General features: G+C 36.3%; 8 protein-coding genes, 2 long non-coding RNA genes and 1 other non-coding gene across 21 annotated transcripts; 5 read left to right on the top strand and 6 right to left on the bottom strand.

Annotated features, from left to right (window-relative positions):
- Positions 1-20942: 20942 nt before the first annotated feature.
- Positions 20943-23001, top strand: LOC110937199 (palmitoyl-monogalactosyldiacylglycerol delta-7 desaturase, chloroplastic). The gene is made up of 5 exons (XM_022179591.2): positions 20943-21311; positions 21652-21792; positions 21884-22024; positions 22106-22212; positions 22314-23001. Exons 1-5 carry the CDS (start codon positions 20967-20969, stop codon positions 22525-22527), a joined length of 948 nt encoding a protein of 315 aa, XP_022035283.1. The 5' UTR covers positions 20943-20966; the 3' UTR covers positions 22528-23001.
- A 6531-nt stretch (positions 23002-29532) lies between these two features.
- LOC110933854 (protein FAR1-RELATED SEQUENCE 5-like) lies at positions 29533-34246 on the bottom strand. The gene is made up of 8 exons (XM_022177056.1): positions 34132-34246; positions 32302-32415; positions 31656-32226; positions 31202-31460; positions 30994-31114; positions 30603-30825; positions 29779-29843; positions 29533-29684 (listed from the first exon to the last, which is right to left on the bottom strand). The coding sequence occupies exons 1-8, from the start codon at positions 34244-34246 to the stop codon at positions 29533-29535; spliced, it is 1620 nt and encodes a 539-aa protein (XP_022032748.1).
- A 6986-nt stretch (positions 34247-41232) lies between these two features.
- LOC110935029 lies at positions 41233-42383 on the top strand. Of its 4 annotated transcripts, none has more exons than XR_004890420.1 (4): positions 41233-41489; positions 41578-41638; positions 42077-42137; positions 42310-42377. It is a non-coding gene; the product is annotated as an uncharacterized LOC110935029 (long non-coding RNA). The 4 variants fall into 4 exon arrangements; XR_004890419.1 differs by having other exon boundaries at positions 41562-41638; XR_004890421.1 differs by lacking the exon at positions 42077-42137 and having other exon boundaries at positions 42310-42383.
- A 9571-nt stretch (positions 42384-51954) lies between these two features.
- On the top strand, positions 51955-54201 carry LOC110937198 (BES1/BZR1 homolog protein 4). Of its 5 annotated transcripts, none has more exons than XM_022179590.2 (3): positions 51958-52370; positions 53008-53720; positions 54030-54201. In XM_022179590.2, exons 1-3 carry the CDS (start codon positions 52155-52157, stop codon positions 54031-54033), a joined length of 933 nt encoding a protein of 310 aa, XP_022035282.1. In that variant the 5' UTR covers positions 51958-52154; the 3' UTR covers positions 54034-54201. The 5 variants fall into 5 exon arrangements, 3 of the variants coding, with proteins under 3 accessions (XP_022035279.1, XP_022035282.1, XP_022035281.1); XR_002590640.2 differs by having other exon boundaries at positions 51961-52370; positions 53008-53784; XR_002590639.2 differs by having other exon boundaries at positions 51961-52370; positions 53008-53800.
- A 433-nt stretch (positions 54202-54634) lies between these two features.
- On the bottom strand, positions 54635-54708 carry TRNAI-AAU. The gene has a single exon. It is a non-coding gene; the product is annotated as a tRNA-Ile (tRNA).
- Positions 54709-60749: 6041 nt separating this feature from the next.
- LOC110933853 (aquaporin NIP1-1) lies at positions 60750-62820 on the top strand. The gene is made up of 5 exons (XM_022177055.2): positions 60750-60914; positions 61014-61235; positions 62007-62204; positions 62295-62356; positions 62473-62820. The coding sequence occupies exons 1-5, from the start codon at positions 60789-60791 to the stop codon at positions 62663-62665; spliced, it is 801 nt and encodes a 266-aa protein (XP_022032747.1). The 5' UTR covers positions 60750-60788; the 3' UTR covers positions 62666-62820.
- Positions 62821-64758: 1938 nt separating this feature from the next.
- LOC110937197 (mitochondrial metalloendopeptidase OMA1) lies at positions 64759-69555 on the bottom strand. Its single transcript, XM_022179586.2, has 3 exons — positions 68819-69555; positions 65344-65492; positions 64759-65258 (listed from the first exon to the last, which is right to left on the bottom strand). The coding sequence occupies exons 1-3, from the start codon at positions 69497-69499 to the stop codon at positions 65030-65032; spliced, it is 1059 nt and encodes a 352-aa protein (XP_022035278.1). The 5' UTR covers positions 69500-69555; the 3' UTR covers positions 64759-65029.
- A 3754-nt stretch (positions 69556-73309) lies between these two features.
- LOC110937196 (seipin-2) lies at positions 73310-75297 on the bottom strand. Its single transcript, XM_022179585.2, has one exon. It carries the CDS (start codon positions 75195-75197, stop codon positions 73650-73652), a length of 1548 nt encoding a protein of 515 aa, XP_022035277.1. The 5' UTR covers positions 75198-75297; the 3' UTR covers positions 73310-73649.
- A 9066-nt stretch (positions 75298-84363) lies between these two features.
- On the top strand, positions 84364-92289 carry LOC110937193 (probable LRR receptor-like serine/threonine-protein kinase RFK1). Of its 4 annotated transcripts, none has more exons than XM_035988582.1 (23): positions 84368-84654; positions 85639-85805; positions 86143-86214; positions 86315-86383; positions 86474-86545; positions 86623-86694; positions 86785-86856; positions 86971-87042; positions 87138-87209; positions 87338-87409; positions 87484-87555; positions 87643-87711; positions 87808-87873; positions 87968-88030; positions 88968-89015; positions 89113-89156; positions 89293-89687; positions 89768-90107; positions 90183-90301; positions 90378-90588; positions 90826-91063; positions 91459-91609; positions 91774-92289. In XM_035988582.1, the coding sequence occupies exons 2-23, from the start codon at positions 85693-85695 to the stop codon at positions 92161-92163; spliced, it is 2892 nt and encodes a 963-aa protein (XP_035844475.1). In that variant the 5' UTR covers positions 84368-84654; positions 85639-85692; the 3' UTR covers positions 92164-92289. The 4 variants fall into 4 exon arrangements, with proteins under 4 accessions (XP_035844477.1, XP_035844476.1, XP_035844475.1 ...); XM_022179584.2 differs by having other exon boundaries at positions 85639-85813; XM_035988584.1 differs by lacking the exons at positions 91459-91609; positions 91774-92289 and having other exon boundaries at positions 84364-84654; positions 85639-85813; positions 90872-91041.
- Positions 92290-93325: 1036 nt separating this feature from the next.
- On the bottom strand, positions 93326-97344 carry LOC110937194. Its single transcript, XR_002590638.2, has 2 exons — positions 96987-97344; positions 93326-96592 (listed from the first exon to the last, which is right to left on the bottom strand). It is a non-coding gene; the product is annotated as an uncharacterized LOC110937194 (long non-coding RNA).
- Positions 97345-114246: 16902 nt separating this feature from the next.
- On the bottom strand, positions 114247-117265 carry LOC110935028 (beta-ureidopropionase-like). The gene is made up of 8 exons (XM_035989453.1): positions 117260-117265; positions 116864-117048; positions 116596-116806; positions 116253-116360; positions 116006-116162; positions 115669-115817; positions 114836-115060; positions 114247-114752 (listed from the first exon to the last, which is right to left on the bottom strand). The coding sequence occupies exons 1-8, from the start codon at positions 117263-117265 to the stop codon at positions 114387-114389; spliced, it is 1407 nt and encodes a 468-aa protein (XP_035845346.1). The 3' UTR covers positions 114247-114386.
- Between the last annotated feature and the right edge of the window lie 26914 nt (positions 117266-144179).

Below are 144179 nucleotides of genomic sequence, written 5' to 3'. Positions count from 1 at the left end.
TGAAACCTCCATGCAATAACCTTAGCCATTTTTTAAATTTTTTGGCGTTTTGGAGAATATGTGGCATTTTAGTCTTTTTGGCGTGTTTGAGCTTGGGTTCTGATGGTCTTCTTTTATATTGACTTTTTTTCCCGCGTATGTCAGGTAATTATGGCGTTTTGAAAAAGATAAATAAATTTAATATAATAAATGTTAGTAATTCTGTTTTCCGTCGTTTCATTTTACTGTTTTTTGCAGTTTACCGTGTTTTATTTTCAGACTCAACTGTTTTAATGGTGTAACACGTCAAATCTTTTGACGACTGTAATTATGGCGTTTTGTTTTCCAATGGCGGTAAGATAATTATTGGACTTCTTTTGTTTTATATTCTTTGCACATTGTTTCACGCTTTTTTTTATAATATTAGTTGTTCAAATTAATTTTATTATAGTTTGGTAGTTTCTTGGGGGCTTTTTTATGGCATTATGGCGTTTTACACGTATTTGCTAATTTTGTCATTTTATTATAATTTTCATTATAGCATTAATATTATTTTGTTGTTTATTAACTAACATTACAAAACAAACAATAGATAAAGAAAATTAAAAAAAACATAGTAGAAGCAATTTATGATTTTAAACCTTCAGTGTCATCAGTCTCTTTTTTCTTTTGAAACTACAAGAAATGTGACAAATAAATGGCGTTTTGGGTTTGGCGTTGTTTATTTTCTTTGTTCATGTGTTGAAGTGTCTTTGTGGATGTTAGAGACATAGAGCGACCCCCTGTGGGTGGATGCTATCTGCCTGTGGTCTTCGTTATCTTAATTGAGGCCAAAGTAGCATTTACACTGGTATAGGTCTCTTCTTATCATCCAAACCTTCTTCAGGAACAAAGATGACAGTATGACATATGGGTGTCATCAGTCCCTCTTTTTTCATTTTTGTCCATCTCATGCAGCAAAATCTTTCTACACTCACTATAACACTCGTCTGAAATTTCTATTATTTTAATCATAAAATACGGGCCTTTTTAAACACAATGCATATTTAGCGAAACTTAGTTAAAAGTTAAGATGCACATTGTTTAGCGAGTAAACATAAAGACCATCTAGTTCAAGTATTCACAACTAATAATGTTTAAAAAACAACATTGTCTAGACAAGATTAGATTAGTGCGGAAGCTTCAAAAATGGTGTTCCGCTCTTAATTTTACGCTTGATCGGCATCCGAAGCTAACGAGCATCACCTCAGGTCAAAATCACATAAATAATTAGTTTTGACAATATTAACCGAGCCTAGACAAGTCCCATTGACATAAATATAACGAAAATCGAAAAATTCTGGTTTTTAGTCTGTCGCGCCACGCGCCAGACTTAGTCCAACCCTTCGCGTGCCGCGGGAGGGCCCACGTGTCGTGCCAGTTCCTTATGCCCCCGTCGCGTGGCACGGCGGAGTGCATTTTCCAGCAGGTCCAGTTTCTGGACCTGCATTTTTGCCCAACTCCGAAAATTTGCAAAAATCTAACTTTAAACAATCATAACTTTTTACTCGGTTGTTCGTTTTAGTACATTCTTTTTCCTATGAGTCCATAATAAAATTATGGAACCAACCATGTAAATTTCACATCACGGAAACCGAGTTACGAACAAATGATTCATAAAATCCATGTTTCGATTATCCAACCCATTAGCAATAAGTGCAAAATACCATTTTTCAGTTCTAAGACTTTTTGGACATAATTACCCAAATCCTCGGGCTTATAAACCTTGGCGTATTCGCACCATTCCATGGCTTTACGCTCACATTAGAACTTAATGCTTGTTCCTCAAAACTCAAGCATTCCGCTTCAAGCGACACTTACAATTTATTTCTATTGTTTGACCCGATATCTCGGATTCGTAAACTTAAATTAACATAACCAATTCATTGGCGTAGTACTATCCAACACTTAACGCAATTTGAGACTTTCAAGTCTCTACGCATATGATTCTTTTAAAAGCATCATTTTGACCCGATTGGTTGTCGAGTGAAAACCATCACTTTGATGACAAGCCAAACCTTTTCCAAAACCATTTCCAACCGTTATTTTGACCCGTTTGATATGTCGAGTGAGCTTCGTCACTTCAAGGACACACCAAATGTGTACATTACACTACGACACCATTTATACACTAGAACCAAACATTTATGCATAAAGTAACGGAACTAAGTTCACGTACCTTTAGAGCACACCCTTCAAACGCGTATCCCCTCCGGCTTGTCTGCTTGACGAACCGGATTCTTTGCCTAAAGAGTTCAATTCATAATCGATTTAGAATTCTTTTCATACTCATTAATGCATAATTCTCTATAATATTCAAATCTGCGTTTTCATCCGATTTTTAACATTTTAAACTTCACTTAGGCATTTTAACAAACACCTAACGGGTTTGATTTTTACATAATCAAAACCAAGTTCATGACTTGTTATTTTTATCTAAATCAACTTTAATGAGGCAAATTTACACATGTTTTAACATCAAAATTTCAGAAATTACTTCATAAATTCAGATTACACTAGAACAAGAGTCATAATCCTAGTGTTTATCAAGTTTCTACAACCCATTAATCACCTACAATGGTGATTATCAACCCTACAAGCATCATGCAAGATTTTATCAAGAAATCATGTAGGGTTTATCCCAAGACATAATATCACTTCTGATTTCATCTATACAACACATAATCAAGCTAAATTTCAATTTTTCACAATTAACCTAGAATTTAAGATGAATAAAAACATCAAGATTTTGCATACCTTGTGATCCCTTCAACGAGGTGATCACTAATTCGTGCTTGAAATTCGATTTGGATCTGATTTGAACTCTCAATTTGATCAATTTGACAAGAACTAGGGTTTGGTGGGGAGCCTTATGTCGCCCCTGTGTTCCTGATCGACCAGACACACCTTTGTGTGTGGTGTGTTTTAACTTATTTTTATTAAATCAAGTTTCATGCTTTACAACATAAGCCCCTCAACTTTTGTTTTTAGTTATAATTCAGGCTTTTTATTCCCTTCATGTGTTACTACAAGACAACTAGCTAACTAGGTTATTTATTTCCTAGTTAGCTTATTCTCATTTATTTAGTACTTTTAAATTCTAATATAAAGTTTTATAAATTTTGGGGTGTTACAAGTCCACCCCCCTTAAAAGTGTTTCGTCCCCGAAACCAGAATACGTACCGAAAAGTGTAGGGTAGAGACGTCTCATCTCCTCTCGGACTCCCAGGTGGTATCCGAACCTTTCATGTGCTCCCACTTAACCTTTACTTGGTCAATTTCTTTGTTTCTTAAACTATTCACTTTACGATCTGAAATTGCAATCGGCTTTACTGCGTAATTGAGACTGTTATCCACCTCGATGTCGTCGTAGTGGATATAAGCAGTTTCGTCGGCTAAACATTTTCGGAGATGTGACACGTGGAACGTGCTATGTATCCCACTCAACTCCTCGGGCAGTTCCAAACGGTATGCTACCTTACCGACCCGTTCGATAATTCTGAATGGCCCAATAAACCTCGGGCTTAACTTTCCCCTTTTTCAAAATCGGATAATCCCTTTCCACGGCGATACCTTTAACATAACCTTGTCACCGACTTGAAACTCAATTGGTCTTTTTCTTTTGTCTGCATATGACTTTTGTCGATCCTGAGCCGCTTTCAAGTGAGTTCGGACCAAGTCAATTTTCTCATTCGTGATTCGGACAACATCCTTATGCGCAAGTTCTCGCGGACCAACCTCACCCCAACACACCGGGGTCCGGTATTTTCTACCATAAAGCATTTCGTACGGATCCATACCGATGCTTGCGTGGTAACTGTTATTATATGAAAATTCGACCAATGGTAGATAGATATCCCAACTACCCCCGAAGTCGATAATGCATGCTCGCAACATATCCTCCAACGTCTGTATTGTTCTTTCACTTTGTCCATCCGTTTGTGGATGGAACGCGGTGCTAATGAACATTTTAGTTCCCATTTGTTCTTGGAATTCGCGCCAAAAGTTTGTGTCACGGCTCCCGACCCTACCCTGGACGGAGCCGGGGGCCGCGGACCAGAGTTCAATGGTACCCGTGGTATTATTATGCGACAGCGGAAGTCTTTTATTACAGAATCTTTTCACCGGAAAATGCTCGTTTAATATATTATACAAAGTTTAAGGGATAAATCCCATAATTTACAATAAGTTGATTTCACACAGAAATCTTTATTTTTCAAAACACGTTTTATTGGTTTATTTACCCTGAGCCACTTCTTGAGCTTGATAGTGCTTTACTGCACTTTTTCTGGATCACACAGATCACCTGAAACATGTTTGAAAAAGGTTTTGTCAGCGGGGAAATACTGAGTGAATCATTCCTTTTTCTAAAACGACCCGTTAGTTATAAATTCACAGTATTAAGAGCGATTACAATGTTTCTATCAACCAATTATCAAGAATGGGTATTTGTCACTCGACCGGATCTGTGACTGTGGTCATACCACTATTGGGTCCCGTCGCCCCAATCGTGACGGCTCACTCACCTAGAGTGATACTCACTCACCTAGAGTGATAAAAATAGTAATGTGCACAATACCCCACATACCAGCTGTAATTTGGTGATTACATAGACTTAATCCCTGTAATTATAACTTTGAAAATAACTTGGAGTTTTGTAATACTTACTCACAAACTGTGAGAAAACAGTTTAAAAAGAAGAATGACTCACAAACTGTGAGAAAAGAGTTTATAAAAGAGGAATGACTCACATTGCAGATTAACGAGCAATTAGATAAGCCTACTGATTAGCCTTGATTACACCTAGTTTAACACAATGCACACACAGGCAGGTTAGTAACTAATACAGCATTTACGTCAATTCACGAGATTAAACCCTCACAACGATTAATCAGTGCAATACTCGATAATTCAATCGGATTCACAACGAATAACAGAGCATAGTCCGAATTCGAACAGCACTCTAATATTCAAGTCGAAATCACGACGAATAATCAAAGTACAAGCTCGATTGAGCAGCACCCAGACTATCGTTGGATAGTTATAATCGATCGGACGTTGAATCGTAATAGCGATCGAGTTATTACCCTGATTGCGGCAGCGTTTCGTAATCGTGTGTGTGTGTTGTGAACTGATTGGAGTATAACTGAACGTCCACAGAGGATTTGTGAAACGTTTTAACATCACAGTTTGCATGCCAAGTTCGGCTATTTATAGCTGGAATTTCGATTCCCTTACGGACCGTATGCCTTACCCCTTACGGTCCGTAAGGCTGACCGGTATGCTTACGGTCCGTATGGCTATCCTTTTACGGTCCGTAAAGCTTGCGACCTACTTCCTAGCCTAGCTGAGTTCGGTTATAGCTTAGGTGACTCAAAAATCCAACCAATCAGATCATAGCAACGGTTTAAGTTGGATAATTATCAATTAGGGTTTGCCCCCCTCGAGTTTTAGGGGCCCTGATCCTGATTCCGATTGTTCCGGAAATTTCAGGGTTTATGCCAAATTACTTGGGTGTCTTAATTAAGGTTTTCTTATTGGATAATTATTATCCTAATTACGGGTTTTATTGACAGTTGTTACATCCTCCCTACCTTAAGAAAAATCTCGTCCTCGAGATTTACTGGAATAGATGAGGATATTTTCGCTTCATTTCTGATTCCAGCTCCCAAGTGTATTCTGGCCCTCTCTTTGAATTCCACTTGACTTTGACTAACACCAGTCTTTTATGCTTGAGGAATTTGACTTTTCGGTCTTCAATTTCTAATGGTCTCTCTACGAATTTCAATTTTTCATTTACCTTTATTTCCTGAAGAGGGACTATCAGGGATTCATCTGATAAACATTTCTTGAGATTGGATAAATGAAATACATCATGTACTCCAGCCAATTCTTCTGGTAGTTGTAACCGATAAGCTACTGGTCCTATTCGTTGAATCACAGGGAATGGTCCAACGTATCTCGGACTTAGCTTTCATTTCTTACCGAATCGTACTATACCTTTCCAAGGAGAAACTTTTAAAAGTACTTTATCTCCGACTTGAAATTCTAGAGGTTTGCGACGATTATCTGCATAGCTCTTCTGACGATCTCGAGCTGTTTTCAGTCTTTCCTTGATCTGAGTTATTTTGTCAGTAGTTTCTTGTACTATTTCAGGACCTGATAATTGACTTTCTCCGATTTCTGCCCAGCATACTGGAGTTCTGCATTTGCGTCCATACAGTGCTTCGAATGGTGCAACTTCTATGCTTGAATGATAACTATTGTTATAGGAGAATTCTATTAATGGCAAATGGCTATCCCAATTACCACCAAAGTCAATTAAACATGCCCGGAGCATGTCTTCTAGAGTTTGTATTGTCCTTTCACTCTGTCCGTCTGTTTGTGGATGATAAGCAGTACTTAGATTTAGTCGAGTTCCCATTGCTTTCTGAAAACTTTTCCAGAAATGAGAAGTAAATCGACTATCTCTATCCGATACAATGGAGAGCGGGACTCCATGTAGGGATACTACTTCGTCCACGTACAGTTGTGCTAACCTTTCCATGCTAAAGGTTTGTTTTATTGGTAGGAAGTGAGCTGACTTGGTTAATCGGTCTACAATTACCCAAATTGCATCATTACCTCTTTTGGTTTTGGGTAGCTTAGTAACAAAATCCATTGTTATGAGGCCATTTCCATACAGGCATTTCTAACTGTTGAAGTAATCCTGATGGTTTCTGGTGTTCAGCTTTAACTTGTGAACAAGTTAAACACTTGGATACGTATTCGGCTATATCCTTTTTCATTCCTATCCACCAGAAATTATTTCTTAAATCTTGGTACATCTTATTGTTTCCTGGGTGCATGGTGTACCTAGATTTATGAGCTTCTTCTAGAATCTTATTTCGTAACTCTCTTTGTTTAGGTACCCAAGTTCGTTTCTTATGGAATCTCCAAATTCCATCATTTCCTTGTTCTAGTTCTTTCAGATAACCTTTCATTCCTTCCGCATCATCTTTGATTGCTGTTTTCTGAACTTCTTTGATTTGTGCCATTAAATCTACTTGTAGATTTAACCTCAGAGCACGAACTCGTTTCTGTTTCTCATGGTACTTGCGACTTAAGGCATCGGCAACTACATTTGCCTTTCCTTCGTGATATTGAATATCACAGTCGTAATCGCTCAGCATCTCCATCCATCTTCTTTGCCTCATGTTTAATTCTTTTTGCCCAAATATATATTTTAAACTTTTATGATCTGTGTAGACAGTAAACTTACTTCCATACAGATAATGTCTCCAGATTTTAAGGGCAAAAATTATGGCTCCTAATTCTAGATCATGAGTCGTATAATTCTCTTCGTGCTTTTTCAATTGTCTAGAAGCATATGCAATTACCTTCTTGCGTTGCATCAATACACATCCATAGCCTAATTTTGAAGCATCACAATATACTTCAAAGTCTTCTGTTCCTTCAGGTAAAGCTAAGATTGGTGCATTTGTCAATCTATGCTTTAAAATCTTAAAGGCTTCTTCTTGTCTAGGTCCCCATTCAAACTTAGCGGCTTTACAGGTTAACTTAGTTAAAGGTACGGCTATCTTAGAAAAATCTTTGATAAATCGTCTATAGTATCCAGCTAATCCTAGAAAACTTCTTATTTCCATTGCTGTTTGTGGAACTTTCCATTTAGTAATTGCTTCTATCTTAGCAGGATCTACATGTATACCTTCGTGATTTACCACATGTCCTAAGAATTGTACTTCTTGCAGCCAAAATTCACATTTCGAGAATTTGGCATAAAGCCTTTCTTTTCTTAACAAAGTTAAGAGAACGTGTAAGTGCTCACAATGTTCTTTTTGGCTTTTGGAATAAATAAGTATGTCGTCAATGAAAACGATCACAAATTTATCCAAGTATGGTTTACAGATTCGGTTCATCATGTCCATGAATGCTGCTGTGGCATTCGTTAATCCAAAGGGCATGACTGTAAACTCATAATGACCATACCTAGTTCTGAAGGCAGTTTTAGGTATGTCTTCTTCTTGTACTTTCAGCTGATGGTATCCGGATCTTAAATCTATTTTTGAGAAGTACCTAGCTCCTTGTAATTGATCGAAAAGATCATCAATCCTAGGTAATGGGTATCGATTCTTAATCGTAACTTTATTCAATTCCCTATAATCGATACACATTCTCATCGATCCATCTTTCTTTTTCACAAACAACACTGGCGCACCCCAAGGGGATGAACTAGGTTGTATGAATCCTTTGCTTAATAATTCATCTAATTGCTTTTTCAATTCTAGCATTTCGGTAGGTGCTAATCTATATGGTGCTTTAGCTATTGGTGCAGTACCTGGAATTAAATGAATTCTAAACTCTACTTCTCTATCAGGTGGTAACCCAGGTAATTCTTCTGGAAAAACGTCTGGGTATTCTGACACTACCGGGATGTCCTGAAGTTCCTTATCTTTAGTGTTAATGATTACCGAAATCATGTACACCATTTCCTGCTTTCTTGAATAACTAGCCAATTTCATTACGGAAATGAATTTCAGTGGCTTTCGGGGTTTATCTCCAGTAATTAAAATTGCTTCTCCGGAAGGTGTTTGAATTTCTACAGCATTTTTATCACATAGGATTCGAGCATGGTTGGCTATTAACCAATCCATTCCTAACACGACATCGAATCCGGCTAAATTCATTGGTAACAGATTTGCAGAAAACTTATGGCCTAATAATTCTATTTTTCCTTCTTGCCAGACTTTATTTATTTTTTTACAGAATTTCCTTCTGCGGTTTCGACTGTGAAGATTTGCCTAAGAGTGGTTAAAGGTAACTTAAGATCTTGACAAAATGAAGTATTAATAAAACTTTGGTTCGCACCAGAGTCAAATAATACTTTTGCAAATACGTCATGTACTAGGAACGTACCAGCTATCATATCTGGAATGAGTTCGGCCTCTTGAGTGGTTAGCTGGAATGCACGCGCATTTCTCTTGGTTGCTCCTTCAGCTGGTTTGGCTTGGTTGGCTACAGGTTTAGCTAATTTAGGACATTCAAATTGGAAATGTCCCCTTTCTCTGCAATTATAACAAATTCTTGTTTTCTTCCTGCAGTCTTCTTCCCGGTGACCTTTTGTCTTGCAAAAATTGCAAACCATGTTGCATTGTCCATAATGCTTCTTTTTGCAAATTTTGCAGAAAGGAGATGATGAAGATTGCCCCGTTCCTCTTTTCTTGGTATTACCCATACGAAATCATTGGGTAATCTTCTGAGCTATTTCCTTCTTCCGGTCTTCTTCTCTTGTGCGCACCAATTCATCCGTTAGGGTGTTAGCTAATTCTACCGCATCGTCAATGGTACGAGGTCTCGCAGCTTTAACGATGTTTCGGATTTCTCTAATTAACCCCCAGATGTAACGAGAGATAAGTATCGGTTCTGGCGAAGCCAGTGTTGGCACTACCCTTGCGTATTCAAAGAATGTCGAAGTATAGCCCCGGCAATCTACCCCTGTCATACGGTGACTTAGGAATTTGTTTGCCATTTGGTCTTTTTCATATTCGGGACAGAATTTTCTTTCTACAAGACTCTTAAATTCTTCCCAACTCATGGCATAGGCTATCCTTCTTCCTTTTGCCTGGAGGACCGTATTCCACCATTCTAGCGCTCCTTCTTTGAATAGATTGGATGCATACATCACCTGATCCTCTTCGGCACATTTGCTTATTGCAATTACTGCTTTGGTTTTCTCTAACCAACGCAGTGTTGCAGTTGCCCCTTCGTTACCTGCAAATTCAGCGGGTTTGCAAGCAAGAAACTCCTTGTAAGTGCAACCAGGTGTTGCAGCTTTTATTCTTTTTAGAAGTGGGACTTGTTGCGGATCATGATTGTTATGATAAACACATAAATTACTACAACATACAAACATAACCAAAATTGTCGATTTCTCGACTTTCATTTTGTTATTGTATATTGTATATGCCTCCGTACACACCATATCTTACAAAGTTTTATTGCCCATTTTACAAAGTCTTGCATTACTTATTTACATTATTATACAGTACGGCTTCCTATGGTTTAACTGACAGTTCTAGTAACGATGTTCCCTCTCATCGTACTTCCAAGTTAAATGCTCTCCCATTTCCCTGATCCTATTACCTGTACCTATCAGTTCTTCACCGAACTGACGAAGTTCAGCTAGGTTTTCATTACTCATGGGAGGATTCGGGATTGGTTCTGGATCGAATTGTGGAAGGAAACTATAAGGACTATTGACTATGTTTTGGAATTGCCAGTCGTTTGTCCACCATTCCTCCAGTTCACCTAGTGGTCGGGTGTGGATTAAAGGTTCGGGAATAGCCGGTGCTACGTTTAAAGGAAATTGGACTGTAGCCGGGTAAGGATACAAATTAGTACGGATTGGGCTGATGACTTCACAGTTTCCTAATAGACGGTCTATTTCGTCTTGGAACGTGATTTCTTCTGGTTGTTTAGAGCTTTCGCCAATTTCTATACCCTTTTGCTTAAGATCTATCCCTATTTCCTTTTCTGGTGGTTTCGAACTTTCTCCAGTTTCTATTTCTTTTCCCTTGCTCATGATCACCAGATTTTCTATTTTAGGGAGTCTCCTAGTGGCTGGTTTCCTACGACGTACTTTCCTCCACCCTACGTATCTTCTCTTCTTTTTAGGTTTGGCTTTTTCCAGCGGTGGAGCTTGGAATTCCACAGGTTCTTCTATGTCAGCAATGTAACCAGTAAAGTCGTAAGAGACTTCGATAGGTACTCGATATAAGTTGAGATTCTGAAATGCTTCCGATATCTCACTCATGCTGCATAGTATATATGCAAAATACAAAAATGCAATGTTAAAACTTTGGAACAAAGTTTAACAAACAAACACTGAAGTTTTATTGCATTTTAATTTATACAAAGGACAACAGAAATAAACACACTAGGATTTTATTTATTTACTAGATAGTGATTTTTCTTACTAGCCCCAACTTATCAGATATTTAGAGATTTTGCATTTTCTGCTACAGTAGCTAGCGTATAAAGATTTGCCCATTTCCCGTCTAGTTTATCTTCCCAAGGTGCACTACTACCCAATTCTTGGACTTCTGGGTTAAACCTAACTCTCTTGGTTCGGGGTTTCTTTTTCTCCTGACTCTTTTTAAGTATTGAATCCCTTTTCTCTGGGGAAAGAGGATTCTCGTAGTTTGACTTGCGGACAAAGATTCCTTCTTCTAAGTTTACTGGGTTTTTAGAAGAAGATGCAATATCTAGTTTGTGGTAGATAGCAGACAGCTTTTGCTTACCCATACTGTAACTAACAAATAATCAGTTAATAAAACATATAATCACAAAATAACAACTAGTAAATTTAAGTATTTTGTCAAATACTTAATTTAGTATTAGGCTTAATCAGCGGCTCGATCAGTGGCTCAATAGTTATTAATTCTTAGCTCTGATACCACCTTCTCTGTCACGGCTCCCGACCCTACCCTGGACGGAGCCGGGGGCCGCGGACCAGAGTTCAATGGTACCCGTGGGATTATTATGCGACAGCGGAAGTCTTTTATTACAGGATCTTTTCACCGGAAAATGCTCGTTTAATATATTATACAAAGTTTAAGGGATAAATCCCATAATTTACAATAAGTTGATTTCACACAGAAATCTTTATTTTTCAAAACACGTTTTATTGGTTTATTTACACTGAGCCACTTCTTGAGCTTGATAGTGCTTTACTGCACTTTTCCTGGATCACACAGATCACCTGAAACATGTTTGAAAAAGGTTTTGTCAGCGGGGAAATACTGAGTGAATCATTCCTTTTTCTAAAACGACCCGTTAGTTATAAATTCACAGTATTAAGAGCGATTACAATGTTTCTATCAACCAATTATCAAGAATGGGTATTTGTCACTCGACCGGATCTGTGACTGTGGTCATACCACTATTGGGTCCCGTCGCCCCAATCGTGACGGCTCACTCACCTAGAGTGATAAAAATAGTAATGTGCACAATACCCCACATACCAGCTGTAATTTGGTGATTACATAGACTTAATCCCTGTAATTATAACTTTGAAAATAACTTGGAGTTTTGTAATATTACTCACAAACTATGAGAAAACAGTTTAAAAAGAAGAATGACTCACAAACTGTGAGAAAAGAGTTTATAAAAGAGGAATGACTCACATTGCAGATTAACGAGCAATTAGATAAGCCTACTGATTAGCCTTGATTACACCTAGTTTAACACAATGCACACACAGGCAGGTTAGTAACTAATACAGCATTTACGTCAATTCACGAGATTAAACCCTCACAACGATTAATCAGTGCAATACTCGATAATTCAATCGGATTCACAACGAATAACAGAGCATAGTCCGAATTCGAACAGCACTCTAATATTCAAGTCGAAATCACGACGAATAATCAAAGTACAAGCTCGATTGAGCAGCACCCAGACTATCGTTGGATAGTTATAATCGATCGGACGTTGAATCGTAATAGCGATCGAGTTATTACCCTGATTGCGGCAGCGTTTCGTAATCGTGTGTGTGTGTTGTGAACTGATTGGAGTATAACTGAACGTCCACAGAGGATTTGTGAAACGTTTTAACATCACAGTTTGCATGCCAAGGTCGGCTATTTATAGCTGGAATTTCGATTCCCTTACGGACCGTATGCCTTACCCCTTACGGTCCGTAAGGCTGACCGGTATGCTTACGGTCCGTATGGCTATCCTTTTACGGTCCGTAAAGCTTGCGACCTAATTCCTAGCCTAGCTGAGTTCGGTTATAGCTTAGGTGACTCAAAAATCCAACCAATCAGATCATAGCAACGGTTTAAGTTGGATAATTATCAATTAGGGTTTGCCCCCCTCGAGTTTTAGGGGCCCTGATCCTGATTCCGATTGTTCCGGAAATTTCAGGGTTTATGCCAAATTACTTGGGTGTCTTAATTAAGGTTTTCTTATTGGATAATTATTATCCTAATTACGGGTTTTATTGACAGTTGTTACAGTTTGAAGTAAACCGAGTATCTCTATCGGACACAATAGACATCGGTACCTCGTGACGTGCCACTATTTCATTAGTATACACTTCTGACATCTTTTCGGATGTATAAGTCTCACGAATCGAATCGAAATGAAGTGAGCACTTTTTGTCAATCTATCTACAACTACCCATGTAGCATCAAAACCGCGGTTAGTTTTGGGCAGTTTGGTCAACAGGTCCATCGTGATTTGTTCCCATTTCCAGACTGGGATATCCAATGGTTGCAGTTTACCCTACGGCTTTTGGTGTTCGGCTTTGACTTGCAAGCATGTCATGCACTTCTCCACATATTTTACAACATCCCTTTTCATTCCGGGCCACCAAAAGTTTTGCTTTAAATAGTTATACATCTTGGTTGCCCCCGGATGAATCGAATAACGGGATTTATGGGCTTCGTCAAGTAGGAGCGCCTTGGCTCCACACGAATTTGGAACCCATATCCTCTCAAAACGCGTCTTTGACCCTTGGTTACCATCTGCCAGTTCCTTCAATTGGCCAACTATCCTTTCCTTCTTTACATTTTCCTCCTTCAATGCTTCGATTTGAGATTTCCGGATTTGTTCAAGTAAACCCGATGTTACAATTAGTTGCATTGATCGCACTCGAATGGGTGTATAATCTATCTTTCGGCTCAACGCATCCGCCACCACATTAGCCTTCCCCTGGTGGTAATGTATATCACAATCGAAATCTTTGACAGTTTCTAACCACCGCCTTTGCCTCATGTTTAATTCCTTCTGATCGAATAAATAATTCAAACTTTTATGGTCAGTAAAGATAGTGCATTTTACCCCATACAAGTAATGCCTCCATATCTTTAAGGTAAATACCACTGCTGCCAACTCGAGGTCGTGTGTAAGATAATTCTTTTCATGAGTCTTTAACTGTCTCGAGGCATAGGCTATAACCTTGCCCCGTTGCATCAAAACGCACCCAAGACCCAAATGCGACGCATCTGAGTAAACCACCATATCATCAACCCCATCCGGCAATGTCAATACCGGAGCGTGGGTCAATTTTTCTTTAAGCGTGTGGAACGCTTTTTCTTGTTCTTCGCCCCAAATAAACTTTTCGTCCTTATGGGTTAGTTTGGTCAGCGGTGTAGCAATCTTGAAGAAGTCTTGTGTGAATCTCCTATAATACCCTGCCAGCCCAAAAAAGCTTCTGATTTCCGAAGGATTCTTCGGTGGGTTCCATCTTGCCACTGCTTCTATTTTTTACGGGTCTACGAACACCCCGTTTGCACTAATGATGTACCCGAGAAACTACACCTCTCGTAACCAGAAGGCACATTTTGAGAATTTTGCATACAGCTTCTCTCTTCTGAGCGTCTCCAACACTTCTTGTAAATGACTTGCGTGCTCCGCTTCATTCTTTGAATATATCAAAATGTCGTCGATGAATACTATCACCGACTTGTCCAACATCGGCTTGTAAACCGGTTCATGAGGTCCATGAAAGCCGCGGGTGAATTAACTAATCCGAAAGACATCACGAGGAATTTGTAATGTCCGTACCATGTACGGAAGGCTGTCTTCGGTATGTCCTCCTCCTTGACTTTCAACTGATGATACCTCGCTCTAAGGTCGATCTTGGAGAACCAACTTGCACCTTGCAATTGGTCAAATAGGTCGTCAATTCTTGGGAGCGGATATCGATTCTTCACCTTCTTTTTCACAAATAGCTTCGGTGCGCCCCACGGGGACACACTCGGCAGAATAAACCCCTTGTCGAGTAGGTCTTGGATTTGGGACATCAATTCTTGTAACTCTTATGGCGCGAGCCGATACGGTGCCTTGGCCATAGGTTTCGCGCCCGGAATCAATTCGATTCCGAACTCTACCTCCCGTTCTGGCGGTATTCCCGGTATATCTTCTAGAAATACATCGGTGTATTCACGTACCACCGGTACGTCTTCAATCTTTGGCATTTCTTTATCTGGTTCATTTGCGTATATCATGAATGCTCTACACCCACGCCTCATGAGTTTGTGAGCTTTTAGCATTGAGCATATAACGGGATTACCCTCTTTTTCGCCATAGATGGTAACGTGTTTTCCACTTGGAGATGTTAACTTAATCTCCTTGCGGAAACACACGACCTTCGCGTGATGTCGGGATAGCCAATCCATCCCGACTACTACTTGAAATTCTCCCATCGACATTGGAATCAAGTCTATCGAGTATTCTACCGTCGATACTCATCTTACAATTTTGGCATACGTCACATACGATAAAACTTTTTTTATCACCTATTTCTACTTCTAAAGGCATAGGTAATTTCGTAAGTTCAAATGGAGGATGTCGAATAAATCCATGTGAAATAAAGGATTTATTCGCACCCGTGTCAAATAACACATGTGTGGGAATTGAATTTATGGCGAATATACCTGAGACCACATCGGGTTCCACCTTTGCCTCGGTTGCCGTAAATTGGAAGGATCTGGCCTTTGCTTTTGGAATCTCCGTATGTGAATCCTTGCCATCCTTTTTCCCGACTAGCTCCGGGCACTCTGATTTCTTGTGACCCGGTTGATAGCATTTGTAACACACCGATACATTCCCGGGGCATAATGCAGCCGTGTGCCCTGTCTTCCCACATATGGGACATGGCTTATCTTTAAACCGGCACTCACCTTTGTGCCCTTTCCCACATACCTTGCAGCTTGGCGACCGGCTTTTTCTCTCCTGTTTCTTTGATGACTCCGTCGTACGTGCCTTTTTCGTGGGGCTTGGATTAACAACCTGTGCCCTTCTTTCCCCTCTCTCTATTTTCTTCTTCAGCTCTATTTCTCTTTCACGAGCAGTATTAATGATCTCGATGAGAGTCTCGTACTTCGAGGGACTCATAAACTCCCGGTATTCTGCACTTAGCATATTATAGTAATAATACACTTTCTGCTCTTCGGATGTCACCAACTCATCACAAAACCTCAGTTTGTCGAGAAAGATCCTCGTGATCTTATCGATAGATTCACCCTTCTGCCTAAGCTGAATGAATTCTTCTTTAATCCGATTGATAACCGCCTTGGGACTGTGGTGTTTAAGGAATGGTACCTTAAACTCGTCCCAAGTCATTTCCCTAGCCGCTTCGCTCCCGATTTCCTTTTTCTTGTTATCCCACCAATCCTTTGCCTGACCTCTAAGCTAACCCGTACCATAAGCTATGAAGTCATTCGTGTCACCGTGGGTTCTCTCAAATACCCCCTCGATATCACTTAACCAACGCTGGCATATTATCGGGTCCACCTCTCCGTTGCAAAGTGGCGGTTTGCATGCCATAAACTCCTTGTATGAGCAGCCCTGCGTTCTCCCGACTTTTCTTTAGCTATATTCGTACTATCCTCCAACTTCTTGATTCTCTCATCAACTACCGATAGTACTGTGTTCTGAATCTTATCTATAAAACCAGATAAGTTGTTTTCGATTGCCTTTCCTACCTCTTCGGCAATTACTTCTTTCATTTGCTCGGTGACTATCGGCACCGCATCATCATTACCTTTATCCGTCATCTTTAAAACTAAAATGTTTACACCAAGCGTTAAACATTTCATCTATAACATATGGTTTACTTACTTCGGTTCAGTCAAGTTCATAACTTGTTTTAACCATTCTTATTTAATGCACTTTCCGGGTTTGAGTGTGTTAACACACTCTTCCCGTGCACGTCTATTCATGTTTCCTTTCTATATTTAATAAATCTACTTAAAACAACTAGCCCTTACCGGATGCTTGATCAAGCTTGAACCGAACACACTTTGTTAAGAACCTTGAGCTCTGATACCAACTTGTAACACTCGTCTGAAATTTCTATTATTTTAATCATAAAATACGGGCCTTTTTAAACAAAATGCATATTTAGCGAAACTTAGTTAAAAGTTAAGATGTACATTGTTTAGCGAGTAAACATAAGGACCTTCTAGTTCAAGTATTCATAACTAATAATGTTTACAAAACAACATTGTCTAGACAAGTTTAGATTAGTGCGGAAGCTTCAAAAATGGTGTTCGGTTCTTGATTATTACGCTTGATCAGCATCCGAAGCTAACGAGCATCACCTAAGGTCAAAACCACATAAATAATTAGTTTTAACAATATTAACCGAGCCTGGACAAGTCCCATTGACATAAATATAACGAAAATCGAAAAATTTTGGTTTTTAGTCTGTCGCGCCACACGCCAGACTTAGTCCAACCCTTTGCGTGCCGCGGGAGGGCCCACGTGTCACGCCAGTTCCTTATGCCCCCGTCGCTTGGGCACGGGGGAGTGCATTTTCCAGCAGGTCCAGTTTCTGGACCTGCATTTTTGCCCAGCTCCGAAAATTTGCAAAAATCTAACTTTAAACAATCATAACTTTTTACTCAGTTGTCCGTTTTAGTCCATTCTTTTTCCTATGAGTCCGTAATAAAATTACGGAACCAACCATGTAAATTTCACATCACGGAAACCGAGTTATGAACAAATGATTCATAAAATCCATGTTTCGATTATCCAACCCATTAGCAATAAGTGCAAAATACCATTTTTCAGTTCTTAGACTTTTTGGACATAATTACCCAAATCCCCGGGCTTATAAACCTTGGCGTATTCGCGCCATTCCATGGCTTTACGCTCACATTAGAACTTAATGCTTGTTCCTCAAAACTCAAGCATTCCGCTTCAAGCGACACTTACAATTTATTTCTATTGTTTGACCCGATATCTCGGATTCGTAAACTTAAATTAACATAACCAATTCATTGGCGTAGTACTATCCAACACTTAACGCAATGTGAGACTTTCAAGTCTCTACGCATATGATTCTTTTAAAAGCATCATTTTGACCCGATTGGTTGTCGAGTGAAAACCATCACTTTGATGACAATCCAAACCTTTTCCAAAACCATTTCCAACCGTTATTTTGACTCGTTTGATATGTCGAGTGAGCTTCGTCACTTCAAGGACACACCAAACGCGTACATTACACTACGACACCATTTATACACTAGAACCAAACATTTATGCATAATGTAACGGAACTAAGGTCACGTACCTTTAGAGCACACCCTTCAAACGCGTATCCCCTCCGGCTTGTCTGCTTGACGATCCGGATTCTTTGCCTAAAGAGTTTAATTCATAATCGATTTAGAACTCTTTTCATACTCATTAATGCATAATTCTCTATAATATTCAAATCTGCGTTTTCATCTGATTTTTAACATTTTCATCTTCACTTAGGCGTTTTAACAAACACCTAGCGGGTTTGATTTTTACATAATCAAAACCAAGTTCATGACTTGTTATTTTTATCTAAATCAACTTTAATTAGGCAAATTTACACATGTTTTAACATCAACATTTCAGAAATTACTTCCTAAATTCAGATTACACTAGAACAAGAATCATAATCCTAGTGTTTATCAAGTTTCTACAACCCATTAATCACCTACAATGGTGATTATCAACCCTACAAGCATCATGCAAGATTTTATCAAGAAATCATCTAGGGTTTATCCCTAGACATAATATCACTTCTGATTTAATCTATACAACACATAACCAAGCTAAATTTCAATTTTTCACAATTAATCTAGAATTTAAGATGAATCAAAACATCAAGATTTTGCATACCTTATGATCCCTTCAACAAGGTGATCACTAATTCGTGCTTGAAATTCGATTTGGATCTGATTTGAACTCTCAATTTGATCAATTTGACAAGAACTAGGGTTTGATATGGAGCCTTATGTCGCCCTTATGTTCCTAATTGACCAGACACACCTTTGTGTGTGTTAACTTATTTTTATTAAATCAAGTTTCAAGTTTTACAACATAAGCCCCTCAACTTTTGTTTAGTTATAATTTAGGCTTTTTAATCCCTTCATGTGTTACTACAAGACAACTAGCTAACTAGGTTATTTATTTCCTAGTTAGCTTATTCTCATTTATTTAGTACTTTTAAATTCTAATATAATGTTTTATAAATTTCGGGGTGTTATACTCACGTAACAAATCATTAAATGAAGGTTCATGCAGAACATTACTCAGAATTAAAGAAAAGATGTTTGCTTTCGTTGTATTTTTTGGCGTTTTACTTTTTAGTTGAAATTTTTTTAGCGACCACTGTATGTTTTTTTGGTGTGATAAACGGAAGGTGGTGAGGCGTTTCTACTTATAGAATTTTTTTGGCGCGTAGTTTAGGCGGGATGTTATTTTTATAACATAAAATGTAATTAACATTTATCCGGATGTAAACTTTGGCGTTATATATAATGGCTTTTCATATTTTATGGCATTTTTGTAGCCAGAGAACTTAAATAAAAACACAGAAAAAAGTACGAAGTGATAAAATTGATGTTTTGTATTTATTTAGCGTTTTATTTTTTAATAGCTTTTTATGTGAGGAATGGTTTTTTACTTTTTTACCCTTAATGACGCGCGTCCACGTAAAATTGGTGTTATTTACTAAAATGCCACCACACCAATCTAGTCCATAGATTGTTTTGATTGGACGATCAATAAGCGTTCTCACACTTTTTACCGTTTTCTGTAAATCCTGACCATATATATATATATATATATATACACACACACACACTAGTGGGTTGACATGCGTAATACGACAGTTGTCACAGAGGTTTTTTGGAAAGCATAATCTAACCTGTCATGCCTTAAACACAATTTTTTTTTGAACGGTGACTTTCTTTTTGAGTGACCCAATGTCACACCGCCTAATCGGCGGCCCTAGCCAAGTCTGCCCAGACTTACGTTGTCTTAACCGGGCCCGCGCTGGGTTGGCCAGACTTGGTTACGGCGTTCCCCCGGAAACCGTACTGCCTCCACACGAGTTGCCTCGCTGAAGTAACAGCCGGATGAAAACCGGGGTGCGGCTCAGGATCGAACCCCCCTCGGTGGGTTTGTCACCATCATTGCCCAATATCCACCCAAATCATGTATTAATTATGAGAAATTTATTAAAGAGGGCAAATTAGAAACTATTGCATTGAATACTTGTACCCAATGTTTTAAACGTTGTAACAAACAACTTAATTTTTTTGTGAAAATTACTATGTAATCTACCTAAAATGTTTTAAACTATATTCAGCAAAGTCATTTCAATTTCATGCAAATGATTCCAGCTGTGGTTGATGCATTGGAAATGATGGGGAAGAACTCAGGTTCGACCCTTGATTCCACCCGAGTTTTCTACTACAGTGCATTTATTCCAGAGGGTCGGCTCTTGTGGAGGGTGCAACTCCTGTCATGTGGCAGGAGGCTGGAAATTTTCTCGGGGACAGCGTAACGCCCCTCTCGACCAGGCGTGGGCCTGGTTAAGACAACATAGTCCTGGTAATGAGTGGTGTCGGGCCTGCGTCTTACGGGTGTGAATTAGCCGTTTGTTGTGAAGTTCACCTGTCAAAAAAAAATAATAATTCAATTTCATAACTGACACCTCATTTATTTCAATTTCATAACTGACACCTCATTTATGTTGCCTTTTATGTCTCAGACTGGAGGTATGGAGAGCCTTATCTCTAAGGGGATGGGTCGTCATGTAAGCGGGGCCTAAAGAGGATGGACCTAGGGGGTGGGGGATGAACCCCTTTTTCATATATGTATGTATGTATAGGTGTGTGTAGGAGAGAGGAGCGTCAACACCGGCTTGTGGAGGACGGAGAAGCAAGGGACGGGCATGGGGACGGCCCCATACCCTCCAGTCTCATTAAGTGTTATTTATTAGTAGTAACTTTTAATCTGTTCATGTCAGTTTGTGTATTGTGTTTTCATTTGGTCCATGACAAGTTAGTTGTCCTTGCTGAATGCAGTTTGAAATTTCAACTACCCTCAGCCAAACCTCATAAAAGGCTACCTCTTTATAAATACATACACTATAAGCATAAATCAGAATTAAAAAAATGAGAAACATGATCGAAGTTTCCCAAGGTGTAAAGGACTCTGAATATGGCAAAATAATGTTCTCCAATGTGATGGTTACGAGGAAGAGAAACCTTTTCATGGGTCGTACATGGAGGACTCTTGATATCAAAATGGCAGTAGGCATTCTAGCTGTTCATTTGTTGGCACTTTTCGCGCCGTTTACGTTTACATGGGGTGCATTCTGGGCGGGCTTTATCAGCTACGCGTTGCGTGGAATTTTTGGTATAACTATGTCGTATCACCGAAATCTAGCACACCATAGTCTCAAGCTACCCAAATGGCTTGAATATACCTTTGCTTATCTTGGAGTACTTGCTTTGCAGGTATGGTTTATTTTCTACTTTCATGCATGAAATATTTACTCGCAAGTCGCAACAATGAACTGAACATGACATTAGAGGTAGAAGGACACAGAGAATAGTGTCACTACATCTTAATTACCAAGCTTTTTATGATAAAAAATCCTTTCTCTTATAGTAACAAATGTATTCCCACTCTTTTTTTTTTTTGTCATTATTGGTGTTTACGACTGCACAAGCACATGCTCTTTTCATGTGCAGGTAAACACCTAGCGGGTAACATTTAACGTGGTGTGTCACCTACGCTAACTTTCTTATCGTGACTTGTTTAAATTAACTCTAATGAATTCATATATTTATATAGAGGGATCCCATATATTGGGTGAGCATGCATAGATATCATCATCAATATGTTGATTCAGAGAAAGATCCACACTCTCCAATCTTTGGATTTTGGTTTAGTCATATGGGTTGGCTCTTTGACAGTGGTTACATTCTTGAAAAGGTACTTTCTATGCTCATATTCCTAAAAGAAAAGAAAAAATGTCTCTAGTGCCCGCTTATCTTGTTTAAGTTGAAGATGTATGATTTTGCAGTATCAAGAACGTAAAAATGTGGAGGATTTAAAGAATCAAGCATTCTACAGATTCATCAAAAGAACCTATCTATTGCATCTGTTTGCATTTGCTGTCATTGCTTATATTTTTGGTGGATTTACCTACCTCGTGTGGGTCGTGGTAAATAAGAATTTATTTCATTACTTTTCAACTTTGTGAAACAAGTGGATGCAATTAATGTGCTCAAGATATTATCTACAGGGAGTTTCAACCACATGGGGATATCATGTGACTTTTCTTGTGAACTCAGCATGTCATATATGGGGAAATCAAGTTTGGAACACCGGTGATCTCTCCAAGAATAATTGGTAAATTTACATGAAAATACAATATTCATTTATATATGTTAGTATGTGTGACATTAGTTTTTGGAATTTACATGTTAATCAGTTATCCTAAATGTATACAGGTGGGTAGCATTGGTTACTTTTGGTGAAGGGTGGCATAATAATCATCATGCATTTGAGTATTCAGCTCGACATGGATTAGAATGGTGGCAAATTGACTTTTGTTGGTATATGATAAGGTTTCTTGAAGCAGTAGGGTTAGCCACCAATGTTAAGTTACCAACCGATAATCACAAACTTAAGAAGTCATTGGCATCTCTTAACAAGTTCAAGTGATCAGTGATTGTGTGTGTCTATATATATACACACATATATTTGTAAGGGTTCGTCTACAAAGGACATTTTTCATTCAAAGTGTGAGAAATCTATGTGGGCTTTGTGTTTTAAACTTTAGGCATGATGGTATAGATTCTTTTGACATAATATTATATAGAAAAACACCAAACGATGCGAAGAAAGTAATCAATGTGTTTCATATTTGATGCTTAGAATACATTTGATTGTATTCTATATTGTTGTGTTTGGTGGTTTTCAATATAACATTATCCAAAGGCATCTAAAACATAATGTCTAAAATACAAAACACAATACCTACATAGACTTCTCACACTTTGTAGGAAAAATACCATTTGTAGACTAACTCTACCGTGTGTGTATAGATATATATAATATTTGTTAAGATTAAGTGTATGGTGTGTTATTTGTCTGTACCACTTGTTGGTTTTATTTAAAAACTTTGTTAAATTGTTATTTGGGTATTATTATTATTATTAGTAGCGGAATTCCACGCGCGTTGTAACGTGAATTCGGACGGTATCGGTTTGTTATCATATTGGTACGGTACCGACACCCAGTATAGCAACCAAAAGATATAATCTAAAAAAATAAAGTCATGATATGCACAAAAGAATATCGACACGTGTTTTACATCGATTAAATATATAAGCAACACAATATATAAAAACCTTATGGGCTAAATTCATTGACTAGAATAATGACATAATAAAATGTAAGTGTTGGTAGAATTTACTTCTGAGAAAAAAACTGGTCTGGATTTCAAACATCCTGTAAAAACCCTTGGTTTTGACTGATGTCGTCCAAGAGTTGTTGGTAACATGCCTGCATAGTAAACAACCATTTACTCATTGTCGCAACAGCTATATAACAATAAGCTTATATATTTAAATGGAGATATATATAGATAAAAGCCTCGTCTGTAATATCGTCCGTTAACATAGAATGGAGAGGAAGGTACGGTACCATCCGTTAAAACGGTTTGAAACAACGGCGACGTGTGCAACACATTGATGTCGTTGTTTGAACCTAGAACACCGAAATATGAATGCCAAATCCATAAATCATTCGACGCCACCGCTTCTAGTATGATGCTTGGTCTTTTGATGTCACCCCTAACATACGCCCCTCGCAACTCTCTTGGACAATTTTTCCACTCGATATGTGTACAATCGATGCTACCGACTACCAAGCATCCCTGGAAAATGCCATCTAGCCTCATGTGCGGCGTAAATACGTGAGATGTCGTGGCTCGTCGGTTTACGTAAAAACTCCTTACCATACAACTTAATGACCGCGTTGCAAAAAAATTATAGACATTCACGGGAAGTTCTGGACGCCATAGCTAGGTATTCATCATATTGATCGGGAGGGTTAACTGTCGCTAGTTGGCGAATGGCGGACATGCATTTTTGTATCGGTGTGAAACTTGGTTTGCCCCTCGCATCGTAACCTTCTTGAAACCATTCCTCGCTTGCTTCGATGTCTCCAACAATCTTTAAAAATAATTCTTTGGGTAAATGAGACCGATCTCTAAACGTTCGGCATTGTAGAGCGGATTCTCCACAAAATAATCGTTCATTAACACTTCGTTGGCACGTATACGATCACGGTCTACCATCTTCTTCTTTGGGCGGGACGAACTAGTATCAAGTTCGTTATACACCGACACAAAATATTTTAGTGTCTCATTGTCGGAAGACGACTCGGTATCGCTATCGCTATCGCTAGACATCGGAAACGTCGAATCCGTAGGGAACTCCATTTGAGAAAGTTGTAGATTGTGTGAAATGTGTTTATGTTTTGGTGTGGGTGAAATGGTTAAAAATGGAGATATATATAGATAAAAGGTTTAAAGGGTTTTTTTATTAAACTTTATCATTGAATAATGGTCGAAAATGGAGCAACGGTCAAATTCGTTCAATATTCAACGCGTGATATTATCAACGCGTTACAATTTCAACGCGTTAAACAAAGTGGTGGCGGCGGTGTGCAAAAAAAAAATAACGAGTGACGGGGTGCCCATCACGGACCACCCCCACTCCCCTTATAAGCTCAAACAATATCAATTTGTTATACAGTTCCCAACTAAATAACGATAAGCGCAAAGAATATCGCCTTGTTGTATAGTTGCCTCAAAAGTAACAAGAGTACAAAAGATAAAATTTAATCTGAACTAGAATTACCACCCGTCGTAATGCGGTGGAGGATTTATTAGTTATATATGATATTAGATGAAATGCAAATGTTTCTTACATGACCGCGAGCCTGTGTGTAAAACATAGAAAAGAATAACAAAGTCGATCTCTGACCCGCGCGTTGTGACAAACCTATCAAACGGGAAAAAACAGACGCGTTGCGATGAGCCTGTTAAATGGGAAAAGTGGATGAAAAAAACGTTGAACCCCGCACGCACATTGCGGCGTGTTAACTCGGGAAATTCAGAACGAAACGTTAAACGGAAAATCTATGAAAGAGAAAAAGCATATGGGATCAAAATTGAAAGTAAAATAGTATTGGGGTTAAGTTGCAAAAGATGAAAAACTTTGAGTTAAAAGCAAAATAATCAAAGGGGTTAAATTGCAAAAGAAGAAAACTTTTGAATTATAAGTGAAAAATCAAATTAATCAAAGGGGATAAATATTAAAGATTGAAACTTTACACTTAAATTGTTAAAGATTGAAACTTTAGTATTAGAAATGAAAATTTCAATTTTTTAAAAAAAAAAACTCCCAAAGCCAAGAATACAACAACCTTAAGCATAAACATGTTGCTAAACATGAGCCAGTAAACGGGAAAAGTAGATGAAAAAAAACGTTGAACCCACACGCACATTGCGGCATGTTAACTCGGGAAATTTAGAACGAAACGTTAAACGGAAAATCTATGAAAGATGAAAAGTATAAGGGATCAAAATCGAAAGTAAAATAATGTTTGGGTTAACTTGCAAAAGATGAAAAGCTTTGGGTTAAAAGCAAAATAATCAAAGGGGTTAAATTGCAAAAGAAGAAAACTTTTGAATTATAAGTGAAAAATCAAATTAATCAAAGGGGTTAAATTATTAAAGATTGAAACTTTAGACTTAAATTGTCAAAGAATGAAACTTTAGTATTAGAAATGAAAATTCCAATTTTTTTTTTTTTTTTTTTTGAAAAACTCCTAAAGCCAAGAATACAACAACCTTAAGCATAAACATGTTAATTTATAGTTTTATAATTATAATATCTGCCAGCTAAAAAGCTTATTGAATCGAGACATTAAATTTTCTAGTTGTGCAGTGTCATTAAGGGTGGTCGGTATGGCTTGTTTGAGTGGGATCGGTGAATGGTTTCACCGATCGGTGAACCACCCCTACTGTTTAAATGGTGAGTGGGGAGTAGGAGAGAGGGAGAAAAATCGATAACTATTCACCAGAGGTGGAGGAGTGATGGAGAAGAGAGAGAGAGGAGAGAAGAACCAATCATTTTTTTAATTGAGTGGGTGTTTGAATCATACCTAGTGTTTGAGTAGAAAATGGAGAGTGAATGGGGGGAGTTGACATGACTTTATATCATTTGGTAGAGCAAACTCAAACACCCTAACTCACCCCAACCGTACCGTCCACCCTAACACACCACATAGTTTATTAAGGGTGGAGGAGTGGTCACCATTTGGGAAGTGATAACCTTATTTTCTAACCAATAATGTCATGTCATGTCAAGTTCCCACTTCACTCCTCATTTTACACTTAATCACTAGCAATTGTCAAACACATGGAGAGTGGTAAACAATAAAAAAAAAAGATAAATTTGTGATTGATTGGAAGGGGTTAGGACCCGTTATTAATCCCCTCTCCCTCCCACCTCTCTCCTCTTCCCCACTCGGTGAATACTCGCCGTTTTTGTCCCTCACCATTCACCAAAGGGGTGGCATCCCCTTGCCGCTCGGTAAATCCCACTCCCCGATCAAGTCCCCGCAACCACCCCCTCCACCCTAATTCGATTAATAGATTAATAGTGAATAATCCCGCATTATAGGATAAACCCGAAGGGGTGAGGTTGCTAATACCTAGACGACTGATTGAGACAGGTTTTTATAAGATTTGCCACGACTAAGAAATCTCAAGGTGTAATTTCAACCTATTAATATGAACATGGGTCAACTGGACTTGTAATATTAACAAACATTAATAAACTTGTCCCAAAACGGTTTACTAATGGTTAATCTGTCAGGCTTAAACTTGAACTGTTAAATGTTAATCGTATGTTTGGGCTTGGGCTGATGCTAGTGATTGATATATTACAACCTACTACACCTCTGCCTTTGTACTTCATGTCTTAGTATGTAGAGCATGCATAATTTCATGATACCCACCATGTCGGATTGATTTATTGAATACATTAATGAGAATGTATCCAATAATTTCAATCATTCTAAAAATGTTGAATTTTAAATAATATGCAAACAATAGAAAGTTATTTAACCAAAATAAAAGAAGAGGAAAGAAGGAGCTTAATGCAAAGGTGATAGAAGTTGAGGGCGTGTAATGGAAATTCAAATATGACGGGAGGAGTAGTGGCCTGGTTATAGCTATTTAAATTGTTTGACACTCGAGACTCGTTCGATTCTGCTCGATCGAAAAATGTTTGAAATTTACTCGTTCGATTCTACTCGATTGAAAAAGGCACTCGGTTCGGACGGGTTCGGTTTGAAACGAACCGAGCATGAGCAAAGGTCCGCTCAGTTCGGTTCGACTCGGTTTGCTCAAATTATTTTTTAATATATATATATATATATATATATATAGAGAGAGAGAGAGAGGGGGGGAGGGAGATAGAGAGAGAGAGAGAGAGAAGCCGGTTAACGTACAATACCTCTTATCCTACATTAAGTACGCGATGCCCACAGCCGTACGATCTTCAATCCATCAAACGTGGGCTAAACTAATTTATATCATGAAATTAATCATATTAATATATTCAAATCTTACCGAAAAGGTTAAAATCGTCATTACGATATCGTAATCTCTGTAACTGACAGAAGATAGTTCAAAATCAAAACCTAAATCAAATTCAACAACCTGAGATTCTTCTTCCCAACCTCCCTTCGTTCTTCTTGCTGCGATTTGATTATAATATAATATGAACCGCTGATTTGGGGGTTCTAGTTGAAGAACAATAACATCGACCGACTAACAATCAAAGAAGATGATCCAGGTTAATTACTGTACTATGTGAATTCAGTGTTTTCAAAGAAGGGTTTTTAGACCATGCGAAATGCATTTGAACATGCGAAAAACATTTGAAAAATATTAAGTTATATCTTGGTTATGGTTTTTATAAACATGCGAAAATAGGTTATGTCGGGATTATTATAATATGCGAATTCTAATGCTTGATTGCATATAGGTTTGGTATATTAAAACATGCGAAAAATATGAAAGCATGGTTTAAAACATGCGGAAATAAAGTTGATATTGTGTGTGGTTTATTGTAACATGCGAAAAAGCTGTGAAAAAAAATAGCCAGGTTTTTTATAAAGTGCGAAGTCTGTTTCGAGCCACATGCGATTTTATATACATTGATGCTGATGATTTCATATAGCTATATCCACGTTGATTAAAGTGCATAATAAGAAATTATGAATTGAAAGTATAATAACTATAAAAAACCAATATATGAATAAAAAATGAATTTAATATCGATGTGACTGTAATGTGACTTGTAATGATCACTTTTAACATAAATACTCTAAATTTACCACCCTATCTACATAATAAATTTACTATTTTAATGTATAATACTCAGCCATAACAACCTTCCAGATTAAGACACCAATACAAACACACACAAAGAAAAATACGAGATAACAAAAAAAAATGCCTTCTGATGATTCTGAACAATTGACGAACATTGCAATAAAGGAAGTATTGTCAACTCGCACGTTGATAGAAATTAGCACTGATGTCAACTCTTCTCACTTGATTCTTGATGTGCAGAGGAAGATTCTTGCAGAAATCAAGAAAAATCAAGACATGTGGGAAAGACTCCTTGAAGAACCACCATCGAGCTTCAGAGACGTCGCATTGGAGCACATCAAGGAACAGTCTCGAGCTGATGACTTGGTCTTCTCTTTTCTGAATGATACTCTGTCTACAGTGAAAGAGAAGATGGAGTTCAGCTCCACAGAACGTGACAAGGTCTTTGCTTCGAGGAATTGGGTTTCTCTTGATCATTTTATAGTCTTTTGCTATGTTAAACAAGACTTTTATGTTTATTATGTTGTATTCTGCTTATTTTGTGTACATATTTTAAACATTTGATGGTTTATTACTTTTATATATATATATATATATATATATATATATATCGCATGTTGGTAACACATTCAAGACAACATAAATCACATGTCATAGCATGCAAACACAAAAAAATCGCATGTTGCATTACTTATAAACTCATGTATATCGAATCGCATGTTTAGATATTAAAATCGCATGTTAGTATACTAAAACCCCATGTATATTAAATCGCATGTTTATCGTGTAAAATCTCATGTACAATTAAAAAATGGCATGATTCTTTAATCATCATCATCTGAAACCTCTTCCCAAACATCTTCTTCACTACCATCATCACTCCCTTCACTATAATCTTCGAAATCATCTTCCTCTTCATTAACTTCATCTTCAACTTCATGGACTTCATGGCTGGGATCTTTTTCAATCTGGACTCCCTTCATCTTCTTTTGTTTTTTACCTTTCAATACACCGCAAGTCCGAATATCATGACCTTTTTTATTGGATACACTACATGTCCTTGTCCTCTTCCCTTTACGGCTGATCATTTGTTCCTTCTTTAATTTAATCCTTTTATGCGAGCAACGGCCTTTGTTTCTTATACCAGTTGGGACACGGATAGTAGGCGGTGTATCATTTGCTGGTTATTGATAACCAGTTAACTTTGAAAACTGGTCAAACTTTGGTTCAAGTGGCTTGGTTATGCGACTCTAGTCCACTTTTTCTTTAATCTCCTTCATTTGATCCCTGACTAGAATGAGTTGATCAAGATCAGTAATCAAATTGCTAACCAGATACTCCCCTGTATACATGATTTCATGAGCAATCTGTTTAGCCTTGTATTGCTCATCCTTTGCATCGCCTTTACATCAAACGTGGAGTTTAATTCATCTGGAACCACATCTTTTGTCCATCTCTTCATAACATATTTGTTTGGTATTTCTTTAACTCCAAACATCTTGAAAAGAAAACAGATGTGTTTACATAGCAACCCGTACTGTTCAAATTTCTTGAAACACACCTACAAAAACAATAAAAAAAATCAAAATTTAAAATCGCATGTGTAGGTGAACAAAATCGCATGTGTAAAAAAATGAGTTAATTGAAAAATAATTTAAATTCGCATGGGTTCGTCAAAATCGCATGTTGTAAAATATATTTTGTATTAAATTCGCATGGATTTCTAAAAATCTCATGTTGTAAAATATATTTAGGGGTGTAAACAAGCCCAGAGGCTCGAGAGCTACTCGTGATCGGCTCGGTTAAAAGCTCGAACGAGTCGAGCCTTAACGAGCCCGAGCCCGAGCTCGAGCCTGAAATAGAGCTCGTTTTGTTATCAAGCCCGAGCTCGAGCCTGAAATACAAAGCTTGTTTAGGCTCGCGAGCCTAAACGAGCCCATACAAAATTTTAATTTTTTAATATATAATATATTAATAATGATGATAACATTGATGAGCCGAGCTAGAGCCGAGTTTTGGCTCGTTTTAGCGATGTTGAAGTGAGCTCGAGCCGAGCTTTTAGCTCGTTTAAGGTTGTTCTCAAAATAGTTCGAGCCGAGCTCGAGCTTTGGGTTTTACTCGCGAGCCGAGCTCGAGCTCAAAGAAGTAGGCTCGAACCGAGCCGAGCTCGAGCTCGAGCTTCATAAAAACCTAACGAGCCGAGCTCGAGCCTGGTCGAGCTCGGGCTCGGCCCGGTTCGTTTACACCCCTAAATATATTATGTATTACCTCTAAAAACCCTTCTCCATGAGCTTAAAAGTCTTTCAACGATATCTCTAACTGGTCACCCTCGATTTTGGTGTCCATCGGCAGACATTCACTAATAGTTCTGTATATCTCTGTCTGTTGATCAAAGAATATAGACCTGGTGTATATCTTAGCAGCATCCGCTTCCAGAGTAGTTTTTCTCCAATCAACAAGCTCAGTATATCTTGAAATATGATCATTCTTTCTATGATTGAACCTTTGGACATCCATTGAACCGTCAAAATGATTCATAAACTCTACAAGAGTCAGTTGTGAATTAGCTACTTGGCAAAAAAAATGGTTTTCACTCTCTGATCTTAAAGTTGTTCTCATAAGTCAAGACATTGGCTCATGCCAGTAAAAAGCCGGAATCCACATGGATCTCATCATAAACATTTCATCAATCCATTAATTTTGGGTAAGACCGAAGTCAATCATTACCAATTTCCACTGTCTCTCAAATACTCCTGGCTCAATGGAATCACTCCATATAATATCGCACATCTTCCTTTTAAACTCCTCATTATTGCACAACTCGTGTCCAACCTACACCAATAAATGGGTTTCTTATCAGCATGTAACGGATATATAGTGTAAAAAAATGCTAATGACACACAGTATAGCATAGTCTACCTTATCTGCCATTTTTTTCATTATATGCCACATGCACAATCTGTGTCTGCTGGTAGTAAAAACACCCTCGATAGCCTGTTTCATCGCAGGTTCTTGGTCTGTCACTACAACCTTCGGCTGACGTCCAAATGAATTTACAAGGGAATTGAGAAGCCATTTATAAGACTCAGTGCTCTCCGATACCAGCAACCCAGCTCCAAGGGTTACATTTCGACAGTGGTTGTCAATCCCAGTGAAGCGAATAAACACCATCTTATACCTAAAATTCAATATAATTAAAAATTATTGCAAAAACATCAAATTGATTTGGTTCATGTTTTAGTAACATGCGAAATTGACAGTATAATATGTGATATATTCAACAACTAAGTTAATGTTTATTAACATGCGATATTCCCAGTTTGCGAAATCATATAACATGCGAAAATACTAAAAACGTTAATGTAACACTTACTTGTTTGTTTTGAAAGTAGCATCAAATGATATCACATCCCCGAACTCCATAAAGTTACGCTTGCATAACCAAACGACCCAGAACAAACTAGTTAGACGTTTGTCCTCATCAACAGAATATTCAAAAGAAAAATCAACTAAATATTCTTTTTTATCAGTCAGCCTATTGATCACCATGTCAGCGTCATATTCTCCTATATAGCTATTACTTCGAGTTCTAAAGTTTTTGCAATCATCGACCGTGGTGCCAACTTTCTCAAAACCACCATATCGCTTTCTCATTATATGAAAAGCTTTGACAGGGCCAAGGTTTAGAGTACCTAGTTCCCATATCATTTCCTCTTGGACTTCTGACAATTTCTTGTAGGTTGGCAGCATATGAATATCTTGTGGACATACAAACTTATGATTATGACCATCAACAAATTTCTTGACTGTAAATGAACTCTCATCCACCGAACAAATCATAAGTTGAGCTTTGTACCCAGTTCTGATGGTTCCTCTATTCCTTGTTTTGTATGGCTTTCTTGACTTCGAATGAGCATCGTCAATAAACAATGGCTTATGTCCCTCTTTAGAGCAAACAAAATACTTAATTTTGATTATACCACCACTATGGACTTCACCACCTTTGCGGGAAGAAAAACCAGCTAACTTAGCATATGTTTGGTAAAACACGTATGCTTGTTCGACAGAACTAAATTGCATTCCAACCACAGGTGTAGATGATGCTTCAACCTCCGGAATATAAAGCCCTTCATCTACAGAATTAAATAAAAAGAGACAACAACATAATAAAAACTACATGCGATTTATCAGACTCATAACATGCGATTTATTGAAACTCCAAACTTTCATGTTATGAACGTGCGAATTCTTGGACTCATAACATGCGAAATTGACATTTTGATTAGATGTTTTATACATGCGATTTATGATATCATAACATGCGAAACAAGCATTTAGGTCTAACTTCACATGCGAATTGTTAGACTCTTAACATGCGAACTTAAACACTTTGATTCAATATCAATTATTCTCTAATAACATTGAAAAACTTCCAATAAATTATAATCACACAATAACAACTGACATTGCACAATTTAAACATCTGAATTAACAAACGTACTATTGGAACACTCATTTACACCACTTGTATTTGCATTTGTATTTGCAGAATTAGGATTTGTGACTTCATCAATCGTAAGTATAACAACCCTAGAAAACGCCCTAAAATGCTCCGTAGACAAGAAACCGAACCCGTATAACTTTAATTTTTATTAAAAGCAAATAAAATCATTATCTTCACTCGCTTGCGGGCCGCGACAGGGATACCCTGGTGTGTTGTGTGGCGCGACAGGCCCTTTCTTGCCGGACACCCCTTGTGCCACGTATCCCGTAATGTGTTGAGTCTAGGGTCATGATCAGGCAACCCTAGACGTAGCTAGGGTGCCCTCATGGGGCGCGAGAGAACCCCCTTGGGCCGCTCGCGGGGCGCGAGAGACCCCCAAAGAACCTATAAATTGAGCCTCAGTTCAGCATTTCAATTCGTTCAATCTCTTTTCCCTCTCTCTCTCTCTATTATAGCTCGAAAATAGCAGTTATAATACCCCTCTAAAACACGAAGCTCTGCCCTGTTGTAAGTATTTTAACCCCCGATCACTAGTTCGTTACCCTACCCAATTGATCTAGGACCCAGCAACGCATGTCAAGGCTCTGCCTGACTAGGTCCGTTGGGGTTCTGTCTGGTGTTGTATGGCTAATGTGATTTGGGTTATTTTACTAACACGCGTGCATTGTATGTTTTTATTAGAAACTCAAGAAAATAATTAATAGATATCTCCAAGAAACCCGTAGAAAAACATAAGTTTACAATATGAGTCCATTCTCTTTTCTCAAAGTTTGTGAGCCATATTTAAAATGCTTTACAAAATCTCAAATGTTTCCAGTTATACTTACAGTGATTAAGTCTTTGTATTCTACAAAATAATGTCGGTATTATGGGGTTTTGTACACACTACTTGATAATCTTCACAATTGGACACGGGTAGCCAATGTGTGATATGACCATAGTCACAGATCCGTCGAGTGACAAGTACTTGGAGATTTTGGTTAGATATAAACATTGTAATCGCTCTTAATACTATGAAGTTATTACAATGTGTTTTTATAAAATGGAATGTACTCGCCAGTATTTCTTGCTGCTAAAATATTTTTAAAACGCGTTCAGGTAACTTGATGTGAAAGTTATTAGAAGCCAGCTGTGGAGCACTAAAGGCTTAAAGAAAGTAGCTATAAAGTTACCTAAATAAAAAGTTTATGTTTTCAACAAACCCTATAAAGATATTATGAACGAAATATGGGTTTTTATCCCATTTGTTTATTATATAAATTTGGTGTTTTGAAACTCTGAAATTATTTCCTAACTACGATCCTGATGCTTTAAATTCCGCTGCCAAATTAATAAACATCGATACCACTGGCTCGTGTTCGCAGCTCCCGCTCCCGGGGTGGGGTCGGGGGTTTTCCGACTGATCGAGCATCTTCAAACTCAACGTCTGTTTTCCGTCCGGTACTGTTCTGTAAATCCATTGAAAACAACAATCAATTCGAACCCTAACGCACAAAAAAGAAAACTGCAGTGTATTGTTTTGAGAATTATGAAAATTTGAAACTGATGCGAATCATAATTACCTGGATAGTGGTGTAACGAACTTCTCGCGATCTGATTATTGAATGAATAGACTAATTTGCTCTCAGCTGATTGAATGAATTGTCTGATCTACCCTTACGAAAGGAAAATGAATCAGGGACACGCGTATGGTTGTGGTTATAACGTACATAATGTAGGATTAGGGTATTTGTATTCTACACTTCCTCTCTCTCTCTCTCTCTCTATATATATATATATAGGCTTTGGATCGGTCGAGAACCAAGCCGAGTTGCGATAACCGTAGGAACCACTCTAAAAACCAATAGTTTTTTGACACCTAATCAATCCAACCTTTTAAACTTAAGGGGCATTTTGGACATTTTACATAACATTCTCTTTCCTCTATCAACATGTCATTTTCTGTTTTAAAAGCACTGACTGATCTCTCTCTCTCTCTCTCTCTTCAAATTCATTTTAAAATCAAATTCACAGATCTTCTCCCTTTGTTCGCTCAAAAACCCATGCCCTCTTCTACCCTACCCTACCACCACCACCACCACCACCACCAAATCTTTTCTGTCGACCACCGCCGTCCCCACCACCACCCCTCAAATCTCCACTCTTCGTGCAACTCCACACCCTGTAAAACCCTATTTGGTCGACAAATTTGGCGGCGGATGGGACTCAACACGACGGTGGCCACGCATGGGTGATATGCGTCTTCAAAGGTAACCAAACAATCTCTCTCTGTGTCTCCCCATCCATCCACGTATATATACATATCACCTGTCTCATCTGTTTCCTGCAGTTTCTTTCTTGAAAACCGACAGACGGAGATGAGTGGCAGCACCACAGTGGCTGCTGGCAGCGGTTACCGCCTGCCTTTCACGCCGGTTCAGTGGCAGGAACTCGAACATCAAACTCCCATTTACAAGTACTTAGTTGCAGGTGTTCCTGTTCCTTATGATCTTGTTGTTCCTATTAGAAGGAGTCTCGAAGCTTTATCCGCTAGCTTTTTTAATAATCCTAACTGTAAGTGTTTATAAAGATTCAATCTTTTTTTTGCAGTTTTTGTTTTAAGATCTGTTTGAAATGTTTAATGGTGATTGTTTTTTCATGTTGGTGTTTTTGTTTTTGTTTTTGAAAGAGTTGTTTATGTGGAATATTATTATTATTGTTTTTGATAAATTGATTGTTTGATGAAGTTGTTGTTTAGTAAATTTATTGCATCACTCATTTCATTTTCATATTTTCGTATCAAACATGTGTTTGTCATATTTATTGGTGAATGCATAGGGTTTTTGTTAATTGAATTGATTTTAATGTGGAACACCTAACATACTTTAAAGAGGTATGATTTTCGACACGATAAGAACCTAATATGGAATTCGTGGGTTTGGGTTTAGTATAAACAGGTTCGGATTAGTTTCAGATCGTGTTTAGGTCGACCTAGTGAGTTTGCAAGTGGGCCCTTTATTTTATTTTTATTGTAATTTTTGGTAAAAAATATTTATATATCATAAGAGGGTAGGGATAGTGTACATTAATCCAGAAGTGTGAGAAGTGTATTATAACACTATATAACACCATATAAACATCGTATAACACTATGTAACACCATATAACACTATGTAACACTATATAACATTATATAACAAATATAACACTATACATCTATCATAGACATGCTATCAAACAAAATACAGTGTTATATTTGTTATATAATGTTATATAGTGTTACATAGTGTTATATGGTGTTATATGGTGTTACATAGTGTTATACGGTGTTTATATGGTGTTATATAGTGTTATATATAGTGTTATAATACACTTCTCACACTTCTGGATTAATATACAGGATCCTCTACCTATCATAAGATCCATTTGAAATGTCTGATGCTGATTGTTTTACCATATTGCTCTTCCTGTTTTTGAGGAAAATAATCTTTATTGTTTCAATAAATTGATTGTTTGATGAAGTTACTGTTTGATAAATTTATTGTTGGTTTTATTGGGGTATGAAGTTGGTGAATACATAGGATTCTTGTTTGTTTAATTGGTTTTAATGTAGAATACCTAACATACTGTTGGAGGTGTGAATTTCCGATATGATGGGAACCTAACATAAAATTTGTGGGTTTGGATCGGTTTCGGGTCAGCCTACCTGGTTTATGGGTGACCTGTTTTACCAGCTTCTTTTAAAGTGTATATTGTGTCATAACTTAATTTTATTGGGTATTTTATGCCAAAGTCTTACAATCTAAGCGTGTGTGTTTTTTGTCTTAGGATGATGCTCATATTTTTTGTAGAGAATCCTTGGTAAGATGTAATATATATTCGATCAGCTATGTCTAAGGCTTCTTTCTTGCATTTTTTAATTTTAATTTAATTTTTACAGATAAAAGAGGAAGTGAAGAGTGTGTTAGAGTTCATCAACTACGCCTATGATGTATTTGCTTTCACCTTTGAACTAAAGCTACCAACTTGCTGAAGCTGTAAAGGTCACAATGGGACCCAAGGTAAAAACTTTTGGTTGTCATTTTCTTTTGGTGTTAGCGTATAGTTTTTTACGTGTAGCGTAAAGGTTTAAACTTATTTTTAGGGGGTTTGTTTAAATGCTTGTAAAGGTCACAATGGGCCGAAGTTTGGACATTTTCATTCAAAATGAAAATGGGAACGAGATTGTAGACAAGGATAACCAATTTGGTCCGTGTTCCCAACTAAAGGAAGAGATGCAACATCCCTTGAGGGTCATTATTACCAACTGCGGCCCTAATACAGAACTCCTGGTTGCTAATCATGTTGAGGTATCTGGAAAGGGAAGGCCTCGCGTTTTTTATGACGTCACACTCGCGTTAAAGAAACTTAAGATATGTGTCTTTTCGGTGAGTAGTCTTAACTTTGAATTGAACCCTTGACAATAACATGCAAACCAGACCCAGACTCCGATTCAGGTTACATTTTTTTATATTTAATTATTTAAACGAAATTTCTTTTTGAACATTTTTATCGTTGATGGCTTGATGAAACGATGTTCGCCCTTTGAAAACTTTTTTGCGATTTTTGCAGTTAGAGATAGGAAGATACTCGACATCAAATCGCCAAGGGGAGGTGTACAGATTCCTTTTGGATGAAAGTTGAGGATCCCCGTTAACAAGCAATCGAGCTAAACTTGACATCGTCGACGAAGTTAGTCGAACACTAATGGGCTGGTGAGCAAAGATTTCATACATCAATCGTCCATACGCGTCATTGAACACAACGAGCAGCTGTCGAGACCAAAAGTACTTGTATCTGTGATTGCAATTCTGGTATAAATATTGTATGTTCTGTACCTTGTATCTATGAGTGCAATTCTGGTATATATATTTATGTTTTTGTGACAACAGTGTATAATCTGATTAGACGTTTCAACTAGGGTTGTAAATGAAGCGAACGTTTCGCGAACTTCCATAACCTGTTCGGCAGGAAAAAAAGTTTAAAACCGGGGCGTAAAAAAAGTTTAAAATCGGGGCGTAAAAAAAGTTTAAAACCAGCACGTAAAAAAAGTTTTAAACCCGGCGCGGTAAAAAAAAGTTTAAAACCACGCGTAAAAAAACTTTTATACCGGCGCGTAGGGCCGAAAACGAACAGAACGTTCAACGAACAGTTCGTGAACCGTTCAGCGGGAAGTTCGTTTATGTTCGTTCGATTAGCTTAATGAACGAACACGAACAAAAAATTTCCTTCGGTTAGCTTAGCGAACGAACACGAACATAGGTTTCGTTCGTTCGACTGCGTTCGTGAACGTTATGTTCGTTTACGTTAGTTCATGTTCGTTCGTTCGTGTTCGTTTGATTATATTAAGAATAATAAATAATAAATCTTTTATCTAAACATATTGAAAACTTGAAACCCTGTCTTTTTCTAAGTTAGCTAAAATTTGGACACTCGAAGACATTTTTTGGATAATTATGTCTAGGTTAGTTAACCTTGATTTATCATTTGGTGGTGTAGTAGACTTCTTGTGTTTTGATTTATCATTTGATGGTTGTATTTAACTACTTATATCCAATGTTTAAGGATAGCAATGTTTTTTTTATTTTTTATTTTCAAGTTAAATGTTCGTTTACATTCGTTGTTATTTGCTTGCGTTCATTTGTGTTCGAGACCAGTGTTCACGAACTATTCGTGAACAGATAAATTTCCTTAACGAACGAACATGAACATAAACTTATGTTCGATATGCGTTCGTGAACAGTTCGCGAACATGTTAATTTCCTTAACGAACATACATGAACATTGCCTTGTTCGTGCTCATTCGGTTCGTTTACAGCCCTACCGGCGCGTAAAAAAACTTTAAAACCGCGCGTAAAAAAGGTTGAAAACCGTCGCGAAAAAAAGTTAAAACCAGTGCGTAAAAAAAGTTGAAAATTGGCGCGTAAAAAAAGTTTAAAACCGTGCGTAAACAAAGTTGAAAACCGGCGCGTAAAAAAAGTTTAAAACCACGCGTAAAAAACAATTTATACCTGAGCGTAAAAAAACATTAAAACCGCGCATAAAAAAAGTTTTACACCGGCGCGTAAAAAAAGTTTAAAACCGGGCATAAAAAAGTTTAAAACCGGCGCAGAAAAAAAGTTTTAAAACCGCGCGTAAAAAAAGTTTTAAACTGGCGCGAAAAAAAAAGTTTAAAACGGTTTTACACGGAAAAACTTTACGCAACCTGTAAAACCTATACACGAAAAAACTTTATGCTACCCGTAAAAAAAGTTTAAAACGTTGCGTAAAAAAAGTTTAAAACCCCCGGGCCGTTAAAAAATTTTTAAAACCGGGTCCTAAAAAAAGTTTAAAAGTCGGGTCGCAAAAAAAGTCTAAAACTGGGGCGTAAAAAAAGTTTAAAACCGGCGCACCAAAAAAATTTAAAAACTCGGGCGTGAAAATTTCAAACCCGGAGCGTAAAAAATGTTTAAAACTGGGGCGTCAAAAAATTTCAAATTCGGGGCGTAAAAAAAGTTTAAAACCGGGGCGTAAAAAAAGTTTAAACCCCGGGTGAAAAACAGTTTAAGACCTGGTCGTTAAAAAAGTTTTAATCCGGCGCATAAAAAGAGTTTTAAGCCGGGGCGCAAAAAAGTAAAAAAAAAACCTGTAAAAAACTTTTTTAAAACTTTACTTAAAAATTTTTACACTACCCGTAAAAACTATATGTTAAAATTTTTTTACACCCAACCGCATGCGTAAATTTCTTTTTTTGACATTCTACATCGATACGTAAAAAAAGAATATTTTTACGTATGAAGTTACAACCCTGATGTAAAAGAGGTTTAAATTTTTTTTAATAAGGGTGTAACAAAAGTTCAAATTTTACATCCGGGGTGTAAAAAGAGTTTATAAACCGGGTTGTAAAAAAATTTATAACCATGGCGTAAAAAAGTTCAATTTTTTTTAATACGGGCGTAAAAAAATTATTTTTTTAACACGGCCATCAAAATAGTTTAAATTTGATACCATTCGTAAAAAAAAAACGTTTTTCAAACATTACTTAAAAACTTTTTTAAAACTTTACTTTAAAAACTTTACGCTACCCGTAAAACTATACACGAAAAAACTGTGTATGAAGAGTTAAAAAACTTGTAAAAAACTTTTTTAAAACTTTACTTAAAAACTTTACGCTACCCGTAAAACCTATACACGAAAAAACTGTGTATGAAAAGTTAAAAAATATAAGATTTGAACAGACACGTAAAAGTTGCAAAGTATCGTTCTACAGACATGTAAAATTTATGAAATCTCGTTTTCAAAAGTTCCGTAAATATGTATTGATGCTCGAATCTTGTGATTTTTGAATGTAATTTTTTATATGCCTTACAACCAAGGTTGGAGAACTCGCTAGTCGCTAGTCGGCCGGTGAAGTGGGGACTAGCGACTACTCGGGATTACTCGGGATTAATCAGGATTAATCGGATCGGGTTTTTTATATGTAATTTTCAGTTTTATGTATAAATATATGCATTTTTATAGGTAAATATTTTAAGTAGCTAGGTTTTAAATCTTACTCAACTCATTTATTTAAGTATACATGAATAATTGTTGGAATTCAAATGATTTGGTTGGAAACTGACCGGAATTTAGAGGTTTTGGCCGGAATATACAGGTTTTTTGCTGGAATCGTCGACTTTTGGCTGGCCTAGTCGGACCTAGTCGTGCCTAGTCGGACCTAGTCGGTTAATGGACCGATTTAAGAAAAATTACTCAGTAACTGGACGACTAGCGATTAATCGCCGACTAATCGTCGCCTAGTCGCGATTTTTACAACAATGCTTACAACAATGTAAATTATTTTACATTAGTGTAAACTTTTTTACATTAATGTAAAAAATTTTACACCGGAAACAAAATGTAAAAATATTTACATTAGATGTAAAAAATATTTTTGTTAAAGTTGACGTAAGAGTATTTACATTCAATGTAAAAAATATCTTTTACATTCGATGTAAAAATATTTCTGTAAAAGGTGATGTAAAAATATTTACATTCGATGTAAAAAATATTTTTTACATCGAATGTAAATAATATTTTGTATTTTTTTTTTGCGTACGGTGACAGAAACGCTTGTTTTTTTAAATAGATGAAGTTAACGCAGTGGCCTAAAATGGCAACGATGAAACGGTTTTGAAATCACATACGAAAAATGAAACATTTGTACTAAACTAGCAAAATGGCTCAAACCACATGAACTAAAATGGCATTTAACTCTATATCTATACTATCTATAATATACATATCCAAAGGACTTCTTAATGTCATTGAAATTTCTTTAAAACACTTTTAAAGCATAATGTACAACCCTCTAAAACACAATACAATTTACAATCTCAATTATACCCTTCACTCAAAAAAAACACACGGTGCACAAATCAATTTTAGGGTTTCTCATTCTCTCGTAGCATTTTATCCGCCCCATAGAGCTGCTTTCTCTCCAGGCGATTCAAAAGGAGATCTAGGGTTTCTCTTGGCGAAGCAAGATCTGGCTTTCTCAATGACACCAGATCAATGAATCTCTTTCTATACGACACCAAATTGACTGAGTTTGAAGGTGGTGAAGGGTTCGAATTCGATTTTAGGGTTTTTAAGATGCACATCGCCAGATCTAGGGTTACGAAATCTTTTTTTCACCTCCTTTCTCTTCACCTCATACCATCACAGGTGCGTATATGTTCTTTATAACTGATTATGCTTTTGTATTTCATATTGTTTGGTCTTAATCTGTGCACTTAGTGTGACAATGAATTAGGGTTTTCACTTTGGGGGAAACTTTGCAACATTTTGAGATTCGGCTGATTTTCTCTCATCAAGTTCGGTTTTTGTGATTTCAAGTTTCCAGTTGTGATGTTATCTAATTATTCACGGTGTTTTAGGAGTGATTTGATTTAATATGTTATGTATTTTTGCATACGGATTGTAAATGTTATATATATTAGACTTTAATTTATGATAAACAGTAATATGTAATTGTTGTGTTTGCATTAAAGTTTAGTGAACTCTACTTGAGTTGTAGCTGTGATTATATACTTATTCAATATTCATTTTTTTGTGATTCAATTAGTTTTTCAGTTAATTAAAGTGATAGATGGATTTGAAGTTTTAGGTTTTATGATGATTTGATGCTAGCTGTTTCTGATTTGAATGTAGTAGATTAGATTGTGCTTGTACACAGATTGTAGTATGATATTTGTTGTTTGTCTTATTTTATATGTCGAATCTTCGTATTTATAAAACCCCTTGTTCTATAGCACCCGGAAGAAGTATACTGCAATCCTTGAGTCAATGGTTCTTGCCTGACGTTATAGGAAGGTGTGTACAAATACCAAAAACTGGGTTGATTGTTTTTGTGTACAGATTAGACCAAAACTGGGTTGAGTTTCAAATTAACTTATACCTAGAAATGGTGTTTTGTGTTGATTTAAAGTATGATAACTGATAATATTCTTTTCCTATAATTCGGATGCTAATTTATGTATTGTAGGTGGATACCACTCTATCAAATGGTACATGTGCTCGAGCAGCTATTTCTAGCGGCCTTTTAAAAGGTAAGACCTAAGTTGTCTGAAGTTGTCACATTCTCTACTTCAGATCATGTTGTGGTTTCATTAGATAAGGTGATTAACGCGCCTATACAGTTGCTTTTTTTCTCCAGGTATCTACAATATTCATGAGTTATGTAACTTTATTTTATTTGCGATGGGTTAAATGGCTAACTTTTTTTAATTAGTTTTCGAGTTTTCAGAATAACTAGTGGTTTTCATTTGAACCTTCTCCTATATATATATATATATATATATATATATATATATATATATATATATATACACACACATACATACATAGGGGATGGATCATGAGAAAACTAGTTTAAATGAGAAAACCAAAAAACTAACTAAAAAAACCTAAAAAAAACCAAAAAAAATACCAAATTTTTTTTTTTTTTTTACAATTTTTTAATAAAAAATCGCTACTTTATATGTATGGAAAAAAATTTTCAAAAAAAAAAAAAAAAAAAAAAAATTTGTTGTACTGCACATGTGCACTAATACGGAAAGACTAAACCACTTAACCCACCACCCACCGACACCCCCCAAAAACCTAAACCCCCCCCCCCCCACGCCCACCCCCCAAAACCTAAATTCACCCTCCCACCAAAAGCCTAACCCCCCCACCCCCACCCCCACCCCCCACCCCCAAAAACCTAAAACTAAACCCTAAACATAAACCCGAAAAAAACCTAAACCCCCCCACCCCCCCCCCCAAAAAAAAAAAAACCTAAACCCCCCTCCCCCACCCCCAAAAAACCTAAACCCCCCCACCCCCCACCCCCAAAAACCTAAACCCCCCCACCCCCCAAAAACCTAAAACTAAACACTAAACATAAACCCGAAAAAAAAACCTAAACCCCCCCCCACCCCCAAAAAAAACCTAAACCCCCCTCCCCCCACACCCAAAAACCTAATCCTAATCCTAAACCTCCAAAAAAACTAACCCTAAAAGCTAAACTAGACTCAAAAAGCTAATTTTAAGCATGTAATGCAATTGTAGTACATGTTACATTGCACATGTGCACTACTATAATAATAGTGGAGAAAACAAGACGACACCATAAATCTTTTTTTATGTCATAAAAAATATGCTCGAATATACTTGAATGAAAGATAAGAAAATTTGTGATCTTATGGTGCCATTTTTGTTTTAAAATGATAACGTATGGAGAAATGGGAAATGTTTGAAAATTTATATATTTTTTGTTCCAATTTTACCCCTCCTTCATTAAAAGTCCCCCCTCCTTCATTAAAAGTCTCCCTCCCTCTCCCTTTTAGTGGATTTTAGTTAGTTTTCTAGTTTTCTCATTTATATCTAGTTTTCTCATGATCCTCTCCCTACATACATATTAATAAAAGAGTAAATTACAAGTTTTGTCCTTTATGTTTGTCCCAAATTTGAGGCGATGTCCTTTACCTTTAAAATTGACGAGTTTTGTCCTGAATGTTTCAAAATCATGCACGTTATGTCCTTTATGGCAAACCCAATTATAATTTTCAGTTAAATTATGTCATGTGCACTACACATGAGGGTAGAACGGTCATTTCACCTCCCAATTGTCTTTCATCCCTCCCCCTTTTAATACCCTGATAACACCCCAATCGTTTCACCTTAACCAAATCCCTAAACCCTAACGCACCTCCCCAACCAAAACCCTCTCTTAATTAAAGCCCTAATCAACATTCCAGTATGGATCAATCGATCTCCCAAGAAACCCAAACCCAAAAATCACAATCAAAGTAAAAATCATTCCAACAATTTTCCTCTTCAATATCAAAACTCTCCGGGTCTTCAAGAGACATCCCCTGCAATGAAGATTTTCATTTCTACTTCAACTTTCTAGAATTCAACAACCCAATTTCAGGAAATCGCTAAAAGATCCTAATCCATTCTTGAAACAATTGGGTCATCAGCAAAGCAGTTATGGGACAGTAAATAAATTAACTTTCTTGATGACGATGATGATGAAGCTTATGATTGGTTAGTTAGTTTTAACGACGAGTTGTTTGAAAGGTTTGATGCTTATGTTGATGAGTTTAAGAGGGTTAGAAGTAAAGAAGAGGCATCTGGTGTTAGGGCTATGAGATCAGTTGATGATGATGGGTTTCAGTTGGTTAAAGGCAGGAAAAGAAAGGGCGGAGAGGCCTTTTTGCAAGCTGAAGATGTCGGTACAACTGTATCTGTATATGGCGGAGAGGATACTCGCCAGAGAGGATATCGACGGAGAGATACTCGCCGGAGATATGCGAGAAGAACGACGTCAGAGAGTGTGGCGTTTGAGTTAGGGTTTCGATGACTGCAATTGGGGTTAGGGTGATAACAGTGGTGGAGGGTGGTAGCAGGTGGAAGCGGTGGTGGTAGGGTGAAGGCAGTAGTGGCAGGGTGAAGGCGGTAGTGGCAGGGTGAAGGCGGTGATGGCTGGTGGTAGGGTGGGCGGTCATCTTGAGGCTGGAGAGAAGAGAAAGAAAAAGGGAATTTAGAGAGAGAGATGTGCGTGCAGAGTTTTTTAATTTGTAAAAGTCCCTAAGGACGTGAAATGACAAGAATACTATCATGTGCAAGGCACGTGACAATATTTAACAAAAAAAATCTAAGTAAGTTAGGAATAAAGGACATAACGTGCATGATTTTGAAACATTAAAGACAAAACTCGTCAATTTTAAAGGTAAATGACTGCGCCTGAAATTTGGGATAAACATAAAGGACAAAACTTGTAATTTACTCTTAATAAAATAACTAGAGGCGCATATTAACAATGTTTGGTCCAAGATCCAGTTAGAGCCCATTTAATTATAGAACTGAAAACTGATACCAATAGTCCATTGTCTAATAATCCAGAGTAATTGAGTCAAAATGTCAAAATACCGAAATGTGAAGCGTCGATAGATACTCAAGTGTCAACCCGCCATTCAATTTAGAAGTACATAATCCTAATTAAAACCCCAAATCAACCATCATTATTCAAATTCTTCGTCACCAAGACGCCAACTTCCTAAGGTTTTGCTTCAATTGGTTAATTCGATTTCAAACTTCTCATAGATCAAAGGTCTGCTTCAATCGATCGATGATTCATCTTTCCGCTCAGATAATCTCGATAGAACTAGTTGAGTGTTTTTTCTATTCCTTGTTATTTCATAAATTTATACTTGTGTTCTAATTGGACGAAACCTTAGGGACGAAACTGCACTTTACTATAAAAACTAAAAACCCTCTTTGTAGGATCGTTGAATCAATCTAAACGAGACGTTCAGAAGAGTTCTTGACCAAATCAGATGCGGAATTCATTGATTTGATCTTCATTCAGCTTGATATGCACTTAGAAGTAGATTAACTGTCACTTGTATTGATATAACAACGTTTTACAAGCTGGAGACACTTCGGCAGAGCTTCGCTACTGGAATCAGAAAGTAACAAATGAAAGACCCAAGACTCCTATATATAGGCAACCCAGGTCGTGTGAAACAGTCCCATACGAGCTGGCACCAGTTCGCACGAACTGGTCAGTTCCGACCTGTTTCTTGTTTTTCTTGAACAACATGTCTTGGTCTATCTAATCTATTACATGACTCGATACAAGACGAAGTCGCCAGACATATGCACCAACAAACTCCCCCTTGGATGTCGACGAGTCTTCAGTACAAGTCTTCAGTATGACGAGTCTTCAGTCTTGATCAGTCTTCATGCTCTCTCCAAAGTATCTTTCTCTATAAGCATCCTCATCAATCTCTATCTTCTTCTCTCTGAATCTCAACCTGACTCTATTCTCTCTCTTGATCAGATCTCTTGATTCTTTAAGCTCTTCAGCGTCAGCAGCTAAACTCCCCCTTGGATGTTGATCCAAAATCTGTATCTGGCTCTTATGTCTTCAGAATCCCCCTTTCGAGAAGCTGGGATTGCAGTCTGGAATAGCTCTCATTCTAGGATCATAACCTGGCTCAAACTCTGCTCAGGTTTTCATGGGGATCTGCACAAATCTCTACCCAAAACATAAGATTTTTTATTTATAACAATTTTAATCTATACTTAACCACTTGAATTGAAACACATAAATTTTGGTTTCAAGTTAATGAACCATTTAATCATTTCAAAATCATTGCTCTTTTCAAACAAACTCTCCCAAACCTGTTGTTCATCATGTTTAGCACTCGGAATTTTGAAAATCAGCTTTTCATCATCAGTTGTCGAAAATAAGATGAAATAAAATCTTTTTGAATTTTCAAACTTTTATGCTAAAACACACTTAAAATCTTTTTGGGTTTTTTCCTTTAATGAAAAGCAGTAAAGAAATATTTACAGACAATATTTTTGTGAGTTTGTGTAAGAGGATCATATCAGTTTATGAGACAAATCACTAACACCGTTGAGCTTTAAACACTTTAAGTTCTAAACGATTCACTTAGATTGTCAGTATACTGATCCACTTAAATTTTCACACAAAGTTCAACTATTTCGAGATACGAGTTTAGTGTTTTAAGAACTTAAACTTATTCGCGTGTCCCACCTCAGAATATACTCCCGTATCAAGATTCCTATATTTAGTCTTACAGGTGAATGTACACTAATGATATCTGAAGACGGGTAATGCGAGACCATGAGAGCTCAGGTTAGAACTTCCGTTCAGACAAAGAGATGATGGCTCGTCTTTTAGGTGTGTCCCGTTTGGGGATCTTTTCTTCAACAGCACATGATTAGCATTTTTCAATGTTTCATCATTTTTTATGCTGAGGGTGAGCTTTAAGATTAAAGCAGTGCAGAGTATTATATGAGGACTAGGCTATTGCTTCCACAAAATCAGAAGTCCTGGTATAATACCCCAGATATCATCACGCACAAAGACCTAGTATGTCAGAAATAGGCAATCTCTCAAACAAGATTTCGGGGGTTACCCATATATTCGAGAGATGTTCCCCACGAGATAAGTAAGTATTCGTATTTAGGTTTATATCTCGAAATCAATCTACTGAATGAGCAAAAACTTACTGCCATATCATCAGTGAGACAGTTTATCACATATTTAACTTTCCAAATCTTTAGCATGCTATGATAGTCCACAGATGTACTATCATTTCCTCTTTTTACAACAAAACTCATTTATGATTTTTCAATGTTTTTGGCTTTTTAGATTTTATCATGTTTTTGGATTTTTCAAATTTTCAAAATTTCTAAATTTTTTACTCCCCCTAAAATAAAAACTATGTTGCAATTTTTTATTTTCAAGGAAAATTTGAAAATGAAATCAATAAACTTTACAAAGTAAAATGACAAGCTGATGTGAAATACTTCAATTCGCCATCCACTTGGCTTAAACAATCAGAACTCCCCCTGACAACAAACTATTTTCCCATTATGATTTCAAAACACTTAAGTTTGTTTTAATCAAAATGGTTTTTCCGGAAAATTAGTTTTGTTTGTCATTTCACAAACATGGGGATTAACTCATCATTTTGTTCTTTCAACCACTTTGTATAAAAGTTAATCAAGTTCAACTTAATGACCTTGATTAACCACTTGTGAATGAAACCCCTTTTTTCTTTTACCACTTTTACAAACTATCACTTGACATTTTTCAAAACATTTTTCAAGAATGATGCCGATTCATGCTCCACGATTACCAACTTGGGAGCTCCGGTAAGTCAGGTTTTTCAGTTAAAGAGATTCACTCAAGCCTGACGGTCCTTGGGTGATTCCGAGTCATCATCTGATTCTGAAGCATCAACACTCGGTTTCTTTCCTTTCTTTTTCTTTTCATAAAATTCCTTTACCCCTTTGACCTTCTCGTCAACCATTTTTCCAAAAATATTTTGAACTGTAGGGTTAAAGGCTTTTTCAACATCAAATTCTTTCTTTTCAGAAAAGAATTGATTTGAAATCTCAACTTTGCCAATTTTTAGTTTTAAATTTTCAGTCCGCAATGGTGGAAAATTTGCATCATCCATTGATGGAACAGGATTTTCTCTTTTTAGCTCATCTTGTGGCTCCTTTCACTTTGACGAATCAGATTCATCGCCAGAGAGTGGCTCCTCTACTTCTGAAGAAACAAATTCATCGCCAGAAAGTGGAACCCGATCCATACTGGATTTAGGTTTAACAAATTCATCAACATTTGACATGAACGACCTTTCACAATTTCTTTTATATTCAAACACTTCTATAAAAATTTTATCTGAAAATTTAACTTTCTTTGATTTTTTACTGTTTGAGTAACCAATTTTTTCTTCTTTATTCTCTCTGTTGTCCTCAGATTTGTATCTGTTGAATTCGTTTTACTTGACTGATCATTTTTCGTTGAGTAAAGCGATTCATCAGAATTTTTATCTGAATCAACTGTTGTATCCGAGGACAAAATCTTTTCAAGATACTCTCTCGCTTTCTTTCTTTTGTTTCTCAGTCTATCTTTCTGCCCTTGTCATAATTTCACTTTCTGTTCTTTGGGCTTTTCTTCAATTTTGACTGTTTTCTTCACCATTCTATGAGATTCAGCCCTCGATCTTCTCTTTGATCTCATTGGGCAATCTCTGACAATATGACCTCTGAGTTGACATTCATAGCATCTTCTTGTCTCAAATCTCTGACTCTGGCAGTTAACAGCAATGTGTCCTTCAAAACCACATTTGTAACACACCCTGTTATCATACCATTCTCCACTTTCAAACCAAACACTTAGATTGTAACATTGATTTGCCTTGTGGTAATCATGACTTCTCCTTTTTCCATCATCATAATGATTTGACTTTTGAGCACCGTGGTCAAACCTGCACCACTTATTATCAACTTTTTATGAGTTTTGATTTTCAAGTTTTTGTGAATTTTTGTTTTTATAGTGATTTGATGATTGAACTGATGATCTTTTCTTTTGAACCTTTTTTTTAATTTTTAAAATTTTGGTTTTATTTTTGTTCCACATTCTTCTTAAAATGTTTTTGCGTTAAGCATTCACCTTTTTCAGTAGATTGTAAAACAGTTTCTTGAAAATTTTCTTTTAATTTCAAAAATATTTTCTTTTTATCATTTTCATCATCAGATTCATCATCACAATCTTCAATTATGACTTCATCATAATTTGTGACATTGTCACTTATTGGAATTTTCTCTTTATTTTCATTGATTGGTTTTGGACATATATGATCTAGTATTAATGACGAAGTCACAAAACCTTTCAATTTCTTTTCTAAATCGTCAATTTTATTTTTAGCACTCTCAACTTCATTTTCAAGTGGAGTAATTTTCTCAAGATGAAAATTTATTGCCTTTTGATTTTCAATATTATTTTTATCCAAAACAGATTTTTCATTTTTAAAAATTTTTATTTTATTTTGAAATTCTTTTTCATTTTCTTTTAAAATTTTGTTTTCTAATTGTAGCCATTTGTCTGATCTAGATTTATCACAATTTGAGCACTTCTCAGGCATCTTTTTAGCATCAGCTTCCTTCTCAACCTTGAAAGCTGGAATTTCTTTAACCTGCTTCTTTACCACTCGAACATTTTCCTCATATTTGACTTTTTCTTCAACAGTTGCTGCTTTATGATTGTTCTTTTTCGCAGCTTGTCTTTCTTTGATCTCTTCCATCTTACCTTCAAAATACAAATTATATCTATCAGGTGAAAATTCTCTTTTATAAAATTCAAGTTTTTGAATTTCTTCACTATCATCATCGCTCTCTTCATCTGATGATTCATCAAAGATTGGAGCTTTTTTGAAGCCTTTTCTGTTGAAACGGGTTCTTCTTCTATCTTTTTAGGACAGAATTGCTGAGATTCGTAATAATAATGCGCTATTTCCTCTTCAAAATCCATGTTTTGATGTCGAATGTTCACAAAGACAGAATTTTCAAACGATCTGGTCAAACCACACGACCTGATTGCAAACGATCTGAGTTTCACACGATCTGACTGAGTTTCACACAATCTGATGCACCTCGTACGACTTGATGCAAAATTTCAAACGACCTGAACTATTCTCACAAGAACTAGAACACTTCGCACGACCTGGTTCTAATTTCACACGATCTGAGAAGCTTTTAACCTCTTCGCACGACCTGGACAACAAACTCAAACGACCTGGATCAAAAATTCAATCCGTGCGAACTGAAATGATTCAAACCATATGAACTGGGTTCACTCCATGCGATCTGAGACAGATTCAAACAAACTGAACTTCACTTCGTGCGAGCTGGAAACAATTTCACACGAGCTGGAGAACGATCTGATCTGTTTTTCACACGTTTGGTCAATTTTATCAAGTTTTAGGGTGAATTAGGTCCTGATTTGTTCAAGGGTTGATTAAAATAATGTTTTACGTGTTATATCAAGAAATCAGGTCATTTTATCCGTGAAATCTCAGTAAATTTGAAGAAAAGGTGTAGAAGATGAGTAGAAATGAGATGATTTTGAAGCAATCAAGCTGAAATGGTAAGAACTCTTCCTCCTGAGCTCTGATACCACTTGTAGGATCATTGAATTGATCTAAACGAGACGTTCAGAAGAGTTCTTGACCAAATCAGAGGCGGAATTCATTGATTTGATCTTCATTCAGCTTGATATGCACTTAAAAGTAGATTATTTGTCACTTGTATTGATATAACAACGTTTTACAGGCTGGAGACACTTCGGCAGAGCTTCGCTACCGGAATCACAAAGTTACAAATGAAAGACCCAAGACTCCTATATACAGGCAACCCAGGTCGTGTGAAACAGTCCCATACGAGCTGGCACCAGGTCGCACGACCTGCCCACTTCGCATGAAATGTCCACTTCGCATGGACTGGCCAGTTCGCACGAACTGGTCAGTTCGCACGAACTGGTCAGTTCCGACCTGTTTCCCGTTTTTCTCGAACAACATGTCTTGGTCTATCTAATCTATTACATGACTCGATACAAGACGAAGTCGACAGACATATGCACCAACACTATTGTCATTTTTCTATTTGTTATGCGACACTCGATACTCGCTCGACGTTCGTTCGAAAAAAACTCGGATCGAAAGGCACTCGTTCGACTTTGGCTCGGTTGAAAAAACGTCTGGTTCAATTCGGTTTGGTTTGTAAACGAACCGAGCACGAGTAAAGATCCGATCGGTTCGGTTCGGTTCGGCTCGTGAATAGCCCTAGTTGTGGTTTTGCATTAGAAGTGATCGATATGTTTACTCACATAGAAGTGGTGAGGAGTGTATTCTTCGGGCCATGGCATTGTGAAGGTGTGAGTGTATGGATCCAATCCACATATGACACATGATTGTGATAACCTCCTAAAAGATTCCACAAGAGCGGACCTCGTATGATATATCTCCATTTTTGGCTTGCGTATATCGCTTAGGCTTGATTCTCGTTTCTTGAGAAAGGAAACATCACTAGAAAACTCCTTCAAAAAAAAGTTTATATAATAAACCGTTCAAAAAAAATTATATAATAATAAAGTTTGTACAATTTATTTTGAGATTTGGTATCTATCACGGGTTTCCTAGAAAACTCCTTCCCCTTCACATGCATCCACCCCACGCTTCTAAACAACTACACACGTGCGCCACCCGTAGATTCAGTTTCAAACCCTCAGTGGCATTCCCGTAATTCATTACATCTCCAAGGTCAATTAACTTCAATCTAAAATCCATTAACCCCACTCCTCTCTCTCTCTCTCTCTGCCAATCACAACACAAACTTGAACTTCTGTTATTAATTCTTCCGTCCGCCGGAAAACTTCTCCGATTCCGATCAACAACCATATCTCTTGCAGAACCTTCCTTCCTTCTGTTGAAAAGGATTTTCGTGTTGTTTTAATATATGACGTCAGGAACAAGGTTACCAAGCTGGAAGGAGAGAGAGAACAACAAGCGCAGAGAGCGTCGCCGGCGTGCAATCGCCGCTAAGATATTCACCGGTCTTCGAGTTTACGGTAACTATAAGCTTCCGAAACACTGCGACAACAACGAGGTCTTAAAAGCCCTTTGTAACGAAGCTGGTTGGATCGTTGAAGAAGACGGCACCACTTATCGCAAGGTAATTTCAATTTATCTTCTAATAATTTGTAGTTTAATTGAGGAATTGTAGTGTTTTGTTTAGATCTCATTTTTGGCATATCAGTTTTAAAGTTTTCAGTCAATTTGATTATCTAATTATCGATCTAGTACTTGATGTGTATATAGCAGATTAAAGTGATGATGAAATTTGACTAGTTTTAGGTCCCAAGGTTGTTTCTAGATCCGTAGATTTGTTGTTAAAGCGAATAGCGTAGCGTATAGGTCATAAATAGCGAGATTTCAGTTATTTATTTTTCCTTTTTTTATAAATATAAATAGCGATTAAATATAGTTATAAAACAGCTGGATTTTATGTTTTTGTTAAATATAGTGTAAAATTGTGATATAATATACATATAATTTTTTTTCTAGTGTATCGCTATTTATAAAATAACGCAGCCCGCTATTTATCATTATTCGCTATGTAACATGTAGGTCAGCTATCGTTATTTGTCGCCATTCGCCATTAACAACTATGATACGAATACAAATCATATGAATTTTCTTAAAAAATCACTATATTAGATGTGATTAAACCTTACTTTGAACTAAACAGTTTTGGATTATGAGTACCTTTAGCTAATAAATAACAACTTCTTGTGTTTGAACTTGTGTAGGGTTGTAAACCTGTTACACATGTGGAGGCTATGGGCGGATCGGTATCAACGAGTCCCTGCACATCATATCAACCAAGTCCAAATGCTTCATACAGTTTAAGCCCTAGCCCATCATCATCTCTCTATGCTTCTAACAGTAACCCTGATCCCAATTCTCTTATACCATGGCTGAAAAACCTTACATCCGTTCCTTCTAGTTCTCCTGCGTCGAATTTCCAGCGTCATCTTTACAGTTCAATAAGCGCTCCAGTCACCCCTCCGTTGAGTTCACCTACGTGCCAGACACCTAGAATGAACGACACGGACCCAGTGTGGGCCCAACAGCACTACCCTTTCTTACCTTCTTCAACTCCGCAAAGTCCTGGCCGCCAAACACCCACCGATTCAGGGTGGCCGTCTGGAGTCCAAACGCCCCAAGAAGGGCCTTCGTCGCCCACTTTTAGTCTTGTTGCGTCTAACCCGTTTGGGTTCAAGGAGGCACTATCGGGTACGGGTTCACGGATGTGGACCCCAGGGCAAAGTGGGACTTGCTCACCGGCTATCACTGCTGGGTTTGACCAAACGGCTGATGTTCCTATGTCGGATGCTATTTCGTCAGAGTTTGCTTTTGGTAGTAACGTGAAAGGCCTAGTGAAAGCGTGGGAAGGCGAGAGGATACATGAAGAATGCGTTTCTGATGATCTTGAGCTCACTCTTGGGAACTCTAGCACTAGGTGACTAGTATATCTCGTCTGTTAGAGGTGGCAAAATGGACAGGTCGGGGTGCTGGTAACACAGGAACGTATAGATTCATGTACCTAAACACTTTTTGTCTAAATATGTTGTAAATAAATTGCATGTAAAATACTAAAATATGATTATAAAAATTGTATTGAAATGATATAGGGGTTTTATGTATTTAAAAACATTTTTCCCCAATGGACATGATTTTTTTCTTATTTAGATAAAACAAGACACACGAGTTTGACTGATGTCTTAGCATCTGTGAAATTAAATTGATGTTTTGTTTTGTTTAATTGCAGATGAAGAAGGACGGTGCGACATATGATACTTGAGCTGATTTTCTTTCTTAAAAACTTTTTTATTTTTCTTTTCCAAAGGAAGAAATTCATAGGTGATAACTCATGTATGGTGGCTTCTGTATTTTCAATTGTATTTTTCTAATTTATTTATAACTTTTATTCCCAGAAAGTATATCATTGACACACCAATACATAACTTTATTTCTTATATTCAGCATCTGAAATAAGTCATCTGAAAAAGCCTCGAATCCTCGAGCCAATAAGTCATTTTAAAAAAAAGGATCAAAACCTGACTTTTGGAAATGACTAATTGCCTTATTCGTTTTTTTCTAAAGGCTAATAAGTCATTTTCAAACTCAATCCCAAACACCCCCTTAGTATATTTTCTTGTCCTTTGTTTCCTTTAATGGAGAAACCAAAACAACGAGGTAGCTTGAATAACACAGAAATGAACCAAGTAACGTTATCGTGAATCTTAAACAAAAGACATCGTAAAAGAAACAGTTTGAATCAGATCTTAAGATTTTGTAGACTAGTTATTTATTGTTCCGCTATAAGTCTCCAAAATAATCCTATTTGATTGTAAAAAGTAAACAAAATAAAATTGGCCCATGCAGGTCTCGAACCTGCGACCTTCGCGTTATTAGCACGACGCTCTAACCAACTGAGCTAATAGGCCTTTTTGTTTATTTTAGAATCTAGTTGTTATTTTTGCATCCAATTAGTCTTAAGTACATTTTGTTCAACATTAATGACCGACTTTAGATTAAGAAAGTCAAAGTCACAGGTCTAAACCCGCGGTCGGTCGGTTCTGGTAAACTTAATTCATGTGAGTTTAGAAGGTGGTGAAGTGGAAGAATATTAAACAAGTCAAACCATAAATACATAGACCAACAAACTGATAAAAATTTAACTTAGAATGTGTTCTTACCTATGCATATGAATATTTAACTTTTAGGCTATCTGATTTGGTTTAATTAAAAACGTAAATTAAAAAAAAAAAACGTCTTTTATGTTTAAACTAAATTATAAAGTATGTCTTTTATCTTTAAAAATTATAAAAAAATACTCTATGTTTACAAACTCTTGCACGTTATATCATCTAGCCTTAACTCAGTTGATTTTCGCGATTAAATTGATCAAGTGGACCCCGTATAAGGTTATTTTGGTCATTTTACTCTAAATACTAAAATAAATAAAACAAAATAGAAACCACCCACCCACCCACATACTATATGTTTACATGCCCTTGCACGTTGTGTCCTTTGACCCTAACTCAGTTAATTTTTGTAATTTTTAGAGGTAAAAATATACTTTGCAATTTAGTGTAAACATAAAGGACGGTATTTTTTTTTTTTTGGGTAAATTACTCTAATTAAAAAGTACTTAATGCTCTGTCACACAGACAATGAGTTCTAACCAACCTACACTTTAACTATCACGTTGAGGTTAAACTAAAATTTAAAAAAAAAGTGATTGGTTGAAGTGAATGACCCCGTACCCTTCCCCCTCTTAACGCTCGTGAAGGGCTTAACGAATGCAGCACTGCCACCCGGGTTTAACACCCCCGGAGCAGTGTTTAATGCCCTTCAATTCCTAGCCAATGTGGGAAGGGGCGCCAATTCATAACGAGTAGCCTTAAAACCGAGTTTAGGTTTACAGGTCCGGATAATAAAGCCAGTCATATAAGAGTTCAAAAGAGTCTGACTATTACCATTTTTCAAACTTAGTTGATCCTTAAATGTGTTTGTTTTATGTTTTTGTGTTTATGATTAAAAGAAGTGTAAATAAAACAAAAATGCATTTGATGGAGGCATGGAGCTAAAAAGATTCAAACCTAGTTTTTAGTTCTTGTAAAATATAAATTGGATTTGACATTTAATCTCTTACAAAAGAGACACAAGTTGACTATTTGATTTCATTTATATGATGTTTGGATCGACTTGATATAAAACAGACAAATTTTTGCATTATATTTTAGGTTTTCTTCTTATCATCTTATAAAAATAATAATAATATTTTGATTTTCTTACAACCTCTATATACAATATAAAAATCATAAGCTAAATCCAAAAAGATAATATAAATGCTACATAACAATGACAGTAACAGGTTCTCACGATTTTTAAAAAATATAATATATAACTTTTTTTGACACTTATGATTTTTTTTTTTTTTTTTTTTTTTTTTTTTTGCTTGCTATGGTCTAAATCTTATTATATTTTCAAACTGCATAAATTAGTAGAAAATAGTATTTGAAAGTTCTGTCTGATTACAAAAAAAAGTAGTCAGTTTCTAGTATTTTTCAAACCTATATTAATTATTTTATTACAATGTAATATTTATATGTTACAGGATTAGCAACTAATTCTTAAAAGAAATAATGGATTTTAATAATCCTAACTATTAGCTGTTGGCTAGCAACGGTTCGAACTTAAAAAATAACTAGTGGTGGTCCCACCTTTTCACACATTGTAAACCAATGGACCTTTACTAAACCGAAAAAGATAAGGGGACAAAAAGAAATTAAGTTTTTGTTAGTAAATATCCATTTGTTTACAATATGTGAAAATATAGGACCACCACTAGTTATTTTTAGACGAAAGGCTAATAGTTAGGATTATTAAAATCCATTATTCCTTTTCAAAATGACTATTGTTTTGTCGGGATTCAAGGATATAATAATGTACCTTTTAGACAACGTACATTAATTGTAGTTTATTTGCATTTAGTTCTTAAGGGTATAAGGAGTGGTTAAACACTTTAAAGTGGCAAACCAAAAAACCGACCAATGAGAGCGCGCCATGTCAATTAGGCAAAAGTGTTTAAACTTTGGTGAAAAATGTTGGCAATGGTTTAAACATTTGGTGGAGTGGTAAACTTTTTAAATAAAAAAAAGGAAAAAAGATGTGATTGGTTGAGATTGAAATGGACCCCACCCCACACCCCCCCTCTCTCTTTCCTTTCTCCTTTGCCGCAGCGGTGAAGCATCACCGAAATGGTGAAACTTTGATTGCCAATGTTTATTGGCATTGGTTTGCCACATCAAACAAAATCGGGGAAGTGGGTTTGCCGACCCCCACTCCCCCCCACTCCGTATCCCCTAAGGAATAGAAACTTATATTACTTGTAAATTTTTTTTTGATAAAATTTATCAACAAATACCACATTTTTGATGATGTATTTTGGTTAGTATTAAAACAAAAATTTTGAATTAACTAAAATCTCTATTTTGTTTTTCTTTAGTGACATCATTGTGTTTAAACATTTTTTTTAAATGTGCATATTACATCCTATCTACTTACACTTTTAGTGAGGGTATACGGGGCGCATTCGGGGAGGCCCTCGGTGAACGATTTCCCCGATCGGGAACACCGCCGCCGTCCCCGCGGTATCCCGAATCGGGGCTGGAAATGGGTGGGGGTTTACCGCTTGGAAATGCACGATGTTCGAGATTTGACCGTTTACAAACGGTCGAAATTTAAAAAAAAAAAAAAATCAATTTTTTTTTTAAAACAATATATATACTAACCGACGATTATGTTAGAAGCCGTAGCGTCTCAAGATTTGTGGATTTGGCATGCTTTTTGTGGGCCAGCGGGTTCACAAAACGATATCAACGTGCTGCAACAATCTCCGTTATTTCTTGCTCAACGAAATGGAACGGCGCCAAATTGTCCATTTCAAGTGAACAACCATTTATACAAACGCGGGTATTATCTTACTGATGGGATCTACCCTACCTGGTCCGTGTTTGTGAAGTCTTTTCCATATCCACACGACCCGAACGAAAAAAAATTCAAGAGGCAACACGAGGCCGCAAGAAAAGATGTGGAACGGGCGTTTGGTGTGTTAAAGTCGAAGTGGGGAATACTAAATCGTCCAATGCGTTCGAAAACGGTGAAAAAAATAAGGTCCATCGTGTATACGTGCCTTATTTTACACAACATGATTATAAAAGACGACGGAAGGGCGATAGCACCGGTTCATATTCAAGATCCTCCAGTCGAACCCGTCTTCGATGAGACAGCCTATACGGAGCTCATTGACGAAGACACGCATTGGAGGCTAAAACACGATCTCGTTGAGCATCTCGGAAGTTTAGATTTGCCTCACCTTGAAGTTGATTCGGACGAGGAGTAGTTTGTTTTTATATTTTTTAGGTTGAATGTATTTTTTTTTTCTACTTCGAATGTTTTTTTTTAATTTAATTAAATGTCTTTTATTTAATTTTTATTTTTTACTAATCTTTTTTTAATTTATAAAACATGCATTCTTTTAGAAAAAAAAAAAAAAAAAAAGAAAACAACTCACCTAATAGGTGAGTGCCGCCATCAAAACAAGGTATTAGGGGAGTGTATTAGGGGAGTTGACGTGGCTTGATCTGATTGGCCATGTGTAAGATGGGGGACTCACCTATTAGGTGAGCACCCCTTACACCCTGATGGATTTAGAATTTTTCTTAGATTAAGTCGTATCAGAACGAGTTAAAACGTACGGCTTGAAATGGATTGGGTCAAAAATACATTAATTCGTAGCAAGCAATAATCACAAAATATGGAGATTAACTATAGAAAACAAAATATGGAGATTAATTCGTTGTAACTGAAACAACCCGTTTTCACTCATGGTCATTGTACGTCGTTTTATCAAGAGTAAAACCAGAGATAGAGTCATTTCTTTCAATTCAGTGTAATTTAATATTTACGTTAGTAATTGACAGAGACGGACTTAGAAGCTTACTAGGGGTAGCACCGGCTACCCCTCAACCTCGTCTCCGTAGTGTAAAAATACCCCTTAACTCTATTTTCGTAATGTAAAAATATCTCTCAACTCTGTTTCTGTTATATAAAGGATACCCCTGATCCTAAAAAAATACGATACCCTTAACTTTTTGGGCTAGTTCCGCCACTGGTAATTGAGTATTTTTTTCATTAAAAAAAATTATATCAACAACGTTAAATAATATATTTTATTATGAGGTTACATGTTCAACACATGAAAACTTAAATTAGTTATTGGTTTAATTGCTAACGAAGGCATAGGGCTGTAAACGAACCGAACGTTCAGCGAACAGTTCGTGAACCGTTCGGCGGGAAGTTCGTTTATGTTCGTTCGTTTAATAAACGAACGAACATGAACAAAAAATTTTTGTTCGATTAGTTAAATGAACGAACATGAACAGAGGTCTCGTTCTTTCGATTGTGTTCGTGAACATTCGGTAAGGTGTTCGTGAACATTCGTTGATTTGCGTTCGTTTATGTCCGTATATGTTTGTGTTTTAATTGAAGATCTTTGTACTTTCTTATATTTTATTTGTACTTTTTATATTATTAAACTTTTATTTATTTGATTTCCCTAACAGTTAAACTAGGAAACCCACTTTCACCTTGTTTATGCATCATTTCCCATTCATTTCTCATTATTTACATCCACGAATACACTTGACCTCCGTCCCACAATAAGGGATTTAAGTTCGAGTGCTACTCTCTGGGCCATCTATCTTTATCCTTCGTCGCGTTCGCCAAAGTTATTTGTGTTCGTTTGTGTTCATGAACCGTTCGCGAACATGCTCATTTCCTTAATGAACGAACACGAACATAAAATCTCGTTTGGTAAGTGTTCATGAACCGTTCGTGAACACATTTATTTCCTTAACGAACGAACACAAACAAGGTCTTGTTCGTGTTCGTTCGGTTCGTTTACAGCCCTACAAAGGCGGCCTTTTAAGCGTTTTTAAAAGTTACGGTGGGCACAGTGTTTTTATCTTAACTAAAATAACACTAAAACTTTACATTTACGGGCTACACTACAACTTTGATTTTTTTTGAACGGCAAATTTTGATCACTGACGGACCACTGGAGTATCATCGTGCCACCAGCGGAATCACCCGATCATATCCATCTCCACTAGACATAATGCTTATACACCAATTCAGAAGGAAACCCGATAAATATGGGAAAACCCCCTTGTGGGAAGCTTGGACCCTCCCCGTCCATGCTTTCACTAGCTCTTGACTATATGTTCACCCTAATCTATCATGTTATATCATATTCTTTTATTTTCTATATATTTTTGTTTTGTTAAAGAACTTTCTAATATAATGCATCTTTATAAAGATCCTTTTAACAAGTGAAAGAATAAATTCTATTGAATTTATAACATGATAAATATGAAAAACTAATAAAAAGTAGAATTTATATAAATAAAGTAGTAAACTAATAAAGAGAATACATTTATGATAAAAAAAATGTAGCATTAATATGATTGAAATCTATGTATTTGATGGAACAAATTTTAGTTATCGAAATCATCTTTGTGAACGACATAGCCTAAGAATTAGATACAATAAAAAATAATATTCCACCATATACTTTTCGGCAATGTCCGTATTCATTTCAAACAAATAACTTTGTTCCCCTGGATTACATGTGGATGCCAAAAATTAAACCGATTCTAGTTACATTCTAAAAAGTTAGTTTATTATTATATTATATTATATTATATTATAATTATATTATAATAGTATAAATTTGTAACTGATTTTAACTATTTATTAAATTTTGACAAACAATGAATAAATGTATAATATTGATTACTCGACCCTTATATTAACCTCTTATAGAAAACTAGTTATGTTATCCAACTTATTCTGCTCTTCTATAAATACAATGTGTTTTTTCTCCAAAAAATCACCTCCATTTTTACTCTTACACGACCTCTTTCTAAAACACACACACAACGGTGGTTTGAGGTGAATGGCTACGCCAGAGGTCAGCATGGAGCACCACCATGGAGTCACCTTGAGCATAGCAAAAGATGACACTAAAGATAGTACCACACCTTCTTCCTCCCCTTTCACTCGTCTAATATTTTCCCAAAAGGTTTATTCTTTTTACTCTATAATATTCCCGTCTTTAATCTTTGTATTTTGTTACGAATCTAACGTATATTATTGAAAAAATGTTTGAATTTTTGGGCAGTTGATAGCGGAGTTGATTGCTACGTACTTCTTAGTATTTGCTGGTTGTGGTGCAATCACAGTGGATATTGACAAGAAAAATCTGGGTCAGCCGGGAGTCGCCATTGTATGGGGGTCCGCGGTGATGGTTATGATTTACGCTGTTGGCCATGTCTCTGGTGCACATATTAACCCTGCGGTCACCATTGCCTTCGCTTCTTGCAAAAGGTTCCCTTGGAAAGAGGTGATTTATTTCAAAGAGTTCAAAAGAAATGGAAAACTAAATCGGTGAATATTGTTTATAGTATTTAGTAACTGAAAACCTTGATCTCTTTATATCAAGAGATTATAGTGAAAATTAAAAGCGTAAATTACTAGAATAGACATGTTGGCCATAAAAATAAAAGGAATAGACATACATATTCAGGCCTTTTAAGAAATAGACAAAAAAAAAAAGTTGAACACATGACACCAATCAGGATTTGTCAGCTAAAATTTAGTCGATAATTTTTTTTGAAAGTACAATGAGGTAAAAAAAAAAAAAGACACGTGCAAAGCACAGGCTAAATTCAGCCAGCAGATGCAAAAAACCGGAGGATACTTTATTGTGAGTTTTTGTGCAAGCTAAGCTCTAGTCATCTTAGTAGGCGAATCCTATTTAGCATCTTCATTTTTTCCGCTTGTATATTTTTTAACAATTGAATATGCGTGTCTATTCTATTAATTTTCCAATAATAATGACGATCAAACTTAATGATAAATCATCATCATCATCATACTCAGTAAATCCCACCAATAGCAAAGCTAATTAAGATAGAGTCTGAGGAGGGTAAGATGTAGACAGTCTTACCTCTACCCCGTAGGAATAGAGATGCTGCTTCCAGTGAGACCCGAGGTCAATGTAATGATAAATGATAATATATATAATAATAACTACCAATAGATGATAAATTTGGCTCACATAAGACATTCATTTGGGTTCAAAATCATGATATTGATTGATCATGTTGTATAGGTACCCGGATACGTGATTACTCAAATCCTTGCATCAATCCTAGCGAGTGGAACCCTACGATTGATATTAAGCGGGGAACATGATCACTTTGTTGGAAACGCACCACCACGTTCCGACCTTCAATCCTTGGTAGTCGAAATCATTATCACATTCTATCTCATGTTCGTCATCACTGCCGTTGCCACAGATGATCGAGCTGTTAGTATTATATGCATGAAACTGTACAAAATTTTAATATTATATGCATTGAACTGTACAAAATTTTAACCATGCACTTACTTAGCGCAGACTGGACAACTAGCCGGGGTTGCCATTGGATCAACCGTTGTACTTAATGTCATGTTCGCAGGGTACGTACTATCTGAATGTATTGTGTTATATGTGTGTGCATACAAAGGGGATCATGTGAGAACTATAAGTTAAATACGTTTTGATGCATGGTTTAAAACATGTATTTTGATGGCAGGCCGATATCAGGGGCGTCCATGAACCCGGCAAGGAGCATAGGGCCAGCACTCATGTGGAACAGGTACAACGGGTTATGGATCTACATTTTTGGACCGATGATTGGGGCCGTAGGTGGGGCATGGGCGTACAACACCCTAAGGTTCACTGATAAGCCTTTGAATGAGAAAACTAAGGGTGCATCTCAACAATGATTCATGGAGTAAATTTCTCAAATATATGTGTTGATTTGCATGAGACAATATTACAAGTAAACCCAATAAAACTTGCAAGCGATGTAATACATAGTGACTATAGTTAATTACACTGTTATCTATAAAAAGAATCTTCGATTGGATTGTTATCCTAATATACCATTCCTCCCTTGTTAGGCCATGTGTACTCATAAGGGGTAGGGATGGTCATCACTCATCACTCACTCACAACTTCCAATCAAGTTCCGCTATGTCATCAATCATTACTAGTGATGGATTTTAGTGGAAATGCCCATCACTCACCACACCTAACAATTTCCCTCAACTTCCTTACTTTCTTCACGCGTGATATATTCAACACGTTGTAAAATTGACGCATTATAGTTGTGAGTGGCGGTGGTGTTTTGTTAAACATCATGCGTTATTTATCATCATCACGGGCTAAAACATCACCGCCCCGGGTGGCCTAAAGCCCCTTTGTGGGCGTTATGTGACAAGTGGCACGCCACGTCATAGAGGGGCTTTATGGAGCGATATATCACTAGAGCGTGTAGTCATAAAGCCCCTACCCATCATTACTCAATTATTAATTTTTATTTTTATTAATTATTTAAAAAAACATATATTTCTCATGTTTCTGTCTGGTCTCTATATGAAACCGAATTTCCGGAAATGTTTCCGGCCAACCTGCAACCCAACCAATTAACCAAAGCTACAAAACAAAAACACATTCGGTCATCACTGCGTGCAGCGATCTTGCAAGCATGATTCGAAGCTACTGTAAAGGACTTTTCCTAAAATTCTTCCCAATTTTGTTCACACCGAAATAATCATTTCCCCTATTCCTTGAATAATCAGAATTATCCATTCTTGACCTAAAAATCCAATCTTTCCCCAAACTCAAAACCCTAACCCTAACCGTAACAAACTCAAGTCAATCCAATTCAATAAGAATTCACACCCCATAGCGCCGCAAAGGGAAGTTAGGGTTTTATTAAGTAGTTTTGGGGTAGTTGCAAAGGGAATTTGAAATTCCTTTCTTCCTTCACGCCGCGATGTAGATAACGGGAACAAGAATTCACACCCCATAGCGCCGCTTGTAGCGGTTTTCCGCGGCGCTATGGGGCGCCATGGCCAGTTTCCCCGTGATGTGACGCCCCACTACACACAGACTTAACTTATAGATTTATTCTAGTTGATTATAACCAAGTGATATGTGAAACAAAGTGGGATTTGCGATACCTTGGTGGCTAGGTATATGAGCAATATAGCTTGAAAAACATTATAGGCCTTTTCTAATAAAACCTCATTTCAAAATTTAGTTAAAAGAAGCAACTGCACAAAACCTTTGCAAAAAGGCAACAAATAAAAACCTATAAATAAGTTATTTATAAATATAAGGGGCTGTTTGGTAGCCTCATGGCCATTCAGATGCTACATCTTAATGGTTTAAAACCTCTGAATGAATAAGAGGTAGCCTCAAGTCTGAATGGTTAAGAGGTAACCTCTGAATGATAAATCATCACATGTCACATTTTTCTACCTTCTCATTGGTAAAATTCTTAATGGTTCCATTAAGAGGTAGCATCTTAATGATCATTCAGAGGCTACCAAACAGCCCCTAAGAGTAAATTACGTTTTTGGCCCCTGCGGTTATATCACTTTTACTATATTAGCCCAAAATAAGAATTTTTAACATATATGCCCCTATGGTCTCTATAACTAACCATTTTGGCCCCTAAGTCTAACCATTTTAGCCCCATGGTCTCTATAACTAACTATTTTGGCCCCCATGATCTCTAGACTTAGGAGCCAAAATGGTTAGTTATAGAAACCATGGGGGCAGATATGTTAAAAAATTTTATTTTGGGCTAATAAAGTAAAAGTGATATAACCACAGGGGCCAAAAACGTAATTTACTCTAAATATAACTAGGTAGTTCGCGGGGGATCGCGATCGGAAAATTTAATGGTTTAATGGTTTGGAGCAACACACCAGCAAGTTCAGAAATATAATCTTGTCTATATGAAAATATTGGTTCTACATCCACTAATTAAAAACAGACACACACTACTGATAAGAACATTGTAAAGTGTTTCAGAAGCATCTAAAACTGCTACTAATTAAAAATTTTATTGTACATAAAAATTTGGTAACCTGCTATGATGGCGAATAAGGTCATAAATGACTTGGTATCTGCCTGAACTAGAACAAGGCATGATAGTATGTATGCCTCACATTTTCACTGAAAATAGGGAATTTTCTAGTATGGCCATTAGGTTAGGATTAAACTAATTAATATTCTTAACATATGCTAAGCCAGAAATCATAAACTGATTCAATATATATTAAACGAAAAAAACATCAAGTATCAACTTCTCTTCCTGCTATGGACCCTTCAGTTGTTGCGGAGATTGCTTCACTAGCCTCAGATAGCATTATCCTTCTAGCCTTTCCCCATGGATGGACAGAAAGGTAATCATGAAAAGCTGATACTTGACCCATCTTTTCAAATACCTTTGGTGCGACCCGCGGATTGTATTCTGCACAAGCCATTAACAGCAGCCCTACCTTATCAGCTTCAATCTCCATCCTGCATATACCCGTATACACATGTATAATCAACCACCAACAATATACGCAGTTTTCACACACCTCATGAACTTATCATAACAAACCTTGGCGAGAAAGGAAGGTCTAGCATAAAGAAAACCGCTCTTGGGTCCAGATCTGGCCTATCAACCATGTAAAAAATTTGCCGCACGAATGCATGCCAGGAGTTCTTTGTAAGCCTTTTAGGTACATGCCTTGCCACGACATGCGCAACCTACATATTCATGTTTAGCCTACACCTTTACATGTATAACCAACCTCTAAAAGCATTAACGGCCGGGTGACATGTTACTTTTTTAAGTCATTTATAATATACATGTCAAAAACATTTTGCCATTTCTTAATGCGTGAGGTTCGGATATAAAGTCCAATTTTTTAAAAAAGTGTACAAAGTCATAGAACACTGTAATTTCAGCTATAAAATGAAATCATAATCTCTTCACATCCTATAAGTATTAGGGTTAATTATGTAATTAGTTAATAGTTAGTTTTATTAGAATTAGATTAGTAATAGAAGTGCGGGGACTAGATGCGACAAAACAAAAGATAGTAACCTACATGTTTGGAACGACACATCCAAAGGGACGTACCCCTTCAAGTTTGGCGGCATCGGGAAACAAGAAACAGGGACACGACTTTTCAAGAAGAGACACACCTCTTCATCTTCGATTACAGCCACAAGATCAAAAGACATACCTCTTCGTGAAGAGACACGTCTATTGGATTCACACCTCTTCAGTTAGTATAAATAGGGTTAGATTTCTATTGTAAAAACAATCATTCACTTGTACATATTCACAGTTTGTATTCAGAAATAACGGTTAGTTTATTCGTTCATTGTGTTTTTCATTGTTCGTTATCAAGATTCTGGGCAACAGTGGTATCAGAGCCTAGGGCTCAAATTCGTTTCGGAAAACAATCATCAGGCGGGTGGTTGAATTCCCCTAACAATTCTGATCACGCAGGAGGCGTCGATTAGGTTGTTTTTTGTTAAGTTTTAACACCAATCGCATCAAGCGGGTACGATTGTTGTTTATTCGTTAATCGTTCATCAGGAGGGTGTTCGATTTTTATCTGATCATCACTGAGGGTGTTCAGATTCTGAGTTTTTTTGTTAATTCAAATCACGGCAAGAGGCTACGATTCGGGTTAAGAAGACGGAAGCAAATCTGAGAAGTTTGTATTCCGGTTTGAAGAAGCAATCGCAAATCTGAGAAGTTTGGGTTGTTTGAAATCTGCAAAAGACACAAAATCTGAGAAGTTTTGTGATATCAATGCATCAAGAGGGTGTTCGGTTGAGAAGGTTAGTCGCAAATCAAGCGGGTTTGGGGCTGATTTTTTGGTTTGTGTTTAGAGAATCGCGAATCAAGAAGGAAGAAAAAAAAAACGCAGCCAAGAGGGTTGTTAAGAAAAGACAGAAAACCGTGCGGTGAATCACGATAAGAGAAGTCGGTCGGTTCGCAAATTCCAGGTTCTACGTTCTATTTTTTTCTGGAATTTATATAAGGTTTAGAAATTGATTTGATTCCACGTTAGAAAGTTAGTGTGAATTTTGGAATCATAGACTTCGGTTTTAGGAGAAAACCAAAGTTTAGAAAGTGAAAATTGTTGGAAAGAAATTATGGCGGATTCAGGAGGAGCCTCTCCGTCAAACGCGGTAGTAATTAAAGAGGGTAGTTCGTTCTCCCAGTTTCAGTGTCCTATCTTAAAGTCTACAAACTATACGGTATGGGCAATCCGTATAAAAACCATTTTGAGGGCAAACGGTTTATGGGAAATGATAGAACCAAAAGAAAATACGCAAGCGGATGAAAAGAAGGATATGATGGCGACCACTTATTTATATCAAGCACTACCGGAAGATATGATAATACAAGTTGCAAGTTGCAAGAGTGCAAAAGAAATTTGGGATGCATTAAAGACTAGACACGTCGGTGCAGATCGAGTGCAAAAGGCACATCTTCAAACGCTCAAAACAGAGTTTGAGATGTTAAAGATGAAGGAGGAAGACACTATCGATTCGTTCACTGCAAGACTAAATAGTATTGTCACGAGGGCAAGTGGTCTTGGATCAACTTTTGATCAACCGACTTTAGTACGAAAACTTCTAAGTTCTGTACCAAGAAGGTTCGTTCAAATTGTTGCAACCATTGAACAATTCGCCGATCTAGAAACAACGACGCTAGACGAGACAATTGGAAGATTGAAAGCCTATGAAGAAAGGACCGGTTTGGTGGATGAAAACCCGGTATATAATCAAGAGAAACTTATGTATACGCGACGCGACAAGAACTATGGTCGTGGAAGACGTTTTGGGAACAATGGACAAGGAAGGTTCAGTTCATCACAAGGCAAGTGGCGTGATGGAAAGTTCAAACAACAAGAAGAAGAAGATGATGAAGATTCATCACATGATGCTTATAAGAGTAGAAGCAACCAAAAGAAGTTTGGGAAGGATTTAAGCAAGATAAAATGCTACAATTGCCAAAAGTTTGGTCATTATGCCTCAGATTGTCCTGAATCAAATCAAAGAGGAGAAGAAACAAATCTGGTACAGGAAGACGAGGAACCAACTCTCCTAATGGCAATCAAAGAAGACTGCAATGATCTACTTCAACAAACACATGATGGCAAGCAATACATGGAGAAAGATCAAGGTGCAACTTAAGGATGTTCAAGATTAGGAGGGTGAATGAAATCATAATCTCTTCACATCCTATAAGTATTAGGGTTAATTATGTAATTAGTTAATAGTTAGTTTTATTAGAATTAGATTAGTAATAGAAGTGCGGGGACTAGATGCGACAAAACAAAAGATAGTAACCTACATGTTTGGAACGACACATCCAAAGGGACGTACCCCTTCAAGTTTGGCGGCATCAGGAAACAAGAAACAGGGACACGACTTTTCAAGAAGAGACACACCTCTTCATCTTCGATTACATCCACAAGATCAAAAGACATACCTCTTCGTGAAGAGACACGTCTATTGGATTCGCACCTCTTCAGTTAGTATAAATAGGGTTAGATTTCTATTGTAAAAACAATCATTCACTTGTACATATTCACAGTTTGTATTCAGAAATAAAGGTTAGTTTATTCATTCATTGTGTTTTTCATTGTTCGTTATCAAGATTCTGGGCAACATAAAACACACCTAAAACCCATAGTGAAAACTACTAAAACACCATATTAAAATCATGATAGTCCATAAAAAACTTTAAACACACAATCGTAGAACCATGAATATAAAACACAACATGCTAATCAACATAAATCACAATAAATAATGTTTGTCATTCGATAATGAGAGCCTAATCATCCAAAATACAAAACACAATCCACATACATGATGTTTTAGTAATCTTCATTTTGTTATTTGTGGGTTTCAGATATGTTTTATTGTTGACATTTTGATCTTTTATGAATTTTTTACACTTTTTAGAAAATTTGGACTTTATAGCCAACAACTGCTAGCATCTTAATTATTAACACTTTCGTGTTGACACTAATAATAATCTAATCTTTAAATAAATATACCTCATGACAAATAACGGAAGCAATTTCATCATCTGTTGTAAACTGCTCTAACAAACCTCTAAACACAACAATCTTGCCACCAGGCAAACAACACGCAAATGCAGCATCATCCTCTACCACCAAAACATCCCATTTAAATCTTTCAAGATACGAAACATACAACTTCAGCCCCTTACGTTCCTTAATATTTGAAGCATATTTCAACACTGTTAATACTTTAATTACTTTATTCAAAATGTTAACAACCCGAACACGGTCCGGATGCATGACCGGTAAAACTTTCCCTTCAAATTCAGCCTGAATCATCTGAAACTGACACTCTCCAATCACTCTCTCCGCATTAGCCGATACTATGAACCATATCGTCTTAGCATTCCCAATTACCCAAATTCCAGCTAATCCTACCAATACAAATAGTCTTGAAATGTTTGGTAGCTTAGACTTTCTAACCGGTCTTGAATCAACATGGTAACATCTATACCCAAAGCATCCAACACGCGAACTCCTTAATTGCGACGTAACTTTGGTAACGCTTACTGGTTGAAAATGTGAAGTAAATGTAAACTTACTTGATTGGTTGATGGGGTAATTGGTGATGGCAACTACTGGTTTGGGGAAGGTGACTTTGGAACGACAATTTATCATATCAAACCCTAGTTTAAATCTTCTATACCATGCCATTTTATGGAGAAAACTAATTTTGGTAGTTGTTTTTTGTTTTGTTTATCAGGATGGATTTGTGAAGGTATATAGATGGATGGTTGGATGATGGAGTGAGAAAGAGACGGCAACGATTGCATGTTATAACTGTCCTATTCTCTATAGCATGCCATTTTTGAGTAAGGATATATGCAAGATGTGAAAAGTGAAAACAGTAACATTGGCGCTTTCCTTGAAAATGGGGGGATCCGATGTTTGTATAATAAAATATATTATTTCAAAATTCGAACGTTAGAATATTTCTTTTCAAAAACAAATACGGAAGTTAGAATATTTCTTTTCATAAAAAACAAACATTATAATAAGCATGAACCGATGATATCTCATATCTATTTTTTTTTTTTTTAAAAAGCAACGGTAAAGATGATTTTATATCAGAGTTAGACTCGGACGGTTTCTGGGGTAGCATTTTACCTATTCAATAATGAAGTTTTGTAGACCATACAGTGTGGGAGGAGCACGAACACGAACAGGCGCATGAAGCTTCATTTGGCAGCCACATCAGAGATTAAAAATAAAACTACTAGCACCAACCAATAACAACCATCCACCTCACCATGCCAACCCCTCCACGTCGAGGAACAATGCCCCCCCCCCCCCCCCCCCATAACGCTAGCCACCACACCAAGGAAGCGGCAGTGTAGTGGCGTGGTTGAGGCCTCCACGCCTCTTCCATGCTACCACACCATATGGTCACAACATGAATGGTTCCTATGATTTGTACATACTACAAGAGACGTGCTCGTGCTTTTGGAATTAAGACAAGATATATTTTCATGTACGAACTTTTTATATACTTAAATTCCGAATCCGAATCTCTCACCAAATCCGAAAACTCACACACCTTCGTTTCCCCTTGTAGGGTAACTTCGGTGTTCCAACTCTCAACGCTCGTCAAACTCACAGATTAATCGAAAAGCTAGCAAAACCGTGAGTATACATGACCCCTTTTACTTTTCGTCACTTTGGGTGCAATACATATTTGTTATCAAACTTCACACAATCATATACTTTATACTTAATCACAAAACAAACAATTCGATATACATGCTTAATACGTTATGCTAAGACTTCATACATGCTAGAAACTTATTTTCAATATACTTTGTCATTAACTTCGATCAAGCCCCCCTTAACATGTATAGCGCTATAGGATTAACGCACCGCCCGTATTCTTGAGGTCATGTTAAGTAAAAAACAGTCTTATCGTTGCTATGATAAGATTACGCTAGTGGGAAACTTTGGGTTGACAAGTAGGAGTTGCATGCTAGTATTGTCTTGATATGTTCTAGATTACGTTTTTGCCATGTAGATTCATTTAACCCTTTATTACTTATATTAGTAAACAAACTTGTATGATCGCCAATGCTTTATGTGTTGACATGTACTTTAATATGTATTGCATGAAATTGATGATGATGATGATGATGAACGAAATCTAGTAGGGAGACTAGAAACGCACCTTTAAATTTTAGTACTTGTTGTAATTTGATTTTTTGTTATATGTTGTGATTTGCTTTCGAATAATGTACTTTGAATTTAGTGATGAAATGAAATATTGATTTTAAATATTTGTCGCAAAATAGTGTTATGAAGTCTCTTGCAATCTCGTTTTCATCTCACTATGATGTTTCCGCCATCGGTTGAGGTATGACACTATTGGGGTCATTTTTCAGATTTTCTCAGTTCTGAACTACGTGCATGTCAGAGAGTAGGTATGTCATACCAATAGGAAGCTTATTGCCCTATACGATTCCTATTGGTGTCGCATTTAATGCGTTTAAACCATTTGGGAAGCGTATTGGGCTATACGTTTCGTATTGAGAGATGTACAAAAATTTTGGGGGATGTCTAGATACCATCACCCTTTTTTATTAGTTCTTTATATACGATTAGTAGTGTACCTGCGCTTCGCGGTGGGGCCATAGGAGGCGCTAGTGATTATATATTTGTTACATGAGTATTGATAGGTTATTATAGACCATGCACACTTAAATATAAATGACGGTAAAAATAAGCAATCAACACAGTTAAATAAACATGTCTAGAGTTAAAGTTAGTTTTAACTATAAATAAGGTAAATAAAAAATAATTAAATTTGTTACCTGCTATAGTGAAGAGTTAATATAAAGCATGCAAGCTTTAATCTAAACGACAACTACGATTAAGTAAATATGTCTAGATTTAAAAGTTAGCTTTAATTACAATAAGTTAAATAAATAATGAGTAAAATGAGAAAGAATTATACTTATAAAAAAGATAAAACAACAAATATTTGTTAAAAGAAAAAAGTTGACTTTATTAAACTTCAAGAGCCATATGATAACTCTATTAAAATTCGGGGGTTAAAACATAAATCGTTTAGAGAAAAAATAATTATTAGCTAGTAAACCTCTGTATGATATATCTATTAAAGTACATGGATATAAACATAAATCTTTTGTAAAAAAAAAAAATTAGAGTTATGCGGTTGTATAATAAGAAAAAATAAAATTAACAATGGTGATAGTGTAATTTAGGTTCGGATTTCATCTACTTTTCTCCTTTATCTCATTTTTTTCAAAAAGACACAACCAACTAACTTTTCAAAAACTCCTTTTCAAAGCACAAAAACTCTTTTTCAAACCATTACCCAAACATCATTTTCTAAAAAAACAAGTTATAAGGAGGTGACACAAGTTGTGCTCTCACCTTTTGATAAGTTTGCATAACACTATTAACATGACTTGTCTTACTAACAAACCATGAACAAGGATTAATCTTGTGATTTTAAAGTCCTACGATATTTGTATAGTTTTAACAAGTTATGAACTAGTGATTTTTGGTGTCTAAATTTATGCCTTAAATAGCATACTCAAGTATTGTGTTGTTATTTCCATCTCCAATAAGCAAAGAACACATACTACACGAGTCCATATCGATATGCATTGAATTTTATCAGCTATTTGTACATCTGTCAATGATACGCGTCTAAAAAGTTGATACACAGTAGCATGGGTGGTGATTCGTGTACGACATAATTTTTAGCTATGATTGATTGAAGGTAGCTAGATACGAGAGTGAAACTAGATACGCAATCATGAATTCGCGTATCTCATGTCTATAGGCATAACTAATCTTAGACAAGTTTTAGAGGTATAACAGATTTGTGACCAAATCCATGCAGTAGACATATATGACCAATAGACCAATGACCAAAAATACAACCATTAGATACGATATATATGGCAATAAAGATTTGTATATAACACAAAACAACTGTTTTTAAACGACACAAACAAGAACCGAATTGGTTTCTTAGATTCTATATGGTAATTCGCACTACTTTCTTAGATGAAAAGCAACAGATTATGTACTACGACTTCACTTTTTTTCAAATTAAACTAAACCATAAAAATACTACCAAATTCAATAAATCAACCATTCCAACTACGGCTGTTCTTCGTTGTTGATATGTTTCCAAACAATAAATAAAAATAACATGCTTACATACATAATGGTCCCCGGGACATCCTGCTGGTTAAGTAGTGTGCTCTATAATCTACAGCCAAAAGGTGAGAGCTTTGGTTCCGTAATGTTTTGAACAAGCCAGGTAGAAGATGTGTCCAGACGCGACCGTGTAGATAGGTTTACTCAAATATCATAAATCCATTCATTTGATCGGTTTTGGTTCTAATATGGGTTTTATCATTCAACTAATAATGCACTCATGATCAATTCATCGCCAAAATAAAAGAAAATAAATAGTCAGTCACATATAAGTCGTTCAAATGTTAAATTAAAGTACTTGTTTTCCTGTTTCAAACTTTATTATTATCGTTGGTTTTGTGTCTTCATACATTATTGGAAACGATACAAGCTGATGCATATGAATATATGATACATGGATGATCATATGTGACTATCCAAGTGCAGCTAAAAGCTAAAATTTTCAAATCTTGATTATCCCATATATACATAACAAACACAAATGAATCTTAAAATACAAAAACCACATGAAGTACACTTTTTTTCATTTTTAATCATCAAGATTATACGTGGTAGAGCAAGAGTTTGATTGCATACCATGAACAAAAGATGATCGATCGTATCGGAATCTCCAAGTGCACAGCTAGCTTGAAGCGTTCGGCTTGTTGTGAGGTACACCGTCATTTGAAGAACCTAAATCACGACCCAAAGATTGTTCCCATGGAAATATGATGGACCGACAACATAGAAGTGTGAACAACAACTCCATTATATACATCGTAACGCTAATCCACATGTATATCAACCACTTTGAATACCACAACATCCTCTTTACAAAAGGAAGTCGAGACTCTATCTTCAAAGATGCAGAGTATACTTCAGGAACACCACCCCTCCTTGCAAATTCTGCACGTTGTTCAATGACGACCCTCGAACAGGAAGTATGGACGTCTTTTTCAATATATCCTCTGAACTTCATATCCAACGTTTGTGTTTCTGACGAATATCCAGCCAGAAGAGAAGCCAGCTTCAAGAAAGTTGACACAAGCCGAATCGGCTGACTTTTAAACCGCAACATACACGGCTGCCTCGTACTCGCAAGAACGTTACCATCACTCGACAAAAAATCCACCCTCACCTGAAAAATCCCAAGATTTATATTGTAATCAGATTCCGGCAGAGTTAAAGAAACAGTCGCCTGCACTTCATGATCAAACGGTATAACCCGTGATTCAACAGAACTCCCAATCACGCTCTTTTCGTTGTGCACTATAACAGACGACTCCGGACAAGAACTTATCGCCACAAAAGCCGTAGGCGTATCTTTCGTATAATCAAAAGTCAACTTCTCCGTTACCTGTACCGGTTCCTCCACTATCCATCTCATCATCATGCCACCAAACAGAAAGGCCGGAACTAACAAACTAACCAAAATAAACCCACAGTAAACAAACCACAACAACCCCCACCCGATCCGAACACATAACTTAACCGTAGACTCATGCTTCTTAAACAACAAGTGATTAACCAACTTAACACCAGTGTAACAAATCCCCATGATCTCAGAACTATTCCCCATCATGTAACTTTTAGCAAGTTTTATAACCCCAAAAGGATCTGTCAGTACCAAGTACAACGAATGCATTAACCATATCGGAAACGTAACAGAATTCGATAAAAACTTTGTTTGAAAACTAATAACTTTGATAACCAATTCAGCCAGGATATAAACAACATCAGGTACAGCATTCGGGGAATCCACATTATTGTCTCCGGTTATCGCAGAACTCGCATCCGTTTCGTTGTTTAACCGGTTATTATCGCTTCCCGAACTCGAACAAACAACACTTGAATTCAAAATTTCATTTAGTTTCTTATTATCCTTCAACTTCTTCACTGGAGAACTACAGGTGCTATCAGGATTGAAATCTATTAATCCGTCTGGATTATTTTTAAAGAATTGAGACTCTTTACAGGTTTTAAAAGATGCAAGTCGGCGATGACGTAAGCCGGCGGAGGAAGGAGATGAGGGAGATTCCGGCGATTGTTCTGATATGAAAGTAACGGTAGATTCTTCGGAGGTTGAAACGGATTGATCGGGTTCTTCGAAGGAATTAGTGGCATCTTCAAAGGGGAAATTGACGTCGGATCCTTCGATTACGTTGGTTTGGATGATTGATTGTTGTTCCATTAGGGAGAAATTGTGCAGAAAGTTAGGGTTAGGGCTTGGATTGTGATGAATTGGGGAAGAAGGAAAGGGGATCGCACGATTTGTTTTTTTATATTTTATAAAAGAATTGCCGTTAAAAATATATTTTATGAAAGTAAAAAGTTATTTTTGTGTGTGCTGGGTTTGGGTTGTTCACTTTTGAAAGTTTTGTCTAAAATGTTTTTTTTCTTTCATCTGAGTCATCATGATTTTAATATGTTTCTCATTTTTATCCAACTAGTCATTAGTCATTAGGATCTGGGCACTGCGACGGGACTGTTTGTAACACCCAAAACGGGTTGGAAGTCAAACCAAATTAATATTTATGAACAGGTAAAATACCGTTAATGGTAAAATTAACTCGGTAAATATTAGGATTTAAATAAATAAATCTAATATTAAATAAAAGGAGAATAAAAGCTTTGAGGAAATGAAGTTCATAAGAGGCCCGGATTAACAGGACTTAAAACAAAAATGGGTTATAACTTCCCTGAACCCACTAAGTAACTAGGAATATCAACCTACTTAAATAAGTGTTGATAAAATAATAAAGAAAACTTGAATTAGTAACCCTTTTATAAACCTTGAAACTTTGAGGGACTAAAAGGGGCAAGTGTGAAAGATGTTTTAACTAAAAATAAATCAAAACCAAAACACACACATAGGTGTGTGTTCTGGGCGACATATGCACAGGAGAAAAGGGTTCTTCCCTTCAAACCCTAAAACTCACTAATTTGCTCTAAATTAAAGAGAAATCAAGCCAAGAATTGGGGATTTAACTAAATTCGTGATCACCTAAGCTAAGAGATCAAAAGGTATGTCAAATTTTGTAATTTGGTGATATCTTGAAATTTTGATAAACACTCATAGTTGAAATTTATGCTTGAATGTTGAATGTATGAGTGTTGTTATGTTGAAATCATGTTTAGGAGTAAACCCTAGTTAAAACTTTGAGGATACAGTGATGAAAACTATGAAATTTATAATCACCCATATATGTGCTAAGTGAGTTTTTAGAACAAAGTGATGAACACAAGAATTTATATGCTAAATTATGAAAAACTGATGTTATGATGCAAGATTTGATATTGTTCATGAGTGCTAGACATAAGGGGTTTGATTTAATGATTGAAACTTGGTTAAAAAGATTAGCCATGAACTAGATAGAAAAAGTATAGAAATCATGCCTGCAAGGTGTTTGTTAAAATGTCTAAACGAATGTTGATATGTTGAAATTATGAAAGAAACACGTAATTGGCTAATTTGACTAATTACGTGTGATATGAAATAGTACGAGTTCTAAACATGATGTTAATTTAAACCTGATTGTGGATATCATATGATCAAAGGTAGTTGACTTTTGAAAGTCAAACTAACTAATCTTGAAGTCGAATAGTAGTTTTGATATAAAATCCGTAAGACAGAATAGTCGTAAGTATGGATGACTAATCTAACCGTCTTACGAATTATGATGATAGTTTGACGCTTGACAAGCTAGGTGGAGGCTTGGGAAAGAAGCGGGTCAACGGATACAGCCTCATAACCAACACCTATCATGATTTGCCAAATTGGGTTAGCAAAGGAATCAAAGTTCATCTTCAAGTTGAAAGAGAAATTTTTAACCAAAATAATCGACCATTTTTAATGCCTCCACACATGAATAAATAAATACAAAAGAGTTAATTGCCAAAATCATCCCTGAGGTTTGGCCAGGTTTGTCATTTTCGTCTAAAATTACACTTTTATACTAAATTGCCCCCAACGTTTGTAAGTTTTTGCAATTTTCATCCAAACCACTAACTTAGTTTATTTTTTCTGTTTAGTTGGGGATATTTGGATGAAACTGGCAAATATAAAACCATAGGGACGATTTTGGCAATTTACTCAAACTCTTTTAAATTTCTTTTATTTAATTAATTTTGTTACATATATAATAAAAAAGAATATACATGCAATTTTTATATGAAAAAAATAATAGCTTTGTCACATAATTTTTATAAATTTTAATCCAACCACAAACTAAGTTAATTTTTCTTTAAGGCGAATGATGTTTGTAAACTAAGATAGAAGTTAATTTCTAATTTTTATATAGATCAGTTTAATAAAAATAAAATCTACTTAAACCTCTAAATTTTATAAAACTAAAATGTTGGTGACCTTATTGAAAAAGGTCAAATAAAAAAATCTTATCATATGTACCAAGTTTGTAATTTATCTTCTACTCTTTTAAATTCGCTTCTAAGGAAAAACAGAAGCCAGTGCCCCCCCCCCCCATCAAACAACGTATCGTTATCAAACCTTAAAATTACCTACAAAATTGTAATTATAATGCTATGAACCAAAAGTTTCTTTACTCAAGCCACTCAGAATAAGTATTAGTTAGTTAGCCTCATAGGGTGGGGATCAAATAGGAAGTTTATTTTGGCTAGGAAGGATAGGAAGCAATAGGATTATGACATGTAGCAAATTTTAAAATAAAGAGAAAGGGTATTTTAGTCAATCACATCCTTTCTTCTTCCTTCTTCTCCCCAGTTACTTCAAAACCCACCATTTTCAAAACCCACAACCTCCAACATTTTCTTCACTTACTATCTCAGTAATCACTACATTATAGTGCGATTTTCGTCATCAATCAATGATTCAAACACCCGATCAACGTGTTCTTCAGCTTTTTTTTAAAGAAAACCCTGTTTAATTTCATTCAAAATCTCGTTTTTTCCTGTGATTTTGAAGATAATCACTCGATCCGTTCGATTCAGTCGCTGATAAGTGTTTATATCATTCAAATTTCGTCAATTGTTGAAGAAATCGGATCCATGTAAGAAATTCTTTAATTTCATTTTCACGATATGGGTTTTTAATTCAGTCATTGCGTTTTACGATTTTGGCGGGGGTCCGGGGGCGGCAGCCCCTGGCGGGGTCCAAGGGGCAGAGCCCCTGGCTGGGGTTGAGACAATTCACAGACAACTATTGTCCTGGTTCAATGCATTTTAGAGAGAACACTTTCTTTGGTGTTTTTATGCCATTGTGTTTTAAAACTAAGACATTTTTATGCGTTTTCTGGTCATTGCGTTTTAGAAAAACACATTTTTGAAGTGTTTTTAGTCATTGCGTTTTAGGTAAAACACATTTTTAGGTGTTTTCAGTCCATTGCGTTTTACAGAGAACATTTTCTTTTGTTTTTTAGGCCATTGCGTTTTAGAAATTAGACATTTTTAAGTGTTTTCTGGCCATTGCGTTTTATAAATAAGACATTTCTTTGTGTTTTTGGTGCATTGCGTTTTAGGTAAAACACATTTTTATGTGTTTTCAGTTCATTGCGTTTTAGAAAACAGACATTTTAAGTGTTTTCTGGCCATTGCGTTTTAGAAATAAGACATGTGTTTGTGTTTTTGGTGGATTGCGTTTTAGGTAAAACACATTTTTATGTGTTTTCAGTCCATTGCGTTTTAGAAACTACACTTTCTTTTGAGTTTTTAGGCTATTGCGTTTTAGAAATAACACATTTCTTTGTGTTTTCTGGCCATTGCGTTTTACAAATAAGACATTTCTTTGTGTTTTTGGTGCATTGCGTTTTAGAAAAATGTCATTTTTTAGGTTTTTTATTCCATTGTGTTTTACGCAAGTGGGTTTTTTCCATTCCGTTTAACGCAACTGGATTTAAAAAAAAGTTTCGAAAATATAGCAATAGTACACTCGTTTTAAAAATAAAAAAACGCTCGTTTTTTTGGTGCAACTTTTATAAAAAAAAAATAATGTCGTATGAAAGAGTTATTAACGTTTAAAAAATGGGGGGAAATTGGAGGAGAGAGAAACTATTGCCGTGGATTGACTAGAATGCCCCTAAACAAACTCACGCGCCTCTTTTCTTCCCTTCAATTTCCATCATTTAATCTTAGCCTTTGATTAACTAAATGGATGGTCAAGATCACTTCCTATCCTTCTTAGCCAAATAAACTTTCTATTGTATCTCCACCCTAGCCTCATAATCTTAATTAAATAAATATTTTATTTCTAGCAACATATTTCCTAGGTGCTAAACACATTTAAGAAATATGTAACGTTTTACAATTTTTTTTCTATCTCTACAACTGATAAATACTAAAAGTTGTAATCGATTGTTATGTGTTGCACACCAATGACGTTTTCTCTTTACCTGATTCATATAAAGAAGCTGTAAATTAATTTATGTCTTAATTTATAAAATTTAAAACATCCTTCACCTTGACAGAAAAAATAAACTGAGTTAGTGATTTGGATGAAAATTTATAAAAATTATGTGACAAAACTATTAAGTTTTTTTTTTCTAAAAACTCCATGTATATTCTTTTTTATTATATACTAGTATTAAGCCCCTGTGCTGCAGCGGTTGTCATAAAAATGTGTTAAGTAGTAGCAATACTATACCATTGTCAGGGACCACCAACACCGGAAAAACTCGTAAAAATAAAATAAATAAAAACTGGGAAAAATAACGCAGAGCGAAAAGTAGACATAAAATCTTTGAATCACGCACGCTCGTTGCTGAGAAATTAAACCGAAACGTAAAACATAGAAAAAAATAACTAAGTCCATCCAGGATCCGCATGTTGGACGAACTTGTCAAACGCAGAAAATAGATGTGATCCGACGGGTCAGTCAAACGGGAAAAAAATATACGAAAATATGTTGAACCCCACACGCACGTTGCGGTGCGTTAACTCACAAAATTTAGAACGAAACGAAAAACTTGAGAAAGATGAAAAGTATGGTGGACCAAAATTGAAAATAAAAAAGAGTTGGAATCAAATTGCAAAAGATAAAAAACTTTGGGTTAAAAGTAAAAAAAAAACAAAAGGTCTAGATTGCAAAATTGAAGTTATTTATTAATTTTAGATAAAGATAAGGATAAAAATAAGTAATATCTTTATATTGGTTATTAATTAATATTAATACTAAAAGAAATTTATTAAACAAATATAAATAAAAATTTATGAGGTTGAAGGAGAGAATACCATATGTCATTATTTAGAGTCTTTTTTTTTTTATAAGTTAGATGGAACAAAAATAATTAAATAAAAGAAATTAAAAAGGGTTTGAGTAAATTGCCAAAATCGTCCCTGTGGTTTTATATTTTCCAGTTTCATCCAAATATCCTCAACTTAACAGAAAAAATAAACTAAGTTAGTGGTTTGGATGAAAATGGCAAAAAGTTACAAACGTTGGGGGCAATTTGGTACAAAAGTGTCATTTTGGACGAAAATGGCAAACGTGCCCAAACCTCAGGGACGATTTTGGCAATTTACTCAATACAAAATAAAAGAAATTGCAAAAAGGAGAAAATGGGAAATTGCAAAATAACAAAATTGAAATTGCATAAAATGGAAGGCTGAACGTTACCCGCTAATAAGACCCATATTACCTACTTTAACAATAATAATACATATAGACATAAGGATAAACGTTGACAGATGATGACAACATTATTCGTGTAGTAGGTGGTGTGTACTGTGGTTGAAGTTGCATTGTTGTCGTCCTCCATATGCGAGATTTCTATATGGAGATCTCGTTTCATATAGAAACACCATGGTAATCCACATAACGATACTTCACTTGCTTCGTCAAACACATACGATCCTTTATTAACTGACGGTCACGAAGGTTTGAAAATTTTATGGCACGAATCAGTCACTTCCTTGGAGAAAAGGATGAAATTTTTGACATTTTTTATGGTTCATTACCTGTTCTCAATCATGAAAATTTATGGTTCAAGTTTGGTAACAAATTAATTGTTCCGGATTTTGTGACTATTATTATATATTATTCCATTTGGAAGAAGAATGGAAACAGGTTTGGGAAGAATTTTTAAGCTGGAAAAGAATGTTTCATTTGAACGCATATAATCATTAGCACTTGTGTCTATGATCCATGTTGAATAGAATTAGAAATAGAAGAACATGCCATTGTACCTGCAAAATTAGCATATTTCAGATCATTTGTCTGACCATTGGCATTATTAGGCCACCCGGGGTGGTTGTCTTTTTGTCCGTGATGAATTTATATAACACGTGATTTTGTACAAAACACCACCGCCACTCCAATGGATCACGAGTCAAACATAAAACGCGTTATATTTTTAACGCGTGATTGTTTTGATTGTTTGAGGGAAATTGTTGGTTGTGGGGAAATTGTTGGGTGTAGTGGTTAGTTATGGACATTTCCACTAAAAAAGGGTTGCGAGTGATGGAATAATGCTTGATGACATGGGGAACATGATTGGAAGTTGTGAGTGAGTGATGAGTGATGACCACCCTTACCCCCTTAGAAGACTGAGATGAACCAATATTGAGTTGAGTGTTTTGAAGAAACTGAATCAATCATTGATCTGCTGTGAGACTTGTAGCAGAACTCATAGCATGAACAGACGAGTTATTGAATTGATCAACACCATCATTTACACAAGCATTAGCAGCATGTCTTGGTTTAGTAAATTTAAAATCCTTTGGAAAACCAATCAGCGTATAACATTTATTAATAATGTGACCAGGTTTCTTACAATGAGTGCAGATATGTTTCTTGAAATTCTCTTATGGTTTAGCTTGAACATTCATTGATGTAACATCAGGAAAAGATTGCACAGTAGGGTGCATCTCTCTTTGTTTCTCATCGTGTGTCAAAAGAGAATAAGCTTTGCTTATAGCAGAAGAAGAAATCGAGCAGAAATTGAACGAAAGAATCAAGATTGAAGAACGAAGATGATGAAGAAAGATGAATCAGGAGCAGGATCGCTCTAATACCATGTAATTTTAAATGGAATGAATTGAGGGAAAGGTGAAAACTTTATTGAAGATGAACTATTATATAGGGTTCTACAAAAGGTCCTAATTGTAAGAAGTGTAAGAAGACTTTATAGAGTGACAAGTGTAGGTAAAAATATTCGTCCTATAAATGTACAATTGAGATATCCCTAGATACAGGGGCGGACTTACATGTAGCCCAAGGTGGGCGGGCGCACCCCCGGGAAAAAAATTTTAGTGCTATTTTCCGTTGAAAATCCCGTCTGCACCCCTTGGATTTTTTCGTCCGCACCCCTTGAATTTTTTCATCCGCACCCCTTGGAATTTTTCGTCCACACACCTTAGGTAAAAAATGTTTTCGATTTATATTAAGTTTTTTTAGTAAACTCTAATTAAAAAAATACCTAAATTATATAAACTTATACTACCCAACTTAACCCAAGTACCCGATACCTTAACCCACTACTTCATTTAACATAATTAGCCCACTAATTACTAGCCCATTAACCATTCTAAACCTAAGTTCAAACTATAATAATTAAAATAAGCTCAATAGTCCCTTAGAATTCCTCCCGCCCTCCTTCTCTTGGGTCGTCTCCTACCAGCGATCATCGAACACAACAGCAACAGCAACAGCACGTCATCAGCAGCTGCGAACCACCGTCGTCCGACACCAAAGGGTAACAAAATTCTTAAATAGGTTTGAAATTTCGTGTGTTTTGACGTTGTTTATGGTTGTTTAGATGATTTTTAGGGTGATTATGTTGTTTAAATGATTTTTAGGGTGATTACACACGATTTCTAGGGTTGAAAATTAAAATTGAAACATTATGTTATGGAGCGATGAACTTATGCATCAATTTGTTTGTGATAGGAACCATGAGTAAGGATGTTATGACGCAATTTCTTTTGTTTTACATGACCCGACCCGAACCGACCCGATACAAACCAATTTTTTTACTTATATACCTAGGGGCCTAAAATTTTTAAAAATATTTCGCACCCCTATGGAAAAATTTCTGAGTCCGCCACTGTCTAGATATTTCTTCTAGTCCCGTCACTTCTACCCATACACTCTTAAACATCCAGGATAAGAAAGAGGTAAATAAATTTAATCAAGTAACGTATGGGTTTGCATGGCATTCTAGATTTGGGACCCAAAAGGTTGACAAATTGATGATGATGATGATGGCCCGTACCTATTGCCTATTTTACTACATATTATAAGACCAAATGGACTAATCATGGTCAAATATGTACACGATACGACCTTTCAAGTTTGAAATAAGATATCTTTCGACCCTACAAATTATTCTTAGTAAGACGACAAATAGGTTTGAAAATTCGATTAGCTAAACAGTTAAAAATTGATCATATATAGAAACACTTATTTATGTTTGAGAAACTATGGAAGCTAAATTTAACTATGATTTAAAGTTTGCGATATAAAACAGCAACTTACAGAGGAGGACCAAATATTTCTTTTACCGACCATGTAATTCTTTGAATATGCGGTGAGTTAGTGCCAATTAACTTTCGGGGTACACAAATAACATATCAAAACAAGTATCGTATACTAGATAACACATAATATTTTTATCGTCGTTTGAGCGTGCATAAGATTCTCGAACATCCAAAGTTGGAGTAAAAAAGCCAAATAATATATGCGAGGATAGTTATAGCTTTATGGAAGAATACGTGAGCTACAAAACAAAAGAAAAAAAGACTTCAACTTTCTTTCATAAAAAAACGTTTAGGTATTTGACAAATAATATAATTTATAAAAAACATCCACATCTATACACATATTATATATTGTTTCTCTTTATGAAATTTCTTAAAAATATTGAAGTTTGACTTTATTCAACTATTAAGAAACTTAAAGATAAAAAAAAAGTAAAATGTCATTTTAGTCCCTATGGTTTGGATCATTTTGTCAGTTTAGTCTAAAGGTTTTATTTTTCACCCATCGGTGCAAAAAGGTTTCACCGTTGTCATTTTAGTCCACTGGGTTAACTTCATCCATTTTTTCTGTTAACAAGAAGACCAGTTCGGTTATTTTATATGGCTGAATTGCCCTTCTAGTTAACAAAATTACATATAAAATGACCGAAGTTGTCTTCTCGTTAACATAAAAAATGGATGAAGTTAACCCAGTGCACTAAATTGGCAACGATAAAACCTTTTTAGACCTACAGATGAAAAATGAAACATTTGGACTGAACTCGTCAAATAGCTCAAACCATAAGGACGAAAATGGCATTTAACTCTAAAAAAATCCACACTTTCAATTTTATCTAGTTCCCTTGAGTCAAAGAAACAGCCTCAAGAATACATACATGATCTATCGCCAGAAGTAGTTTTCATTCATGTACGGCTTTTGCAAAGGAAATACAAAAAAGAATTGTGATGCATGACTCCTAGAATTAGACCAGCAGAGTCTACTATACACGCATATTTGACTTTATTATTCGATTCAATCTTTGAAAGGCAGATTTGTATCTAATATATTCACAACCCATATCAACCTTTTCTTCTCCCCACCCAACTTTTGATCTCTGTTACAATGGCTGCAAGAAAAGCTGTATTCATACTGCTTCTAACTCTATGTTTTGTAATCTTAATAATAAGCTCCACTGAATCCGTTGTGCCACAACAAGAAGGTAACACATTTATTTTCATTTTTTTTTTGTTTCAAGAAAGTGGATTTGTGGATTCTTGATTAAGTTTTTCTTCAAAATATATTATTGTGCAAAACGAGCTCGAGCTCGGCTCGATTCAAGCTTTGTTTTCAAAGCTCGAGCTCGGCTCGTTGGTATTTTCTCAAGCTCGAGCTTAGCTCGTTTATTATCTATTAATTATTATATTAAATAAAAAATATAAATAATAGACTTGTTCAGGCTCGTGAGCTCGATAAGTGAAGCTCGGGCCCGAGTTCGTTTACTAAATAAGCTTATTTTTAGGTTCGGGGTCGGCTTGTAAACAAGTTTAAATAAGATTGGCTCGACTCGGCTCGTTTACACTAAAGCTCGATAAGGCTTGACGAGCCTGATGAGCTTCACATGCCAGGCTCGAGCTCGGGCTCAATAAACAAACGAGCTTTTATTTTAGGCTCAAGCTCAGCTCAGGCTCGATAAGGCTCGGCTTGTTTCGAGCTTTTTCTTGAGCTGATCCGATCTCGAGTAGCTCGTGAGCCGTTCGGCTCGTTTGCACCCCTAATTATTGTTTTTTAAAGAATCTTGGTCTGAAAGTTTGAAATTTTGTCTTGATTGCAGCTTGGATTGGAAATATAACCATGGATTTTTGATATGGTTTTAACGCAAAAAGTTATATATTTTAATTTCTTTTTATAAGTTTAGCATGAATAGTAATCTTTTTAATAAAACTTTAACAACTTATACAAATTTTGGAGTTCAAAGTAACATGGGTTGTCTGTAAAAGTGTAACCATATATCTTTTCATGATTAGAACTTGAAAGTTTATAAATAATTTGTTTATGATTGATTAAACCAAATGATTGAAATCCTACTTGAGTGGGTTGACTTCTAAGGTCAACTTATATCCTTAATGTGTGTTAGCTTTCTAATTTGTACAACAATCTAGTTCAAAAAGATTTAATTTTTTTTTCTTCTGTTAACTTGATTTAGTGGAATCTCTTGAAAACATTCTTGCTGCGATGAACGCAACAAGTTGGAGATTTGATGGTGACGATTGCGATCTCGACACCATTTCTGAAGTGCCAAAGCTATCTCAAGAAGCTAATGCTAGCATCGGATGTGATTGCAACATTGGCAACGATACGGATTGTCATGTCGTAAGGATGTATAAAGTTCTGTCTTTTAATTCTTTTTATCGAGTATTAGCATTATCGTTTGGCAATGCTACAAAATTAAAGTTTTGTAGAAAAAAGAGTTGACTTTGGAAGTCAAACTTTGCATTTTTATATGCAATTCATAGAGGTTTTCTTAACACTATCATGCCCGAGACCGGCTTTTCCCTATGTGTATTCTGAATTTTATAGAAACTGTTTAAAACTAGTGGCAACTTGAGGTTAAATTTACCATATGAACATATCTTTGACTTTAAAAGTCAATGCTCTTAGATAAGTCACTCAAGTTTCAGGAATTTATACAATTTATTTGTCAATGCAGCACGTTCAAGTTTTATAGTCTTGATGGGGTACTGTCACCCGAACTAGCAAAGCTTCCTTACCTCCGATCGTTGTAAGTTCTTTTTTAATTAAATAATTAATAACTTATATGCCAAACCTTTTTAAATGATCAAGATTTAATGAAATTGAAGTATATCTTGTTCTATTTGCAGAGATCTTGCTTATAACTACTTAAGTGGCACAATACCACCTGAATGGGGTCTAACGCGATTACAAGACATGTGAAATCTCTTTTTTACCCTTTTGCTTCATCATTTTCTTATGTATAGCAACTTAAGTTTTGAACTTTTTATATATTCTTTCTTGTGCAGCTCTGTTCTTGGCAATCGTTTAACGGGCGAAATCCCACCGGAACTAGGCAATATCACCACCCTCACAAAACTGTAAGTCTTTCTTTTTATTTATTTATTTTTGTTAATTTTTGAACTTCTTTTTTTTTTTTTTTTTTTTTTTATATCAGAGACCTTGAAGCAAACCAGCTTTCAGGAACTGTTCCATCTGACTTGGGGAGATTAATCAATTTGAACTCTTTGTAAGGCTGATTAAATTTTCAATTACAAAATTTTCATCTAGTTGTATTGTTTATCGATAAATTTTCATCATATTGTTTTGATTTTTGCAGGATCTTGTCTTCAAACCGGTTGACCGGGAGGCTGCCAACAACCCTTGGTCAGCTTGGCAATCTAACAAATTTGTAAAATATTTACTTTAATCCTTTAGTCTAAGTTTTCCTCTTCCACCATCTTTTAAGTCTAAAGGTGACAATTTTTTTTTTTTTTTTTTTTTTTTTTGTGTGTGTATTATACAGTAGGATAAACGATAACAACTTCATTGGGCCGATACCTGATTTTATACAAAACTGGAGACTACTTAATAGATTGTAAGATCATGTTCTATTATTTTTAATATCATTTGTAGTATTTTAATTACACATTCAAGAATGCTATAATTTTTAATGTTTGGATGTTTTTCTAGAGAAATTGTGGCGAGTGGACTCACGGGGCCTATTCCTTCAAGCATATCTCTTCTCGAGAATCTAGGTGATTTGTAAGTAAATTAAAGCTTCCGATCTTAACTAAATCTGTTATTAAAATTAAGTTTGTATTCTGCGCGAAACAGTTCTTCTTTCTTCTCTAAAAAAATGATTATAGTTTATGATGGCACATGTTTTGCAGGAGAATTAGCGACATAACCGGACCGGCGCAAGGATTTCCTCAGCTTAACAATGCTAGTGGATTAATAAGATTGTATGTAGATAATTCTTTCATTGACTTTTGTCTTGACACGTATGAACACTGATAATTTATATTCATAAATATAGGATCTTGAGAAACTGCAATATTTCTGGAGAGATACCCGATTATATATGGCGAGTGAGACAGCTTGAATTGTTGTAAGTATACACAAAGTTGACCATTGTTTTACTATTTTTTCATGATTTATATGTTTAATGAGATCATTTCCGATGTGACTATCGCAGGGATGTGAGTTTTAATAGGTTAGTAGGAAGAATATCTAATAACATCCTGGGGAGGAGTTTGCGATTAGTGTAAGTTTTAGTAATCTTTCGAGTTTCCTTGTGCTTCATGTACTATTATGAAGCTATGTGTTACTAAATAAGCATTCTTAATATGGTTTTAAATAGGTTTTTAACCGGTAACATGCTAAGTGGAGACATACCGGATACCCTTTTAGTAAATGGAGCTAGTATGTAAGTTTGTTTTGTCAATAAACCGAGTTTAAATTTCATGTTGCATGCTTAATTTTTTAGAAACTAGCATTTTTATTTGACTATCTTCTTGCAGTGACCTTTCCTACAACAACTTAACATGGCAAGCGCCTGATCAAGCCGCATGCCAACAAAACACGTAAGCCATTTTATTAAAACATCTAAAAAATCTTGGGGAATTAGCCTGTAATAATTCCAACTAGACCTCATTGGCTATTGCCAGTCCCACGTTTAAATATTCCCCATGCCAGTCCCACCTTTCACTTATTTTTCCTCCACCGGTCTTCAGTTAAAAAAACTTAACGGAGTTAAGTTTTTTTTTCCCTGAATTACAAACTGACGTTTTAGGGCTTTTCATCAGAACGAGTATACGAGTCGAATGATGTAAAACTTACCTTGAAATTGTGCTCCAAGCGATGAAAACGGTGCTTCAATTCGGGTGTTTAAACTTCCAATTCACAAAAATCAAGTCGTTTGGAGCATCATTTCGAGGTAAGTTTTACATCAATAGACTCGTATCCTCGTTCTGATCAAAAACCCTAATACGTCAGTTTGTAATTCGGAAAAAAAATTTAACTCCGTTAAGTTTTTTAACTGAGGACCGGTGGAGGAAAAATAGGTGAAAAGTGGAACTGACATGGGGAATATTCAAAGGTGGGACAGACAATGGCCAATGAAGGTAGTTGGGATTATTACAGGCCAATTCCCCCAAAATCTTTAAGGGGGTGGCATAGTGGTAAGCGCTTGATTTCCTTTGGCAGAGGTCTCAGGTTAGAATCCAGCTTCCCGCTTATAACCCCTTAAAGGCCACCTACCTAACGCAAGTTGCGTTTTACATGGTCCCATATGTTAGTAGGGTGTTGGTGGGGTACCTTGAGTTTTCTTGTAACATGTTCTCATGGTTATAAATATATACATATAAGGATAACAAGTTGATGGGTTTTGTATACAAAACTTGATTTGTAGTTTGTGAGATATAGTAAATAAAATGTTTTGAATTAAACTCAATATGCTATTTGAGACTTTCTTGGATGTTTTTTGTTGTATCACAACTTGTTTTTTCGTCTCTATATCAGGAACTTTTATGTTAACCTGTTTAGAAGCTCTTCGACTGGAAACCCGATGTAAGTTTCCGTTGCTTTTACCAGCATTTATGTGTTTTTTATCCTCGTTTTCACCCACATTTATTGTTTGTTGTTCTTATGATGATATTGTTAACAGACAGGACGTGCTTCCGTGCACGGAGAATGTCATGTGTCCTAGATGTGAGTATTTTCCACCTCTAAATCTACACTAACTTCAGTCTAAACATGTCAAACAAATTAAATATAATTAACTAAAAAGGTAACGCGTCAAAAGATTAAAGTTTTTTACGGTGTTAATCTGTTGACTTCATGACAGATGCATGTTCGTTACATGTAAACTGTGGCGGGGATGATTTAACTGTTAGAGAAAATAATGGGCGGTCTGTTCTTTATGAAGGAGATGCGAACGTCGATGGTGGTGCCGCCAGGTGGTATGTAGTAGCAGCCAGGAACTGGGGACTTAGTAGCACCGGTGATTTCATGGATGACAATATTTACCAAAACACGCGATATATAGAATCTTTACAGGGGAATACCATCTTACCTCCGCTTTATACAACCGCTCGCCTTTCACCACTTACACTCACTTACTTCAGCTATTGTTTAGAAAACGGTGATTACGCTGTTAATCTGCATTTTGCAGAGTTACAGTTTACTAATGACAGCACGTATAGAAGTCTTGGCAGGCGGATATTTGATATCTATATTCAGGTAATAACTGTATGATACTGGTCAATCCGACGGCTAGTATTTTGTGATCAGAAGTGCTAAACGAGTTGTATGTGATTTAGGGGCGAATGGTTAGAAAGGATTTTAATATTGAAGAAGAGGCTGGTGGGTTTGGAAGGCCTGCCGTTGTTCCGTTTAATGCTAGTGTGACCGATAATATCTTGGAGATCCGGTTTTATTGGGCTGGTAAAGGGACGACCCGTTTTCCTAAAAGAGGAGTTTACGGGCCTCTTGTATCGGCTATTGATGTTGATCCGTATTTTAAAACTTGTTCGAACGGTGGAAAAAACACGAGTAAAGGTGTTTATATAGGTGTCGGGCTTGGTGTTCCGTTTCTTGTTTTGTTGATTTTGGCCCTTTTGTGGTGGAAATGTTTAAAAGGGAGAAAAAAGACCGATAAAGGTGAACGCTATACTTGTTTATTTGACTTTCTTGATCCATTTTCTATTTTTTGCTAATGCATTATGCTTATCTCAGATTTTGAAGGATTGGAGCTGAAAACACTTTCGTTTTCGTTAAAACAACTAAAGACCGCTACAAACAACTTCAATGCTTCAAACAAAGTAGGGGAAGGAGGTTTTGGGCCTGTTTACAAGGTTATAATCTAGCACAAAACTTTTTTTTTTAATTTTTATTTCAGTTTCAGGTCTGTAATGTGTGTGTTGGTTTCAGGGTACTGTGACTGATGGCACGGTGGTTGCGGTGAAGCAGCTTTCGACACATTCAAAGCAGGGAAACCGTGAGTTCTTGAACGAGATTGGTGTGATTTCGTGCTTACAACACCCGAATCTTGTTAAACTCCATGGATGTTGCATTGAAGGAGATCAATTGTTGCTTGTTTATGAGTACTTGGAAAATAATAGCCTTGCAAATGCTTTGTTTGGTGAGTGTGCATTGGTTTTTTTTGCAGTTTGACTTTTAAGGTCAACAGAAGTGCTTTTCAATTCATAATTGACCTGGTTTTTTTTGTAAAATTACTAAACTCATTTTTCGCATAATTGTAAAACTTATAAAATTACATGGTTTAGTACCTATTTCTTTTGAATAATTAAGTAAATGTTGAAATGGATTAGAAATTCAAATTACATTGTTTGACTTTATAAGTCATCCTTTTGCATAGATTCAAGTAAAAGTGGATTAATGCTGGATTGGCCAACGAGGTTTAGGATATGCATCGGGATTGCTCGAGGTTTAGCTTTTCTTCACGAAGAATCAAGGATCAAAATCGTACACCGGGACATCAAAGCCACAAATGTGCTACTTGATAAAGATCTGAACCCTAAAATTTCAGATTTTGGATTGGCAAGGCTAAATGAGGACGAGAAGACTCACGTTAGCACACGAGTTGCTGGAACAATGTAAGTTTTTCTTCTCTACATTGTTATGGTACATTTAGCCATTTAGGTAAGGGCCGTATGATAACTGTTTAGTAGTAGAAGGGGTCTTTGTAAATAACAAAGTAACTTATACACAATCATTAACTAACTACCTAACTAACTAACTAACTAACTAACTAACTAATTGTTAGTTAGTTCGTTAGTTACCGATGGGGTGGGTGGCCTTTAAATACCTGGGTTTGGGAGGTGGAGGTCTTGGGTTCAAGTCCCACAGACGATAGGAACTAAAAGAAATTTGCCGTTCTACACAAAAAAAGTTAGTTCGTTAGTTACAAAAGACCCCTTTCTACTACTAAACAATTACCATTTCTTGAATCTGTTTTCTGTGATAACAGTTTTCATTGATGAATTTGCAGCGGATACATGGCACCCGAGTATGCCTTGTGGGGTTACTTGAGCGACAAGGCAGATGTTTACAGCTATGGAGTGGTGCTGTTGGAAATCGTTAGCGGCAAAAGCAACACAAGTTATATCCCAACTAACGACTGCATTTGCCTTCTAGATTGGGTACGATTAGAGTTTTCAGTTTAATTTTTTGAAGGATCAACCCCCCCCCCCCCCCCCAAAAAAAAAAAAAAAAAAAAAATTGTGGGACTTGAACCGGCACCACTTTGGTGGGGATACTAAAACAGACTTTTAAATATTAATTTTTTTTTAAATCGATCATGCAGGCTTGTCGATTGGAAACAAGTAAACAATACAAAGAGCTTTTTGACGAGAGATTGGAGTCGACAATCAACAACGAAGAAGCCGAAACTGTCGTGAAAGTAGCGCTTCTGTGCACAAACGGTTCTCCATCGATGAGGCCAACGATGTCGGAGGTTGTAAACATGCTCGATGGGAAAACTTGTGTACCCGAAATAGTTCCTCAACCAAGTGGTTACTCTGAAGATCTGAGATTCAAAGCCATGAGAGACTTTCGACGTGAGATGAAAGGTCAAGGAAGTTACAACGGCGGTCAAACTCAAATCTCCCACACGATTCGAACTGATACTAACTATAGTTTGACATCATCTTCGGATGTGTTTGAGATCCAGTCAGTTGATACTAGATCGTACTGAAATTCAGGTTCGATCTTTCGTTTTTGTTTGAACATATGTAAGTATAAAAACAGTGTTACAAAACATAGTTCCATACATGATTAAAACGTTATAATATATAACAATAAACATAATCTTAATTTGTTAGCTCAATATCTTTAAATGGAACGTCTTTTTAAATCTTCTCTAGCAACTTCACTCTTCTCCCAAATAGTCTTTACAACTTGTATAACACGGAAAGATACTGGTACGAAATAGACACTCGTTATAGCAACCGAAAGAGATAAAAATGAATATAAGTGTGAATACAACTTTGTTTTCAATGGAATATACACTGGAACGTTGAGACAACCATAAAATTGAATACTGGTACCGATGTTGTTCAAACATGCGGTTCGTTACGATAATTAACAAAAAAATAAACATTATATTTGACCCGTTCAATTTTGAATGAAACTCTTATCAAAACGTAGGAAAAGGCAAGGACGTCGCACCGGTTTATACAAACTTTGTAACCCATTATATCATATTGTTAATATGAGGAAAATATACATGATCACATGTAACAAAAACTAAACGGTGAGGTAGTTTTGAAGAAATATACGTTTGTGTTTCGACTACTTGTACATTACTATTTGATCGATGTCGTAAGGTCGGTCAAAAATATAATTAAAAAGTGTCCTGTTCACCTTTTACTAGTAAAGGGCAAGTAGGGTGTCGAATCCACGGGGAATCAGTGGAAAGTGTAAAAGTTCGTTGCTTTAATTATCATCTAATTCTAAACTAATTGCTTTTTGCAGTTTTGAGAATGATTGCGAAAACAAATGTAAATTAGAGTTGTAAACAATTGTGAGAAAGTGGACCAATCTCCGGGTTTTCAGGTTATGTAAAAGATCAGGTTACTTAGTTACGACCAGTTGGAAATCACATAGACATGATTTGTAAACTTGTTTTAATAAATAATTAACGGACAATATATTTGATTGCAATGATCCACGATCGAAACCGAAAGATTGATGCAAATGAATAGTAGTCCAATTAATTACCAATTTTAGATTTCATAAACATAATCAAGTTCAATGATTAAAGGTTTAAAACAATGACATCCTAGAATTTAATCCCGGTTGTTGATGAACAAACCAAATAATTGATGAACTCAAATGATTACGATAATCAAATATTGTTTAATCGAAACAAAAACAATAAGAATAACTAACCGAAAGATTAATCAATTCTCAATCCAAAAAGTCTTAACATATGCAACCCAATGTTTAAACACATAAACCCTATTCCCGGAGACGGTCACGGGACGACTAGCCGCTCATGATGTTTGTACAATCTTCAAAAGCTTTGTAGAAAGTTGAAAACATGATCGAACCGGTACTTGCGAGAACTTGATGATCTTGAGTGATGAGTTCAGAACCCCCAATGATGCATGAAAAACTGCCTCCCAAAAATTCGTGATATCCCCCCAATGATGGTGCTGCCAATAATCGATGTAGAGGAGATGTTTTAGGGCTGCCTATGATCGATCCAAGAAGCCCACAAAGTAGTTTATAGTGGGAGCCCAAAAATTGTTTTCATTGACTCCCTCCCAAAATAAAAATAATATGAATTTTTGTCTCCTGCATGTTAACATGTGTTGAGATAATGATTAAATCTCAAACAAAGCCTCCCAAAAGCCACGTGACTATCTACTAAAATGATGTGATGATGTATTAAATGTGTTCACATTTAAGTTACACTTTGCATCCTTACTCCTTGTTTGTCTTGTCAACCGTAGTAAATCACAACTCCAACATGCTTTTTCTTCACTCCTTTTATATTGTCACTAAAATCAACTTTCAAGTAATGACAATAAGGCCCTTCCACTTTAATGTTTTATATTTCTTGCACATCTAAGCCGCATCTTTGATTTGAAACATGTCCCGAACATTGCCAATTACCTCACTCATCCATCTCGCACGTTCCTCTTTCTCTTTAAACCCCATAACTTCACCCATTTCACGTGCTTAACCTGCAACATATAAACTCTTACAATAAAACAATTCTAAACATATAATCATACAAAATCAAACAAAACATGTAAGATAAGCCCTTAAACACTCATGTCTCACACTCTCCATCACATCCCCACACTTGCCTTTGATTGTCCTCAAGCAAACCGTTATGGAACTACTCACCATAGTAACAACACCTCTAAACCCCTATACCAATGCAACAGTTTAAGTCCCAAGTCATACCCGTTCCATAGACTGACACAATCGAGATTGACAGTCCGACAAGCAATTGATGCAATTTCCAAAACACAAGGCTTGTTTATTCAAAACTAACATGCTTATGATACTACACATGCTACACGCCCCTCACAATGAACTCTCCTCTCGGTTTAAAACTGAACTAGCGTGTAATGTGCTAGTATGTATAACACTCAAAACCAAACATGCAATCCTGTAATCATATGCTTGTATAACAATCATACCTCCACTGCATCGTATAACACGGCACATATCAAAAGGACTTTCGGTTTTGGGCTTAGGCTAAGGGTAGGAAATTTTTGGCTTATATTTATATATATTTTTTTTTCGTGGCGAACAAACAAACGACCAACCCATGACAACTTTATTTGCAAAACACATAACATTTTTGGGTTGGTTTCTACCCAAGACATGAACAATATTCACAACACTTTCTTTTTTTTTCTTCTTTTTCCTTTTTCTATATTTTTTTTTCTTTTCTTTTTTCTGTTTTTTTTTTTTCAAAACTCGTCGTTCACGGTCGGTATCAAACAATTTATTTTAGGTGGACAAACGAAAGGTAAATAGGCTCAACAGGGCTACTAAGGGTGATGGTTAGGTATACATAAAACAAACACAACGGGTGTAAGGTATATCCTAATGCCTTTATCATTTACGTGCACATGTTAAACCACAGTCTCAGCATGCATCAAATCATACAAGTTCTAACAGAGAATAACATGCGGCCTGCTCTCAACAAATGAAATCATAATGTAAGTCATTCTATCATTCTACAGGCTCAAAATTCTCACCAAAGAAGGGTTAAAGGTTACCGACATGTAGCATATGCAATCTAAAGCATGTTACCCCTAAATAGACATCTCTTTTCAATTCGTTTTTCCTAAAAACACCTGTCGGACCCTATGCAGTTAATGCGGAAAAATATCGGTTATCGGTCAAGGACCGATATATGAGATATCGTTTATCGCGGTGAGATATCGGTAATTTCTAATATCATGCATAAATATATATATTTATATTTATATTCATATCTAGAGCCTATATATATACTAGAAGTCTAATATCATGCATAAATATATATATTTATATATATACAAGAGGTGGTAGAAAGTCTAGGTGTGAGAATGAAAGTCTCAAAAGGTGCTAAATACTTTGTCCCACATTGGTGTGGGAACAAAGTGAGTGGGTGTTTATAAGGTAAAGCATTTACTACTCCGTTATAGCTTTATGACATGTTTTACCACAAGTCCTACCCGCGCGCGCAGGGGGGGGGGTGCAAAAAATGGGTTTCTGAGCTGGAAATTTGGTTGAACTTGTGCGTGCCCGCGCATCCTGCGGACACGAATGCAGCTCCGAAACCCGGGGTACCGCGTGAGGCAGTATTTAACTTCGTTTTTTTGCTGAAAACCAGCTTCTACATTTTTTTGCTGAAATCCAGAAAAAATGGCCAAGCCGAGATATCGCCGAGACAACCGATACGGTTTTGCAAGATATCGGCCGATATTTCGGCGTTGACCACCGATATTATCGTTGACCGATATATGACCGATATCGGAAACCGATATTTTGGTGACGGGCCGATAACCGAGATATCGCCGAGATATCACCGAGATATCGCCGAGATTAACTGCATAGGTCGGACCTACTCTCATGAAACTTAAAGGAACGACCATGACAAGGGACTACATTAGTTTACTACCGGCAAGGAACCCATTAGTGATTGAAACGTTCGGTTTTCATATCCGTTTAATTCACTTAAGGCGATGAAATTCTCTAAAATTTTAAAAAAAATTCCAATTTTTCGCTTTTCATCGTTTTCAATCATTTTTCAACCTCTTTCAAACCTTTGTCCCAAGCCTTTTCCCTTCCCGGGTTCCATATCCCCACACTTGGGCGACATTGTCCCCAATGTATCATGCTTCTAAAAACAGAACCCGGGAAAACCAACTAACCAACATCATGAGCGACCATTTCTAAAACAACTTGACACAAACACATTCCCTCAACATAAAAAGTTAAACACCACCAAAACACAAAAACACACCAAAACAAGAAAAACTAAAATTGTTCAACTAGAGTACGGAATGAGCACGTGGACCTGATCGATGGTTGTTTTCCGCTTCTTTGTCGCAGCCGGTTTAGATGGCGGATCAACATCTTTCTCTTTCCCTGGGCGTCTCAGCCGCGTCATTCTACATCACAAACCACACACAAACAGTTCGAATCAGATTCATTATATGAAACATAAACAAGTGTGCAATAACCCTTCCCCACACTTGTTTCATGCTAAAACTACTGCCCTTTGGAATCCCAAAACAAAGAATCGCTCAATATTTATTGTAATAGCCTTGTTTTTACTTCTCATCATGTTTTATGCTCATTAAACAACATCTACTAACCATAACATGCCCCCCAAACACCTATACTTGCAGCAACCTTCAATTTTTATCACAAATTCAAAGACACACCACAACCACATGCTTCATAATCTCAGTTTTGCATATAAAATTTTCAAATGTTCTTCATATCTCACCCACATCACCACTTACCTTCAACATACTAGCACAAGAATGAATAAAAACACACCTTTTATGTTTAACTATGCTAGAATAAGCTTCAGATTCAACAAACTTCACTCCAAAATGGAAAACCCCAAATTTCGAAATTAGGGTTCTTCACACGATGCTCTGATTACTCGCGACGAATGGTAATCGGACACAACAGATACTAGAATCGGTTTCTCGTCGAAAAATCAATCAAGATAGACCTTTGAATGGATGGAGTTGATCGAGAATCGAGAGAGTTATGGTATGATTAGGAGTTGAAGAACTTGAAAAAAAGAGATGAGTTGTTGTGGTCGTACGAGGAGTTGTCTGACCTAATGTGATGTTCGTGTGTTGTACACGGGCCGGATTATTATGGACGGGTCGGTTTGTTTTGGGTTTTAAAGGGTGGGTCACGTGAATACCATGGGTGATGGGTATTAGATAATGCAAGTGTCAAGTGGGAATTGGTTATGTGGTCGGTCACATGCTCTGTCAACGCAGCCATGCGTCAAATATTAGCGCAATACAGGAGGCAATATCAGTCAACGTAAGGCGGCGGCTGTATTAGCGCAAGCTGGCGCAGGTTTTAATTATTGAACTTTTTAACTGTTTTTTTTTTTTTTTTTTTTTTTTTTTTAACTCTGGAAAACTTGTCAAAATTTGACGAAAAGTCGCGCTCAAAGCTATTTTTTTCTTAACTTACCATCATTCCGCATCTTTTTTTAAACATCGAAGTTTTTTTTTTTTTTTTTTTTTTTTTTTTTTTTTATAATAACTAAATCAATGGTTTTAAAAGGTTTGTAAATGATTTTCTTTGATTCTCTTACCGAATAAACTTTCACCATTCGGTTTACTCACCGCTCCACCCCCCATAGAAAGAACATGTCGTCCGCGACACATAATTGAATCTGAAAACGTACCTGGGCGGTTCCAACTTCCCCACACTTAAGTAATTGTATCCGCGGAGAACATTACCAAGTTAGAATCTGCAGAAATCACGTACAAACCCACACCAACCAAGCAAACAAATGTACACTAATCTACATCCTCGGGCTGCCTCCCGAGAGCGCTAAGTTTAAGAGTCTTCAGCCAGACTTCATACCTGAACATGGTTATTCTGAATCATGGACCAAAGTGCTTAACATGAAACACTCCGACTGTTTATCCGGTCCGTTGATATCATTAGCTTCCAAATACGGTTTCAACCTATGCCCGTTCACAACTTGCCTCAAATGGTCATCAAAGTCTTCAATTTCTATGTCTCCATAGTTTCCGATCCGCGTGATCAAATACGGACCCATCCACTTGCTTTTCAGCTTACCTGGAAACAGTTTCAGTCTAGAATTGAATAACCATACCTTTGGTCCTACCTCAAACTTCTGTAGCCTTAACTTTGCATCGTGCACCTTCTTCGTCTTATCCTTATACGCCATTGCACTCTCATATGCTTCATCCCTCAATTCTTCAAGCTCTCCCAACGACAACTTCCTCGCTTGACCTGCACTCTCATAATCCATGTTAACTTCTTTTACCGCCCATAACGCACGATGAGCAAGCTCAACAGGTAAATGACATCCTTTTCCATAGACCAACCGATATGGTGTGGTTCCAATAGGCGTTTTATATGCCGTACGATACGCCCATAAGGCATCATCCAACTTAGTGGACCAATCCTTGCGGTCGGGTCGCACGGTTTTTTGTAAAATCTCTTTTATTTGCCTGTTGGACACCTCAACCTGCCCACTCGTTTGTGGGTGATACGGTGTAGCGATTCGGTGGTCTATGCCAAAACGTTTAAGCAATTTTCCAAAATGAAAGTTTTTGAAATGTGATCCCCCATCACTTATGATCACACGAGGGATTCCAAATCGCGAAAATATGTTTGTTTGGACAAATTTGCAAACAACTTTATGGTCGTTCGTCTTGGTGGCAATCGCTTCTATCCATTTCGAAACGTAATCCACGGCCACCAAGATATAGTAATTTCCTAGCGAATTAGGGAATGGGCCCATGAAGTCGATTCCCCAAACATCAAAGATATCAACCACAAGGATCGGCTGCATGGGCATCTCATTCCGTTTTGAGATACTCCCTAATTGTTGACATCTAACACAATTCTTTGCAAATTCAGCTGCATCCTTGAAAATTGTAGGCCAATATAGCCCACACGCCAGCACTTTATGCCCGGTTTTCTGTCCGCTGAAATGTCCACCACACGCCGATGCGTGCAACAACTCCAACACACACTTTATCTCCTCATCCGGAATGCAACGTCGGATTATCTGATCAGCTCCAACTTTAAAAAGATCAGGCTCGTCCCAAATGTACGTTTTTGCTTGAGCTATGAACTGTTTCTTCTTCTTTTTGGACCAAAACTCCGGAATATCACCTGTAACAGCAAAGTTAGCAAAGTTAGCAAACCACGGTTTTGTAGCAACAGATAATATATGTTCATTGGGAAACGTTTCATTAATTTCAACATCCGGTGCATCTATTTCATGCACCACCCGTGATAAATGGTCTGCTACAACGTTTTCACTCCCCTTCTTGTCTCGAATTTCAAGGTCAAATTCCTGCAACAACAAAATCCATCGGATTAACCTTGGTTTAGCGTCCTTCTTCTCCATGAGGTACCTGACAGCACTATGATCAGAATAGATAACAACTTTGCTACCCCACAAATAAGACCTAAACTTATCCAACGCATAAACAACCGCAAGCAATTCTTTCTCAGTAGTGGTGTAATTCAATTGAGCATCGGAAAGAGTTTTGCTTGCATAATAAATAGCCACGGGTTTCTTGGCAACCCGTTGTCCCAACACTGCCCCCACCGCATAGTCGCTTGCATCACACATGATTTCAAAAGGGAGCGACCAATCCGGCGATTGTAAAATGGGGGCCTCAATCAACTGTTGTTTTAAATTGTTAAAAGCTTTTAAGCACTTTTCATCAAAAACAAATGGCATATCTTTTAACAAAAGGTTGCATAGCGGTTTTGTGATAACAGAAAATCCTTTGATGAACCGTCTATAAAACCCGGCGTGTCCTAGAAAGGAACGGACGCCCTTAACATTAGTAGGAGGCGGTAAAGTAGAAATAACCTGAATTTTCGCGTGATCTACCTCAATTCCCCTACTTGAAATCACGTGTCCCAACACGATCCCCTCTTGAACCATAAAATGGCTCTTTTCCCAGCTTAACACCAAGTTAGACTCGACACATCTTTTTAACACTTTTGTTAATTGGTCTAAACACAAATCGAAAGACGTACCGAAAATGGAGAAATCATCCATAAAGATCTCTAGAGAATCCCCGACCATATCTGAAAAGATACTCATCATGCACCTTTGGAAGGTGGCCGGGGCGTTACATAATCCAAATGGCATTCGCCTAAATGCAAAGGTGCCATAAGGACACGTAAACGTGGTTTTCTGTTGATCCTCTGGATGGATCGCAACCTGATTATAACCTGAGTAACCGTCTAAGAAACAATAAAATTTCTGACCTGCGAGTTTCTCTACGATTTGATCTATGAAAGGCAAGGGGAAATGGTCCTTTAACGTTGCAGCATTCAACTTCCGGTAATCAATGCAAATCCGCCACCCGGTTACCGGCCGAGTGGCAATTTGTTCGCCATCTTCACCTTTCACAACTTGTATACCAGCCTTCTTTGGTACCGTTTGAGTTGGGCTGACCCATGTGCTATCAGAGATAGGATAGATTATACCTGCATCCAGCCACTTTAGTACCTCTTTCTTCACCACTTCCCGCATATTCGGGTTCAGACGTCTCTGTGCATCCCTTGCCGGTTTTGCACCTTCTTCGGTGATTATCCGGTGCATCACTATAGATGGACTAATCCCCTTTAAATCTGCAATCGTCCATCCAATCGCTGCCCTATACTCCACTAGCACCCTCATCAAAGCCTTTTCTTGAGCTTTTGTTAAATTTGATGCAATGATCACCGGAAGGGTGTCATTGTCTCCCACGAAGGCATACTTGAGGTGTTTCGGCAGCTCCTTCAGCTCTACTTGTGGAGGTGATTCCAATGATGGCTTTAAATGTGTATCGATGTGCTCGGGCAGACTTTCCACTTGATGAGTCCAAGTGGGTCTCCCGTCTTTAATTGCCATCACCTCCAATTCCTTTTCAGCTTCATTCAAGCATTCCGATAATTCAGCCTGTTCCCTGTCACAAATAACACACGTCTCTGTTGTGTTTTCCCCATTTTCATGAGGATGACACTCGTCAATGATGTCTGCCATAAAGCATTCATCACTAACCAGAGAATCAGATGCACGGGAAAACACATTTAATTGAACTTTCCTATTACCAAAGGTCATGTCAACTGTTCCATTTCTGCAATCAATTAAAGCGTTAGCAGTTGCTAAAAATGGTCTACCCAGTATGACATTAGGTTGTTTAGTTTTATCAATTGAGACATAGTCTAAAACCAAGAAGTCAACTGGGTAGTAAAAGTCCTCTACTTTGACAATGACATCACACACGATTCCCCGGGGTAATTTCAAAGTCAAGTCGGCCAACACTACTGTGGTGTCGGCTCTCTGTAACGGTCCGAAATCGTATTGATCATAAAGACTCCCCGGGAGAATACTCACACTCGCTCCCAAATCCAGCAGTGCCCGGCTCATTTTAAAGTCACCCACTTGAATGGGTATTAACGGAGCACCTGGATCTCGGAGTTTAGGAGGAATGGCACCCGACAAAACGACACTAACATTTTCGGTTAAATCGATTTTCTTTGGAAATTTGTTTTGCCGCTTTTGGGTGCACATGTCCTTCAAATACCTAGCGTAAGCCGGAACCTGTTTTATCGCATCTAACAACGGGATATTGATTTTTACTTGCTTAAAAACTTCCCACATCTCTTCCTGTTGTGGGCCTCTTTTAGTATTTTTAGTTCCCGGTTCTACCAAAGCTTGAGGAAACGGGTTGGTTTTAACTCCCGCACCCTTTTCTGTAGCCTTGGTTGACGCGTTTTCTAATACCCTATCATTAGTTTCTTGAGAAGTCGTTTTATTAGCTTTCGTAGGGCTTACAGGTTCAGGCTCATGTTCCTCTTCCTCATTTTCATCCCAATCCTCCACCACACCATCAACAAATTGTGGTGGAGCGCCAACCTTATTATCATACACTTTACCAGAACGAAGTACACTTACCTGATTTACACGTGCATTCTTGGTAGCTGAACTACTGCTTTGATGTTGCGGGTTGACCGTGGTGGTACTTGGCAATTTTCCGGGGTCTCTTCTTAACTGGGCTATATCCTCTGCTAATTGCCCCAATTGCTTCTGCATTGCTGTAGAAGTCTTGTCTCTCACCTCATTTTCTTTCTGAATATCTTTCATGAACGACATGATTGCATCCAACTTCGAATCACTCGAGTCGCCTCCACCACCTGAAGAATTACTTTGCTGGCTACCTTGATTCCTCCAACTCCCTTGATAATTGCCTTGATAATTGCTTTGATTTTGTTGTTGGTTGTTGGCTTGAGGCCCTTGATTATATTGGCCCCGATTCTGGTAACCTCCTTGTTGGTAATTTCCTTGCCGATTCTGATACTGTTGACCTCCTTGGTTAGGTACCTGAAAATTGGGGTTCAACTGATTAGCAGAATTACCATAACTAAAATTTGGGTGGTTTCGCAAACCTGGATGATATGTATTCGATTTCATATCATATTGCTTTCGTTCACCATACAATTGATTCACTTCATCAGTCTGACCACCCAACACAGCACACTCTCCAACTTGATGGCCTAACTCTCCACACTCAGTACATACCGAAAACGCATTGGCGGTTTTAACTTCACCTCCCTTTCCGAGATCCATTTGAGCTACCTGTCGCTCAAGCAATAAATTTTGGTGCCTCAACTTCTCGACTCGTTCCTCAGCTTCATAATCGACTGACTTTGCTGAACTTGATCTTGCCCTCCTGCTTGATTGTGTCTGTCTCTTTGAAGTGGCACTTTGTCTCTCCAAATATGCCCAATCTGCAGCTTCTGTATTTGTGAGAAACGTACCATTGCTGATGGCTATAAGATCTCTTACATCATCAGGAAGTAGCCCATCATAAAACACCTTAATTAATTCCCATGTCTGAATTTCATGATGTGGGCATTTCCTAAGCAACTCCTTAAACCTTGTGAACGCTTCATGGAACGGTTCCCCTGAATGTTGCTGGAATGCTCTGATTGCATCTCGAGCTTCACTAGTTCTATTCATGGTGTAGTATTCCTCCAAAAACACCAGTTGCATCTCTTGCCAAGTGTATATACTACCTGGAGGTAATGTGGCGAACCAGTGGCGTGCTTTGTCTTTCAGGGTGAACTGAAACAGCATCAGTTTCACATCATCTTTTGTAAACCCCGAAACCCCAATCGTTTGACAAATCGAATCAAAACTTGCAATGTGCAAGTATGGTTCTTCGGTCCTTTTTCCATAAAACTCCGGCAAATGGCCTAAGTATTGAGGCCTCACCTCGAAAGGTCTGTTATTATTTCCAACCGGTGTGACTATAGCCGACGAGTTAGGTACTACAACTGGTCGACAGTGACCTTCAACGCCTTGAATTGGTGCCCCTTGAACGACTTGTGGGACACCATCCACAAACTGTATCTGATCGCCCCTAAACCGATTATTAGCTCTTCCCGCATTAAACTGCGGGACTCCATTATGAACTTGATTTTGTGGAATCGGTTGCGGGATGCGATGTCTTTGATTTCCCTGTTGTTGTTCTGGATAGCCTTGATTCACATTGTACCCCTCATCGTATCTATAACCAGCATATCTCCCATCGTACTGATTCTGATAATCATCATCTTCCCAACCGGATTCCCAAGTATGCACACTGCCTTCTCTGTGTTGGAAACCCTCATCATACCCGTGTTGATGCTGTGGTTGGTTGAGACGAATAATTTCCCCATGTCGGAGATTCAGATTTCCCGGTTGGTTTTGTGGGCCTGGGTTGAATTGTGGAAATGGTTGTGGTGGTGGTTGATTCTGGTTTTGGTTATTGGGCTGGTTTTGGTTTTGAGGGATTGGTGGATCTGGAATGGGTGGAATTGGATCGTTTTGGGCTTGGTTTTGTGGTTCTTGATTAGCCATCTCGTTAGCTGCTTGTTCAAGATCTTGAGCAACTGTTGACGACTGAGCTTTAGCTTTCACTGCTGAACGAAGAAGAACAAGATTCTGTCGAGCAGTCTTTTCTATTTCTGGATCAAACAAAAGCGGTGATGATTTCTTTGAGAACCTGGTATGCATGCAACTCGAGAATCACCTGCACACAGACAAACAAGAAACCGAGCGTAATACTGAACGAGACAAATAAAAGACAAACAAAAAGAAATATTTTTGAATTTTTTTTTTTGAATTTTTAAGAAAAACAACTAACTAAACTAAGCGCACCGATTCCCCGGCAACGGCGCCATTTTGATCGATGTCGTAAGGTCGGTCAAAAATATAATTAAAAAGTGTCCTGTTCACCTTTTACTAGTAAAGGGCAAGTAGGGTGTCGAATCCACGGGGAATCAGTGGAAAGTGTAAAAGTTCGTTGCTTTAATTATCATCTAATTCTAAACTAATTGCTTTTTGCAGTTTTGAGAATGATTGCGAAAACAAATGTAAATTAGAGTTGTAAACAATTGTGAGAAAGTGGACCAATCTCCGGGTTTTCAGGTTATGTAAAAGATCAGGTTACTTAGTTACGACCAGTTGGAAATCACATAGACATGATTTGTAAACTTGTTTTAATAAATAATTAACGGACAATATATTTGATTGCAATGATCCACGATCGAAACCGAAAGATTGATGCAAATGAATAGTAGTCCAATTAATTACCAATTTTAGATTTCATAAACATAATCAAGTTCAATGATTAAAGGTTTAAAACAATGACATCCTAGAATTTAATCCCGGTTGTTGATGAACAAACCAAATAATTGATGAACTCAAATGATTACGATAATCAAATATTGTTTAATCGAAACAAAAACAATAAGAATAACTAACCGAAAGATTAATCAATTCTCAATCCAAAAAGTCTTAACATATGCAACCCAATGTTTAAACACATAAACCCTATTCCCGGAGACGGTCACGGGACGACTAGCCGCTCATGATGTTTGTACAATCTTCAAAAGCTTTGTAGAAAGTTGAAAACATGATCGAACCGGTACTTGCGAGAACTTGATGATCTTGAGTGATGAGTTCAGAACCCCCAATGATGCATGAAAAACTGCCTCCCAAAAATTCGTGATATCCCCCCAATGATGGTGCTGCCAATAATCGATGTAGAGGAGATGTTTTAGGGCTGCCTATGATCGATCCAAGAAGCCCACAAAGTAGTTTATAGTGGGAGCCCAAAAATTGTTTTCATTGACTACCTCCCAAAATAAAAATAATATGAATTTTTGTCTCCTGCATGTTAACATGTGTTGAGATAATGATTAAATCTCAAACAAAGCCTCCCAAAAGCCACGTGACTATCTACTAAAATGATGTGATGATGTATTAAATGTGTTCACATTTAAGTTACACTTTGCATCCTTACTCCTTGTTTGTCTTGTCAACCGTAGTAAATCACAACTCCAACATGCTTTTTCTTCATTCCTTTTATATTGTCACTAAAATCAACTTTCAAGTAATGACAATAAGGCCCTTCCACTTTAATGTTTTATATTTCTTGCACATCTAAGCCGCATCTTTGATTTGAAACATGTCCCGAACATTGCCAATTACCTCACTCATCCATCTCGCACGTTCCTCTTTCTCTTTAAACCCCATAACTTCACCCATTTCACGTGCTTAACCTGCAACATATAAACTCTTACAATAAAACAATTCTAAACATATAATCATACAAAATCAAACAAAACATGTAAGATAAGCCCTTAAACACTCATGTCTCACACTCTCCATCACTATTCACAAGTCGATTTTGAGTAGACATTTTCATATTATAAACTAGCAACATTTTCTTGCTTTAGGTTGTTGTAATATATGCACGGGGAGTTTTTCAAATTATTTTGATTTTTCACTTTTAACCCAAAGGTTTTTTTATCTTTTGCATTATAACCTTTCTAAATTTTTTACTATTAACTCAAATCTTTTCATCTTTTACAATTTAACTCCAATACTTTTTTATTTTTAACTTTGTTCCCTCGTACTTTCATTTTTAACTTTTCGTTTTACGTCTCATTCTAAATTTGCGAGTCAATATGCCGCATGCGTGTGGAGTTCAACGTTTTTTCGTCTATTATTTGACGTTGGACAGGTCCAATGTAACACCTCCCCACATCTCATAACGACCCCTTGTTAAAATAAATCAAGAGGATACACACTCTAAGTGATCATCATCTCCTTGTAATTATAAAGAGTAGTCAAGAAACCAATATTGAAACTTAAGCAATGTATCTACTACAATCTTTAAGCCTTCAAACATTCAATTTTTTCATTTGCATTAAGTATTAACTTTATTCGAAGAAACTTGAGGTTTGGTTTAGCCTCACTTGAATAAGAGCATAGTGAGTGGTCCTCTCTACTTGAAGGAGTATGGGTGTTCGATTCTGTCAACACGAACACAGTATTTGTGTTTGGTTCCTCTTACTTGAACAAGGTTTTGGTGCTTGGTTTTTTCCATCCAAGAGAGATGCATACCTTGAAGATAAACTGCTAGCCAATGTTTGAAGAGTGCATTACAATGGATCTCCTAACATATATCCGTCTCAACTATTTTACATACTGCGTCATTTTACTTATTTTCAACCACTTAGACTACTCGTAATAGTTAACGCCCTCTACGGGGTATTTCCCGTCACATCAGCATCATAACGTCTTTTCAAAAAATGTATAATGATTAACACCGCTGATGCCCTTTCAATTATTGCTTTCCAACTTTGTTGTCCTCATTTGGCATTATACTAGAGTTGCCCCTCCCTCTTCATGCCCTTATAACGCCCCATGGGGCGGTGCTCGGGACGTTATCAAGCCCCCTCACGCCCCTAATTAGTCAATGTTTTAAGAAATATATTAAAATGAAATAATTAAAAAAAGCAACCTAACTATTCATAAATTTTTGGGTTGACTCATGATAGAATGCATTAGTAATGAATTGGTGGATCTGTCGTGTTTGTTTTCCGGTGAAGCTGATGAGACAGTGGAACACCTGTTCTGCTTGTGTTTCGTCGCTTCTGTTCTTTGGGCACACATTAGTAATTGGTGCAGGATTCCGAATTTTTTTGTTTTTTCGTTTAAAGACCTGCTCGAGCTACACGAACATCCTTTTTTAAGGGGTCAGCAAAAAGATGCATTGAAAGGAATTGTTAGAGTAGGGTGTTGGAGCATTTGGAGGGCTAGGAATGCGTCACGTTCAACAAAAATCCTTTGTAGATTGAGAACATTATTAGTGAGACAAAATCAGCAGGGTTTTTATGGTTTAAATGTAGATCTAAGAATGATTGTTGTGAATTTGTAAATATGTAAAGTGTTTCGTTGTTTGGCTACCTCGATTTAAGGTTTGCTGATTATTCTAATGAAGTTTACTTTATATATATATAGTATGATAGAATACGTCACTTAATCCAATTACTATATTGTTTGGAAGGGGTAACGGAATGGACGAGTGAATGGAATGGAAGAGATAAGGTAGCGTTTGGTATACAGGGAATGAGATGTGTAATGGAATGGACCATTGAGAGGAAATGAAGAAAAGAGTGTTTGGTTGGTCGATGGAATGGAATCGCCCATTCCAAAATGCATTCCATTCTCTCAAAATCATTTCATCCCTTCCCCCTGTTTTTTCTTTCCATTCTATTCCATCTTCACCCTTCATTAACAACACCACAACCCACTACCGTTGCCACCACCCACCACCACTGTCATCCGCCACTGTCACCCACCTTCGCAGCTACCCGCCACCGTCGTCACCCGCCACCGACGTCACCCGCCACCGCCGTTGCCGCCACCCACCTCCATCCCCGCCACCGCCGTCGTTGCCATCCACCATCGCCGTTGCCACCTCCGATCACAGCCACCACCCACCTTCAATCATCGCCGCCACCATTGCCGCTGCCACCTTCGATCACTGCCGCTGTCGCCACCCACTTCCGCCATCTCTATCAACCACCACCACCGCTACCACCTGCCACCACCGTCGCCACCGCCGCAACCCACTTTCGACGTCACCCTCCACCACCACCACTGTCACCACCCGTCGCCGTCCCCAATCATCGCCGTCTCCACCCATCATTTGTCTTTTCTTGCATACCAAACAACGAAAAGTAATGGTTCATTCCATTCTTACATGGTAACCAAACAAGACATGTAATGGTAATGATCAATTCCAATACCTCTTCCATTCCATTACCTCGTTTGGTTACCATATTAGAATGAAATGAATTATTATCCTGTATTATTTGGTAGGCAAGAAAATTAAGGAATAAAATCAGCGGTGAGTGGTGGTGGTCGGTGCTAGTGATTGTGGGTAGTGGCAGCGATCGGTGGTTGCGGCGACGATGATGGGTGGCGGTGACGGGGGTTGGCGGCGGCGGCCGTCGATGGTGGTTGGTGGCGGCGAGCGGCATTGGCGAAGGTGGTGGTTGTTGGCGGCGGCAGTGGTTGGTGGCCACGGTGGCGGGTGGGTGGCGGCGGCGATAGGCGTCCGTGGTGGTGGTGGTAGTGATAGTGAGAGGTGGCGAAGGTGGTGGGTTGTGGTGTTGTTAATGAAGGATGTAAGAGGGGATGGAATGAAAAAAAACATGGGGGGTGGATATAATGATTTTGAAGGAAAGAAATGCCTTTTGGAATGAGTGATTCCATTCCCTTGACCAACCAAACACCATTTTCTTCATTCTCTCGTAATGACTCATTCCATTCCGCTTTTCATTCCTGCATAACAAACACTTTAAGTATTTAGATATTCAAAAACATTGGGAATATGCACGTCACTTAAAAAATTGTTTTAAGAGGCGGGAGAGCAGGGAGAGAAGTCTCTATATTCTCTGTGACAAGAATAACACGAAGGATTTGTTTATACCTCATTTTTTTTTCAGACTCTTATCATAGTCGGTTCTGCGGTGAGCGGAAATGATCATAGGTCAGAGCACATTTTATCATGGACATATTTAATAAAACCCCAATATATATGTGTTTATATATATATATATATATATATATAGGGAGCCGCTAAAATAGAAACCACCTCCAGTTGTAAAAACCGCGAGAACCACTCAACCAATCAGGAAAAGGGGTAATTTCGTCATTTCCTATAAACGTCTAATCTCTCATCTCTCATCTCTCCTCTTCCTTTATAGTTGCAGAGATTGCAACTTTCTCTCTCTTGACCATATCTCTAATCCCCCTTTTCAAAATCACATCCCTGTGCAAAATTTCATCTCCTTCATCTATGATGAAGATGGAAGGATCATAATCTTCATCTTCAACCTATGAACACAACCATCATCATCATCTTTAGCTTATGAACACCACCGGCACCACACCCACACCAGCGATCCCCAAGCACCACCGTTTCAGTCGCCAGAGTTTCAGACGCCGGAGACGACGATGGTGAAGGGCGGGTTGTGGTGGTGGGTTTGACAGTGACGGAGTATCAATCGTAAGTTGAATTGTTTTTTTGCGGCGGTGTGTTGGTGACGGTGGATGAAGGCGGTGGTGGTGGGTCAGCCACACCTGTGACGGCGACGGTGGTGGTGGGTCACCCACACCTGTGACGGTGGCCCCCACCTTTCTCCGGCGACGGTGGTGGGTTTTTTGATGGTGATGATGGGTTTTTTTTTACGGCGATGATGGTGTTCCTTGATTCCTTTATTCGGTGGTTATTTCCATCTCTCTGACGGTGCACCGGATGCAGGTTTGAATTTTGTGGGTTTGAATTTTGGTTTGATCTATTGTAAAAAAATGTGGGTTTGAAATTTTGTGGTTTAGATCTGTTGGTATTTCTTGTTGTTGGTATTTTCTTTGAAATTTTGATGTTTAGATCTGATGGTATTGATCAGTTTGTTTAGATCTGTTAGTATTGATCTGTTGGTATTTTCTTTGAAATTTTGTGGGTTTGAAATTTTATGGGTTTGTTTTGATGACGTCTATATGTTGACATTGATCTGTTGGTATTTTTTGGTCTCCAGATCTCGTTTTTGCTGTTGATGACATTGTTTCGATGTTGTTGGTCCCCAGATCTCGTTTTGTCGTTGATGGATTGGGCGGGCAATGATGCAAAAAAAAAAAACACGTAGATTTTGATGACGATGGCACGGCAAGGACGGCGGAGGGTAGGTTTTTTGAACCTGTAACCCCACTTTTGCAGCCTTTTGATTATCGGATATTCTGAGCCAAACGCCGTTTTTTTTCGAGATACACTTTGTTTTGATGTTGTTGGTTTTTATTTTTTCCCCTAGTCGATGATGATAACAATAAATCTGAGACACCCCCCCGAGTTTGCGATTTCTAGGTGCATTCGTTTTTGCGTAAAAAAAGTTTTTGTAAAAAAAAGTTACACCGTAAACTTTTTAACGTAAACCGTAAACTTTTTATCGTAAACTGTAAACTTTTTTAATGTAAAACGCAAAAAGGTTTTACGTTTAACGTAAAACGTAAAACGTAAAATTTTTAACGTAAGTTTTACGTAAAACGTAAAAAGCTTAAAGTAAAACGTAAAAAGTCTAAAAAGTTTAACGTAAAACGTAAAACGTAAAGCGTAAACATTTTAACGTAAAACGTAAAATGTAAACTTTTTAACGTAAAACGTAAAACGAAAACTTTTATGTAACAACTTTTTAACGCAAAACGTAAAACTTTTTTACGTAAAAACTTTTTAACGTAGGACGTAAAAATTTTTTTATGTAACCTGTAAAACGTACAACGTAAGACGTAAACTTTAAACGTAAAACGTAAAACGTAAACTTCTATGTAAAACGTAAAAGTTTTTTATGTCATTTGTAAAAACGGGACATAAAAACGGAACACTAAAAAAACGGTGCGTAAAACCGGGAATAAAAAACCGCACGTAAAAACCCGGGCAAAACGGCTTGAAAAAACGGGGCGTAAAAAAACGGCACGTAAAACGGGCCGTATAAATAGCGCGTAAAAACGGGACGCTAAAACGGCGCGTAAAAACGGGACGTAAAAAATGAGGCGTAAAAACGGCTTGTGAAATCGTGACGTAAAAAACGGCGCGGCAAAAAACGGTGCGTAAAACTGGCCATAAAAACGGCACTTAATAACCCGGTCGCAAAAACGGCGTGAAAAACTGGAGCGTAAAACGGGCCGTAAAAAAACGCGCGTAAAAAACGGGTCGTAAAAAAACGGACGTAAAATTTTTTCATTAAAAAATCTGATTTCAAATTGTTGTTTTAATAAAAAAAATCTGATTTTAGAAAAAACAATTAATGCAATAGGGACAAAAATGTAATAAAAAACAATAAAACTAATAAGACAAAAAAAAACAAAATTACTTAAATACCCTTTTAGATTAAAATATTAAAGACATAATAAGACAAAAATAATTTAATTTTACTTTTAACTACTTTTAATCTCATCCATCCATTTTGAAAATCTAATGGCGAGAATGTGGTTCCCGCGGTTCTTACAACTAGAGGTGGTCCCCTATATATATATATATATATATATATATATATATATATATATATATATATATATATATATATATATACTAGTCCTCTACCCGCGCGATGCGGCGGGGTGACGATTTACAATAGGATACTCGTTTACCGTTAGTTTATCAGTCGTCTTGTGATATATTGTATAGTACTTAAGTTAGTTATCGTATTCGTTATATGTTTGTATGATTAGAATTATGAATGATCCTGTTGGGACTTTATCATCTGAATTCTGATGATTAATATTATAGGGTATAGGCTTTTGCGATTGGAATTTATGCAGTAATTTTAGCTTAGTTCATTGGAACTATTACATTTGAACCTTATGTTTTCTGAGATTAACAACGTTTCACTTCATTTATCTGCACATATTTTGTTAAGAAGCCAAAGACATAAACAATTGGTGACCTTCCGCTTGCTATAAGCGTATTCTTTCTACACTCGGGATATGAAATAGGAATTGGTTTGATCTGTGCATACCCTATCTATACCGTACGGGTACGGTCGGTTTTAGTTTCGAGTATAGAATTCCAGGCATTAAAAAAACCGATTCCGGGCTTTTTTCCGGGTACGGTTTTTTTGCACCTCTAATTAGGCTAGTCGAAAGATGTGGTAGAAGAGTTCCTCATCATTTCAAGTGTGGAAGTGTTAAGCTTATTTGTACTTTACCAATTGTGATTTGTATTTATGTATTCTTTGTTTTTCTTTCAATTTATGCAGGTATCACTATTCCATGACAAGATGGTCGAGGAATATCTGTACTCAATGGCTTTTATAGTGTGTTGAAAATAACGGAGTTAAAATGACTTTTTGTTGGTCAAAAACAATATATGCAGCAGTTATTAAACCGAGTGTTTTTATTTGATGACTTTAAAATGAAGCAACTACATGCCACAAGAAAATATAACTGCTAATTTAAAACATCATTTTTCATTGTTAAAATAGTTGGTTGGGTACTTGGGTTATCAAAGCACAATAGAACCAATGGAGTGGTAATCCAATGGCAAAGGTAAAACCTTTAATCATCTTGGGAGAGTGAGGTATTAGGTTCAAGTCCCATAGACGACAGGATTAAAGAAATTTGTCGTTCAAAAAAATCAAAGCACAATAGATAATCCTAAACTAAATTAGACAAAATTGGCCGCCACATTTAACAACTACGACAAAGGTAGGAGGCTTGTTAAATATAATATGTTGAACAATTTAAGGTTAAGGTTTTGTCTTCCAAATGCACTGAAACGATGTGAGATTTTAGAACCAACTACCTATGTTTTGTAAATTTTGAAAGCTTCTAAAATCCATTTGTGTGAGTGAGGGGTATACATGACCTTTTTTTATGATTGCATATATCTTCTTTCTAGATGTTTGCTTTTGATACATAGAGTTTTCTGTATGTGAAAATAAAAATAGAACAAAAATAATCAAATCAATGTTGATCAAACTGTAAATGTGTATATAAATAGTGTATCGCTTGGTGAATACAGTAGATGCATTACTAATCAATCTATTCACGAACAAAATATAGTAGATGCATTATTCGTTTATTTTTTTTAATTGCTAACACTTGGTTTCATTTAGATGTTTATGAGAAGATTGAGAGGATGAAGATCGAATGAAGTTTGAAGATGTTTGTTTTAATTGTTAACACGATGGTTGTAATAGTTTTACTTAGAGTTTGTTTTATGGCTTGAATTTTTTTATTGTTTCTTTGCTACTTTTATTTTGGTTGGTTTGAACCTTAAATGTTGCAACTCTTAGTTAATGTTTTAAATGGTTTGATTCGTTTTTATTGAATTGTTAATTTTACGATTTAATTGTCAACCGATTCTAGCGAGAACCGTTTAACCGGTTCAGAACCCAACCGGAACCGTTATAATACAGTTCGGTTCCGATTCTTAAATTTAGCAATTAACGGTTCTGGTTCGGTTCCGGTTCGGTTCGGTTCGGTACTATTTTGAACCGTTGCACACCCCTAGGCAAATTATCTTAAGCTATCATTTGGATATGCTTTATAATATAGTATAGAAGTATAGATACACCCGTATATATCGTGTATCCACACAAATACATACCTACAATGTCATACATACTTCTGTTTGGTGTACTACATCATCAAAAGTAAAAATAATAAGATAAGTTATGATTGTTGTTGCTACAATGGTTGTCCGCGTAGGGGAGTAGGGTGTTACTATATACACACACCACTTTTAAGTGGTGTACACTGCATGCACACCCTTAGTATTGTTTCATCATGTAAAAAGACGTTTAGTTTTGGCGATTCTTGTCAAAAGGCCGTATAGCAATGTATACATGTGGTTTTTGGGTAAAGATGTATACATGTGGTTAAACGGCCATATAATATAAAGCGTGTTTAACTCCAGCGTTTCACATTTTAAATGACCATATAACATCGAGTGGTTTGTGATTAGCTTGTCATTGATGTGTATTTCCCCCTTTAAAGTATGACCAAAGATAAATTATGATTGTTCCTCCAAATGCAAGTTACAATATTATCTATTACATCAACATCAAAGGAATTTTTTTTTTTCATATAGCAACTTAGCATCCATAATACATCAATAATAATAATAATAATAATAATAATAATAATAATAATAATAATAATAATAATAATAATAATAATAATAAAACCAGAAAATATACACGAGAAACGAAGCTTTTTATAGCATTTAAACTCATGATCGTCAAGTCTTCCATTTCAATCTTAAACCACTTGAGTAAGCATAAATGGACATAAAACATGATACGAATAGAAGTATTTTTTTACAATTGATTTTTTGGCAACAAAGGATCAGAAACCACCTGGGGCTCGAAATCAAGCTTCACATATCGAGAAAGCATGTCAGCATATAACTCATATCTAGCCGTCATACAAAACCCCCATTTGTCCTTTAGCTGTCTGCAGAGGTTAAGATCCATGTTTGATATCAACAACCCGTGTTTGTTCCTTGAAAGCGATGGTGTACACGAAGCATCCGGCGCTGAAACATGACTTGAACCGTAGAAATGACCAAAGTCTGCATGTTGCGGCTTTCCATCGCCTGATGTGAACGGATTCGGGAACACCTCTGTCCCCACCTGGTTGATGGACCCCATAAAGTAACTATTTGCTATTGCAGCATTTTGTGCCTAAACAAAACAAAATGCACGTGCATAGTAAAAAAAAAAAGGTAATCGCTCTTAAAGAAAGGTAAAAAAGAAAACGTGGGTACCTCGATGGGCCACATTGGCTCACTGAGTTCACCAACAGTGGCAAACGGTATAAAGACGATTTCGGCACAGTTTAACTCGAAGGCTAACCAGTTTAATGGATGGTGCCTTCCGTAGCATATGTTGACACCGATCTTTCCGTACGCAGTCTCAAACACAGGGTGCCCCGTATTGCCCTCCTTATAATATGTACTCTCGTTAAAATCCCCAACACGGGGTATGTGATTCTACCATTTGATTGCCACAACATTTCAGCCTTACCAAAAGAAGAGCAAAAAATAACTTTTTTCTACAATCAGACTTGACTTTTATTGAAAACACAATTAAATCTGTGCATGATAACATGGTAAACCTTTTTATAATAGAGTAAAATTCCATTTTCGTCCCTGAGGTTTGGTCGGTTTTGCGACTTTCATCCAAAGGTTTGTTTTTTCGCATCTGGATCCAAAAGGTTTGAAATCTTGCCACTTTCATCCAGCTCGTTAAGATCATCTATTTTTCTCTGTTACGTTAGGGGCATTTTCGTCTTCTTTCTTAACTTAAAGGGTAATTCGGCCTTTTTCACTTTGTGCACAAGCATTTAAAATACCCTTGACCGAATCCGTTACACCGAATTGCCCTTTAAGTTAACAAAAAGACGGAAATACCCCTGACTTAACGAAGAAAAAAGGATGGAGTTAACAAGCCGGATGAAAATGGCAAGATTTCAAACCTTTTGGACCCAGATGCCGAAAAACAAACCTTTAAACCAAAGCCGCAAAACTGGCCAAACCCCAAGGATGAAAATGGCATTTTACTCTTTATAATAACAAACGTAAATAAATTAAGAACCTACCTTCTTGTGTTTGCCGATTATGTTACCGTTATTCCCGATTATAACCACGGTATTCCAGATAGTCTCCCAGAGTATCGGGATTACTATGACCATGTTATATTTCCTTGCAAAACCTTGAAGAAACTGTGTCGATTCTCCATCTGTAGGCTCTGCAAATTCACACCATCGTTTCTAACGAGTGCAAAAGGCAAAAGGCATCATCCAAGCTTCCTGTAGTTCCATTATATATTGTTTCTTACTTTTTTTTAATCCAAAGATGAAGGAAAATTGTGTTATTAACGACAGTTAATTGTATTTTGGCTTACTTGTAAACATAATATATTGACCCCTGAAGCACCTGTGGCATCGATTATGGGCTTTAGTTTATGAAAGATGGCTTTCTTCTGGTCGAGAAATGGTGCGGTAGTTGGTAGAGCGATGGAGTTTTGAATGAGTCCGACACGCACTATACGCGTTTCTCTTAGTAATTCCTTGCCAGCGTTAAATTTGAATGCCTGCAACATGAATTGAGAACATTGTGTAAATCGTACATCAAATATTTCTTGTATATTTTACAGGTATACCCGTTGGAGATAATTGCCTACCTGAATATCGAAATCATGTTGCGAGGACAAATCTTTGGCGGTTTCTACTACAGTCAAGGGCTCAAGTGCTTTTACACAATTCAGTCCAATAAGCAAGCGACTGACTTCCTGCAAAAAGAGTTGCAATTTAGATCATTAAGAAAACAACACCACAGTTTAAAAGTTAAAACTCAACAATGCGCAATTGCACGTAAACATACCATTGGTCCTTATCTTAAGATGTGTGTTACAAAAGGACTGCTTATTAAAAAAATATACAAAATCTGAGCACCTCTCCATATAGCATGGCTAATGGGTGATATTTACCTACAACAAAATACTAAAGACTATTAAAAGAGAGTACTGGACTGCTGCTGAAGAATAGTAGAGAATCCCATCTGCAATCAGGGATGTCGTATGCACGCGGCACATGGTAAGTTCGTTGGCATGATTTCACGTAGCACCCAAGAACGGCTCCCTTTTTACCGCAACTGGTGCATTTTAGCTTGCTAGCCCTTGCGACTTCCGACTCTAAATTCTTGACTGTTCCTTTATGGAAGTAAATCTGAGGAGCCCTGCAATTGTAAATGTCATAGGTAAATATTCATCAAATTAAAACTTAATATTTAAACTTAATATTCCTCATGTTCTCAAAGCTAAAAACATAAATGGAATTATATTGCTCTACAGCCTCCCGAATGGAGTTCACAATGTTCTCTTTATGCTCTATCCCTTTCTTCTTTGTCTTCGACAGCGTCACTACATTCAACAACAATACACAATTTTTTCTAAAAAACAGGCCCAAAACATAAAACAGCTACACACGATAAAAACTTAAAACTTTTAAAAATACTTTTAGAAGATCTACACAATTTTTTCTAAAGTCCATCCAAGAGTGTCACTTAGTGTAAAATCTTTAAATCAGTGAAAGTTCTTAAGAATTCAGAATAGTAATTCAAGTTGTGCAAAGGACAACGTAATTAATATGGAAGTAAAACGCCGTCTTAAAGAGCGATTTGTGTGTTTACCTTCATCTGAAACATGATTCCAGAGAGATTCATGGACAGACAGTCACCTGATTCCGGCCATTCTCCAGCAAATATGTGGATCCCTTGTTCAAAGCTGTGGATCCCTTGGTGTCTTCGACATCTGAAAAACATATAGAAACTACCGTCAAACATCATAACTTGCCATATTAGAGTCAGATATATTCATTAAATCAGAAGAAAGAAATGATTCTACAGGTATCAGTTCTTACCAAGTTGCCAGATAAAACTTGTTTAAGCCCTATATCGCCAGAATCTCCACTTACAAAACCCTAGATTGCCTGAAATCAGCAAAGCCCTAAAAACAAAATCAAGATCAAAGCTTTGATTTTAGGTTGACGATTCCTGAATAAAAGACAAATCATGGGTAATTTTCAGTTCTTGGGAAAAAAAATTAAAAGTTTTCGATTCTTAGAAAAGTATGATACCTGGAATGAAGGAGAAGCCGTGATTGAAGCAGCGTAACAAGGCGGAGGGGAATAGGCGGTGGAATCCTCACAGATCTGCTTATGAAACGGATCTGGTGATAGATCTGGCATGGGTTTCTTGAGTCGCCGAGAGAGAGAGAGAGAAAAGAGAGAGAAGATCTGATGGTATGTGTGAGTTGTGAGAGAGAAAGGACTTGTTGATCCGTGTGAAGTGAAGTGGACGGCTGAGATCGCGATCCGTGTGAAAATTGAGAGAAATGGACGGCTGAAGATGAACCAGTAGAAGGGTAATTTATTTGTGTTTCTTGGTGCCTTAAGACTTGTACATTGTGCATTGAGGGTGTTTTCAACACCCCTGTCGAATTACCATTCTGTCCTTCCTATATCCTTATTAAAGTAGTATAGATATATATATATATATATATATAGGATCATGATCATGAGTGAACAACTTTTTGAGAGTGAACTAAGTGAACGAATCTTGACCCTTGATCATTTTTTAGATTAAAAGGGTAAGATTGACATTAGCCAAGTACTTTTAAGTAGAATCCCTTAATTTTCTCCTTTGTTAACTCTCTCTCTCTCTCATTTTTAATTATTTCTCTATTATTTTAATTATTAATTATAAGAGATTGAATGGCTAATTTTTTTATATAGATTGTTATGTTCCTTTTAAAATTAAATATTAAACCTAATTAAATTGATTTTTAACATATGTGTATACAGGTCAGTATATACAAGACTTATACACTTGTGTATTATTACACATCTTGTTTCCACGGGTCGCTATAAACCAGATTTATACACTTGTGTATTATTCAAGTACATATGTGTATACGGGTCGTTATATACCAGACGTATACACCTGTGTATTATTCAAGTACATAGTGTATACATATCGAAATATACCAGACTTATATACTTGTGTATTACTACATACTGTTTCCACTATACATCTTTTCATCAAACATTGATCTAATACATATATGTATAGAGAATGTAATTAAATATTTTTACTTGTGTTCTAGGTGGAACAATATTTGATAATGTTTGTTTTTTTTTTTAAATTATGTTATATTAAGTTAGGTAATATGTGAGAGAAAAAAATATATAAAGAATGTAATTAAATATTCTTTTAATGAGAAAAAGAAATCAGGAGAGAGAAAAAATTAATTAATTAAATGAAGATAGAAATATACAATTATACCCTTGTGTCTATTAAAATACATGTAAGTTACAAAAGTTAATTACTATCTTGCCACTAAAGAAAAAATCTAGATCTACAAAATCAATGGTCAGGATAAGTTTATTTTGTTCACAAATAAATCATTGTTCACTCATGAACCCTACCATATATATATATATATATATATATATATATATATATATATATATATATATATATATATATATATATATATATATATATATATATATATATATATATAGGGTGGAGATACAATAGGAAGTTTATTTGGCTAGGAAGGATAGGAAGTGATCTTGACCATTCATTAAGTTAATCAAGGGCTAAGATTAAATCAGGGAAATTGAAAAGAATAAAAGAGGCGCGTGAGTTTGTTCAAGGGCATTCTAGTCAATCCAAGCCAATAGTTTCTCTCTCCTCCAATTCCCCCCCATTTTTTAAACGTTAATAACTCTTTCATACGACATTATTTTTTTATAAAAATTGCACCAAAAAAACGAGCGTTTTTTTTTCTTTAAAACGAGTATACTATTGCTATATTTAAAAAAAAAAAAATTAAAACCCAGTTGCGTAAAACGCAATAGAAAAACCACCAGTTACGTAAAACGCAATGAAAAAAAAAAACCTAAAAAATGACATTTTTCTAAAACGCAATGCACCAAAAACACAAAGAAATGACTTATTTGTAAAACGCAATGGCCAGAAAACACACAGAAATGTCTTATTTGTAAAACGCAATGGCCAGAAAACACATAAAAATGTGTTCTACCTAAAACGCAATGCACCAAAAACACAAAGAAATGACTTATTTGTAAAACGCAATGGCCAGAAAACACACAGAAATGTCTTATTTGTAAAACGCAATGGCCAGAAAACACATAAAAATGTGTTCTACCTAAAACGCAATGCACCAAAAACACAAAGAAATGACTTATTTGTAAAACGCAATGGCCAGAAAACACACAGAAATGTCTTATTTGTAAAACGCAATGGCCAGAAAACACATAAAAATGTGTTTTACCTAAAACGCAATGCACCAAAAACACAAAGAAATGTCTTATATGTAAAACGCAATGGCCAGAAAACACTTAAAAATGACTCATTCTAAAACGCAATGGACTGAAAACACCTAAAAAATGTGTCACTGTGAACTGTCTGAATTGTCTACGAATTACTGTCTTCGAAATGAGCCAATTTATGGAAAATTAATTTTTCTGATGCGTTTTTAGTACAGCAACTGTCTGAACTGTCTCAACCCCAGCCAGGGGCTCTGCCCCTTGGACCCCGCCAGGGGCTGCCGCCCCTGGGACCCCGCTACCGGGGGCTGCCGCCCCCGGACCCCCGCAAAGATTGTAAAACGCAATGACTAAATCAAAAACCCAGATCATGAAAATGAAATTAAAGAATTTCTTACATGGATCGAAGCCGATTTCTTCATCAATTGACAAATTTTGAATGATAGAAACACTTATCAACGCTCTAATCGAACGAATCGAGTGATTATCTCCAAAATCACCGGAAAAAACGAGATTTTTTTATGAAATTAAACTGGGTTTTCTTCAAAAAAAGCTAAAGAACACGTTGATCGGGTTCTGAATCATTGATTGGTGATGAAAATCGCACTATAATGTAGTGATTATTGAGATAGAAAGTGAAGAAATAGTTGAAGATGGTGGGTTTTGAAAATGGTGGGTTTTTGAATTTACTGGGTTTTGAAAAAGGAAGAAGAAGGAGTTGGATTGACTAAAATACCCTTTCTCTTTATTTTAAAATTTGCCACATGTCATAATCCTATGGCTTCCTATCCTTCCTAGCGAAAATTAACTTCCTATTTGATCTTTTCCCTATATATATATTTAAAATAGAAAATTAACTTATATATATAAAATATAAACTTATATCTTTAAGTCCATTTAAAACTATCAATCTCAAAATTTACAACTTAAACCTATTAGGTATTAGCCCAATATAACATAAACTATAACTTTATTCGTTGTTTAAAAAAATAGTTTGCATTATCTATTTTGTTAAGGTCTAAGGGACACATTTTTCCGGCCTTAAACAAGACACTTCAATTCTTAGAATCCGCTCTGTTTGTTATGAGTGAGATTTGGCTATCAATGTATGTTTGTTTATTCAGTTAATCAATAATGAAAACGAGCCTTTTCAACGATATTAGATCTTTTTTGAATAAATACAACAATATTAGATAGATATTATGCATATTATTAAAAAAAAGATATTATGCATATGGCCATATATATTATTATAATCATACATGTGATTTATAATATATTCATAAACTGCGTCATGCATAGTTATAAATAATCACATGTGATGGTAAGTCGTGATTGCCAAAAGAGGAATAGAGCCCACACAAAAGGAGCAGAAAGCTGCTACAATGCTACTCTAAAATAATGAACGCATGGTTTATTAAATATATTCAGGCGAAAAAACAAAACAAAAAAAGTTGATAAAACGATTGGATTTATTATATATTTTCCATGGCGAACATTTTTAACATAAATAAATTATTTACGAACTTAACATGTTAAGTGTTTTCAAGTTTGTCACACTTATAAAATGATTTTCTAAGGCCGGACAATGTAGTATAACGCATGCCTCGGCCATTCTGTTAGCACACATGATAGAGGAGGGAGTGGGGACCTAACCAATTAGATATCTTCTCTTTCTTTCTCTCTCAATGAAAGGTCGGTGGCAGTGTTGTAAAAGTCGCTAGGCGGTCCCTAGTCGGCCGACTGGGGAGTTGGGAGTAATCGGAGTACTAGGAGAGTACTCGGGGAGTACGCGGACATGGTAAATATAAATAAAATTAATTGTTATATATTATTTATGTGTTAAAATAAGCATAATTCATGTCAACTGGGTATAATTTAAAATGAAACATGTTTAAAGTTCAAATATTCTGAATACAAGTCCGACTAGTCTGAGTACAAGGCCGAGTAGTCCGAGTACAAGGCCGAGTAGGCCGATTTTGACCGAGTTTGACCGATTAAAAGTCAACAAACCACGTTGACCGCCTAGACCGACTAGGCCGACTAGGCTCCGACTAGGCCGACTAGGCTCCGACTAGGCCGACTAGGCGCCGACTAGGACCGAGTACTCCCGAGGCCGACTAGTTGAGACCGCCTAGGAGGAAGTCGCCAAGGTGGAGGTCCGAGGACCGAGTACTCGCCGAGTACTCGACCGAGGAATCCGACTTTTGCAACACTGGTCGGTGGTGATCACCTTTCTATTTTTATAAAATTCACCCTAACTTTCTTAATTGATAAAATCATCCCTCAAATTTCTAACTACACAAAAACCAGCCTTCTACTTTTTAACTTGACAAAAAAGCACCCATACTTTCTAACTTCTTTTTAACCTTCAAACTTTTTACATATAACCCACCATACCTCTACACTTTACTATAATGTTATAGGTAACCCTCTAACTTCTACTTTCTAAAGTTTCGACCTTACCCTAAAACTATTTTCTTACGCTTTTATTTTTATAGACATCTGTATAAATTCGAGTTCTTCTACGCTTTAACGTAATTTTTGTTTGAAAACGAGTTAGGTCAATTCTTAAATGTTTTTTATGTACGTTTTGACGTAAACTTTGTTTGAAAATAAACCGGGTCTACGTTTTGATTCGACTGTATAAATTTGAGCTATCATACGTTTTGACGTCAATTTAGTTCAGAAACGAGTCTGGTTGATTGTAGTCTATACGTTGTCATTTCGCGTATGACGCCGCCGCAACGCGCGACGGGTAAAAATACTAGTATAAAATGATTTTCTAAGGCCGGACAATGTAGTATAACGCATGCCTCGGCCATTCTGTTAGCACACATGATAGAGGAGGGAGTGGGGACCTAACCAATTAGATATCTTCTCTTTCTTTCTCTCTCTCTAACTCTCTTTCTCTCTCTCTTTTTTATTTTTACCTTTTATTATATATATTTAGTAGGGACTTTAAAATGAACATTATTTCACACTGTGCAAGTTAATAATAAAGACTTACACTTACGTGACGTGATAAAGCCACTAGCCTAATATGTTTAGATTGTTTTCAATTATTATTGTTTTTTTTTGAACGACAAATTTGGATCACCGACGGACCACTGGAGTATCATTGTGCCACCAGCAGAAGCACTCGATCATATCCATCTCCACTAGGCAATGCCTATACACCAATTCAGGAGGAAACCCAATAAATATAAAAAAAACCCATTGTGGGAATCGAACCCAGGACCTATTGGTCCCAAAGCTTTATCCCACTCCATGCGGTAAGAAATAACTCAAATTCTCTGTCACACCCCAACCGATGGCGGAATCATCGGGGCGCGGCACTGAGCTAAACAGACTGTCCAGAAGTTTCCATAACAACTATATTTACCAAATATTTAAAGCAACACGTCCCATACCATGTCATAAATGATAATACAATTATTACAGAAAAGATCTAGTCAAATTGTTCTGTTCCGACAACTCAGGTTTTTATTACAGACAATTGTTTATTGTTGACCTAGGTCTTTTCTAGCCTCAATTTCACAGCAAAGAAAGCAAATAAGCATCCTAAGCATCTGTCACATACGTTAAAGTAAAAGTCAATACACATAGTGTAAAGGTGAGCATACAAGTTTAATAGATATAATAGAGTTCGAAATCGATTACGCATAACCAGCACGTACACAGTGTGAAATGAGGCATGTTAGTTATCGATATGAACCTATCGATACCAAGGACTGCGGGTTGACTGCCCAAGGCAGTTCGCGATACACACTCACCACTGTGAGCCATGTAACTAATTGTCCTTAACAACCCCTGAGGGAACATGTGCTGAGTCCAAACTATAGTACTATCGTTGCTAAGGCAGGTAGACAACATTCCATGTGTAAACATAACAAACAAGCATTCATTAAGTCACATATAACATGCGATAACAGTTAGCGTTAAAAGTATTGCGTAGTGTGTTCGATGTGATTTATAATAAGTAACGTATGTAACACCCAAAAGTGCATAAAGCAAAAAGGGATCGAGTATACTCACAGCGATTGGTGGATTGAAGGGAGCGCTAGAGAGTAAAGTTAGCCTGATTGGAACGATAGCATAACGGTAAGTGATGCGTAAAACGATAAAGAGTGCGAGTGGATAGGACAACAGTTCGATCGGATGGTAGTCCGATCGGACAGCGGGTCGCGCGAATAACAGTCCGCTCGGATGGTCATCCGATCGAACGACCTTTCGAGTGGATTGTTTCTTCCTTTAAGGAAAGATGTGTTTGTGTATGATGGCTTGACTTTTGAAGTTTTTGTTATAGCATTTTGAAAACATAGAAGTATCACTACCTTTCAAGTCGGTCAATCGATCGAACGTTCGATCGGACAATCAACCCGATTGGTTGGACATTCTAGTGAGAACAAGTTCACAACAATTGGTTACTCGATCGCACTGTAGTTCGATCGGGCGACAGCCTGCTGATATTGAACATGTTGAAAATTGTTTAAGTATTGAAGTTTAAATGTCACATGTTCGAGCGGCAAATCCGATCGGATGGTAGTCCGATCGGACAACAATTCGTTCAACATTCAGACTCCTAATGTTGGTAAACAGTTTAAGTGTGGGACCCAAGGTGTAGATCGATCGGGTGACAACCCGTTCGGGTGACAGTTCGATCAGACGGTAGTCCGATCGGACAACATTCCGTCCTGGTCGTTCCGTTCGTCTTACACTTGGTTATTTTGATAGTTGTTCGTTTTATCGAGATGTTTTGATAACGTGTTAAGCAACAGAAACCTCGTCAATACTTGGTACTCCTGATCGGACCGGAATCACCCAAATCCGGTCAGTTAACTGTTCGAGACGGTGTTCCATGTTTAACCCGAAATCGGTAAACCTCGTTGATAGAATCCAGATCTTGGACCAACATAACCACAAGAATGAGTAGGAAGTCGGTGCAAGCTCCGATTCTATCGATTTTGAGTGCATTGAGTGTAAAAGAGTTAAAAGAAAGTTGGAAAACCATCTTTCAATCCTCTTCACCGTGAATATGTTTAGATCTATGAAAGATCTTTGTTTATTTATGTGGAAATTGGTTAGATCTAAGTTGTTCTCGGTGCATTGAGGCCAAAACATGAAGTTCTCAAGAACACCATGATGACATCATCCTAGAACACCTCAAATCTAGTGATTTCACGGTTAAAAGTTGAGATTCGAAAGATAGAAAGGTGTAGAATCAAGTGTAGATCAAGGATGTACAAGATTTAGCTTGAGATCTTACCGGAATTGAGAGGAAATAGGGGAAAAGCAAGGTTGAAGCGCTGGTCGGACAGAGAGTACCAAAAGTAGAAAGTTTGATGGTGACATGGGGTATTTATAGGGTTACCCAAAGTGGAAAGGAGTGGGTCGATCGGGTGGCAGCCTGATCGATTGCTGGTCGATCGGTTGGTCACCTGGTCGATCAGTCAACTGATTTGGAGTGTTTGGTGCGACGAGTTTTGCTGTTTCGATCGCGATTGCTAGCGATGCGATGCGATAGAGTTCCTTATTTAAATTACTTTTAATCCCAACTACTATATCTATCATACAATCATCCTACATTACTTGCGTTTAGCATTTGCGATTCGATTGCGATTGAGTTTCGATTGCGTTTCGGCTGATCACCACAACACAACATAAGTAAACATGCACAAGTAACACATAAAAGGCACACACACATATATAATTAATCAAAATGCGTACTTCGGATTGCGATTGCGATAAAGCGATAACATATGCGATAAATATCGATTAAATCTCGATTATTAATAGATACTCCACATAATACAACTAACGTTAAGCATAAATTAGACTATCTACGAGTCAAAGAAGTCAAAACAGGAATTGAGCAAGGAGCGACAGATCGCAATTAGCAATCTTTTCTTCCTTTGACTTCAATCTCGACTTTGACTTTGACTTTCGAAACAGGGGGTGTTACACTCTCTAACTTGATTTGAACCAATTTCATGCGAATTTGTGAGTACCATATTATCATATAACAATCAAATAAAAAAAATTCATTTTTACTGGGTTTTTTTTTGCATTGTGTTAAAGGTTCAGGTCATTGTGTCTTTTAACTGGGTTTTGGTCAGTAGAGTTTTTATACATTGTGTTATTATCAAAACCTATAACACAATGTTAATTTGGATTCTATCCATTGCGTTTTTATAAGAACCTATAACACAATATATGACACAATGAAGATGGTGTTATATATGGGTTTTCTATAAATTATGTTATTAGTTCAGGTCATTATGTTTAATATGTTATTCATTGTGTTTTAATATGTTGTCCATTGTGTTTTAATAATTTTTTCAATTTTTTTTTTATTATCTTTGTTCATTGTGTTTTAATTTGTTGTGTATTGTGTTTTTAGTTTATTTTCCATTATGTCTTCATCTGCTCTCCAATGTGTCTTTTATCTGCTGTCATTAATTGTGTCTTTTATCTTTTGTCATCAATTGTGTTTTTATTTAGTCTGATACTTATTGTGTTATATGTTATCGTCATTGTGTTATACCTTAAGGTCATTGTGTTTTAGTATGTTGTCCATTGTGTCTTTATCTATTGTCATTGATTGTGTTTTTGATCTACTTTACATTGTGTTTTACACCATGTCCATTGTGTTATTATCAAAACTTATAACACAATATTAATTTAGGTTCTATCCATTGCGTTTTTATAAGAACCTATAACACAATATATGACACAATGAATATGGTGTTATTTTGGGTTTTCTGTAAATTGTGTTATTAATTCTGGTCATTGTGTTTAATATGTTATTCATTGTGTTTTAATATGTTGTCCATTGTGTTTTAATAATTTGTTCAATTTTTTTATTATCTTTGTTCATTGTGTTTTAGTTTGTTGTGTATTGTGTTTTTAGTTCGTTTTCCATTGTGTCTTCATCTGCTCTCCATTGTGTCTTTTATCTGTTGTCATTAATTGTGTCTTTTATCTGTTGTCATCAATTGTGTTTTTATCTAGTCTGATACTTATTGTGTTATATGTTATCGCCATTGTGTTATACGTTACGGGCATTGTGTTTTAGTATGTTGTCCATTGTGTCTTTATCTGTTGTCATTGATTGTGTTTTTGATCTACTTTACATTGTGTTTTACATCATGTCCATTGTGTTATTATCAAAACCTATAACACAATGTTAATTTGGGTTCTATCCATTGCGTTTTTATAAGAACCTATAACACAATATATGACACAATGAAGATGGTGTTATATTTGGGTTTTCTATAAATTGTGTTATTAGTTCAGGTCATTGTGTTTAATATGTTATTCATTGTGTTTTAATATGTTGTCCATTGTGTTTTAATAATTTGTTCAATTTTTTTATTATCTTTGTTCATTGTGTTTTAGTTTGTTGTGTATTGTGTTTTTAGTTTGTTTTCCATTGTGTCTTCATCTGCTCTTCATTGTGTCTTTTATCTGCTGTCATTAATTGTGTCTTTTATCTGTTGTCATTAATTGTGTTTTTATTTAGTTTGATACTTATTGTGTTATATGTTATCGCCATTGTGTTATACGTTATGGTCATTGTGTTTTAGTATGTTGTCCATTGTGTCTTTATCAGTTGTCATTGATTGTGTTTTTGATCTGTTCTACATTGTGTTTTACATCATGTCTATTGTGTTATTATCAAAACCTATAACACAATGTTAATTTGGGTTCTATCCATTGCATTTTTTATAAGAACCTATAACACAATATATGACACAATGAAGATGGTGTTATATTTGGGTTTTCTATAAATTGTGTTATTAGTTCAGGTTATTGTGTTTAATATGTTATTCATTGTGTTTTAATATGTTGTTCATTGTGTTTTAATAATTTGCTCAATTTTTTTATTATCTTTGTTCATTGTGTTTTTAGTTCGTTTTCCATTGTGTTTTTAGTTCGTTTTCCATTGTGTCTTCATCTGTTCTCAATTGTGTCTTTTATCTGTTGTCATCAATTGTGTTTATATTTAGTCTGATACTTATTGTGTTATATGTTATCGCCATTGTGTTATACGTTATGATCATTGTGTTTTAGTATCTTGTCCATTGTGTCTTTATCTGTTATCATTGATTGTGTTTTTGATCTATTTTACATTGTGTTTTACATCATGTCCATTGTGTAATATGCAACTGGGTTTTTGAAAAATATAACAATATGGTACTCATATTAAAGATAAAAAACACTTGATTTTATGGTATAATTTTTTAAAAAAACAAATGGCGTATAAAAAAGTTACGGACGTTTAAAAATTGGGGGGAAATAGCATGTGACTTGCATGTGCATGTTCTCTTTCCTCTGGTAGATAAAATTACCCTTTCCATTTATTTTCTTGTGGGACACTTGTCACTCTCTGGTAGCTTCTTACCCTTCTTATTTTTAAACTCTTTGACTCTTTGTATTATAACTCAACCATACAAAATATATACGATTTTATCTTATCACTAACGGGATTAATAAACAAGAAATCTATACTATATAATAAAAGAAACCTGATTTGGGACACATGTCATTCAATGAGGGCATCAATAATTTATTAATCAATTTTAATTTTTAAATTTTAAATTAAAAAGATTTAAATATTATATTAGAATTTTATTTGGTTGTAAATCTAAAGTCTAAAATGTGTTTGAAATCTAAAAATGGATTTAATTTTGATTTGAAATTGTTAAACAAAAACATTTTATTAATAAAAATTTAGATAAAATAAAGATAAGAAATGTAACCGTATACTACGTAAAAAAAGTTGAAATATAATAAAAGTTGTTTATGCTTGGGAATCAAATCCACATGCTTTCTTTTTTCTTTTTTCTCTTGATATTGTTGAAAGTGAAGTGTTATAATTTATTTTCTTTATAGTTTTTAATCGAATCTATACGAAGTGTCATAAATTATTTTTTATACTTTTTAATTGAATCTATACAATATTACAAGTGTAGATGGACGTTTTGCCCAACTAACTCTAAGTAGAAACTATGATAATACATAAAGAACTCTATCTTTTGTTTTAACTATGAGTAAGGACGGTCATGTAACTATTTACCCCACTCTTTACATATGGAAGTGGGAAACAATGCATTAAGTGTACTTTACGTTTTCTTTTACTCAAAAGAAGCCACTTTAGGGACACATATCATCATATTAGGTCATCTCTTATAGATAATTATTATTTTAATTTAATGTCTTCTAATTAATGATAAATAATCCTCCTGCAAAATATTATTTAATTTAATATCTTATATTATAGATAACTCTCCTACTAAATATTATTAGTTTAATATCTTATGAATAATTATTATTTAGTTTAATCTCCTTCTCATTTATAATATTATTTATTTGAATTAATTATATTTGAACGTTTTGTTTAGTTTGGTATAAAATAAATTTTACGAAACTTAAAATAAAATTAACTAATATTATTTATCATTTATACATTTACGGAGTTTTAAATAAAGGGTTAAATTGATTGAGACTTCGTTAACAAATTTTGCAACAACAGAATAATCTATTTTTTATCACGAAAACCAAACTTTGTATTAATATATAAATATTTTTATTTTCACACTATAAAATTACATTTACTCGACCATGTAACACATGAGGTTTTTTAAGATATACTTTTTATTATTTGATATATAAAATTCGATTTACTCAATTCGTACAATACACGGGGTTTTTTAAGGATATATATTTTTTATTATTTAGTACAGAAAATTACAATTATTCAAACCGTGTAATGAGCATATTTTTAAAGATGTAATTTTTTTATTGTTTGGTATATAAAATTACATTTATTCAACCCGTGTAATAAATGAGAGTTTTTAAAGATGTATTATTTTATTATTTGATAAACAATATTATATTTATTTAACCCGTGTAATACACGTGGTTTTAACGATATATCTTTTTTATTTTGTATATAAAATTACATTTATTCAACTTGTACCATAAGGTTTTTATATATATAATTTTTTATTATTTAATATATAAAATTATATTTATTTAACTCGTACAATAAATGAGGTTTTAAAGATATATTATTTTATTATTTAGTATATAAAATTTATTTATTCAACCCCGTGTAATACACGGGGTTATAACATAGTGAATACATATATCAAAAAAGAAACAATAATTACTCTCACGAATTACGAACCAAATCAATCCGAATTATTTCATTTAATTAATGTGTTAATCAATATTCTAGAAGACATCACCTGCTACAGCCAACAACACACGAGCAAACTCAGGAACTCGAATGATGAATATTGATTTTTTAAATCAAATCCGTTTTTTAACAATATCTCTTTTCTTCTTTGGATTCTTTAACTGTAACATCCGTGACATCTTAACAACTAATGTTATTTGTTTGTCTTAGAGCTCAGAATTATGTTCTTTGTTTGTCTTAGAGCTCAAAATTATGTTTTATTTATTCGGTTAAAGACATTCATAAGGTCACACGCCTTAAAAATTTCTTGCCTTTAATAAATAAGCATAAGTATGGAGTTCTACCTCTTATCCACAACTAAATATTCAAGAAACATTTTATGCTTAAGGTATTAAAATCATTGGTTCATATAAAGTCACCGTTTTCAATAAGTTTCGTAACACTCTCTACACAAAATATAAATGACTATGATATCATTTGTGACAATTGACACTAATATTAATTTATGTCTTTTCTATTAAAAGCTCACAACTTCATTTTTTTTCTTAGGACATTCATCTTGAAATTTCTTCCGCCTAAGTAAAATTTACCGTGAAGTTATTCTCTCGTCCACAACTAAAGGATATAAAAGTGTTGATGAAATTTAATGCCACACTTCTATTAAGAACCCATAATCTTTCAAACGATATGAGTTGATGTCACGACTACCTTGACAATATAGGTTACTGGATAGTGACCATTACTATATCTTTATATACGGCAGGGGTGGACCTAGAGTGATAGAAGGGGTAATAACATCCGTTGCCCCTTAACGCTTCGACGGTAATTTAATTTTAGAAAAAAATTGACGTTTTTTCAATTTCGTTACTCTTTTTTATTGAAACGTGACCCCTAATTTCCTATGCGAATTTTCTAGATCTGTCACTAATATACGGTTAACATATATTTAGATAAAAACAAATGAACAACATTCTATTGGTCAATGCTCCTAATCACATGACGCAACTAAATCTTGAATTCTTGATACGTCCTTATTTAAAAGAAGAAGATAAATCCGAAAGTTATATTTCCAAATAAATATCCTTTTCAAATTAAAATATTTTAAACGTTGTACTATATAGAATCTAAGGCAAAAATGCAAAATTGCTAGCAACATATATTACATCCTATAATAGTATTATTACAAAACCTGCAAAAATCATATAATCATTTGATCCCTTATATTATATGTCCATCGTCGTAGTTTCGATTCTATAGCTTTATTTTTATTACGATAGCAGTTACACTTACTTAGGTACTTAGACCCATAACTTTTATCCCCGTAGTTAAAATAGCAAGACGAGCATAATTGTTGATGAAAGTTTCTTGTAACTAGGGTTGTCCAAAAAGCTCGCAACTCGTAGCTTGCTCGGAAAAAGTTCGTTTGATATGGCTCGGTTAGAAAATGAGCCTAGCTCGGCTCGGCTTAGCTTGGATTATTTTACTTGTAATATATATTTTTTATACAGCGATTATTATTTACATGTATTTAATTTGATATCTATGGTATATTTGAAGGTTGATTACCATGCTGATGAATTAATATTGTATTTCAATGAAATTTCAAAATTATTTTGTGTTGTTAAACTTTATTTTGGCTTGTAATGTATTAGGTTAAACTTATTTTTAATATATTCTTTTAAACTTTTAAATAATATTATAGACTATTGAATTTTGAAAGCTATATATTATTTTTTCTTTTTAAAATTGAGCCAAACCAAGCTGAGCCGAGCCAATTTGATTTAAAACTAAACCGATCCCGAACCAAGTTTTTTAACTCAGTTTCAAATCCGATCCAAGCTAGATCAATTTATAATTAAGCCGAGCCCGAGCTTGCCCTGATTCGGCTCGACTCGCCTCATGAACAAGCCCTACTTGTAGTGTATGTAGGAGCATTAAAACTCCTATAATGTTTGGTGTACTTTACGTGTTTCACTTTCAACTACATATTTTTGGTGTAGGATTTAATTTTGTTATCGTGGCAGTTGTGGAATAAACCAGTGAATTAAAAAGGGAAAGCGTTGAGTACGTCTGTGCATGGGCAACAGGAATTCATATAATTTATTGAGTAGAGTACATATGCAGATGCTCGAGAATAAAGAAACTGATAACCTTTTAATTGAGTATAATTTGTCGGTTTCCAAACTTGTTTATTCATAACGCGGGTTATTCTGTAGCCGTTTGTGACGTACACATTCGTGAGGATGGAGAGGGCGGGCCCCACTTTCAATCTAGAAACTGAGCTGCGTGTTAAAGTTGATGTAAAAGATGGTGTTAACGTTAAAAATATAAGGATATGAAGAATTGATATACGGATTTCTTGAGAAAAGTTATTGTGTTAAGTATCAAGGTGATGTCGTCCGATAGATGTCCGGAAACGTTACATGATGAAATTTGTTCAAGCCTAAGTGCAACAAACTTTAGAATTGAGATATCAACTAAAAATTTTAGAATTTTTTTTAGGATTGATGTGATGATGCAAACATGGAAGCACCTCCAAAAGCTCAAATACCAATGATCATATTCAAACAATTTTGAACTCAAAGATTGAGATATCAACTAAAAGTTTTAGAATTTTTTTTTATCAATAACTAAAACAATGAGGAAACGCTATTAATTATACTAAACTTAAGATATAAACTAGGAAACTAAATCAATACAAGATATCCGTAATTTTAATAAGAGTTTTAGGCCTTTTTGTCAGTTTCATCCAAAATGATTTTTTTTGTGCCAAACAGCCCTTCACCTTTGGAATTTTTTGCAATTTCATCTAAACTACAAACTTAGTTTACTTTTTATGTTAAGGTGAAGGATATTTTGATGAAACTAGCAAATATAAAAGCTCAGGGACGATTTTAACAATTTACTCAAACTCTTTTTAATTTCTTTTATTTAAGTAATTTTGTCATATATATATATATAACAGAATATACATGCACTTTTTATAAAAAATTTATAGTTTTGTCACATCATTTTTAAAATTTTCCTCCAAACCACTAATTCGGTTTACTTTTTTCTGTTAAGGTGAAAGATGTTTTAAATTTTATAAATTAAGACATAAATTAATATCTAATTTTTTTATATAGATCAGTTTTATAAAGAGAAAACGATATATAAAATAAATATAAATGGTGTGCAGCACATCACAATCGATTACAACTTTTAGTATTTAATCAAGCATAGATATAGAAAAAAATTTGTAAAACGTTACATATTTTTAAATGTGTTAAGCACCTAAGAAATTTGTTGGCAGAAATAAAATATTTATCTAATTAAGATTATGAGGGTAACTAACTAATATTTATTCCGAGTGGTTTGAGTGAAGAAACTTTTGGTTCATGACATTATACGTACTATTTGGTGGGTAATTTTAAGGTTTGGTAACGATACGTTGATTGATAGGGGGGGGGGGGCCAGTGGCTTCTGTTTTTTGTTAGGAGCAAATTTAAAAGAGTAGAAGATGAATTACAAACTTGGTACATATGATAAGATTTATTTGACCTTTCTCTATAAAGTCACTAGCATTTTAGTTGATTGAAGTAGATTTTATTTTTATAAAACTGATGTATATAAAAAAATTGGAAATTAATTTTTGTCTTACTTTATAAAATTTAAAATATCCTTCGCCTTAATAGAAAAAAAAATACTTAGTTAGTGGTTGGATGAAAATTTATAAAAATTATTTGACAAAACTATTAATTTTTTATAAGAACTATATGTATATTCTGTTTTATATATATGTGACCAAATTAATTAAATAAAAGAAATTAAAAAGAATTCAAGTAAATTGCGAAAATCATCCCTAAGGTTTTATATTTGTTAGTTTCATCCAAATATCCTTCAACTTAATAAAAAAAGTAAACTAAGTTAGTGGTTTGGATGAAAATGGCAAAAAATGCTAAAGGTGAAGGGTTGTTTGGCAAAAAAAAAAAAATCATTTTGGATGAAAGTGGCAAACAGGCCTAAACCTCAGAGACGATTTTGGCAATTTACTCTTTTAATAAACTAGAAGTTAAGACCACATAGAGTGGGCGTGAAAATACAGTATTGGGGCCTTTCTACGCCGGACACACCAGCCTGCGAATAGCGTAAGGGCGACAATATCTCCACAGGCGTGAAGTGAAATAGTGTGATAAGGTGGTGTGGTTCAATTGGTTTGGCTTATAGCCGTTGGACCGCAACGACTAATTAAAAAAAGATTTTCAATTTAAAAAAAAATTAATTAACTCACCTGATAAAAAACCAAACCTATTCCACTAATTTACTACATTCTCTACTACCCAACTCTAAAAATATATAACAACCCCTATGGTGTAAGCGAAATACCAAACACTACTTCACCTCAACTGTCTCAACCGACGCAACCCCGTTATCCCGATCCGAAGATATTGGCATACGACCATCTTCTTCTGAACCTACCTTTTATGTTTCCGCAACAAATGCAAGCTCAACAACAACCGCTCACTCCTCTTGTCACACCCTAACCGATGGCGGAAACATCGGAGTGAGACGAACGAGATTGTTCGAGACTTCATAACACTAACTGTGACAAGTATTTAATAAAAAAATCATTTCATTGCTAATCTCAAGTACATTGTTTGAAAATAGAAATACAACAAGTTTGAAACGAACAAATTACAACAATTATCGAATGACTAATCCAATAAACTTAAAGTTTGGTGCGTTTCAAGGCATCCTACTACATTCCGTGCAGCATCATCATCATCAAAATCATGCAATGCATTTTAAAGTATAGTTCAATATAAAAGTATTGGCGAGTATATAAGTTTTGAGTACTAGCATGCATGTATAATAATTTGAACAATCCACATGACAAAAATAGTTAACGAGATTAATGTAAACATGGCATGCAATTTAACAAGTTAACCCTCTGATTATCGTAAGTTTAAAATACTTAACATGACCTCAAGAATACGGGCGGTGCGTTACTCTTATAGCGCTATACATGTTAAGGGGAGGCTCGTACGGAGTTAATGACAAGTAAATCAAGTATCACATATTTAAGCATGCATGAGTGGATTGTTTGTGTTTGTGATTTAAGCATAAAGTATGATTTCTTGTGTTTATATAGTATAACGTATTGCACCCAAAAGTGTAAAAGGAAAAAAAGGGTCATGTATACTCACAATTTTGCAAAAGCTTTCCGATTATCCGAGAATGACGAGTTTTTGAGAATGGGGAATCGAAGGTAAGGTCATACGACGTTTATGGAGTAGTTAGATTCGGGATTTAGAATTTAAGTACAAAAGTATGTTATGCATAAAAGTATATCTAGTCTAAGTACTCGTTTTGACACTAAGTTGTATGTGATTTCATGGGTCCTATTTTGCCCATTAGAATCAACAACGAGAGACTTAGAATCATAGATAAGTTAGCCTAAGTTCATGATGAATAATCATAAACCGATTATCATCATAAGTTTGGCTATGTTCATATATATATATATATATATATATATATATATATAGTTATAATAATAATAATCCTGAGCTAAGTCCATCATGAGTTTCATAGATTGTCATATAAGTCAAGCATGAAGGAATTACCTCATTGGATGATTCACCACTAAACAAATCATCACAACGATGATTCGGAGGGTCATGAATGAAAAGAAATAACAACTAACTAATACATTATCAAGTATCCAAGTAAAACCTAACCCGGTGAACCACCACAACATGGAAAGAGTTAACTAAGTGTTGGAGGCTAGACGTGGTTATGTTACTTTGGGACTAGAAAGCTACTTGAGTGTTCATACACAAGGAACACAAGTGAGGTAGTGGAACTAGGTTGGAAAACCAAAGCTCCCACGGTTCACACTTTTACCAAAACACAAGCTCATCAATATGAACGATGGTGAATCTTGGATGGTTTCAACACTTGGAACATGTATGAACTTATTAAACAGAAAGTTTAGGTGTTTGCACCCCTAAACTCCTAAGAATCACCCATACACAAGTCCTACAACCATGAGTTCGATTGGGAACAAGTTTGGCACAAGATTTACAAGGTTAACAATGAAAGGAGATGAGTTTGCAAAAGTTTATATAAATCAGAATGTAAATATGATTTTGGAGCCTTATGTAAGTGATGTACCACATGATTACACCTTGGTGAATCTTGGATAACATCCTTAAAGGTCATCCAAGTAGATTGGTACAAGAAAATATGAAGAAAAGTGGAAGAAAAGTGCTAAAAACTCACTGTTTTGAGCAAATGTATAATCTGCCAACACTTGAAAGTTTGGATGAATTGTGGGATTTTGAGAGACAATTTAGAGAGTGTAAAGGGTTGGGGGAGTGTGGAAGACTTGTATTTATAGTGTGGTATTAGGGTTTAGTGTTAGTTGTGCCTTAAATTTGATGAGTTAGGAGATAGATGCCAAAATCAGCCAATCCGTGACTAAAGAAGGCTGGGCTGCGGATCGACACTTCTCGCGGGTTGCGGAGGTAATGGGGGAGGGTTCCGCGGGTCGCGGCATCCCTTGCCGGACCACTTTTGTTTATTTTCAGCTTTTGGCAACTTTAGTCCTTGTAGTTTAGTTTAATCATTTCTTTAAGGTGTTACTTGTATAATAAATATATAATTAGGCATATGTTATGTATGATAGTAGGATTCAAGTATTGTTAATATAAAATTAAGTATTTGCATGTATAGAATGTATAAAAACATGTATTTACGATTATTATTTGTAAGATAAACACGCATTTACGAGAATGATGCACAAGTATCAAGTATGTGAATGAATCGAGTGACAAACAAGTATGAATATTCAATGTATAATTATTATAAAACGATCAAGTTTTATTACGATCAACGTTTCGAATTATGAAGCTGGAGGTGAAATACGAATACGATATGGATATAAGTTTCCAAAAATAGGAATATAAATACTCTTTCTAAATAAGGTAAGTTTCAAAAAGCGGGGCGTTACACCTCTAACCCAAACGCCCCCCACACCTGAATCCGTACCTGAAACTCAACTTACACCTGAATCCTATACGCGGAAAAACGAAACCATAGGAAGAAACCGGGGCTGAGAAGGAAAAAGCAAAAGAGGATCGTCGCGTATATCCGCGGATAAATGATGAAGAGGTGGTGTTGACGAAATCTTGAGTTTATATTTCGGAGAACTCAGTTCTAGGAATAATTTATTTTATATCAATTGTAAAGTTATGTAATTTTTTTTGATATTTATAATATATAATTTTTAATAGGTACCAATTAACATACTGACGATTTTTAGAATTGAACAAACGACCTTTATCACCAAACGTTGGGACAAGATCTCTATCGGAAAAATGATAATCTCTCGTCAAAGTGGTGTGAAATAAATCAAGCTATGACTGCCTTCTATGGGCACAACAACAACCTAAAGAACAACCCAAAGAACGGAGAAACCGACTCCGACTTGTTGACGTGTGCGATGAGCTTGTATTCGGAAGGAAAGAAAGAGGCGAACTTTAAATTTATTCATTGTTGCGATGTTGCGAAGCAGTCCCCCAAATGGGCACATGTACCTTTAGTGGGTCAATAGTCGTCCAAAAGGTCTAAAACTAGTTCTTCTACTAATATCTCGGATGGTCGTACCGAGTATGAGATCACCTTAAGTGATGTTGAACTCGAACACCTACTTGGTAGAGATAAATAAAAAAAGAGGGCACAAAAATCATACAATTTGGGTGGGGAACACCCCCCGCTCTGGCCGACATCAAAGAATAAATAGCTTTGTTCAATAGTATCCAACGAGAAAAAAACGCGCACAAAGAAAAAGCTCTTAAGGTTTTCGAACAAAAAATAAATTTGGAAAACGAGAAGGACTTGACGAAAGAAAAACGATCAGTTATGAAATTCCTCGCTATGAAAACTAATCACCTTGAAGACGAAGATAGAGGAATGTACGAGAAACTGAAAGAAGAAATCAAGGCAAAATAGTGTAGTTCGTTTCGAATTTTTAAGTTCCGTTTTTTTAAATTATGTAATTTTTTAAATTAAGTATTTTTTTTATTTTATGTAATGTTTTTTATTAGTGTTATTTATTATATTATATAATTTAAATATAAAATAACAATAAAAAGCGCCACCCTTTCACGCCCCGTCCCACTACTCCTTTTTTTTTCACAACACCACTTTTCTGATGCGTGCTGACGTGACTGCCACATGTCACATAACGCTCACTTTTCATGCCCTCCCACTCCGTATAGTCTAAAGCAAATTAATCTTCAATCTACTTTTTAAATCTTCAATCCATAACTAGCCGGCCCCAGTTCTTCTACGCCCAACGTCTCTTCTTGAACCCAACCATGCCACCAAGCAACCAAAGAGAAACCAGATCAAATGACCCGCAAAACCTTAAACCACCACTAGGCCCATGTATTCTTATGTATCATACCCCTGGGTTGGAAAATGACCCGATCCATGACCCACTTTGTCACTAGTCCACCACCATCTATTCCAGGCCTGATAACAATAGCCTAATCTAAATCCACGGACCAAACAAGATGACCCAACTTACATAGTCTGCAACACCGACTACAACTCTCGGTGTAAGCCTGACGGTTGTAACGACAAATGTAAATGACCAAAGCTTATCAATCATTTTATGAAGAACATTGTTTAGACATTGATCATTGACTCGTATGGGTAGCATGCATTTTGTCTCTCTAGTTCTGTGAGATACTTCTATTTCCAAGAACAAAAATTATTCGTCGGGATTGCATGCAATGGAAATAACCCAATTAAAAAAGACATCAACACACACACATACATCCCTATCCAATGACCCGATAGAGAAACCAAACCCATACTATTAAAAACCCGTGATCTATAGAACATAATTTACCGAGATGGACCAATAAATGTCTATTGAAATTCCACCACCCTGGACACAATATTTCTCCCACATTCCAACCAAGATCTTCATGTAGGTCAACCCAACCCAACCCAAAACAATCCGAGGAATGAAGATATCGGTTAACCTGCTCACCTCCAAACAATTCATCATTTACAAAACCCACCCATAGGAACCCTCTCTTCCTAACCCTAGGGTTTCCTAGTTGTACAACAATGGACCGTTGTATGTTGACAAACCTAATAAAAATAATGGGTATACGGATCAATACTACATACCCTGTGTCGACCACACAGTCATCGCCCCATTGCTCACCCTAGGGTAGGCTAGTGATGAAAAACTCAACAACCTTAAGATCCACATACTAACTTCTTAAGAGTGCAAATGAAAGAGACTAGGTTTACATCCCAACAAAGCCGAAGAAGGATTTGTCCTATACGATTTCGAATCTGGTGACAACTCGATCCTATGCTCAACAAAAAGCCCTGCCACTGACTTGACTTGGTGAGCCACCACCCTAGGATGGTCAAAGCGAGCCTTGACCTTACCGCTCAAACTGGGGATACTTTCGCCGTTGTTTCTCCGCAGTCGATGACTCTTTAGTTGTGGGATTAGGGAAGCCAAACCCACCAAGCGTGTGACATCTGTGCCTATGCGACCATCAACCAAATACCAAATCAATGAAATATTGTGTTTCATACTTGAGATTTGTATAAATATGTGTATCATGTGCACATATCAATTCTTGTTCGATTTCGAGCTTTAAATCGCTTTCTGGAAGGTTATACGCGAACCGATGCTTAAATATAACCAGTTTAATGCAAAAAATACTCCGGAACAATGAAATAGGCTTAACAAACCTTAAATAACCTTCACAAAACTTAGAAATAAGTTTTGTAGGGTTTGGTGTGGCGAAATTAAGTTTATTCGATCATAGGGACTAATTGCGTCAAACTGCAAAAGTATACCGAATCGAATGATAACGAACATTCCGGAACTTGATCATAAGTTAAATATGCCCTAAATATCCTTTACATAGCTTAGAAATAGGCTTTGAGGTGTTTGGTGTGCAAAAAAAAACTTTTTGATCAATAGGGACTAAAAGCGTCAAAAAGTGCATAAGTTTGCATTTTCGCGCATATCTTACGTTCTGAATATATCCGGACATCCAAAAATTTATGTAATCATTAAAATATTTTATTGTAGTGATTGGCATGATAAAATTCCATTCGTCGCGTAATTTGGATCGTTTTTCGCGTCTGTTTGTGTTTCGTCGTAATTAACCGAACAACGCAACCCTACGCCCAAACGAATCGACATCCGAGATGTTTTTGAGCATATTTCATGTTCCCTATACTTTAACTTCATTGTAGAGCCTTGAAATAGGGTTAACATGGTTTAAACATGTCAAAAATGCATCGAAAACCAAGATTTACAACTTCAGGGATCTAAACTGCAAATATGTCAAAGGTAGTCTAGGCGGGGCGCGTAAGACTTCCATAACTCTTACGCGGGGCGTGAGAGCTGCCCAGATCTGCAAAAACCAGTTTCTGCAATCAGTAGCTGGTTTCTAGCTTTGGTTCTTGGTTTTTCAACACCATGAGCTTGTTTTGGGGCACCCATAGGTTTGTAAAACAATGGGCACACATGGAGGGCCAAGATTGAAGCTCGTAAATCGAGGAACGAACCTAAAGGTGGCCCGAAATCTATAAATACCCATCATGTTTCATTTACAATCTCACACCTTGATTCATTTCTGCTCTAAGTTGGGGTTTCCACACCTCTTACCTGAGCAACTTGAATAAAATCTCCATTGCTTGGACCTTTTATAAGTTTCTTTCATGCTTTTATGCGTTTTAAGCGTAAAAGTCAAACACTGTTTGACTTTCTGCTTTGACCGGTCAATGGTCAACACGAAGTTCGTTTGAACTTCGCAACGTGAGCGTAATCACGATGGTCATAGTCCTTTCTGACTATACCTATTGATTACCACGTTATTTAGGCATAGTGACGAGTCATAGTTTCGGTCAAAGTACGCGTTTATGCGTATTTTGCAACCAAACTATTCTTGGGTATCAAAACCCTATGTTTTGATATCAAACTTGTTTTCAAACTTAGTTAAGCATGTTTTAACATGTTTAACTCGTCATTTTTAGATTAGTGCTTATATAGGGTCGTAAGATAAGCGGTCTAAACAACCGCTTAGACTTTCGAACCCGACCCGTTTGGTCTATCACTAGGATCCGACCAAGCGTATATTGTGACCATAGTTGTATAAGGAATAACCATCCGAGGTTATACCTTATGGTCACTTCGTTTAGTTAGTTGTATGATAGGTAGTTTATATGCCTTAGGTAAATGACCAAAATGCCCTTTTTACGCATAAATTCATATTAAGCATATGTAACCTAAATTTTTACATCTAAACTAATCATGTAACATTATTAAACATGCTAAGGCATATAATACTTGTCATAGGACTAGTTAGACGGTCCGAACGCGTTTTACGTGAACGACGCGTTAAAGTAGCGTAAGCTACCTAAACGAGTCGTAATGGGTCGTAAGCACTTAGGTTAGGTTTCGATTTAGTATGTAGGCTTTGTTAAACCATATCACATGAGTTCCAATACTCATTTGGTTTACGAAACCTCATCCTATCCGATCTTCCGAATTAGGTCCGGTTATTAACATAGTTACCTATATTAGGTGCCGTTTGATTCCGTGATCCATCTAGCTTTGCTTGGTTGTTATTCAAGACTTCTAAGCATTCTCAAGTGAGTACATAGTTCCCTTCTTTTACCGTTTTAAACTGTTTTGGGGTGATTCATATGTGCTAAATGATTTCGAGTCTTTTAAACAAATGCTATGATTTATAATACTATGTGAAATATTTGAACTATTTGAACCATTTGGAACTGTTTAAACTATGAGAACCGTTTGGAACTGTTTGATTTATGTGTACTATTTGAACTGTTTGAACCATTTGGAACTGTTTAATTTATGAGAACCGTTTGGAACTGTTTGATTTATGTGTACTATTTGAGCTGTTTAAACCATTGGGTTAGGGAAGTGATTAGGTAACGGGGCGGGTGTAATGTGATAAAAGCATGGTGGGTACGCCGCTGGTACTTCCTATATATAAGTGCTTTTAACACATTATGTTTTTTTGCGTAATCTAGATCAATTGGGCAAGTGTTTTCAAAACAAAGTTATATTACAAGGTTTTTCTAAACAATATAAACCATTCGAGTTTTTACAAAAACGATTTACAATCTGGGTTTACATAAACAAATGTTTTGAGTTAAGATTCATGGCATCGAGTTTTATAAACTATAACTAATCTGTTTTGACTTGGTTATTTCAATTTACATTACAAACATTTTACAAAACTAAGTTTTCTAATATCAATTAATGAAGTTGTTCAAGTTATTTCAAAATGTAAACGAGCCATGAATCTGACACTCACATAAAACCTATGAACTCGCCGGCATTTTTATGCTGACGTATTTTCACATATGTTTCAGGTACCATAGTTGATGATGTTTTATGATGATATTGGTGCATGCTCACATAGGAATGTACGAGGCTTTAGTGACTTAATAACAATGGAAGTTAATTTGTTCATGTTTTGTTTCTAGTTTTCAATACAATGTAATAAACTTAATTTAATAAAACAGAACTTTTATCCATGTGTTGTGAACAATGATTCTGTTACGACACTCCTCGACGTTTCCGCCGCTGTTTGTTGTTTTAACGCGGTCGGGGTGTGACAGAAAAGTTGGTATCAGAGCTCATGGTTATAGGGAATTAGGTTATTAGTAATGCTTTGACCTAGACTATAACCTTCCTAGGACCCTAACGCGAGTTTACTTGCGTTTATTCATAAAACAATACCGTCGCCTATCTTGAGGTGACAACCACAACAAGAACAGAAATTTCGAATCTGCTTTGAAAACTAATCATCTGTTCTAGGATGATTTATTATAAGGTTTTGAACCTTCAAAGTTTTCAAAATCTCGTCAAAGTTTGAGTCTTATTAATGTGAACACGTGCAATCTGGAAGGGTGGGTGCCTGTATCCTGAGTTTTCTGTCTAAGGCTAGAGTGTTCGTACAAATCCACATAATCGGACCAGTCACTCTTACCTGGGAACCCTTGGGGTGAGTGTCCACTTATAGGCTAAAGCATGTCTTCGCGATACATTATGAGGACCTATTTACTTTGATTCAGCTTTTGTGTATCGTTTGTTTTTTTCGTGGTTCGAATAAATGACCATCATCCATGCCTTTTTGGTCGGTAATTGTAACATCCTATTCTTACCCAATGTCATTTCACTTGTTTTCTCTCATGCTTCCTCTTTTAGAATGTCTCCACGACGCGACAATCAGATACCTAATGAAGAACTGGCAGCTATTATTACGCAGCAAATGGCTGCTGCACTCCCAAACATCATTGCTCAATGTAACCAAGCCTTCAATAACAACAATAATGCTCCATGTAACTTCAAGACAATCAACTCAGCTAAGCCATCAAAATTTTCTGGGTCTCAAGGAGCAACTGCACTTCTACAATGGTTCGAGAGTCTAGAGAGCACCTTCAGACATGTTCAGTGTCCAAATGAGCGAAAGGTTGAGTTCGCATCTAGTGTCTTTGAGAAACGAGCTTTAACATGGTGGAATGGTGTGATGAGAGATAGGGGTGCCGATGTGGCACTAGCTCAAACTTGGGAAGAGCTTCGAGCTCTGATGATGAAGGAATTCTGTCCTCGTCATGAGATTATGGCATTGGAAAGGGAATTCGACGATCTTAAGCAAGATAGTGGTGAGCATCAAGCTTACACGGACCGTTATGAGGAGTTAAGTCTGTTATGCCCGAACATGGTTACGCCTTTAGATAAGGCAATCGAAAAGTACATTGATGGCCTCCCTGACTCAATACAAGATATTGTTACTGGTAGCAACCCCACTATGGTTAGACAGGCCATTGAGCTATCCGCTACCTTGACTGAATCTCAGATCAGGAAAGGTAAACTTTTCTGAAAGGGTGATAAGAAACCGATCGAGGAATAGAAACCAAAGGATGAGCAGACGGAATCCTCCAAGAAGTCCAAGAAGTGAAAGGCTTCTCAGAACTTCAC

The sequence above is a fragment of the Helianthus annuus genome, chromosome 4 (assembly GCF_002127325.2).
Source record: "Helianthus annuus cultivar XRQ/B chromosome 4, HanXRQr2.0-SUNRISE, whole genome shotgun sequence".
NCBI classification, from domain to species: domain Eukaryota; kingdom Viridiplantae; phylum Streptophyta; class Magnoliopsida; order Asterales; family Asteraceae; genus Helianthus; species Helianthus annuus.
Note: the sequence above shows the minus strand (reverse complement) of the source record. Positions and strands in the feature narration are given on the sequence as shown.

Excerpts from the sequence above, each read along its gene's own strand:
- LOC110937199 (XM_022179591.2), top strand. The coding sequence starts at position 20,967 with ATGAGAAACATGATCGAAGTTTCCCAAGGTGTAAAGGACTCTGAATAT. Across the intron at positions 21,312-21,651 it reads TTGGAGTACTTGCTTTGCAG|AGGGATCCCATATATTGGGT; the intron begins GTATGGTTTATT and ends ATATTTATATAG. Across the intron at positions 22,025-22,105 it reads CCTACCTCGTGTGGGTCGTG|GGAGTTTCAACCACATGGGG; the intron begins GTAAATAAGAAT and ends TATTATCTACAG.
- LOC110933854 (XM_022177056.1), bottom strand. The coding sequence starts at position 34,246 with ATGGATTTACAGAACAGTACCGGACGGAAAACAGACGTTGAGTTTGAA. Across the intron at positions 32,227-32,301 it reads AACATATGCTAAGTTAGCTG|AGGGACATAAGCCATTGTTT; the intron begins GTTTTTCTTCCC and ends TTTGCTCTAAAG. Across the intron at positions 29,685-29,778 it reads ATCTGTTTTCTTTTCAAGAT|GCGATGCAAAGGATGAGCAA; the intron begins GTTTGGAGTTAA and ends TTTGATGTAAAG.
- LOC110937198 (XM_022179590.2), top strand. The coding sequence starts at position 52,155 with ATGACGTCAGGAACAAGGTTACCAAGCTGGAAGGAGAGAGAGAACAAC. Across the intron at positions 52,371-53,007 it reads ACGGCACCACTTATCGCAAG|GGTTGTAAACCTGTTACACA; the intron begins GTAATTTCAATT and ends GAACTTGTGTAG.
- LOC110933853 (XM_022177055.2), top strand. The coding sequence starts at position 60,789 with ATGGCTACGCCAGAGGTCAGCATGGAGCACCACCATGGAGTCACCTTG. Across the intron at positions 60,915-61,013 it reads GTCTAATATTTTCCCAAAAG|TTGATAGCGGAGTTGATTGC; the intron begins GTTTATTCTTTT and ends ATTTTTGGGCAG. Across the intron at positions 61,236-62,006 it reads AAAGGTTCCCTTGGAAAGAG|GTACCCGGATACGTGATTAC; the intron begins GTGATTTATTTC and ends CATGTTGTATAG.
- LOC110937197 (XM_022179586.2), bottom strand. The coding sequence starts at position 69,499 with ATGGCATGGTATAGAAGATTTAAACTAGGGTTTGATATGATAAATTGT. Across the intron at positions 65,493-68,818 it reads CTTCCGTTATTTGTCATGAG|GTTGCGCATGTCGTGGCAAG; the intron begins GTATATTTATTT and ends ATGAATATGTAG. Across the intron at positions 65,259-65,343 it reads GACCTTCCTTTCTCGCCAAG|GATGGAGATTGAAGCTGATA; the intron begins GTTTGTTATGAT and ends GGGTATATGCAG.
- LOC110937196 (XM_022179585.2), bottom strand. The coding sequence starts at position 75,197 with ATGGAACAACAATCAATCATCCAAACCAACGTAATCGAAGGATCCGAC.
- LOC110937193 (XM_022179584.2), top strand. The coding sequence starts at position 84,558 with ATGGCTGCAAGAAAAGCTGTATTCATACTGCTTCTAACTCTATGTTTT. Across the intron at positions 89,688-89,767 it reads TATTTGATATCTATATTCAG|GGGCGAATGGTTAGAAAGGA; the intron begins GTAATAACTGTA and ends TATGTGATTTAG. Across the intron at positions 91,610-91,773 it reads GCATTTGCCTTCTAGATTGG|GCTTGTCGATTGGAAACAAG; the intron begins GTACGATTAGAG and ends TCGATCATGCAG.
- LOC110935028 (XM_035989453.1), bottom strand. Across the intron at positions 116,807-116,863 it reads GAGAACATGAGGAATATTAA|GGCTCCTCAGATTTACTTCC; the intron begins GTTTAAATATTA and ends TTACAATTGCAG. Across the intron at positions 114,753-114,835 it reads AGCCAATGTGGCCCATCGAG|GCACAAAATGCTGCAATAGC; the intron begins GTACCCACGTTT and ends TGTTTTGTTTAG.